The sequence below is a fragment of the Musca autumnalis genome, unplaced genomic scaffold (assembly GCF_047663935.1).
Source record: "Musca autumnalis isolate F117 unplaced genomic scaffold, ASM4766393v1 scaffold_2, whole genome shotgun sequence".
Lineage (NCBI taxonomy): Eukaryota > Metazoa > Arthropoda > Insecta > Diptera > Muscidae > Musca > Musca autumnalis.
Genome location: NW_027411755.1, coordinates 37619602 through 37763780, shown reverse-complemented (window position 1 = coordinate 37763780; position 144179 = coordinate 37619602). Strand labels below are relative to the sequence as shown.

The 144179-nt window shown below is 38.5% G+C and overlaps 5 protein-coding genes across 6 annotated transcripts; 2 read left to right on the top strand and 3 right to left on the bottom strand.

The window, feature by feature from the left end:
- The first annotated feature begins 81481 nt into the window (after positions 1–81481).
- On the top strand, positions 81482–82000 carry LOC141392217 (uncharacterized). The gene has a single exon (XM_073965171.1). It carries the CDS (start codon positions 81482–81484, stop codon positions 81998–82000), a length of 519 nt encoding a protein of 172 aa, XP_073821272.1.
- Positions 82001–86769: 4769 nt separating this feature from the next.
- Positions 86770–88098, bottom strand: brn (beta-1,3-galactosyltransferase brn). Its single transcript, XM_073965600.1, has one exon. The coding sequence runs from the start codon at positions 87937–87939 to the stop codon at positions 86863–86865; it is 1077 nt and encodes a 358-aa protein (XP_073821701.1). The 5' UTR covers positions 87940–88098; the 3' UTR covers positions 86770–86862.
- A 6541-nt stretch (positions 88099–94639) lies between these two features.
- Positions 94640–95158, bottom strand: LOC141392216 (uncharacterized). Its single transcript, XM_073965170.1, has one exon. The coding sequence runs from the start codon at positions 95156–95158 to the stop codon at positions 94640–94642; it is 519 nt and encodes a 172-aa protein (XP_073821271.1).
- A 718-nt stretch (positions 95159–95876) lies between these two features.
- Kr-h2 (transmembrane protein 33-containing Krueppel homolog 2) lies at positions 95877–132135 on the bottom strand. 2 transcript variants are annotated; one of them, XM_073967573.1, is made up of 4 exons: positions 131803–132135; positions 105869–106335; positions 96958–97091; positions 95877–96884 (listed from the first exon to the last, which is right to left on the bottom strand). In XM_073967573.1, exons 2-4 carry the CDS (start codon positions 106310–106312, stop codon positions 96659–96661), a joined length of 804 nt encoding a protein of 267 aa, XP_073823674.1. In that variant the 5' UTR covers positions 106313–106335; positions 131803–132135; the 3' UTR covers positions 95877–96658. The 2 variants fall into 2 exon arrangements, with proteins under 2 accessions (XP_073823674.1, XP_073823673.1); XM_073967572.1 differs by lacking the exon at positions 131803–132135 and adding an exon at positions 114983–115174.
- A 716-nt stretch (positions 132136–132851) lies between these two features.
- Positions 132852–141063, top strand: LOC141392715 (uncharacterized). Its single transcript, XM_073965599.1, has 3 exons — positions 132852–133151; positions 133211–133422; positions 140929–141063. The coding sequence occupies exons 1-2, from the start codon at positions 132924–132926 to the stop codon at positions 133289–133291; spliced, it is 309 nt and encodes a 102-aa protein (XP_073821700.1). The 5' UTR covers positions 132852–132923; the 3' UTR covers positions 133292–133422; positions 140929–141063.
- The last annotated feature ends 3116 nt before the right edge of the window (positions 141064–144179 follow it).

Here is a 144179-nt window from a genome sequence, read left to right as displayed (position 1 = left end):
AAATCGGCCGGTTTTTTCAAAAATATGTTCACTATTTAAGAAAATAAATATTGTGTGTAAGAACATGCAAATACTTTCTGAAAAACGAAAAGCGACGCAAGCGAAAATATGTTTGAAAAAAAATCGCTGGATTTTTTACAAAAATATTTTCACTTTCTAAGAAAATAAAAATTTTTTGTAAAAGTATGCCAATACTTTCTGAAAAATGAAAAGCACCACAGGCGACATTGCATAAATTAAGGAAAAAAATAATTTTAGAATTAAAAAAACTTTGTTCGGGAACCCTCAGGAAAGTCCAAAAGATTTTGTTTAGGTACAGTTTGAGGGCTATTCGAGGTTCGTTTTGAAATTTTTGCCTATCCGGTACCAACTAAAATGGCTTACTCGATACTTAACGAAATGAGACTCCGATTTGGCCTAAACCTTTTTTAAACGTATGCAAATTCCAAGAAGTTTTATATCAGACGACATTTACGGTTACCTTCCTCCAAGGTTCAACATCTTCGCTTAAGTGCACACACAGAAAAAAATTGCCTCTCTAACATATGTCCCAAACATATATTGCAGCAAACATATATTTGTTTGCAAGCAGTTCCAAACATAATATATGTTTGGGTGCAAACAAATTATACAAACCCAAAAGCCACAAAAAAAAAACAAACACAAGCACCAGGGGGCGCTTTCTGAGAGCAAGGGAGCGTAAATGTCAATGTGAAACACAACACACAGCTCTCAGCAAGCGCTCACTGGCTATTTCTAACATATATACACATTTATAAATGGTGGTGTTTTTTATTGAAGAGCATAGAAAAAAAGGCAAAACAACAAAGACACATAGGTACATACAAAATTCCAAAGAAATACAAAACACACTTTAATAAAAGAAAAACTGAATGAAATAACTTATAAAAAGTCGCACTTTTAAAAAGAAACAAGTAAGCCAAGGCTATAGTCGGACGGGGCCGACCATGCAATACTCTACACCAGACGTGACCAAAAAGAGAACAGCCTAAAATGTGAATGTATTCAAACTATTGGCAACTTATGACTGCGTGTTAGTGTGTTTTTATGCACGCACGCTACAAAACAAAAACAAATCAAAACATTATCTCTTTTTCGTACGCTCTTTCTATGCATTCGGGTCGTATGTGTGTAAATTGCCGAAAAACTTCGGCACCGCTGTGTCAAAGAAGAACACATTTGCTCTACACCTTTTCCCCTGGGAATTAGCTTTCCACATATCAAAATTTCTTTATGGAACAAATAAACTTATTGTAACAAATAAATTTGTGGATTCTTGCCTGCCTGGGGAATCGTTTTGAAAAAAAGTGGCAAAACGATCCATGCTGCAATGTATGTATAAAAATCCAATTGGACAATTAAAACGTTAGGGCACCATGTAATTTGCAATAATGCAACAACTGGGAATGTGAAAATGTGGTTCTCTACACATAATCCATTATATATTAAGCAGTTGGCCCGTTATCCAGCAGACACTTTATTGCAATTTTCATCAGGGGGAAGATCAGTAGTTCTATTTTCATATGTAGTCCACTTTGCCGGTATATGCCTTCCAGGAAATAAAATATAGACCAAAAATATTTTTTTTTATTTTTCATACAAAAGTAATGGTCCATTTCACCCGCTAAATAGTACCAGATCATCGTTCAAAATTGTAGGCATCTTCCTCTACCTAGCTCCCAACCTCGTGCAAAATTTCGTGATTATTGGGCTATAATTGCGACCTCTAGCGTGTTTATCAATACACTACACACAAATAACAGGGTATATTAGGCTGTAACTCTGTTATCTTATCATGTAGACCAACACAATTGACATCAATAGAAAGGTCAAGCGTTCCTCTTCCAAGTATATCTTACTTGCCAGGAATGTCTCTTCCAAGAATAAAGATATAAGCTTTATACTAAAATTTTTCACAATTTTCACACAAAAGTTTTGGTCCTCTAAATATTATCTGATCGCCATCTCAAGTTGCAAGATACTTCTTTGTCATATACTCTTACCTTACTTAAAATTTCGTGGCGATCTGACTATTATTTCGACCTACAGAGCACCTACAAAATCGGATAAAAATTATGTTTTTGGTCCATTTCATCCGCTAAATATTTCACGATCATCACCAATTAAAATAGCGATCTATTCTGATGTGAAACCGACCTCCATACAAAATTTCGTGACGATCGGTCCATAATTGCGGCCTGGAGTTTGATTACAATTTATAATGGACAGACGGACACACGGACGGACGGACGGACACACATCTCAAAATCGCTTTATCTCGCCGAGATATGAAGATTGGTATAGCACATTGGGGGGTCTCCGACGAATATTTCGCGGTGTTACATGAATTTTTACCAAAACAAACATATAATACCCTTTCCACATAGTGGTGTAGGGTATAAAAATTATATAGAAACATCGTTGAACTCTTCTCCTTAGTTGTGAAATAAAACACATTTCCTTCAAAGTTGAAATCATCAGCGGGAAATCGGCATCTGGAATCAAATGATTATATAATGTAATAAATAGGTACATCCACATTTCAAATATACATATGAATGTATATATGTATGTATATGAAAAATGTATTGATGTAATTACCAATATTAAATGCGATATCTTCCCTGTCCAATAAAATATTTCCATTCACCTTTTTGAATCAATTATAAAATGTATTGGACATTTAATTTACTAAAAATCACAATTTCTTTAAGAAAAGACAAAACACTGACTTTACCGTCTTTATTCAACGATGATCTCTAGAATACTGATGAAAAAATACAATTTTTTTCTTTTTCTCTTCGCTTGCTACGTTGGTTAACAACAACAAAGCACGAAACTCACGTGTTTTCGTTTGCGTCTCCTATTACACCATGCACACAGCTCTTTATTATAAACCAGCATTCCGCAGCTGCGAGAGCCCTGTTATTACTCTCTTTGACAAAAATCCTCTCCACCCATAAAAATATGTTCTAACATCAAAAATATGTTGTTTTGTTTTTACATAATTTTTATTTATTTATTTTTTTTTTTGCCAATATTTCGACTTTCTTCGAACGTCATCATCAGGGATTTTTCCTTTAAAAAAGAAACAAATAAAAAATTTTTGATATAAAATATAAATGTTAATGTTAATTACCTTTAGTTTTCTTCTACTAAAAAACTATCCGACACATCCTCTTTCTCACTCGAGCATTTTCCAACTAATTAATGCTTTTTATTGTATTTTTTTTTCTATAGGTTTTCGGAAATTTGCCAAACAAAGAAATAAAAGTTTAAAATGCCTGGTGAGCATGATAAATGTCGAAAGGAGTTGTTACCAAATTTCAATGAAGTTTCAGAATGGGCTATGTCTGCACATTTCTTCAGGTCCCTACTCCACAAAAGTTCAACACTTTTACTTTAAATGCAGTTTAAACCACTTTCAGATCGTGTTGAAATTTTAATAGCGTGTAATCGTTATGATCTCGAGTATGTATATTTTTTATACTCCTGAGAATTCGGCCCACTTGATCATGTACCACTAGCTACACTATGCGGTCTTTGTTAAAACTTCTTCGATTGTTGTCTGAATGTTAAAAAAGTGGTTTGTCAGTGGAATAATTAGACCCACTGTTTATGATATCCACCTAAAAAACTACGTTAAACAATTCCAAAACGTCTCTCGCCAATTAAAAATTTTATTTTCTTTTACCTGTTCTTAGTACCTTAAGGTCCACCACTCCCGTTGAGGAAAGAAAGGGTAAACATTTGGGCGCCACTTTGGAGGTTTCATATTTGTCGAGTAAACAGTTGGGTTCAACGACCAAATGTCTTGAAATGAGGTGTAAGTAGTAAAACTTTATGTGGACACATTTAGTATTCTCGATAAACCAACAGCTCTATCCGAAAACGATTGTCTTCACGCCCACAGTAAGAATTTTCCCAGCTGAGACGAATAACCAACATATCCAAGAATAACATCATATCACGTAAATATCCACATGTTAATCATAAGTTAACCACCAAGAGGTGATACTAATAGATTGAATTTTTCACATTGGCTGTGTGGATCCTCGAGCTGACGCTGCGACTTAGGTTACTTCAGTCTTAGATAAACCACTTGTTACAATTACAATTATATCTTGTACCAAAAGACCACAATTGCAAAACGAGCCTCTAACAGCTTTTAAGTGGCACCTAATCACGAATTTTAGAACTTTGAAGGTACCCGATAGAGTGAACTGATATAGGCCGTTTCCAAATATGAACTTACTTTCCAAAAAAATAAAATATATATACGATAAAATATTATTACAAAAAACAAAGTTTGGACCAAATGGATTACTTTCTACTATTGTTACCATGCGCATCAGCTTGACAGACTGTCAGACTGACGGTTGAACAAAACTAGATCGACTCCACATTGTCTGTATCGGATTTGGTGTTAACCAGCCCTGTTCAGAACGGTGAAAATTTCCCCATCAATTCTCTTTGAGTAGTCCTTGCCTAACATTTGTGAGGTATAAAGCCATACTTTCGATCAGACAGTTATTTTAATTTTTAGCGATTTATATTTTTATACCTGGCCAAAAAAAATATTACCTCAGAACAGTTTCTGTTTCACAAACTTGTTTGATTACTTCACTTCCTTAATGATAACCGTTACAAAAAAAGAATCATCTTGTGGCTATTTTTAAACCCTTTTTTAACTGAATTCCAGTAATCCAGAAATCAATGCTAATTGGTTTCAATTTGATGTAGCAGTGTTACAAAACGAAAATCACCACATATGATACCAAAAACACACATTCCGGTGAATGAATCAACCGGGAAAAATGCAAATTTTTTATTTTTGTTGACCCACACGTGGACGAATGTTGTTCTTTTTTTTCTTTCTTTGTTTAATGTTCAGGATGTGAATTAAATAAATGAATATTCAAAATTTTCCAATAACTGTGTTACAGTGGAAACTTTGGCAATTTAAGTGGAATTTGGGGAAAATGGTAAAGTGGGAGTTTTTGTGGAATTTTCACGGTCTAAGAAGATGTTCCGCTCTACACATACGAACCACTGTTAAATATGTGCTCAAAAGGAAGGAGGATCATACGCCACCAAAAAACCAGCAGTCAAAATACATAATTGTGAATGATGAATAAAAAACTAAAATTAATCGAAATTAAAAACGAATTTTGACATTTAGACATTGATTTTGAGTAGCTTGTGTTACACCTTATTACTGTATCATTGTCCTACCCCCATGAAGATTTTCCACATTTCATCTAAGAAATATCATTTGTGAGTTCCTTGCCTTCAATTAAAAAAATGTATTTGGGTTTACAGCAACGAATCTATAAAAATTCTTGAATGTCATCAGCATCATTAACGTAATCATGAACACGACGACCACATCCACACCAGAGCTGCTTGGTTTTTTTGGTGGTCAATATAAAAATTTGAACACAAACATGCCATCATAATAAAATGTGCAAACATGCCCCATACCAAACGAAATGACTGATGCAGAAAAAAACACAGCCAAAAATGAATAAAAATGTTTGTTCTCGGCTTTCAAAGGAAATGTTGTGAAATTTCGGGAAAAATTTACAACTTGAAGAATATATAAAGAGAGAGAGAGAGAGAGAGAGAAAGGGGTTTCATAAGAACTGTGAAACCTTTAAACGCCAACCTTTAAGCGTGGATTTTAAAAAAATATTTTTTCAGCCACCCTAAGGCGTTTAAAGGTGGATTTTTAAAGATTTTTTTCAAGCCACCATTAGACCATTATGCGTGGATTTTTAAAGAATATTTTTTCAACCACCCTTGGACCTTTAAGCGTGGATTTTTAAAGAATATTTTTTCAACCACCCTTGGACCTTTAAGCGTGGATTTTTAAAGAATATTTTTTCAACCACCCTTGGACCTTTAAGCGTGGATTTTTAAAGAATATTTTTTCAACCACCCTTGGACCTTTAAGCGTGGATTTTTAAAGAATATTTTTTCAGCCACCCTTGGACCTTTAAGCGTGGATTTTTAAAGAATATTTTTTCAGCCACCCTTGGACCTTTAAGCGTGGATTTTTAAAGAATATTTTTTCAGCCACCCTTGGACCTTTAAGCGTGGATTTTTAAACAATATTTTTTCAGCCACCCTTGGACCTTTAAGCGTGTATTTTTAAACAATATTTTTTCAGCCACCCTTGGACCTTTAAGCGTGGATTTTTAAACAATATTTTTTCACCCACCCTTACACCTTTAAGTGTGGATTTTAAAGAATATTTTTTCAGCCACCCTTAGACCTTTAAGCCTGGATTTTAAAGAATATTTTTTCAGCCACCCTTAGACCTTTAAGCCTGGATTTTAAAGAATATTTTTTCAGCCACCCTTAGACCTTTAAGCGTGGATTTTTAAACAATATTTTTTCAGCCACCCTTGGACCTTTAAGCGTGGATTTTTAAAGAATATTTTTCAGCCACCCTTGGACCTTTAAGCGTGGATTTTTAAAGAATATTTTTTCAGCCACCCTTGGACCTTTAAGCGTGGATTTTTAAAGAATATTTTTCAGCCACCCTTGGACCTTTAAGCGTGGATTTTTAAAGAATATTTTTTCAGCCACCCTTGGACCTTTAAGCGTGGATTTTTAAAGAATATTTTTTCAGCCACCCTTGGACCTTTAAGCGTGGATTTTTAAAGAATATTTTTTCAGCCACCCTTGGACCTTTAAGCGTGGATTTTTAAAGAATATTTTTTCAGCCACCCTTGGACCTTTAAGCGTGGATTTTTAAAGAATATTTTTTCAGCCACCCTTGGACCTTTAAGCGTGGATTTTTAAAGAATATTTTTTCAGCCACCCTTGGACCTTTAAGCGTGGATTTTTAAAGAATATTTTTTCAGCCACCCTTGGACCTTTAAGCGTGGATTTTTAAAGAATATTTTTTCAGCCACCCTTGGACCTTTAAGCGTGGATTTTTAAAGAATATTTTTTCAGCCACCCTTGGACCTTTAAGCGTGGATTTTTAAAGAATATTTTTTCAGCCACCCTTGGACCTTTAAGCGTGGATTTTTAAAGAATATTTTTTCAGCCACCCTTGGACCTTTAAGCGTGGATTTTTAAAGAATATTTTTTCAGCCACCCTTGGACCTTTAAGCGTGGATTTTTAAAGAATATTTTTTCAGCCACCCTTGGACCTTTAAGCGTGGATTTTTAAAGAATATTTTTTCAGCCACCCTTGGACCTTTAAGCGTGGATTTTTAAAGAATATTTTTTCAGCCACCCTTGGACCTTTAAGCGTGGATTTTTAAAGAATATTTTTTCAGCCACCCTTGGACCTTTAAGCGTGGATTTTTAAAGAATATTTTTTCAGCCACCCTTGGACCTTTAAGCGTGGATTTTTAAAGAATATTTTTTCAGCCACCCTTGGACCTTTAAGCGTGGATTTTTAAAGAATATTTTTTCAGCCACCCTTGGACCTTTAAGCGTGGATTTTTAAAGAATATTTTTTCAGCCACCCTTGGACCTTTAAGCGTGGATTTTTAAAGAATATTTTTTCAGCCACCCTTGGACCTTTAAGCGTGGATTTTTAAAGAATATTTTTTCAGCCACCCTTGGACCTTTAAGCGTGGATTTTTAAAGAATATTTTTTCAGCCACCCTTGGACCTTTAAGCGTGGATTTTTAAAGAATATTTTTTCAGCCACCCTTGGACCTTTAAGCGTGGATTTTTAAAGAATATTTTTTCAGCCACCCTTGGACCTTTAAGCGTGGATTTTTAAAGAATATTTTTTCAGCCACCCTTGGACCTTTAAGCGTGGTTTTTTAAAGAATATTTTTTCAGCCACCCTTGGACCTTTAAGCGTGGATTTTTAAAGAATATTTTTTCAGCCACCCTTGGACCTTATAGCGTGGATTATTAAAGAATATTTTTTCAGCCACCCTTGGACCTTTAAGCGTGGATTTTTAAAGAATATTTTTTCAGCCACCCTTGGACCTTATAGCGTGGATTATTAAAGAATATTTTTTCAGCCACCCTTGGACCTTTAAGCGTGGATTTTTAAAGAATATTTTTTCAGCCACCCTTGGACCTTTAAGCGTGGATTTTTAAAGAATATTTTTTCAGCCACCCTTGGACCTTTAAGCGTGGATTTTTAAAGAATATTTTTTCAGCCACCCTTGGACCTTTAAGCGTGGATTTTTAAAGAATATTTTTTCAGCCACCCTTGGACCTTTAAGCGTGGATTTTTAAAGAATATTTTTTCAGCCACCCTTGGACCTTTAAGCGTGGATTTTTAAAGAATATTTTTTCAGCCACCCTTGGACCTTTAAGCGTGGATTTTTAAAGAATATTTTTTCAGCCACCCTTGGACCTTTAAGCGTGGATTTTTAAAGAATATTTTTTCAGCCACCCTTGGACCTTTAAGCGTGGATTTTTAAAGAATATTTTTTCAGCCACCCTTGGACCTTTAAGCGTGGATTTTTAAAGAATATTTTTTCAGCCACCCTTGGACCTTTAAGCGTGGATTTTTAAAGAATATTTTTTCAGCCACCCTTGGACCTTTAAGCGTGGATTTTTAAAGAATATTTTTTCAGCCACCCTTGGACCTTTAAGCGTGGATTTTTAAAGAATATTTTTTCAGCCACCCTTGGACCTTTAAGCGTGGATTTTTAAAGAATATTTTTTCAGCCACCCTTGGACCTTTAAGCGTGGTTTTTTAAAGAATATTTTTTCAGCCACCCTTGGACCTTTAAGCGTGGATTTTTAAAGAATATTTTTTCAGCCACCCTTGGACCTTATAGCGTGGATTATTAAAGAATATTTTTTCAGCCACCCTTGGACCTTTAAGCGTGGATTTTTAAAGAATATTTTTTCAGCCACCCTTGGACCTTATAGCGTGGATTATTAAAGAATATTTTTTCAGCCACCCTTGGACCTTTAAGCGTGGATTTTTAAAGAATATTTTTTCAGCCACCCTTGGACCTTTAAGCGTGGATTTTTAAAGAATATTTTTTCAGCCACCCTTGGACCTTTAAGCGTGGATTTTTAAAGAATATTTTTTCAGCCACCCTTGGACCTTTAAGCGTGGATTTTTAAAGAATATTTTTTCAGCCACCCTTGGACCTTTAAGCGTGGATTTTCAAAGAATATTTTTTCAGCCACCCTTGGACCTTTAAGCGTGGATTTTTAAAGAATATTTTTTCAGCCACCCTTAGTTAGACCTATAAGCGTGGATTTTTAAAGAATATTTTTTCAGCCACCCTTAGTTAGACCTATAAGCGTGGATTTTTAAAGAATATTTTTTCAGCCACCCTTAGTTAGACCTATAAGCGTGGATTTTTAAAGAATATTTTTTCAGCCACCCTTAGTTAGACCTATAAGCGTGGATTTTTAAAGAATATTTTTTCAGCCACCCTTAGTTAGACCTATAAGCGTGGATTTTTAAAGAATAGTTTTTCAGTTACCCTTGGACCTTTAAGCGTGGATTTTTAAAGAATATTTTTTAAGCCACCCTTGGACCTTTAAGCGTGGATTTTTTAAGGATATTTTTTCAGCCACCCTTAGTTAGACCTATAAGCGTGGATTTTTAAAGAATAGTTTTTCAGTTACCCTTGGACCTTTAAGCGTGGATTTTTAAAGAATATTTTTTCAGTTACCCTTGCACCTTTAAGCGTGGATTTTTAAAGAATATTTTTTCAGCCACCCTTGCACCTTTAAGCGTGGATTTTTAAAGAATATTTTTTCAGCCACCCTTGGACCTTTAAGCGTGGATTTTTAAAGAATATTTTTTCAGCCACCCTTGGACCTTTAAGCGTGGATTTTTAAAGAATATTTTTTCAGCCACCCTTGGACCTTTAGGCGTGGATTTTTAAAGAATATTTTTTCAGCCACCCTTAGTTAGACCTATAAGCGTGGATTTTTAAAGAATATTTTTTCAGTTACCCTTGGACCTTTAAGCGTGGATTTTTAAAGAATATTTTTTCAGCCACCCTTAGTTAGACCTATAAGCGTGGATTTTTAAAGAATATTTTTTCAGTTACCCTTGGACCTTTAAGCGTGGATTTTTAAAGAATATTTTTTCAGTTACCCTTGGACCTTTAAGCGTGGATTTTTAAAGAATATTTTTTCAGCCACCCTTGGACCTTTCTAGCAGAAAAAATTTTCGTTAGCTGAATTTTATTTTATTTTTTGAAATAAAATCTCAATGAAGAGTATTTGGCAGCCAACCCAAATAAGCCTTCTGTCATTTCGCACATCTTTCACAGTTCGGTTCAATGCTTTTAATGCCTGATATTAAGGGACTTGTGGTGTGGATCATCATATTCCTCTTTCAAAATACCCCTCTAGGCATATTGTATGTATTTAGAAAATCTGTTTGTAATTCTGACTCTCTAACCTCCTTCCAATATGAAATAAGTAATTTTGAAAATATTTTATTAGGCGTAAAAGTTTGTTTTTCAATATACAAATGTCGCTTCTACAAACAAAACCACAAGAAAAAAATCTTAAAAAAAATGTTAAGACTAATAAAAATTGTTTACCACCCGACTACCGAGTTGCCTCTCTGACACTTTGTAATTACAAAGAATATAAAAATAAGATTGATTTATTTTTATTTAAAAAAAATGTTGATGTTGTTGTTCTTTTTTTCTCTCGCTAAACTCTAATAAAAAGTTTAACAAACACTTGGCACTAAGTGACTTCGTGTTGGTAAGAGGAAATGGGTAGGCGGCGGACGATACAACCTAAGTCACATGGGGTTCAAAGCCATTTGACCATTATTGCAATGTCAGGATTTTTACTGGCTATGGCAACAGCAGCATCCATCGATGAAGTTCACTACCATCAACAAGTGCAAATAGATTGAGACGTCAAAATGCAACAATAGAAAATAATCAAATAACACGACGAAGAAGAAGACAACAACTAATGCCAATGAACGTTGGAATGTGTGGATGTAAATATGTAGGTATGTGTGTCCTTAGTATATAAATTGGGTTGATCGCCCTTTTTTTTCAAAGATTTGTGCAACAATGCAAGTTTAATGACATTCAATGCAGCTGCAAGCTTTCATGTGTGTGGGTAAATGTGTTCATTTGTTTGCATATGTGTTTGTAACTATGGAGTGTATGAACCTATTAATTTCTGTGATTAAATTTCTTTGAAATTTTTCATAGTTCATTTTTACAAATTGTAGTTATTTTTGATGAGTTCAGAAGTGGGAAACTATGCCCAAAGTTTGATGAACTTTGGTATAGTCAACCTTAGCGTGGCTTCTTTAAAGAAATTGGGGATAACAAACAAAAGCGTGGCTTCTTTGAAAAAAATTTTGAACACTCAAACGACGCGTGGGTTCTTTGAAGAAATTCGGGATACTCAACAGATGCGTGGCTTTCTTGAAGTCAATTGGGCAAACGTGGCGTGGCTTCTTGAAGAAATTTAGGATACTCAACCCAAAAGTGGCTTCTTTGAAGAAATTTGGTATACCCAAACGAGGCGTGGCTTCTTTGAAGAATTTTGGGACTCAACCGAAGCGTAGCTTCTTTCAAGACATTTGGGATATTCAACCGAAGCTTGGCTTCTTTGAAGAAATTTGAGATACTCAACAGAACCGTGGTTTCTTTGAAGAATTTTGTGATACTAAATTTAATCGTGGCTTCTTTGAAGACATTTGGAAGCTCAACCGAGGCGTGACTTCTCTGAAGGAATTTTGGATAATTAAACGTAGGGTGGCTGCTTTGTGAAACTTGGGATATCCAACCAAAGCGTGACATCTTTGAATACATGTGGGATACTCATACGTAGCGTGGCTTCTTTAAAGAAATTTGGCACACTCAACCGAAGCGCAGCTTTTTTGAAGAAATTTGTGATACTCAAACGAAGAGTGACTTTTCTTGAAGAAATTTGAGATACTCAACCGAAGCTTGACTTCTTTGCAAAATTTTGGGATAATTCTCTGAAGCGTGGCTTTTTAAACAAATTTGGGATACTCAAACAAAGTGTGGCTTCTTTGAAGAAATTTGGGATACTCAACCGAAGCGTGGCTCTTTTGAAGAAATTTGGGACACTCAATCGAAGCGTGGCTTCTTTGAAGAACGTTCGGACACTCACCAGAAATTTAGGATAGAAATTTTGGATTCCCAACCGAAGCGTGTATTCTTTGAAGAAATTTTGGATACTCAATCGAAGCATGGCTTCTTTGAAGAATTATGGGATACTCAACCGAAGCGTGGCTTCTTTGAAGAATTTTGGGATACTAAACTGATTCGTGTCTTCTTTGAAAACATTTAGAAACTCAACCGAAGAGTGGCTTCTTTGAAGGAGTTTGGGATATTAAAACGTAGGGTGGCTGCTTTGTAAAACGTGGGATATCCAACCAAAGCGTGACTTCTTTGAATAATTGTAGGATACTCTTACGTAGCGTGGCTTCTTTAAAGAAATTTGGCACACTCAACCGAAGCGCAGCTTTTTTGAAGAAATTTGGGATACTCAAACGAAGCGTGGCATCTTTGAAGACCGTTGGGACACTCAACAGAAATTTGGGATAGAAATTTTGGATACCCAACCGAAACATGGATTCTTTGAAGAAATTTTGGATACTCAATCGAAGCATGGCTACATTGAAGAAATTTGGAATACTCAACCGAAGCGTGGCTTCTTTGGAGATCTTTGGGATACTCAACAGAAGCGTGGCTTCTTTGAAGAAATTTTGGATACCCAACCGAAGCGTGGATTCTCAACAGAAATTTGGGATAGAAATTTTGGATAACCAACCGAAACATGGATTCTTTGAAGAAATTTTGGATACTCAATCGAAGCATGGCTTCATTGAAGAAATTTTGGATACTCAATCGAAGCACGGCTTCATTGAAGAAATTTCGGATACTCAACCGAAGCGTGACTTCTTTGAAGATATTTGTGATACTCAACCGAAGCGCTGCGTATTTATTTGACTTCGAATACTAAACGGAGATGTCACTGCTTTGAAAAAAAATTAGGTTAATCAACCGAAGCGTTTCTTCTTTGAAGAAATTTGGGATACTCAACCGAAGCTTGGCTTTTTTAAAGAAATTTTGGATACTCAACCGAAGCGTGGAATCGTTGAAGAAATTTGGAATACTCAACCGAGGCGTGGATTCTTTGAAGAAATTTGGGATACTCAACCGAAGCGTTGGTTCTTTGAAGGAATTTGGGATACTCAACCGAAGCGGCGCTTCTTTCAAGACATTTGGGATGTTCAACCGAAGCGTGGCTTCATTGAAGAAATTTTGGATACCTAACCGAAGCGTCGATTCTTTGAAGAAATTTTGGAAACCCAATCGAAGCATGACTTCTTTAAAGAATTTTGGGATACTCAACCGAAGCGTGAGTTCTTTGAGGAACCTTGGAATACTCAACAGAAGCGTGTTTTTTTGAAGAAATTTGGGATACTCAGCCAAATCGTGGCTTCTTTGAAGAATTTTGGGATACTCTACGGAAGGGTGGCTTCTTTTATGAAATTTGGAATACTCAACCGAAGCGTGGGTTCTTTGAAAGAATTTGGGATACTCAACCGAAGCGGCGCTTCTTTCAAGACATTTGGGATATTCAACGGAAGCGTGGCTTCTTTGAAGAAATTTTGGATACCTAACCGAAGCGTCGATTCTTTGAAGAAATTTTGGATACCCTATCGAAGCATGACTTCTTTTAAGAATTTTGGGATACTCAACCCAAAAGATTAAGATTAAGATTAAATTTATTGAGCCTTTCACAAAATCGATAAAAATTGTACAGAGTTTTTATAATATTTAGAAATACTTAAGACTATAATGTATGGTCGAAATTTACAATATGTCTTTGTGTTCAGCACCATGCTTTAACATAAATTGAAGAAAAACAACAACAATTTGAGGATGAATAATTATAATTCCTTGCTCCCGGGAATACATTTTTTTGAGAATACTCAACCCAAGTGTGACTTTTTTAAGAGCTTTGGTAAAATCAACCGAAGCGTTGCTTCTTTGAAAAAAATTGGGATACCCAACCGAAACATGGCTTATTTGATGAAATTTTGGATACTCAATCGAAGCATGGCTTCATTGAAGAAATTTTGGATACTCAATCGAAGCATGGCTTCATTGAAGAAATTTGGGATTCTCAACCGAAGCGTTGCTTCTTTGAAGAAATTTGGAATACTCAACCGAAGAGCTGCGTATTTGTTTGACTTCGAATACTCGACGGAGATGTCACTTCTTCGAAAAAAAATAGGATAATCAACCGAAGCGTTGCTTCTTTGAAGAAATTTGGGATACTCAACCGAAGCTTGGATTTTTTAAAGAAATTTTAGATACTCAACCGAAGCGTGGAATCATAGAAGACATTTGGAATACTCAACCGAAGCGTGGATTCTTTGAAGGAATTTGGGAAACTCAACCGACGCGTGGCTTCTTTGAAGAAATATGGAATACTCAACCGAAGCGTTGCTTCTTCGCAGACTTTTGGGATAATCCTCTGAAGCGTGGCTTTTAAAAACTTTGAGATACTCAACCGAAGCTTAGTTTTAAAAAAATTTGGGATACTCAACGGAAGAGTGCCTTTTTTGAAGAAATTTGGGATACTCAACCGAAGCGTGGCTTCTTCGCAGAATTTTCGGATAATCCTCTGAAGCGTGGCTTCTTTGAAGAAATTTGGGATACCCAGCCGAACCGTGGCTTCTTTGAAGAAACTTAGGATACTCCACCGAAGCGTGGCTTCTTCGAAGACATTTGGGATACTCAACCGAACCGTGGCTTCTTTGAAGAAACTTAGGATACTCCACCGAAGCGTATTCGTTTGTCGAATACTCAACGGAGATATCACTTCTTTGAAAAAAATTAGGATACTCAACCGAAGCGTGGCTTCTTTGAAGAACTTTAGGACATTCAATCGAAGCATGGGTTCTTTGAAGAAAATTGGGATACTCGACCGAATAGTGGCTTCTTTGAAGACATTTGGGATACTCGACCGAAACGTGGCTTATTTGAAGATCTTTGGGATACTCAACCGAAGCGTGTCTTCTTTGAAGAAATGTGGGAAACTCAACCGAAGCGTGGCTTCTTTGAAGAACTTTAGGACATTCAATCGAAGCATGGGTTCTTTGAAGAAAATTGGGATACTCGACCGAATAGTGGCTTCTTTGAAGACATTTGGGATACTCGACCGAAACGTGGCTTATTTGAAGATCTTTGGGATACTCAACCGAAGCGTGTCTTCTTTGAAGAAATGTGGGATACTCAACCGAAGCGTGGCTTCTTTGAAGACATTTGGGATATTCAACCGAAGCGCTGCGTATTTGTTTGACTTCGAATACTCGACGGAGATGTCACTTCTCCGAAAAAAATTAGGATAATCAACCGAAGCGTTGCTTCTTTGAAGAAATTTGGGATACTCAACCGCAGCTTGGCTTTTTTAAAGAAATTTTGGATACTCAACCGAAGCGTGGAATCATTGAAGAAATTTGAAATACTCAACCGAAGCGTGGATTTATTGAAGGAATTTGGGATACTCAACCGACGCGTGGCTTCTTTGAAGAAATATGGGATACTCAACCGAAGCGTTGCTTCTTTAAAAGAAATTTTGGATACTCAACCGAAGCGTGGAATCATTGAAGAAATTTGAAATACTCAACCGAAGCGTGGATTTATTGAAGGAATTTGGGATACTCAACCGACGCGTGGCTTCTATGAAGAAATGTGGGATACTCAACCGAAGCGTTGCTTCTTTGAAGAAATTTGGAATACTCAGCCGAAGCGTGGCTTCTTCGAAGAACATTTGGGATACTCAACCGAAGCGTGGCTTCTTCGCAGACTTTTGGGATAATCCTCTGAAGCGTGGCTTCTTTGAAGAAATTTGGGATACTGAGCCGAAGCGTGGCTTCTTTGAAGAATGTACAAGTTCCGATACAGGCGTATGGACTTGTAGGTGTTCTAAATCTACAGAGTAGTTTTAGAACCGAAATTAATTGTTGTTCAAAGACGAACAACAACAACACTTCAATGAATATAGGCAACACAACATGTATTCAGTCGATACTTACGTGTTGCTATTGGGAAACTGGTGGTGTAGGTTGAATGAAGCACTAAAATTCAATTAAAGACTCTGGCGGTCTGAATTTTGGTTTTATTATTTTGTTTGTGTTGCGGCAAAGATGCTGCTTCTGCTTCAAGGTTTACAGAATGATTCTGACAGATAGAGATGGTAATTCTACGATATAGTAGTTGGCGCCAAAAGATAATAGTCGAGGAAACAATAATTATCGATTTTCTTTCCGATACGCTCCAATCCTCGACAAAGAACATTGGGATACTCAACCGAAGCGTGGCTTCTTTGAAGAACTTTGGGATACTCAACCGAACTATGAATTCTTTGAAGGAATTTGGGATACCCAACCAAAAAGTGGATTCCTGAAGAACATTGGGATACTCAGCCGAAGCGTGGTTTCTTTGAAGAAATTTGGGAGTCTCATCCGAGGCGTAGCTTCTTTGAAGAGTGATTTTATTAAAGGAAATTTGGACACCCAACCGCTTCTTTGAAGAAATGTTGGATACCCAACCGAAGCGTGGATTCTTTGGAGAAATTTTTGGCATACTCAACCGAAGCGTGGCTTCTTTGAGGAACATTGGAATACTCAACCGAAGCGTGGCTTTTTTGAAGAAATTTGGGATACTAATCTTGGCATCTTAGAATAAATTAGGGGCAATCAACCGAATCGTGGTTTCTTCGAAGAAATGTGTAATACTCAACCGAATCGTGGCTTCTTTGAAGAAATTTGGGATACTCAACCCAATCGTGGCTTCTTTGGGATATTTGCGAAAATCCATTGAAACGTGGCTACGTTGTTAAATTTTTGGATACTCAACCGAATTGTGGTTTCTTGGAAGAAATTCGGAATACTCAACCAAAGCGTGACTTTTTTGAAGAAATTTGGGATACTCAACCGATGCGTGGAATCTTTGAATAAATTTGAGGCGATCAACCGAATCATGGCTTCATTAAAGAAATTTGGGATACTCAACTGAAGCGTGGCTTCTTTAAAGAACTTTGGGACATTCAATCGAAGCATGGGTTCTTTGAAGGAAATTGGGATACTCGATCGAATAGTGGCTTCTTTGAAGACATTTGGGATACTCGACCGAAACGTGGCTTATTTGAAGAACTTTGGGATACTCAACCGAAGCGTGTCTTCTTTGAAGAAATGTGGGTTACTCAATCGTGCAAGGCTCAACAAAAGCGTGAATTCCTTGAAGAACTTTGGCAATCACAACAAAAGCGTGGGTTGCTTGAAGAACTTTGGCAGACTCAACAAAAGCGTGGGTTGCTTGAGGAACATTGATACTCAACCAAAGCGTGGATTCCTTGAAGTGTGCCTTCTTTACTAAACTATGGAAGAATCAACCGAAGCGGGGCTTCTTTTATGAATATGGGATATTCAACTGAAGCGGGGCTCCTGTAGAGGACATTATGATATTCAAACGAAGATAGGTTTTTTCGAAGAACTTAAGGATACAAATTGTGACGTCTTTGAAGAACTTGTGGATACTCAACGGAAGGGTGGTTGTTTTTAATTAATTTTCGGATACTCAGCGGAAGCGTGGGTTATGTGAAGAATTTTGGCAAACCTACCCGAAACGTGACGTCTTTGAAGAACTTTGGGACATTTACCCGAATCATGGCGCCTTAAAAGAACTTTGGGATACTCGACAAATAGTAAAGCGACGGGTGTGTTCTCTGAAGAAATTTCAGATAACCAACAGAAGTGTAGCTTCTTTGAAAAGCTTTGGGATACTTCACCGAAGCGTTGGTTCTTCAAAAAACATCAGCTTTTTTAAGTTAATTGGAATACTCAGCCGAAGCGTTACATTCGTGATTGAATTCGGATACTCAACGGAAGTGCGACTTCGTAGAAGAATCTTGGGGAACTCAACCGAATAGTGGTTTCTTAGAACAACTTTGGCAAACTCAACCGAAGCGTGGTTTTTTTGAGGAAATTTGGGATACTCAACCGAAGCGTGACTTCTGTGAAGAAATTGGGATACTATGCGAGTGTTGCATCGTTGTAGAAATTTGGGAGTGTGGCTTCGTTGAAGAGCTTTCAGAATCACAACGGAAGTGTAACATCTTTGACAGCTTTGGGATAGTTAAATGAAACGTGGCATATTTAAAGAACTTGGGATACTCAACCGAGGCGTGAATTTTTTAAAGAACTTTGGGATTCTCAACCGTTGCCTGGCTTCTTTGACGAACAAATGAAGCGTGACTCTTTTGAAAAGTTTTGGGGTACTCAATAGATGAATACAAAAATACGTGGCATCATAGACTAATAAATATAATATATTTTCCGCTGTCAAGTCACTCCAACCCGAAAACTCAAAAAAGCTCGAAGACGATTTTTGGGGAAAATTGCAATATTTTCTTGGATATTTTTATCTGAGGATATAGTTCCCATCAAAAACTATCCTCATGTAGTCTTTTGCCAGAATAAAATATTTATTAACTTACATTTTTTTTTTTGGCATTTTATATTGAGTTTCTTATTTACCACACTCAATTCGAACATACTCGGTGGGAGAATTCCGCCGTCTATGTTTTCATTAGTCTATGGTGGCTTGTATAAAGACTTTTAGCGTACCTAAAGCAAACTTCACTTCAACAAAGATGCCAAAAGCGAACGGCTTCTATAAGAATCCATAACCCGCGTGGTCTGTATAAAAACCTTGACGATACCCAAAGCGAGACTTCCGTAAAGATCTTTATGATTCCAAAATCACGATTGTCTTCTAAAAGGCCTTTGAGGTACCCAATTTTACGCGAAGCTACAATGCACTTTTCGAATTATCCAAGCAAAATATCTTGTGGGTAGCCAAAGCACGCGAGACGCAAAGCATGTGTGGTTTCTACAAAGCATTTCATGAGACTCAAAGCAACCGTAGCGTATATTGAGACCTTAAAATATTCCCCACATCTTCACTGCGTGACAAATGTTATCCCTTGAAGGTATGGATCTATTGAAAATCTGCTCAGCAGAACAGAAAATATCACTGCCAGCACAAGTAGAAACAAATAAATGCATTCAATAGACCACAAAGATTTATTCTTAATCATCAACAGCGTTTAAAATTGAATTACATCAGATCGGTCGGTATAGAGGCATAAGTGTTTGCAAAACAAACAACCACAGGAACTAAAAGAAAAAAAAAACGACAATCAAACAGCAAACAACAAATACAATCACTTGCAACATTGTTGCCTGCTCAACACACATGAACAGCAACAACAATCGTACCAGCACAGCGATAATAGAAACTTGGCGAAAGTATTGCAAATACACAACACGCGAAGGTGTGCAAGCGGCAAGGGTCGAAGGCACATTTCTATTGACCGCAACAATGTAACAAACTATTCAAATGTTAATTACCGCAACAACCCAGCACAGTGGTTAGGGAAGTTTAAACAAATTTGTGAGAAATATTGAAATGGGATCTGATAGTTATGGCTGGGATAAAATGGGATGGCATACATTTTTGGACTTTATTACTTAAAAAAAGTATTCAATGAATCCACATATGGGAAGAGAAATTGATTGTAAGGATATTGAAAGGTGTCACAATTCCTAAGAACGTCGCCAAGTTCTTCACTGAATCAATAATCACTAAGAATATTGCAAAGTTATTCAAGTAGCCCCGTTACTGTAGAATAGATCAAGCTCTTCCCAGAATGAAGAAGCCTCGCATCTTTGAATATGTGACAAGTTCTTCCCAGAAATCTCTCGTCACTACGTTTTTCGTTGATTATTCCTAGAAGTGTGACATCATTGAAGAATTTTGAGGAATCATATGGTTTCCTTTCAAGAGGTTTTGGATACTCAATCGACGCGTGGTTTCTTTGAAGGGATACTCAACCGAATCGTGGCTTCTTTGAAGAACTTTGGGACCGTAGCGTGGTTTCTTTGAAGAACTTTGGGATCCTCTACTGAAACGTGACCTCCTTGAAAAAACTTAGGGCTACTCAACCGAATAGTAGCTTTTTTGAACAAAAAAATTAAATATTCAACAGAAGTTTGGCTTCTTCCAGCCCGTTAATACTGAACAGAGGAATGATTTATCTGAACAACGTGGAGATACTGAAGACAAGAATGGTTTATCTGAAAAACATTGTAATACTAAACCGAAACGTGGTTTACTTGTCAAACTTTGTGATGCTAAACCGAAGCATGGCTAATTTCAAGAATTTTTCGATACTCAACGAAACAGTGGCTTCTTTAAAAAAAAACTTAGTGAAAATCCACCGAAGTGTGGCATCTTTCAAAAAGTTTAGGATGCTCAACCGAAGAACTTTGGGATACTCAAGCGTAGCGTGGACTCCTTGAAGAACTTTGGGATACTCAACAAAACCCCGGGCTTCATTGAAGAACTTTGACTACTTTTAAGAACTTTGGGATACTCAAACGAAGCGTATATTCTTTGAATAACTGTGGGACTATGAGATACACAAACGAAGCGTGAAGTCTTTAAAAGACTTTTGGATACTTAACAATAGCCTGGCTTAATTTTCAAACTTTGGGAATTTCGATCGAATCGTGGATTCTTTGAAGAATTTGGGCAAATTCAACCAAAGAGTGGCTTCTTTAGAAAAGTTTGGAATACTCAACCGAAGCGTGTGAACTTTAGGGTACTCAACCAAAGCGTGGCTTATTTGAAAAACTTTGGGATTCTAAACCGTACCGTGGCTTCATTGGCGTTCTTAATGAACTTTTCGATATTCAACCGAAGCGTGGCGTCTTTGATTGTATTCCAATATTCTATGGAAGGCTGAGTTCATTGAAAGACGTGCGGATACTCAACCGAAACGTGACTTCTTTGAAGAACTTTGCGATACTCAACCGAAATGTGGCTTCTTTTAAGAACTTTAGGATATGAAACCAAAACGTGACTACTTTGAAGAACTTTGGGATACCCAGCCGAAAAGTGACTTCTTTAAAGAACTTTACGACACTTCATTGAAGGGTGGCGTCTTTGAAGAACTTTTGGGGTACTCAACCGAAGCGTTGCTTATTTGGAAAACTTTGTGCTACTAATCCGAAGCGTAGTTATTTGAAGAACATTGGGACACCCAATCCAAGAAGAAGAACTTTGCGATACTCTACCGAAACGTGGCTTCTTTGAAGAACTTTAGGATATCAAACCAAAACGTGACTACTTTAAAGAACTTTGAGATATCCAACCAAAAAGTGACTTCTTTGAAGGACTTTGAGAAAGTCAACAGCTTCTTTCAACCATGTTTGGATACTATACGGAATCATAACTGCTTTGAAGAATTTTGGGATTCTTACGTGGCTTCTTTGAAGAACTTTGTTATACTAATTCTTGTGATACTGTGATACTCAACCGAAGCGTGGACTAATTGATAAACTTTGTGCTACAAAACCGAAGCGTGGTTCCTTTGAACAACTTTGGGATACTAAACCGAAGCGTGGCTTATTTGAAGAACTTTGGAAAATCCAACCGAAGCTTGGTTTCTTTGAAGAACTTTGAGAAACCTAACCGAAGCGTGGCTTGTTTGAAGAACTTGTGAAAATCCAACCAAAGCTTGGTTTCATTGAAGAATTTTGAGAAACCTAACCGAAACGTGTCTTCTTTGAAGGACTTTACGATACTCCATTGTAGGTGGATTTTTGGAACTTTGCGATACTCTACTGACAGCGGATTCTATTAAGAATTTTGGGATACTCAACTGAATTGGGACTTCTTTCATGGATTTTGAGATACTTAAACGTAGCATGTCTTTTTTGTAGAACTTTGAGAAGCAAAAGCGATACGTGGCTTCTTTGCAGAACTTTGGAATAATCAACCGAAGCGTGACTTCTTTGAATAATTTTTATGATAATCAACCGAAGCCAGGCTTCTTTGCATTATTTTTTAAAATTCAGCTGGGCGGAGCTTCATTCCAAAACTAAAACGCGAATTCTTTCATGAACTTTAGGACATCCAAGCGAAGCATGACTTCTTTCAAGAAATGTCTTCGAGTATCAACGAAAGCGTGGCTTCTATAAATATATTTAGGATAATCAAGGTTAACCTGGCTTATAAAAAGTCTTTAACGATACCCAAAGTCAACACTGACTTCGGGTATTCAAATTGTGGTTATCAGAAATGTTTTTACAGCGGTCATCTTGGCCTTGAGTCTTCAGGCAAGACATCGTTGTCTTCAAAGAAGCCACATTGGTTTTAAAAATTTGAAATCAATTTTTTGTCGTGGAAGCCTTGCCACGTTGACTTGGGTATCCCAAATGTCTTCATTGGAACCACATTGACATTGGGTCTTTCAAAAGTTAATTCTATGAAAGCGACGTCTTTGGAACTCCTGATCTCTGTTACAAAACAACCTGTCTTAGATAACCCATGTGTCTATAAAGGCCCGCATTATCCTTGCAAATCTAAAGTTACTTTATAGAACCCACTTTGGTCTTCGGTATCAGCAATGTTTTTATGGTAGTCACAGTGACAGTGGATATCCCAAATATTTTTTGGAAACCATGGCCATGGGTATCCGAAATGTCTTTATAGAAGCCACACGGGCTTTGGGTATCCCAAATGTTGTTGTGGAAGCCACGCTGGCCTTGGATATCCGAAATGTGGCGTGGAAGCAACTGACCTGACCACTAAGCCACGGATTATATTAAGAATTTGGGGATACTCAACTTAATTGGGGCTTCTTTCATGGACTTTGAGATATTTAACCGTAGAGTGACTTGTTCGGAGAACTTTGAGAAGCAGACGCGATACGTGGCTTCTTTGCAGAACTTTGGAATAATCAACCGAAGAATGACTTCTTTGAAGAATTTTTGGATAATCAACCGAAGCCTGACTTCTTTGCGTTATTTTTGGACAATCAGCTGGAGCGGAGCTTCGTTCCAAAACTAAAACGCGGATTCTTTCATGAACTTTACGACATCCAAACGAAGCATGACTTCTTTGAAGAATTTTGCGATACTCAACGAAAGCGTGGCTTCTATAAATACCTTTAGGATATTGATGGTGAACGTGGCTTATACAAACTCCTTAACGATACCCAAAGTAAACGCTGACTTCGGGTATTCAAAGTGTGGTTATACGAAATCTTTTTACAGCGGCCATCTTGGCCTTGAGTCTTCAGGCAAGACATCTTTGTCTTTGAAGTAGCCACGTTGGCTTTGAGAATTTGAAACCTATTTTTCCGTGGAAGTCTTGCCACGTTGACGTGGGTATCCCAAATGTCTTCATTGGAACTACGTGCACACGTTGCCACGTTGGGAACTCCTGATCTCTATTGCAAAACAACCTGTCATGGACAACCCATGTGTCTTTAAAGGTCCCACATTGTTCTTGGATATCTCAAGGGACTTTATAGAACCCACTTTGGTCTTGGGTATCAGCAATGTTTTTATGGTAGTCACAGTGACAGTGGATACCCCAAATATTTTTTGAAAACCATGGTCATGGGTATCCGAAATGTCTTTATAGGAGCCACGCCGGCTTTGGGTATCCCAAATGTGGTTGTAGAAGCCACACTGGCCTTGGGTATCCCAAATGTGGCGTGGAAGCAACTGACTTGACCACTGATCCACGGATTCTATTAAGAATTTTGGGATACTCAACTGAATTGGGGTTTCTTTCATGGATTTTGAGATACTTAACCGTAGCGTGACTTGTTTGGTGAACTTTGAGAAGCAGAAGCGATACGTGGCTTTTTGCAGAACTTTGGAATAATCAACCGAAGCATGACTTCTTTGTAGAATTTTTGGATAATCAAGCGAAGCGTGACTTCTTTGAAGAATTTTTGGATAATCAACCGAAGCCTGACTTCTTTGAATTATTTTTGAGCATTCAGCTGAATCGGATCTTCGTTCCAAAACTAAAACGCGGATTCTTTCATGAACTTTACAACATCCAAACGAAGCATGACTTCTTTCAAGAATTTTGCGATACTCAACGAAAGCGTGGCTTCTATAAATACCTTTAGGATATTGAAGGTGAACGTGGCTTATACAAAGTCCTTAACGATACCCAAAGTAAACGCTGACTTCGGGTATTCAAAGTGTGGTTATACGAAATGTTTTTACAGTGGCCATCTTGGCCTTGAGTCTTCAGGCAAGACATCTTTGTTTTTGAAGTAGGAACGTTGGCTTTGAGAATTTGAAATCATTTTTTTGTCGTGGAGGCCTTGCCACGTTGACTTGGGTATCCTAAATGTCTTCATTGAATATACGTTGACACGTTGGGAACTTGGGAACTCCTGATCTCTATTGCAAAACAACCTGTCTTGGACATCCCATGTGTCCTTAAAGGTCCCACATTATTCTTGGATATCTCAAGTGACTTCATAGAACCCACTTTGGTCTTGGGTATCAGCAATGTTTTTATGGTAGTCACAGTGACAGTGGATATCCCAAATATTTTTTGGAAACCATGGCCATGGGTATCCGAAATGTCTTTATAGAATCCACGCCGGCTTTGGGTATCCCAAATGTGGTTGTAGAAGCCACGCTGGCCTTGGATATCCCAAATGTGGCGTGGAAGAAACTGACCTGACCACTGAGCCATGGATTCTATTAAGAATGTTGGGATACTCAACCGAATTGGGGCTTCTTTCATGGATTTTGAGATACTTAACCGTAGAGTGACTTGTTTGGAGAACTTTGAGAAGCAGAAGCGATACGTGGCTTTTTGCAGAACTTTGGAATAATCAACCGAAGCATAACTTCTTTGTAGAATTTTTGGATAATCAACCGAAGCGTGACTTCTTTGAATAATTTTTTTGATAATCAACCGAAGCCAGACTTCTTTGCATTATTTTTTAAAATTCAGCTGGGCGGAGCTTCGTTCCAAAACTAAAACGCGGATTCTTTCATGAACTTTAGGACATCCAAGCGAAGCAAGACTTCTTTCAAGAAATGTTTTCGAGTATCAACGAAAGCGTGGCTTCTATAAATATATTTAGGATAATCAAGGTTTATCTGGCTTATAAAAAGTCCATAAGGATACCCAAAGTCAACACTGACTTCGGGTATTTAAAGTGTGGTTATCAGAAATGTTTTTACAGCGGTCATCTTGGCCTTGAGTCTTCAGGCAAGACATCGTTGCCTTCAAAGAAGCCACATTGGTTTTAAAAATTTGAAATCAATTTTTTGTCGTGGAAGCCTTGCCACATTGACTTGGGTATCCCAAATGTCTTCATTGGAACCGCATTGACATTGGGTCTTTCAAAAGTTAATTCCATGAAAGCGACGTCTTTGTAACTCGGATTCTATTAAGAATTTGGGGATACTCAACTTAATTGGGGCTTCTTTCATGGATTTTAAGATATTTAACCGTAGAGTAACTTGTTCGGAGAACTTTGAGAAGCAGACGCGATAAATGGCTTCTTTGCAGAACTTTGGAATAATCACCCGAAGCATGACTTCTTTGAAGAATGTTTGGATAATCAACCGAAGCCTGACTTCTTTGCGTTATTTTTGGACATTCAGCTGGAGCGGAGCTTCGTTCCAAAACTAAAACGCGGATTCTTTCATGAACTTTACGACATCCAAACGAAGCATGACTTCTTTCAAGAATTTTGCGATACTCGACGAACGCGTGGCTTCTATAAATACCTTTAGGATATTGGTGGTGAACGTGGCTTATACAAAGTCCTTAACGATACCCAAAGTAAAGGCTGACTTCGGGTATTCAAAGTGTGGCTATACGAAATGTTTTACAGCGGCCATCATGGCCTTGAGTCTTCAGGAAAGACATATTTGTCTTTGAAGTAGCCACGTTGGCTTTGAGAATTTGAAATCATTTTTTTGTCGTGGAGGCCTTGCCACGTTGACTAGGGTATCTCAAATGTCTTCTTCGGAACTACGTGGACGTGCCACGTTGGGAATTTGGGAACTACTGATCTCTATTGAAAAACAACCTGGCTTGGACAACCCATGTGTTTTTAAAGGTCCCACATTATTCTTGGATATCTCAAGTGACTTTATAGAACCGTCTTTCGTCTTGGGTATCAGCAATGTTTTTATGGTAGTCACAGTGACAGTGGATATCCCAGTGTAGAAGCCACGCTGGCATTGGGTATCCCAAATGTGGCGTGGAAGCAACTGACTCGACCACTGATCCTCGGATTCTATTAAGAATTTTGGGATACTCAACTGAATTGGGGCTTCTTTCATGGACTTTGAGATACTCAACCGTAGCGTGACTTGTTTGGAGAACTTTGAGAAGCGATACGTGACTTCTTTGTAGAACTTTGGAATAATCAACCGAAGCGTGACTTCTTTGAAGAATTTTTGAATAATTAACCGAAGCCTAACTTCTTTGACTTATTTTTGGACATTAAGCTGGGGCGGAGCTTCGTTCCAAAACTAAAACGCGGATCCTTCCATTAACTTTACGATATCCAAACGAAGCATGACTTCTTTCAAGAATTTTGCGATACTTAACGAAAGGGTGGCTTCTATAAATACCTTTAGGATATTGAAGGTGAACGTGGCTTATACAAAGTCCTTAACGATACCCAAAGTAAACGCTTACTTCGGGTATTCAAAGTGTGGTTATCAGAAATGTTTTAACAGCGGTCATCTTGGCATTGAGTCTTCAGGCAAGACATCTTTGTCTTTGAAGCCGTCACGTTGGCGTTGAGAATTTGAAACCTATTTTTACCGTGGAAATCTTGCCACGTTGTCTTGGGTATCCCAAATGCCTTTATTGAAACCACATTGACATTGGGTCTTTCAAAAGTGAATTCTATGATAGCCACGTTGGGAACTCCTGACCTCTATTGTAAAGCAACCAGTTTTGGACAATCCATGTGTATTTAAAGGCCCCACATTGCCCTTGGATATCTCAAGTGACTTTATAGCAATGCCGAACAGCCATTTTTCGCTGGTTACGATGACTTTCGGCAATTCACACACATACAATCGCACATACAAAGAAAGAGCGTGCAAGAGAGAGAGCAAATTTTTGATTTGTTTTTGTTTTGTAGCTTGTGTGCATACCATCTTACTAATACACTGTCATAAATTGCCAATGTTTTGAATGCATTCACATTTGTGACTTCGCTCTGCTTGGTCGGCACTGCTTTATAGAACCCACTTTGGTCTTGGGTATCAGCAATGTTTTTATGGTATTCACAGTGACAGTGGATATCCCAAATATTTTTGGAAACCATGGAAACCAAAATGACTTTATAAAAGACACGCCGTCTTGGGTATTCCAAATGTGGTTGTAGAAGCCACGATGGCCTTGGCTAACCAAAATGTTGTTGTAAAAGCCACGCTGGCCTCAAATTTCCTCACAGCACCCACTTTGGCCTTAGTTATCCCCAGAGTCTTAATGGAAGTCACTATAGCCTTGTATATCCCTAATGGCTTGGAAGAAGTCCAGTGGTATTGGTTATCCCAAATATATTTATAGAAGGCACGTTATACTTAGGTATGCCAAATCTCTTTATACACGCCAAAGATGTCTTGGGTATTTCAAATATTTTTGAAACCTTTTTGTCTTGTCTAGGTCTTTAAAAAAGCCATTTTGGCCTTAGGTATCCGACATGTCTTTAAAGAAACTACATTGAATTTGGGTTTCCCAAATGACTTTTGAGCATCGTTATTGGCTTGGGTGTCCCAAATATCTATAGAAAAGCAAAATAGACCTTGGGTATCCCAAATGATTTTTGGAACCTACTATGGACTTGGTATCCGAAATGTATTTATAGAAGCCACGTCAACTTTGGGTATCCGAAATGTTTTTAAAGAAATCAGTTTGACTGCGGAAATCCCAATAAAATAAAAGAAGCCGCGTTGAACTAGTTTTATTGGAAGTCTAATTGGTATAGAGTATCCCAAATGATCTTATGAAACCATGTTGGAATCGGGCATCTTAAATGATTTTATAAAAAGCAAGTTAGTCTTCGGTATCCCAAAAACTGTTGTTAGAGGCCTTTATGACTTTAGGTATCCGAAATGGCTTTACAAAAGCCAAGTTGACTTTGGATATCCCAAATCTCCTACTATAAAGCACGTTGTCCTTGGGTACCCGAAATGTCTTTAAAAAACCAAGTTGGGCTTTAGTATCTCAAGTCAGATTGCAAAATCAATGTTGGCCTTGGGTATCCCAAATGGTTTTTGGAAGCTACTATGACCTTGAATATCTGAAATGTCTTTACAAACCCCACGTTATCTTTCGATATCCAAAATATTTTTATAGAAACCACTGTGACTTTGGAAATGCCAAATGTCTTAATAGAAGCCACGTTGATTTTGTCTTAATAGAAGTCTAATTCGTAATGGGTATCTCAAATTTATTTAAGAAGCCCTGTTGACATTTGGTTTCCCAAGTGACTTTATAAAAATCAAGTTATTCTTGAGTATCCCAAGAAGGCCACATTGACTTTTCGTATCCCAAATTGTGTTTGGAAGCCATTAAGACTTTGGATATCATAGAGGTCTTTATAGAAGCCACGTTGTCTTTGGATATCCCAAAAGTCTTATTGGAAGGCATACTGTCTTTGGGTATCCCAAGTGCCTTTAAGGAGCCAAGTTGGACTTAATATCTCAAGTCGCTTTAGAGAACCCAATGTCTTAACAAAACCGCGTTGTCTTTGGGTATCCCAAATGCCTTTAAGTAGCCAAGTTGGACTTTAGTATCTCAAGTTACTTTATAGAACCCAAGTTGGCCTTGGGTATCTCAAAGTTTTTTGAAAGACACTATGTTCTTGGGTATTCCAAATGAAGCAAAGGATGCCACATTGACCTTGTGTATCTCAAACGGTTGTTGGAATTCTTTATGGCCTTGGGTATCCGAAATGTCTTTGTCTGGGCTATCCAAAATGTCTTTAGAGAAGCCACGTTTACCATGGATATCCTTAGATGTTTTTATTGAAGCAACATTGGCCTTGGATGTCCCTATTGTCTTGGAAAAAGCCTCATTGATATTGGGTATACCAAACATGTTTATGGAATCTACGTTATATTTGGCTATCTCAAATGTGTTTACAAATGCCAATGAGGTTTTCAGTATCCCATTTTCTTAGAAACTCGATTTCTCGTAGTTATCCCAAAGTATTCATAGAAGTCAGGTTGTCCTTGTATATTCCAAATGTCATTAAAGAAGATACATACCCACATTGGCTTGGATATCCCAAATGTCTTTAGAGAAGCCAGATTGACCTTGAGTATCCCAAATGGTTTTTGGAAGCCGATACGGCCTTGGCTACTCGAAATGTCTTTATAAAAGTCACGTTGACTTAAAAGAAGCTTCATTGGTATTGGCTGATCCAAATGTCTTAATAGAAGCCACGATGGCCTTAGTATCACAGATATCTTTTTAGATGCCACGATGGCCTTGGGTATTTTAGATATCCCAAGTTTCATTATAGAAGCCACAAATGTCTTTTTAGAAGCCACGTAGGCTCTGAGTCTCGAAAATGCTGTTATAAAAGACATGTTGACGTTGTGTGTCGGAAATGTGGTTGTAGAAGCCACGTTGATTTGGGTATCCCAAATGTCATTATAGAAGTCACACTGGCCTTGGGTATCACAAATGTGGTTGTTGAAGCCATGCTGACTTGGGTATCCGAAATGTCATTATAGAAGCCAAGATGACCTTGGTTATCCCAAATGTGTTTGTAGATGCCACACGGACTTTGGTATCCCAAATTTGATTGTAGAAGCCACACTGGCCTTGGATATTCCAAATGTGGTTGAAGAAGCCACGTTGAATTGGATATTCCAAATGAGATTATAGAAGCCACCTTGACATGGGTATTTCAAATGTCATTATAAAAGCCGCGCTGGCCTTGGGTATCCCAAATGTGGTTGTAGAAGCCACGTTGAGTTGGGTATCCGAAATGTCGTTATAGAAGCCACGCTTGTATTGAGTATCCCAAATGTCATTATAAAATCCACGCTGGTCTTAGTTATCACAAATGACGGTATAAAAGCCACATTGGCCTTGGGTATTCCATACGTCTTAAAAGGAGCCTCATCAGTGTTGGGTATTGTAAATGTAGTTGTAGAAGCAACATTGACTTGGGTATCCCAAATGTCATTATAGAAGCCACGCTGGCCTTGGGTATATTCTTATCTTACATGTCTGTATAGGAGTCACATTGGGTATCTCAACTGTCTTCATAGGAGACATATTGTCCTTTTGGTATCCGAAATGCCTTTCAAAAAGCCACGTTGACCTTAACTATTTAAAATTAGTGATAGCCTTTGATATCAAAAACGTCTCTTGCTTATATCTGTAAAGATGACATCTTTAGTTTGACTTAGCGTTCTTAACCACTGTGTCATAGTGCATTTACAATTACCGTGCCATAATTTTGCACTGCACCCATACCATGAAAAACACGAGCCGTCGTCAACACATATGTACATATGTATTTATCTAATATTGTGGCGCATGTGTCCTTGGCCTTAAGTCGTTCAATGCATTCTAGTTGTTTCCTATCTTTACGATCGCTCGAAAGTTCATTGCACCCAGAGAAATGATGACAGCAGTGTTCCAGTATTAGACGACGATAGAGCGTAGGGAGCGGGGCCTGAAGAGGGCTGACCAAAGGCTGCACATGTTAAACAACAAGAGGGTGTACGTGTATTTCAATTATATTTACAAGAGGCGTTTATTGGTGGCGCACAATTCTCACAAATCATTTACACAAGTTTGCAAAGTGAACAGAGTGCGGAGGGTGGTGGAGTACTCCACGTTTCTACTTTGGATGGGACAATAACCCACAAAAATGCAATGCATAGTTTGCCTGCCCCGTGTTAGATTTGTGTTCTTAATTTCAATTGTTGCTTTTTACGGTTGTTGTCGTTATTTTTCTGTTCTAGTTTTTCATTGGTCATTGTTTTTTTTTCGAAGAAAAACTAATAAAATGAAATGAATAATTTTTATTGCAAATTATTTAGTGGTTAGAATTTTAGCTGCTGTTGTTTTCCGATGGCTAATGACTTTTGGCTGCCTGGCCGGATGGTTGTTCGTATGGACTTAAAAGTTATTAAATTATTTGAAATCATTTAAATTATGGCGAAAATATACTGTGAAAAGTGTTTGTTGGTCGTAAATCTGAACGATTTTGGGGACACCCAGAATGAGGTTGATGCGCCATTGACATTTTTGTCGCTAATAAATTCTTTTTACAAGTTTTTGAGGTTACACAAACATGGAAATAAATCTACAGACATTTTTAGTGGCTTTGAGTTTAAGAAAATTGCTTTATATTCGTCCCAAAAGTCTTCGTAAGAAGCACATTGATCTTTGATTTCACAAAACTCATCATTGATGCCTGAGTAGCATTTGGGTATCCGAAATGTGTTTAATAGTACGTTTATATATAACCGGATTTAACAAAACCACTGGGTTTCAAATATAAATTTCATTGCATATATTTCAAATAAATCCTCTTAAGGAAGGTTAAACCTGCAGAAAGCTGTAATATGAAGAGGCTACAAAGACCAACATTGACCTATGGGATCAAAATTGCCTTTATGACCCTTTGACCTTGGATATTCGATATATCTTCAAAGATACCTCATACATGCAGGAAAGGGTTACACAACCACTACATTGCGCGCCCCACTTGTTCAATGTACACGCTAATACTTAATGAACACAGTAGACGCACAACACACGACTTAATTAAAAACACACAATGAACACAGCACAACAGAAGAGACACACACTGAACACAGCCCAACAGAAAAGCGAACTTCACAAAAACTTAAATGACATTCGGTCCTCGGAAATGACCAGATGGATGGGCTCCGCAGATTTTTAGCTCTACGTTTTGAAGGGTCAATGAGGATGCCGTACTTGCCCGTATTAGCGGATACTGCCATAGTTCGCCAGGCATAACCACCGTGTCAACTGGTCTGACAAATAACATTATCTAGCCACCCGTTGTTTCTCTAGGACCATCACCCTATAATCGTCTCCATCAGCACACCGCTTCACTTCTGAACGCCGCACCATCATCTTTTATGGGAAAGCTAATTAGAGTTGACCAATCACCGCTTCAGAGAACTGCCTAATCCTTCTGAATGCCTGCTCCGAATTCTTTTGGTCCGTGCCGGGACGGAGGAAAATCCGGGACCAATATATTTGTGCTCGGTTTGTCACATCCGCATCTTCACCCACGTCCAGCCTTCGGTGAGATGAGGAGTGGGTGAGTGAGGAGTGGGTGCATCTAAAGGGTTGCTCTGGACTTGTCCACGTGAGGGACTACGACAGGGACTATGTTGCTGCATGCTGTGAGAATACAATCCCCAGTGAGTCGTCATCTGATTACGAAACTCCCTCGTCGTCTGATTATGACACTCCCCCGCAGTCCACTCGACAACAACCGCACATACAGTCTTAAACACCAGCCGTTGTTGTCCCAATCCCGGAAAATGTATCCTTTTTGCAATTTAATTGTAATGAACTCCGAGGTAAGATCGAGGAAATAGTAGATTTCATGAGTCAGAGGAATATCAAGGTCGCTGCGGTGCAAGAAACCAAGCTCATCAACAACTGTAGCTAACAACCTTGCGATGGTTACAACGTGCTAAGGAAGGAAGGAAGTGGAGGTGGTAGATTAGCTTTCCTATTGCACCAGTCTGTCCAATACAGACCTATCTCGCTTGAGCCTGTCTCTAATGACCCGTACATGGAATGTATGGGGGTAGCAGTCAGGTGTGGAACTGCCGAGATAGAGTTGCTGAACGTATACATCCCGCCGAGAAATAGCTGTATATCAGATTACGTGCCTAACAATAGCCCGCTTTTGGAAGGTCATAATCGTCTGGTCCTGGGGGACTTTAATGCGCATCATGAGGTGTGGCATTCGGCCCTTGGAAACTACCAGAGAGGTACAGCGCTGACTGAGCAGATTGACAGCTCTACGATTTGTACGGTCAATGAGGACGCCCCTACCAGAACTAGAGGAGAGTGTCAAAGCTCCCCAGACATAACCATCGTGTCACCTGGTCTGACAAATGACGTTACCTGGCAACCCGTGATTTCCCTTGGATCAGACCATCTCCCCATAATTGTCTCCATTAGCAGACCACCCGATTTCATTACCTCTGACCGCCGCACATTCGCCTCACATCATAAGAAAGCTGATTGGCCGGGTTTCAGAGAGTTCACCAATCACCGCTTCAGAGAACTGTCCAATCCTTCTGATGTTCGGGTGGCGGAAAGGACGTTCCGAGACATCATCACTGCTGCAGCTGCTCGCCATATCCCTGCTGGTCGAATACCCGAAGTGAGACCAAATTTCCAAGCAGAGGCGACGGGATTAGCAAATGAGCGTGATGAGCTTCGCCGAACCAACCCAAATGACCCCAGAGTCAGGGAGCTGCAACTGGAAGTTAACAGGCTGGTCGGCGAACAAAAGCGGAACAAGTGGTTAAATCATCTGAAGAGTTGCAACATTGGAGCCGGTATAGGTGAATTGTGGGCAACGGTTAAGTCACTCTCGAACCCTGGAAGAAGGGAAGATAGGACCTCAGTCAAATTTGGCGATGTTAGGTTGACTGACCCGAAGAGGTGCGCAAGTCATTTCAATCGACAGTTTGTCGAGCACCCCGAGAGTGACAGGGCGAAGAGAAGAATATTAAGTCGCATCAGATCTCTTCCTGCCGAGGAGGAACCACCACAGTTTACAATGGATGATGTTACCAATGCCATCAGGAACGCTAATTCATCCAAAGCGTTGGTCCCTGATGGAATCTCCATGGTAATGCTTAAGCAGCTGAATGAGCCGGGAATGGAGTATCTCACTAAAGTTCTCAACTTTTCGCTATCAACCCTCATTGTTCCCGAAGTCTGGAAAATGGGCAGGGTGGTCCTACTACGGAAGCCCGGCAAGGATGCCAGCAAAAGTGAATCGTACAGGCCGATTTCGCTTTTGTCGCCCGTAGCAAAGACCCTTGAGGCCATAGTCCTCCCCAGTATCAGAAATAGCTATCAAGTTACCGATCTTCAGCATGGATTCCGTAAGCAGCACAGCACGATAACCGCGCTGCACGCCATTACCACACATATTTGTCAAGGACTCAACCAGAGACGGCCGTGCGATAGAACAGTGATGTTGGCGCTTGACTTATCAAAAGCCTTTGATACTGTCAGGCACTCCACGCTGTTTGAGGACATTGAATAGACAACCCTTCTGCCAAGCTGGAAACATTGGATAGTCAACTATATGTGTGTACGCCAGTCGTAGGTGGAATTCAGGAACAAGAAGTCCAAACCCCGTAGAGTGAAACAGGGAGTTCCCCAAGGTGGGGTGATATCTCCGGAACTGTTTAACCTCTACCTCTCCTGTATTCCGGCCCCACCAGACGGCATCGAGATCGTAACGTATGCGGATGATTGCATGATCCTGGCGTCGGGTACCTATCCTGATGACATCTGTGAGAGACTGAACAACTATTTAACCGATCTTACCACCTTTTTCCATTCGAGGAATATGCAGATATCTGCAACAAAATCAACAGCCACTCTGTTCACCACATGGACAGCGCAGCGAATTGAATGTCGTGGGCGACGGTAGCAGAATTCCGACCACAAACTGCCCCAAAATTTTAGGGGTCACATTCGGCACTACTTTCACGTCGTGCGCGCACGCCACAGTCGGCAGCACTTGGGGTGCAGATAAAGAAACCTTGTTGACCACATATAACGCGATAGGTCGGTCTGTGGTGAGCTATGCGGCGCCAGTCTGGTCCCCGAGATTATGTGATACGAATTGGAAAAAGATTCAAATTTGCCAGAATGCCGCCCTGAGAACAGCAACAGGGTGCCTACTCAAATCTTCAGTGGACCATCTACATGAGAAGGCAAAGATTCTTCCAGTAAAGCAACACAATGAGATGCTTTCGTTGCAGTACCTGCTTGGATGATACCGTGTGAGCCATCCCAATCACCATCTTGTGGGTAGGCCCGACACATTCAGGCATATCAGGAAGGATATCCGTGTTCTAGAGGGAGAGGTCCAACGATACAGGAGAGAACCCCTAGATCAACAAGCATATCAAGCAGGTTTAAATAGTATTCACACGGATGCAGTTACCAAGGTTTTAAGCAGTTATAAGGTGAATAAAGTCCTCGAAATACATCCCCCATCTATTGCAGCTGAGGAGCGTCAGCTGCCACGACAAACTAGAGTTGTTTTGGCTCAACTACGTTCGGGATATTGCAGTCGCCTAAATTCTTATTGGGCGGAAATCGACCGCGCCGTGCAAGACATATGCCCAGTATGCGGCATGGGCCCGCACGACACAAAACACCTTTTCAACTGCCAAGCCAAAGCTACTCATCTAACTTCAGTGGATCTGTGGTTACATCCCAAGCAGCCACTTTCCTGGAACTGGAGATAGACCCAGAGCCAGATTGAACAGAAGAACGAATATACAAACATAATAACAAACACTGTTACAACAATACTATACCAACCCGATAGCATCCCTACTACACTTAGAATCTAGAGAAAGACAGGGTATTTAACATGCTTTTAAAATCGAATATCATTCACATTTATTGGATGGCCGGAAAACCGACATATTGGTATTCTATCTGCTGTATTTGCTTTGGGATACAACAATGTGTTACTATTCCACGGCTATCTTTCGCGTGTGTTCAAAACAAATACTGTAATTACAGACACGCGTAACGGTATGCAATCTCAATATTGACAACAATGTAAATGGTAATTACTGCAGATGGCATAGGCAATTGGATTAAGTCAATTTTGGTAATCCGAAGAGACATTTCATTCCGGATTTTTAGAAAATGGGTGCCACCGTGGTGCAATGGTATGCACTCCCGCCTTGCACACATAAGGTCGTGGGTTCGATTCCCCGGCCAGGCAACATCAAAACACTTTTCAACGGTGGCAAAATACCCATCAGTAATGTTGGCGACATTTCTTGAGTATTTCAGCCATGAACAACTTCTCTACAAAAGTGGTGTCTTAGACACGCCGTTCGGACTCGGCCATAAACTGTAGGTCCCATATCATTGAGGTAATATGAATCGGGGTGCACTCATTGATATGAGAGAAGTCTCCCTTGTCCCTTATGGGATGTTTGTGGAACAATTATTTTTAGAAAATTTCCCAAAGAAGGAGCATTTCATTTGAACTACCTAAAGCTTTGTAATGAAGCTCCATTTGTGTGAAAGCCATTTATTAAAGTTAGGTTACGTTTGGCAGATTTCGGAGAACTGAATCATAGTTTCCTTAAAACAAGGTACCTTTGATTTGAATGTCCCCAAGTTTTTAGCGATGTTTAAATTAATTTTGTGTCCAAAGTTATTCAACGAAGCTCTATTCCATTTGGGTATAGCGAGGTAATTTAATGAAGCCCCAATTTTCCCTTGGTTACCTAAACTCATTATCTGCAATAAAACTGGATTTTTTTATAAATTTTCAATCAAAACTGTCTCCAAGTGAGGCTTCGCTCCACTCAGTGTGATTAAATCAAGTATTTTTATTTTGCGCCTAAAAATATGCTCATCGAATTAATAAAATTCATAAATTTGAACTACAGGTGGCGTTTTTTTAACATATTCAATATCAAAGATCTTCCAGGATGAATTTCCAAATAATTCGCCTTTCATCCCTTTCACCACACTCATTCACTCAAATCCCTCATAAAAAATTTTGTACTTAATCCCTTTTACCTCGTTAACGATCCCAAATAGATAGCTATCTAACTGTTCTAACTTTGTAGTCAATATTTTGTTGCAACAGTCTGACAGCCGGACATCTTCGTCATCACCTAACGCCATAAGCGTTATTTTATAACGACAGTCTGGAAAATCTCCTCCCCCTTATCTTTACACGTGTGCAGTTGCAACAAAATTCAGTTAATTTATTGCAATTTAAACAGAAATTTTAGTTTCAATATCAGTGAACAATTTTTTTAAGCGTGTCAATTATCTGCGGGTCTGTGTCCATTTCTGTGTAATGTGTATTTGTTTGTATGTATTAGTAATAATTCACACGAACGTGAATAACAAAAGTATTACCCATGATTTGCTGGACAACTAATATTAATCCCCATTTGAGGTTATTGACTGATTAAATGAATTTCGAAATTGGAAGATATAATTTCATAATTGTGAATCACTTTAAAGAAGTGATAAATTTTGCGACTCACTGGAAACAAAAAACTTCAGAAATATTTTCTATAGAATAGCTAAAGAAGGTCTTCGTAGGAGGTTCCTAAAAAATAGAAGACCTCCGTATTAGGTTTCTATAGAATAGAAGAGCTCCGTTGGAGGTTTCTATAGAATAGAAGAGCTCCGTAGGAGGTTTCTATAGAATAGAAAACCTCCGTAGGAGGTTTCTATAGCATAGAAGACCTCCTTAGGAGGTTTTTATAGAATAGAAGACCTCCGTAGGAGGTTTCTATAGAATAGAAGAGCTCCGTAGGAGGTTTCTATAGAATAGAAGACCTACGTAAGAGGTTTCTATAGAAAAGAAGACCTCCGTAGCAGGTTCCTATAGAATAGAAGACCTCCGTAGGACGATTCTATAGTATAGAAGACCTACGTAGGAGGTTTCTATAGAATAGAAGACCTCCGTAGGAGGTTTCTATAGAATAGAAGACCTCCGTAGGAGGTTTCTATAGAATAGAAGACATCCGTAGGAGGTTTCTATAGAATAGAAGACCTCCGTAGGATGTTTCTATAGAATAGAAGAGCTCCGTAGGAGGTTTCTATAGAGTAGAAGAGCTCCGTAGGAGGTTTCTATAGAATAAAATACCTCCGCAGGAGGTTTCTATAGAATAAAAGGCCTCCGTAGGAGGTTTCTATAGAATAGAAGACCTCCGTAGGAGGTTTCTATAGAATAGAAGACCTCCGTAGGAGGTTTCTATAGAATAGAAGACCTCCGTAGGAGGTTTCTATAGAATAGAAGACCTCCGTAGGAGGTTTCTATAGAATAGAAGACCTCCGTAGGAGGTTTCTATAGAATAGAAGACCTCCGTAGGAGGTTTCTATAGAATAGAAGACCTCCGTAGGAGGTTTCTATAGAATAGAAGACCTCCGTAGGAGGTTTCTATAGAATAGAAGACCTCCGTAGGAGGTTTCTATAGAATAGAAGACCTCCGTAGGAGGTTTCTATAGAATAGAAGACCTCCGTAGGAGGTTTCTATAGAATAGAAGACCTCCGTAGGAGGTTTCTATAGAATAGAAGACCTCCGTAGGAGGTTTCTATAGAATAGAAGACCTCCGTAGGAGGTTTCTATAGAATAGAAGACCTCCGTAGGAGGTTTTTATAGAATAGAAGACCACCGTAGGATGTTTCTATAGAATAGAAGAGCTCCGTAGGAGGTATCTATAGAGTAGAAGAGCTCCGTAGGAGGTTTCTATAGAATAAAATACCTCCGTAGGAGGTTTCTATAGAATAAAAGGCCTCCGTAGGAGGTTTCTATAGAATATAAGACCTCCATAGGAGGTTTCTATAGAATAGAAGACCTCCGTAGGAGGTTTCTATAGAATAGAAGAGCTCCGTAAGAGGTTTCAATAGAATAGAAGACCTCCGTAGCAGTTTCCTATAGAATAGAAGACCTCCGTAGGACGATTCTATAGTATAGAAGACCTACGTAGGACGTTTCTATAGAATAGAAGACCTCCGTAGGAGGTTTCTATAGAATAAAAGACCTCCGTAAGAGGTTTCTATAGAATAGAAGACCTCCGTAGGAGGTTTCTATAGAATAAAATACCTCCGTAAGAGGTTTCTATAGAATATAAGACCTCCATAGGAGGTTTCTATAGAATAGAAGACCTCCATAGGAGGTTTCTATAGAATAGAAGACCTCCGTAGGAGGTTTCTATAGAATAGAAGACCTCCGTAGGAGGTTTCTATAGAATAGAAGAGCTCCGTAAGAGGTTTCAATAGAATAGAAGACCTCCGTAGCAGTTTCCTATAGAATAGAAGACCTCCGTAGGACGATTCTATAGTATAGAAGACCTACGTAGGACGTTTCTATAGAATAGAAGACCTCCGTAGGAGGTTTCTATAGAATAAAAGACCTCCGTAAGAGGTTTCTTTAGAATAGAAGACCTCCATAGGAGGTTTCTATAGAATAGAAGACCTCCGTAGCAGTTTCCTATAGAATAGAAGACCTCCGTAGGAGGTTTCTATAGAATAGAAGACCTCCGTAGGAGGTTTCTATAGAATAGAAGACCTCCGTAGGAGGTTTCTATAGAATAGAAGACCTCCGTAGGAGGTTTCTATAGAATAGAAGACCTCCGTAGCAGTTTCCTATAGAATAGAAGACCTCCGTAGGAGGTTTCTATAGAATAGAAGACCTCCGTAGCAGTTTCCTATAGAATAGAAGACCTCCGTAGGACGATTCTATAGTATAGAAGACCTCCGTAGGAGGTTTCTATAGAATAGAAGACCTCCGTAGGAGGTTTCTATAGAATAGAAGACCTCCGTAGGAGGTTTCTATAGAATAGAAGACCTCCGTAGGAGGTTTCTATAGAATAGAAGACCTCCGTAGGAGGTTTCTATAGAATAGAAGACCTCCGTAGGAGGTTTCTATAGAATAGAAGACCTCCGTAGGAGGTTTCTATAGAATAGAAGACCTCCGTAGGAGGTTTCTATAGAATAGAAGACCACCGTAGGATGTTTCTATAGAATAGAAGAGCTCCGTAGGAGGTATCTATAGAGTAGAAGAGCTCCGTAGGAGGTTTCTATAGAATAAAATACCTCCGTAGGAGGTTTCTATAGAATAAAAGGCCTCCGTAGGAGGTTTCTATAGAATATAAGATCTCCATAGGAGGTTTCTATAGAATAGAAGACCTCCGTAGGAGGTTTCTATAGAATAGAAGACCTCCGTAGGAGGTTTCTATAGAATAGAAGAGCTCCGTAAGAGGTTTCAATAGAATAGAAGACCTCCGTAGCAGTTTCCTATAGAATAGAAGACCTCCGTAGGACGATTCTATAGTATAGAAGACCTACGTAGGACGTTTCTATAGAATAGAAGACCTCCGTAGGAGGTTTCTATAGAATAAAAGACCTCCGTAAGAGGTTTCTTTAGAATAGAAGACCTCCATAGGAGGTTTCTATAGAATAGAAGACCTCCGTAGGAGGTTTCTATAGAATAGAAGACCTCCGTAGGAGGTTTCTATAGAATAGAAGAGCTCCGTAAGAGGTTTCAATAGAATAGAAGACCTCCGTAGCAGTTTCCTATAGAATAGAAGACCTCCGTAGGACGATTCTATAGTATAGAAGACCTCCGTAAGAGGTTTCTTTAGAATAGAAGACCTCCATAGGAGGTTTCTATAGAATAGAAGACCTCCATAGGAGGTTTCTATAGAATAGAAGACCTCCGTAGGAGGTTTCTATAGAATAGAAGACCTCCGTAGGAGGTTTCTATAGAATAGAAGACCTCCGTAAGAGGTTTCAATAGAATAGAAGACCTCCGTAGCAGTTTCCTATAGAATAGAAGACCTCCGTAGGACGATTCTATAGTATAGAAGACCTACGTAGGACGTTTCTATAGAATAGAAGACCTCCGTAGGAGGTTTCTATAGAATAAAAGACCTCCGTAAGAGGTTTCTTTAGAATAGAAGACCTCCATAGGAGGTTTCTATAGAATAGAAGACCTCCATAGGAGGTTTCTATACAATATAGCAGCTCCGTAGGAGGTTTCTATACAATAGAAGACCTCCGTAGGAGGTTTCTATAGAATAAAAGACCTCCGTAAGAGGTTTCTATAGAATATAAGACCTCCATAGGAGGTTTCTATAGAATAGAAGACCTCCATAGGAGGTTTCTATAGAATAGAAGACCTCCGTAGGAGGTTTCTATAGAATAGAAGACCTCCGTAGGAGGTTTCTATAGAATAGAAGAGCTCCGTAAGAGGTTTCAATAGAATAGAAGACCTCCGTAGCAGTTTCCTATAGAATAGAAGACCTCCGTAGGACGATTCTATAGTATAGAAGACCTCCGTAGGAGGTTTCTATAGAATAAAAGACCTCCGTAAGAGGTTTCTTTAGAATAGAAGACCTCCATAGGAGGTTTCTATAGAATAGAAGACCTCCGTAGCAGTTTCCTATAGAATAGAAGACCTCCGTAGGAGGTTTCTATAGAATAGAAGACCTCCGTAGGAGGTTTCTATAGAATAGAAGACCTCCGTAGGAGGTTTCTATAGAATAGAAGACCTCCGTAGGAGGTTTCTATAGAATAGAAGACCTCCGTAGGAGGTTTCTATAGAATAGAAGACCTCCGTAGCAGTTTCCTATAGAATAGAAGACCTCCGTAGGAGGTTTCTATAGAATAGAAGACCTCCGTAGCAGTTTCCTATAGAATAGAAGACCTCCGTAGGACGATTCTATAGTATAGAAGACCTCCGTAGGAGGTTTCTATAGAATAGAAGACCTCCGTAGGAGGTTTCTATAGAATAGAAGACCTCCGTAGGAGGTTTCTATAGAATAGAAGACCTCCGTAGGAGGTTTCTATAGAATAGAAGACCTCCGTAGGAGGTTTCTATAGAATAGAAGACCACCGTAGGATGTTTCTATAGAATAGAAGAGCTCCGTAGGAGGTATCTATAGAGTAGAAGAGCTCCGTAGGAGGTTTCTATAGAATAAAATACCTCCGTAGGAGGTTTCTATAGAATAAAAGGCCTCCGTAGGAGGTTTCTATAGAATATAAGACCTCCATAGGAGGTTTCTATAGAATAGAAGACCTCCGTAGGAGGTTTCTATAGAATGGAAGACCTCCGTAGGAGGTTTCTATAGAATAGAAGAGCTCCGTAAGAGGTTTCAATAGAATAGAAGACCTCCGTAGCAGTTTCCTATAGAATAGAAGACCTCCGTAGGACGATTCTATAGTATAGAAGACCTACGTAGGACGTTTCTATAGAATAGAAGACCTCCGTAGGAGGTTTCTATAGAATAAAAGACCTCCGTAAGAGGTTTCTTTAGAATAGAAGACCTCCATAGGAGGTTTCTATAGAATAGAAGACCTCCGTAGGAGGTTTCTATAGAATAGAAGACCTCCATAGGAGGTTTCTATAGAATAGAAGACCTCCGTAGGAGGTTTCTATAGAATAGAAGACCTCCATAGGAGGTTTCTATAGAATAGAAGACCTCCGTAGGAGGTTTCTATAGAATAGAAGACCTCCATAGGAGGTTTCTATACAATAGAAGAGCTCCGTAGGAGGTTTCTATACAATAGAAGATCTCCATTGGAGGTTTTTATAGAATAGAAGACCTCCATTGGAGATTTCTATAGAATAGAAGACCTCCATTGGAGGTTTCTATAGAATAGAAGAACTAAATTGGAGGTTTCTATAGAATATAAGACCTCCGTAGGAGGTTTCTATAGAATAGAAGACCTCCGTAGGTGGTTTCTATAGAATAGAAGACCTCCGTAGGAGGTTTCTATAGAATAGAAGACCTCCGTAGGAGGTTTCTATAGAATAGAAGACCTCCGTAGGAGGTTTCTATAGAATAGAAGACCTCCGTAGGAGGTTTCTATAGAATAGAAGACCTCCGTAGGAGGTTTCTATAGAATAGAAGACCTCCGTAGGAGGTTTCTATAGAATAGAAGACCTCCGTAGGAGGTTTCTATAGAATAGAAGACCTCCGTAGGAGGTTTCTATAGAATAGAAGACCTCCGTAGGAGGTTTCTATAGAATAGAAGACTTCCGTTGGGGGTTTCTATAAAATAGAACACCTCCGTAGGAGGTTTCTATAGAATAGAAGACCTCCGTAGGAGGTTTCTATAGAATAGAAGACCTCCGTAGGAGGTTTCTATAGAATAGAAGACCTCCGTAGGAGGTTTCTATAGAATAGAAGACCTCCGTAGGAGGTTTCTATAGAATAGAAGACCTCCGTAGGAGGTTTCTATAGAATAGAAGACCTCCGTAGGAGGTTTCTATAGAATAGAAGACCTCCGTAGGAGGTTTCTATAGAATAGAAGACCTCCGTAGGAGGTTTCTATAGAATAGAAGACCTCCGTAGGAGGTTTCTATAGAATAGAAGACCTCCGTAGGAGGTTTCTATAGAATAGAAGACCTCCGTAGGAGGTTTCTATAGAATAGAAGACCTCCGTAGGAGGTTTCTATAGAATAGAAGACCTCCGTAGGAGGTTTCTATAGAATAGAAGACCTCCGTAGGAGGTTTCTATAGAATAGAAGACCTCCGTAGGAGGTTTCTATAGAATAGAAGACCTCCGTAGGAGGTTTCTATAGAATAGAAGACCTCCGTAGGAGGTTTCTATAGAATAGAAGACCTCCGTAGGAGGTTTCTATAGAATAGAAGACCTCCGTAGGAGGTTTCTATAGAATAGAAGACCTCCGTAGGAGGTTTCTATAGAATAGAAGACCTCCGTAGGAGGTTTCTATAGAATAGAAGACCTCCGTAGGAGGTTTCTATAGAATAGAAGACCTCCGTAGGAGGTTTCTATAGAATAGAAGACCTCCGTAGGAGGTTTCTATAGAATAGAAGACCTCCGTAGGAGGTTTCTATAGAATAGAAGACCTCCGTAGGAGGTTTCTATAGAATAGAAGACCTCCGTAGGAGGTTTCTATAGAATAGAAGACCTCCGTAGGAGGTTTCTATAGAATAGAAGACCTCCGTAGGAGGTTTCTATAGAATAGAAGACCTCCGTAGGAGGTTTCTATAGAATAGAAGACCTCCGTAGGAGGTTTCTATAGAATAGAAGACCTCCGTAGGAGGTTTCTATAGAATAGAAGACCTCCGTAGGAGGTTTCTATAGAATAGAAGACCTCCGTAGGAGGTTTCTATAGAATAGAAGACCTCCGTAGGAGGTTTCTATAGAATAGAAGACCTCCGTAGGAGGTTTCTATAGAATAGAAGACCTCCGTAGGAGGTTTCTATAGAATAGAAGACCTCCGTAGGAGGTTTCTATAGAATAGAAGACCTCCGTAGGAGGTTTCTATAGAATAGAAGACCTCCGTAGGAGGTTTCTATAGAATAGAAGACCTCCGTAGGAGGTTTCTATAGAATAGAAGACCTCCATAGGAGGTTTCTATAGAATAGAAGACCTCCGTAGGAGGTTTCTATAGAATAGAAGACCTCCGTAGGAGGTTTCTATAGAATAGAAGACCTCCGTAGGAGGTTTCTATAGAATAGAAGACCTCCGTAGGAGGTTTCTATAGAATAGAAGACCTCCGTAGGAGGTTTCTATAGAATAGAAGACCTCCGTAGGAGGTTTCTATAGAATAGAAGACCTCCGTAGGAGGTTTCTATAGAATAGAAGACCTCCGTAGGAGGTTTCTATAGAATAGAAGACCTCCGTAGGAGGTTTCTATAGAATAGAAGACCTCCGTAGGAGGTTTCTATAGAATAGAAGACCTCCGTAGGAGGTTTCTATAGAATAGAAGACCTCCGTAGGAGGTTTCTATAGAATAGAAGACCTCCGTAGGAGGTTTCTATAGAATAGAAGACCTCCGTAGGAGGTTTCTATAGAATAGAAGACCTCCGTAGGAGGTTTCTATAGAATAGAAGACCTCCGTAGGAGGTTTCTATAGAATAGAAGACCTCCGTAGGAGTTTTCTATATAATAGAAGACCTCCATTGGAGGTTTCTATAGAATAGAAGACCTCCGTAGGAGGTTTCTATAAAATATAAGACTTCCGTTGGGGGTTTCTATAAAATAGAAGACCTCCGTAGGAGGTTTCTATAGAATAGAAGACTTCCGTTGGGGGTTTCTATAAAATAGAAGACCTCCGTAGGAGGTTTCTATAGTATAGAAGACCTCCGTAGGAGGTTTCTATAGTATAGAAGACCTCCCTAGGAGGTTTCTACAGTTTAGAAGACCTCCGTAGGAAGCTGTCTATAGCGTAGAAGGTGCCGCTCTTCTTAAGAATGCAGAATATCTCAAGAGGACTTCTATGTTTCTGCTGTTTTCTTCATTTTCATTTATTGACCATCATTTCCAACTGTTGCCACCATCCCCCAACTCCTTCAAGTACCCATAGCTAAATACAAAACTCCATGTAAATGGTATTAAAAATCCGTAGCTATTAAAAATTTCCATTTTGTAGTCGTAAAAATGTTTTTATGACAATTTCATGAAAATCTAACCGGTAAATCCAGCCAGCGAAACAAAAACCGCTTTGCGTAGTTAATTAAAAAGTAAACAAACTTTTTTGTTTAATCCAATAGAGAAGAGGACATATACTCCGTTATGTACACAGATGATGCACCTAAGGTACATAACACAAGGCGCATGTCTCCCTACACTAATTTTGGCCTTTCAAAGGAAGAATGGCCAAAGCACAAACGCTTCCCCCCAAACAAACAATTTTGTTTTGCTATCTTAAAGAGGCTATTTTCACTTTTCATGGAAATGGATTTTTGTTTTTTGCTTTTCTTCTGCAAGGTCGTTGAACTTAAAGGAAATAGAAGTTGTGAAGAAGTAAGAGCGTGGTGGGAAAAAAGCTTTTTGGCGCTGGCCATAAAATGAACACAACAAAAGTCAATGAAATCCTTAAAGCTGTGGTTTTGCGTAAAGCATACACATAAAATCGGGTTATATAAGCTTCCTAGGAAAGTGAGAGTGAGTGAAAGTAAATACTGTAGAGAAAATTATGGAAAGTGAGAATTGTAGGCAATTAAAAGCTTTCACCACGCACACAATTGTTAGGACTGTGGGTGGAAGTTATGAGGAATAGTTTTGTTGGCACTTTTGAGTTTGTTTTTTTTTCAAATGTGAGGGAGAATTCCAGAGAGGAGGAGAGATGATTTTAGTTATTATTATTTCCGCTCAAGGGCTCTTTCTCCCAATAGCTTACGTGTGCAAGTTTTTCTTTGTCCCTTTCTCCCTACTTTATTGTTTGTATTTAGTATAGTTAACGTCGACAAGAAAAAAAAACAACAAAAAGCCGGTTGCCAAAACAATAACATTGAGCAAAACTGACATAGGCTTTTACCCCCTGACAACTTCATACCCCTTAAATGTGTGTGAAGAAAGTAAGAACATAAGAATATGAAGATGTCATGGAACAAAACTAAGAGGCATAGGGATAAGTTCCAAATGTCTCAAAATAGAATAGAAGGTGCCGAAGGAGGTCTTCTATAGAATATAATGCTCCGTAGCAGGTCTTCTATAGAATAGAAGGCTCCGTAGAAGGTCTTCTATAGAATAGAAGGCTCCGTAGGAGGTCTTTTGTAGAATAGAAGGCTCCGTCGGAGGTCTTCTATAGAATAGTAGGCTCCGTAGGAGGTCTTCTATAGAAAAGAAGACCCGTTGGGAGATCTTCTATAGAGTGGAAGGCTCCGTAGGAGGTCTGCTATAGAAAAGAAGACCCGGTGGGAGATCTTCTATAGAATAGCTCTTCTATAAAATAGAAAGCTCCGTAAGAATTCTTCTATAGAACAGAAGGATCCGTAGGAGCTCTTCTATAGAATAGAAAGCTCCGTAGAAGGTCTTCTATAAAATAGACGGAGCAGTGGGAGGTCTCCTATAGAATAGAATGCTCCGTGGGGGGTCTTCTATAGAAAAGAAGGCGCCGTTGGAGGTCTTCTATGGAATAGAAGGCTCCGTAGGAGGTCTTCTGTAGAATAGAAGGCTCCGTTGGAGGTCGTCTATATAATAGAAGGATCCGTAGAAGGTCTTCTATACAATAGAAGGCTCCGTAGGAGGTCTTCTATAGAACAGAAGGCTCCGTAGGAGGTCTTCTGTAGAATAGAAGGCTCCGTCGGAGGTCTTCTATAGAATAGAAGGCTCCGTAGGAGGTCTTCTATAGAAAAGAAGACCCGGTGGGAGATCTTCTATAGAGTAGAAGGCTCCGTAGGAGGTCTTCTATAGAAAAGAAGACCCGGTGGGAGATCTTCTATAGAATAGAAGGCCCCGTAGGACCTCTTCTATAAAATAGAAAGCTCCGTAAGAATTCTTCTATAGAACAGAAGGATCCGTAGGAGCTCTTCTATAGAATAGAAAGCTCCGTAGGAGGTCTCCTATAAAATAGAAGGCGCAGTGGGAGGTCTCCTATAGAATTGAATGCTCCGTGGGGGGTCGTCTATAGAAAAGAAGGCGCCGTAGGAGGTCTTCTATGGAATAGAAGGCTCCGTAGGAGGTCTTCTATGGAATAGAAGGCTCCGTAGGAGGTCTTCTATGGAATAGAAGGCTCCGTAGGAGGTCTTCTATAGAATAGAAGGCTCCGTAGGAGGTCTTCTATAGAATAGAAGGCTCCGTAGGAGGTCTTCTATAGAATAGAAGACTCCGTAGGAGGTCTTCTATAGAAAAGAAGGCTCTGTAGGAGGCCTTCTATAGAATAGAAGGCTCCGTAGGAGGTCTTCTATAGAATAGAAGGCTCCGTAGGAGGTCTTCTATAGAATAGAAGGCTCCGTTGGAGGTCTTCTATAGAATAGAAGGCTCCGTAGGAGGTCTTCTATAGAATAGAAGGATCCGTTGGAGGTCTTCTATAGAATAGAAGGATCTGTTGGAGGTCTTCTATAGAATAGAAGGCTCCGTTGGAGGTCTTCTATAGAATAGAAGGCTCCGCAGGAGGTCTTCTATGGAATAGTAGGCTCCGTAGGAGGTCTACTATTGGCTCCGTTGAGCTCCGTTGAAGGTCTTCTATAGAATAGAAGGCTCCGTTGGAACTCTCCTGTAGAATATAAGGCTCCACTGGAGCTCTTCTATAGCATAGAAGGTTTCGTACTAACTCTTTTATAGCATAGAAGGCTTCATAGAAGGTCTTCTATATCATAGAAATTCTACATAGGGGGTCTTCTATAGAATAAAAGGCTCCGTAGCACATACGAGTAATATAGGCCAACAGTTGATCAAAACTCAACATATAAAAATCGCGTTTTTAAAAACAAACTATTGGTAAACAGTCACCTGACCCTTTTCCCCATTCGCTATGACCATCCGCAACTATCTGCGGTTAACCAATCCAAAGCAGCAGCCGATTGAACTCAGCTATAATGAAAGCAAAAAAGTACATTCTCAAATATTATAAAATGAAGTGAACATTGAAATAAACATATTTTCGCGAAAATTTATAATTTTCAAGGTTTTTTGTTTTTGTATATTCTCCGTACAAGATAAGCATATAAAAGTTCCAATTTGTTTTTGCAGCTTCACTCTTTAATAATAGTGGTGCGTCTCTTCCTTCATGCATATTTTTTTATGACAATTTTTAAGATACCTCAAATTTCAAAAGTGAAAAAGTGCATGACGCGAACATTTGCGGACCATAATTACTTTTGGTGATTTATGCACTGAAGTCTCCTACATTAGATCCAATCATAATATATTGCGCATTTTTGCGCCATTCTGAAAAAATCTCATTCTTATCAACTAAAACCATTGAATTATTTAAATATGGAAGTATTTAAGAAAAACATTTACAAAATAGAAGTATATGTATTTTGGTTCCAGCGTTCCCCAAATCTACTTATTTTATTTGTACTCATGTGTATTATAGCTCATAAAAATCGCCAAAGATAATTTTTTTTGCATCTTCACCATTAATTTATTGTGATACATCCCGTCATCTTTTTATGATAACTCAAATTTCAATGGTGAAATACTACATGATGCGAACTTTTGCGGACCATAGTTACTTTTGATGTTTTATGCAAAATTCTGCAGATTATGCTGATTCAAAGATTATACGCTACGCATAGTTGCACCAATCTGAAATAATCATATTTTTCTCCACTGCAATCATGAAAACCTTTAAATTTGTTTCTGCAGTTAAATTGGAAAAATTTAAAAAAAAAATTTTTAAAAAAATTTAAAAAAAAAAATAAAAAAATATTTTGGCAACGTTTTCCAACACTAATTTTTGATCTGTCTTATAGCCGGGGCTCTTATTTATCAGACTAAATCAAAACTTTTAATAAATGTTTGCGCCATTCGGAAAAATCACTGGTTTTTCTGAAGTAAAATTTAAATAATTTATGTAAAACAATTAAAAAAAAAATTACAAAAATATTTTGGCAACGTTTGCCAACACTAATTTTTGATCTGTCTTATAGCCGGGGCTCTTATTTATCAGACTAAATCAAAACTTTTGATAAATGCTTGCGCCATTCGGAAAAATCACGGGTTTTTCTGAAGTAAAATATGGGTAAGACAACAAGTGCGCACTAGGGTTATAACTTTTTGCACTTTTTTGCAAATATCAAAAATACCACCACATAGCCGTGTAGAAATAAGGTAGGTAGGTTTGTACCAATTTTCAGCTTGATCGGACCTATACTACGCTTTTAGTGCATTATTTAACTCATATCCGATGCTAATATATATGGGAGCTATATCCAAATCTGGACCGATTTTCATTATTTTCTACAAAAATAGTCCTTGGACCAAAGATATGATTTGTGCAAAATATTATATCAATCGGATTATAAATGAGGTTTTTAGGAGTTTTAATCAACTTTTAACATACATTACTCCTATGTGCGTAGGAGGTTTTCTATAGAATAGAAACGGATGTAGGGAATAGGTGCACATCCAAGGCTGCTCTGATCTAAGTCGTCTCCAGGATTACTGCAATAGAAGTTATGTTGCTGCTTGCTGCGTCGTAACATCTCCCAGTATGTCTCGGAATACGTGGCCCCATACAGTCTCTCCCAACAACAACAAGCACACATCTAACACCACATGTTGTTGTTAAGCGCCCCAAAAATCCAGCATTCCTGCAATTTAATTGCAACGGTCTCCGCAACAAATCAGCGAAATTCTAGACTGTCGGAGGAGACATTAGCGTAGCAGTGAAGTGTAGTACTGCCCAGGTAGAGTTGCTTAATGTGTACATACCGCCGATGAATAGCTGTGCCTTGCGTTATATGTCCGTTATTAGTTGGCTTTTGGGAGGGCAATTACCGTCTGATGCTTATCATGGGCTTTGGCATTCAGCCCTTAGCAATGACCAGGGGGGTATAGAGCTGGCCGGGCAAATTTATAGCTGCACATTTTGTTTGTAAGGTGAATGTGCAGACGAGATTACCACAGCTCGCCAGATCTCAAAAGGGACCTGCCACAATTCTCCGAATGTTCTAAATCAGTGGTGACCGCCAGAATGGACAGTTCCGACCTGTTCAAAGTGTTCAATACCGTCGATCATGCAATGATGATTTACGACATCATAAACTTGCCAATTACCTCAATGATAGGCAAGTCTTCGTCGAATTCTGAGGCCAAAAGTCCAAATATTACAGGATCAAAATGGGAATGCCGCAATTTGGGGTCATTTCATTAATTTTTTCAACTTTTATTTTGTGGAACTCCACAATCCACCAGCAAATAGTTCGATGGTGCCATACGCTGATGACTGTTCCATCTTTGCATTAGGTGTTAATTTTCAAGAAGTATGTATGTAAGTGCTCAGTGCTAGCCGCAGACGCTATCTTCTTCCGGCACCAAATCTTGCTGTGTCCCCTACAAGGTCATCAGTGTCACTTTTAACTTCTTGGTGGCGAGAGGTAAACCTATAACTTAGTAAATTTATCGGAGACAGGCGTATACCTACAGTCTTACTTACTTACTTAGCTGGCCCATTACAGAACATTTGTTCTATAGGCCGAACGAAGAAGAGATCTCCATTCCTCTCTATTTGTTGCTTCGCACTCTGGACTACCGCGCCTTTTCATCTCATCATCCACTTGTTTGCGCCATCTATTCCTTGGCCTGCCAATTCTGCGTGCACCGCCATGTGGCATGTATTCATACGCCTTTTTAGCGGGTTCATCATCGCTCATTCTTATGATATGGCCTAGCCAACGCAATCGCTGCATCTCGATACGTTTAACTATACTGATGTCGTTGTATAGCAGAAACAGCTCGTGGTTCATGCGACGTCGATATTCACCGTCAACGCAGATTGGTCCGTAGATCTTTCGAAGAATTTTTCTCTCAAACACACCAAGCACTGCCATGTCTGCTTGCGCAAGTACCCAGGCTTCGGAGCCATACATCAGCACGGGTAGTATCAGTGTTTTGTAGAGCGTTATTTTTGTTTGACGAGATGTGGCTTTGTTTTTAAACTGCTTACTTAAACCAAAGTAGCATCTGTTAGCCAATACAATTCTTCTTTTTATTTCACAACTGATGTCGTTTGTTGTGTTTACGGAGGTGCCGAGGTAGACGAAGTCTTTTACTACCTCAATATTATAGGAACCAATATCCACAGTCGGTCCGAGCTCAATGGATGCATTGCGCGTCGACACCATCAACTTGGTCTTCTCACCGTTTACCGCCAGACCCACTTTATCAGATTCTCCTTTGACCTTTATAAAGGTATAAGTTACTTCTTTTACTGATCGGCCCATGATGTCTATATCATCAGCATATGCAAGTAACATGTGACTATTGGTGTAGATTGTGCCACTTCTTTTGACGTTTGCCTCTCGTATAACCTTTTCTAGCAGGATGTCACACGAAAGGCTGTCTCCTTGTCTGAAACCTCCTTTTGGTACCAAAATCTTCGGAGAGGTTCTTTCCTATTTTAACTGAGGACCTCGTGTCAGTTAAAGTCATTTTACAAAGCCGGATGAGCTTTGCCAGGATACCAAATTCAGACATGGCTTGGAATACCTTTGAACGCAGCGGGCTGTCGAAGGCTGCTTTATAATCGACAAAAAGGTGGTAAGTGTCGATCTGCATCTCTTGGGTCTTCTCCAGGATTTGCCTCAGGGTAAATATCCGGTCAATGGTGGACTTGCCAGGTCTAAAGCCGCATTGGTATGGTCCAATTATCTCGTTGACCATAGGCTTTAGTCGTTCGCACAATATCCCTGACACGATCTTGTAGGCAATAGGGAGTAGACTTATGCCCCTATAGTTAGAGCATACAGTCTTATCTCCCTTCTTGTGGACGGGGCACAGGATACTCAGGTTCCAATAGTTGGGTACTCGTTCTTCCTGCCAGATGGTGCTAACTAGCTGATAAATACACCTTATCAACGTGTCGCCTCCGGTTTTGAACAGCTCGGCTGGTAAGCCATCGGCCCCTGCAGCCTTATTATTCTTCAGCCGATTTATTGCTGTCTTTACCTCATCATGGCTGGGCGGTATACATTCAATACCATCTTCTGGAATTGGGACTGTGGTATCTTCGTCGTTTTCGCTGCTATTGGATACCAACAGATTTGAAAAATGTTATTTCCATATCCTGAGTACACTATCTGTATCAGTTACCAAATTACCTTGCTGGTCTCTACAGGAGGGTGTGCCTGTACCAAAGCCATCAGTTTGATGCTTGACTCTTTGGTAGAATTTTCGGACTTCATTCTGGCTCCTGTACATCTCGAAGTTTTCACACTCCCGCTTTTCCATCTCTCTCTTTTTCCTGCGGAAAAGACGTTTCTCCTCTCTCCTTTTCTCCCTGTATCTCTCTCGTGCGCTACGCCTTGCTACGGATTGTAAAGTAGCCCTATATGCCGCATTTTTCTCTTCGGTGGCATCACGACACTCCTCATCATACCATGGATTCCTTGGTGGAGGTCTCTGGTATCCAAGTATGGATTTTGCGGCTGTTTGCATGGAGTGGGCAATGCTTTGCCTTTGCGCTGATATGTTATCGGGATGAGGAGTGCTTTGATTAAGCAATTGGGCTAGTTGAGTGGAATATGCTGTGGCTATCTCTTGTGATTGCAGCTTACCGATGTCTAACTTTCGTGTTGTGTCTGTTCGTACTTTGTTTGCTACGTTTAAGCGGGTGCGTACCTTTGCTGCAACAAGGTAGTGGTCCGACTCAATGTTTGCTCCTCGGAACGATTGTACATCCAACACGCTCGATGAATGTCTTCCAGTCAATAATTCAAAATACTGGGGATATTCTTCGATAATCTCCTCCATTCTTAGAGATGGTATTTACCGGGTATTTACCCGGTAAATACCCACACGGTGGGTAAATACCGGGTAAATACCCATTTGTGGGTATTTATTTGGGTATTTACTATATTGAATGGCAAATACAACATTTTACACCCTATTCCTGGGTTTAGGTTGTAAATTCGTTTCAAAATGGACAGTTTTACAATACTTTAAACTAGTGGGTAAATACTTGGGTAAATACCCGAGTATTTACCCAAGTGTTGGGTAAAAACTCATTAACTGCCGAACCACTTGACGTAGGCTGACAAAATTTGGCTTACATCGTTCTTATGTCAACAGAACTTCTGGTACTGAACATGGGGTCTCTGGGTCCATGTTTTGATATAGCCCCCATATAACCGTACCTCCCGATTAAAGGTGTTTTTTGTCTATTAGCCCCATTTTACAATAACATTGGCTGTAGCTTGGCACAGTGAGTTCTCAATGTGTAGAAAATATCCTTGCAAAAATTTGTCAATATAGGTCCACGTTTTCTAATAGCCCCCATATAAGGATACCCCGATTTCGAGTATTTACCCAAATTTTGGGTAAAAACTCTTTAACTGCCGAACCACTTGACGTAGGCTAACAAAACTTGGCATAAATCTTTCTTATGTCAAAAGAACTTCTGGTACTGATCATGGGGTCTCTGGGTCCATGTTTTGATATAGACCCCATATAGCCGTACCTCCCGATTTAAGGTTTTTTTTTCATCTATTAGCCACATTTTACAACCAAATTGGCTGTAATTTGGCACAGTGAGTCCTCAAGGAGTATAATATATCCTTGCACATATTTGTCAACGTAGGTCCACGTTTTCCTGTAGCCCCCATATAAGGGTACCCCGATTTCGAGTATTTACCCAAAAGTGGGTAAAAACTCATTAACTGTCGAAACACTTGACGTTGGCTGACAAAACTTGGCATAAATCTTTCTTATGTCAAAAGAACCTCTAGTACTGAACATGGGGTCTCTGGGTCCATGTTTTGACATAGCCCCCATATATCCGTACCTCCCGATTTAAGGTATTTTTTACCTCATTGTACAACCATATTGGCTGAAATTTGGCATAGTGAGTTCTCAATATGTAGAAAATACCCTTGCAAAAATTTTTCAACATAGATCCACGTTTTCTAATAGCCCCCATATAAGGGTACCCCGATTTCGAGTATTTACCCAAAAGTGGGTAAAAACTCATTAACTGTCGAACCACTTGACGTTGGCTGACAAAACTTGGCATAAATCTTTCTTATGTCAAAAGAACTTCTGGTACTGAACATGGGGTCTCCGGGTCCATGTTTTGATATAGCCCCCATATAGCCGTACCTCCCGATTTAAGATATTTTTAACTATTAGCCCCATTTTACAATCATACTGACTGTAATTTGGTACAGTGAGTTCCCAATATGTATAAAATATCCTTGCAAAAAGTTTTCGACGTAGGTCCACGTTTTCTTGTAGCCCCAATATGGGTTTCTGAAATCGGGAGGTACGGCTATATCAAAAAGTGGACCCAGGGACCAGAGAACTGCGTAAGTAGCTGATTTTGACACTCATAAGCCACATGCAAAAAAACAAGCGTATGTGCGGCTTGCTACTCTAAAAAATAAATGCAAGTGTTGCTTGCCATTCTCAAAATATGTACGAGTGTGGCTAGCCACTCAAAAAATAAGTTATTTAAAAATGGGTATTTTTTGACACTTGCGTATGCTTTGCCAAGTAGTTTTAAATACGCAATTACATTTTCTGTTTTACTTTCTTGCTCATCGCACATCAAGTGTTGTTTTCAACCCTTGTAATTCAACCGTTTGTCTTATGTTCTCCGAGAGAGTGAGAGCAAAAATAATTTTCTAACACTGATTTTCAAAGGTTAGAAGAGCATTCAAAAGCACGTATAACATAACATTCCAAGCAAATAAAGAAAATCACACACAAACGAAACAACAAAAAATAAAATTAGAAATGTTTATTTTTTGTAATGTTGTGTGTGTGCTTCCACTTGATAAGTCACTTGGCAAACTATCTACGATCGTGAGTTTTGTATACAGTGCAAAATACGATGGACACTTGTTTTACTTATTACGCACAAGCAACGGTCTTGATGCGTCCTAAGTATTTTTTGTGGTGGTGGAAAAATACAGAGTGCAAGAAAACACACGCATTAAAAAAGCAAAAGGCCCAAAAAACTTGTGCGTGTACAATTGGCTTACGGGGACAAGTAACTCATTGATGATCTCTGCCAGGGACTCCATTTTCAATACCTTTAATACTGTTAATATAAGAAAGTTTTGAGCCAAATTATGTCAGCCAACGTCAAGTGGTTCGACAGTTAAAGAGTTTTTACCCACTTTTGGGTAAATACTCGAAATCGGGGTACCCATATATGGGGGCTATAAGAAAGCGTGGACCTACGTTGACAAATTTTTGCAAGGATATTTTATACTCATTGAGGACTCATTGTGCCAAATTACAGCCAATTTGGTTGTAAAATGTGGTTAATAGGTGAAAAATACCTTAAATCGGGAGGTACGGCTATATGGGGGCTATACCAAAACATGGACCCAGGGACTCCATTTTCAATACGTTTAATACTATTTGTATAAGAAAGTTTTGAGCCGGAACGAAATCTGTACAAAATCTGAACTATTTCCTGTCCGAAAAATCGTTTAGAAATCGTAACGAAATCTGAACGACTTTGCTTCCGAAATTGTTTAGACTTGTCGGACATCAGACACTTGGTTTGCTGGGTATGTAGCTCCAAACCGGACTTCCTTCCTCAGCGACACACAATGGAGAAATTTGCAAATATTTCAGAATATTCAGAGTTTTGTGTCATCCCAGCCATCATATTGTGATCCACATCCGTCAGGACTTTAGGTGCTATCGTTAAGGCATCCAGGGCGTCATTCCATCGGACATCAACCTATTGTCGATAACGAACTCTATGAACACAATTCATCCACAATCGGTCTCCTAAGTCCTAAATCATCATCCTGCTCTAATTTCGGACAGTGAGTGGAAATTCAGGCAAACACGTTCCATTCAGGCACAACTTTGGTCAGTGTATAGCAATGTTCTCAATTTATATAGAGAACGTATTGCGGGCCCTATTACGACTTTGAAATAATGACCCTAAAGAAATTCTGCCTCATCGATTCTCCCCTAGATTCTCGCCTAACGACTCATTGCCCGTTATATTGCATGGATTTTTATTTCCTATCACCTATTTTTATTGAAAGCGTGACTCACTATGAAAACTCTCCAGCCTCAACCCTAAAATATTTTTGGTCCAGGAAATACTTGTTCCTTAAATTTAATACAATTGTGTATGCAAAAAGATTATAATCCTATCATCTGTTATGCGGTCTTGTCAGTCTGTTTGTGTGTGTGTTTGTTTTTAATAGTGACCTTTTATTTCCTTCGTCAACTTTTTTATTACGCCCACGTGTCGGTTAACAGCCAACTTTTTTTTCTTTCCAAACAATCTTGTTTTTTATTTGGATAGGGTGTTGTATTATCTTCCATTTCTTTTTACGCATACAAAGTTACGATAAGGATAAGGTAAAATACACAGATACACACTTTCAACGTCCTTTTTGCATCTTATGTACACACATATGTACATATTTCTTTTATTTTTACAACCTTATGGAGCAGGGAAGTAAATGGGACTCGGTATTGTTATCTTCCGTTTTAAAGTTTTGTATTTTAAGGGTGAGCGTGTGTGTGTGTTGAAAAGTTATGGGGAGAATATTTTTAACGATTATTTTTGTAGGCAAAGCCGTGAAGTTTGTGGCGACGAATGAGTTTCCTGTTGTCGGCCCTTCGTTAAAAAAACGTGGATTTTTTTTTAAAAAATTATTTTTTTTATTTATCAATAAAACGTGGACTTTTTAAAAATAATTTTTTTGATTTATCCACAAAACGTGGATTTTTAGAAATTATTTTTTCCGTTTATCCTCAACACGTAGATTTTTTCAAAATTATTGTTTTTTTATTTATCCACAAAACGTGGATTTTTTAAAAATTATTTTTTCCATTTATCCACAAAACGTGGATTTTTTAAAAATTATTTTTTCCATTTATCCACAAAACGTGGATTTTTTAAAAATTATTTTTTCCATTTATCCACAAAACGTGGATTTTTTAAAAATTATTTTTTCCATTTATCCACAAAACGTGGATTTTTTAAAAATTATTTTTTCCATTTATCCACAAAACGTGGATTTTTTAAAAATTATTTTTTCCATTTATCCACAAAACGTGGATTTTTTTAAAAATTATTTTTTCCATTTATCCACAAAACGTGGATTTTTTAAAAATTATTTTTTCCATTTATCCACAAAACGTGGATTTTTTAAAAATTATTTTTTCCATTTATCCACAAAACGTGGATTTTTTAAAAATTATTTTTTCCATTTATCCACAAAACGTGGATTTTTTAAAAATTATTTTTTCCATTTATCCACAAAACGTGGATTTTTTAAAAATTATTTTTTCCATTTATCCACAAAACGTGGATTTTTTAAAAATTATTTTTTCCATTTATCCACAAAACGTGGATTTTTTAAAAATTATTTTTTCCATTTATCCACAAAACGTGGATTTTTTAAAAATTATTTTTTCCATTTATCCACAAAACGTGGATTTTTTAAAAATTATTTTTTCCATTTATCCACAAAACGTGGATTTTTTAAAAATTATTTTTTCCATTTATCCACAAAACGTGGATTTTTTAAAAATTATTTTTTCCATTTATCCACAAAACGTGGATTTTTTAAAAATTATTTTTTTGATTTATCCACAAAACGTGGATTTTTTAAAAATTATTTTTTCCATTTATCCACAAAACGTGGATTTTTTAAAAATTATTTTTTCCATTTATCCACAAAACGTGGATTTTTTAAAAATTATTTTTTCGATTTATCCACAAAACGTGGATTTTTTTAAAAATTATTTTTTCCATTTATCCACAAAACGTGGATTTTTTAAAAATTATTTTTTCCATTTATCCACAAAACGTGGATTTTTTAAAAATTATTTTTTTTCGATTTATCCACAAAACGTGGATTTTTTAAAAATTATTTTTTCGATTTATCCACAAAACGTGGATTTTTTAAAAATTATTTTTTCCATTTATCCACAAAACGTGGATTTTTTAAAAATTATTTTTTCCATTTATCCACAAAACGTGGATTTTTTTAAAATTATTTTTTCCATTTATCCACAAAACGTGGATTTTTTTAAAATTATTTTTTCCATTTATCCACAAAACGTGGATTTTTTTAAAATTATTTTTTCGATTTATCCACAAAACGTGGATTTTTTTAAAATTATTTTTTATATTTATTTACAAAAGGTGGATTTTTGAAAAACTATTTTTTTTCATTTATCCAAAAACCGTGGATTTTTTAAAAATTATTTTTTCGATTTATCCACAAAACGTGGATTTTTTAAAAATTATTTTTTCGATTTATCCACAAAACGTGGATTTTTTAAAAATTATTTTTTCCATTTATCCACAAAACGTGGATTTTTTAAAAATTATTTTTTCGATTTATCCACAAAACGTGGATTTTTTTTAAATTATTTTTTCGATTTATCCACAAAACGTGGATTTTTTTAAAATTATTTTTTCGATTTATCCACAAAACGTGGATTTTTTTAAAATTATTTTTTATATTTTTTTACAAAAGGTGGATTTTTTAAAAATTATTTTTTATATTTTTTTACAAAAGGTGGATTTTTTAAAAACTATTTTTTTTTTTCATTTATCCAAAAACCGTGGATTTTTTAAAAATTATTTTTTCCATTTATCCACAAAACGTGGATTTTTTAAAAATTATTTTTTCCATTTATCCACAAAACGTGGATTTTTTAAAAATTATTTTTTCCATTTATCCACAAAACGTGGATTTTTTAAAAATTATTTTTTCCATTTATCCACAAAACGTGGATTTTTTAAAAATTATTTTTTCCATTTATCCACAAAACGTGGATTTTTTAAAAATTATTTTTTCCATTTATCCACAAAACGCGGATTTTTTAAAAATTATTTTTTCCATTTATCCACAAAACGTGGATTTTTTAAAAATTATTTTTTCCATTTATCCACAAAACGTGGATTTTTTAAAAATTATTTTTTCCATTTATCCACAAAACGTGGATTTTTTAAAAATTATTTTTTCCATTTATCCACAAAACGTGGATTTTTTAAAAATTATTTTTTCCATTTATCCACAAAACGTGGATTTTTTAAAAATTATTTTTTCCATTTATCCACAAAACGTGGATTTTTTAAAAATTATTTTTTCCATTTATCCACAAAACGTGGATTTTTTAAAAATTATTTTTTCCATTTATCCACAAAACGTGGATTTTTTAAAAATTATTTTTTCCATTTATCCACAAAACGTGGATTTTTTAAAAATTATTTTTTCCATTTATCCACAAAACGTGGATTTTTTAAAAATTATTTTTTCCATTTATCCACAAAACGTGGATTTTTTAAAAATTATTTTTTCCATTTATCCACAAAACGTGGATTTTTTAAAAATTATTTTTTCCATTTATCCACAAAACGTGGATTTTTTAAAAATTATTTTTTCCATTTATCCACAAAACGTGGATTTTTTAAAAATTATTTTTTCCATTTATCCACAAAACGTGGATTTTTTAAAAATTATTTTTTCCATTTATCCACAAAACGTGGATTTTTTAAAAATTATTTTTTCCATTTATCCACAAAACGTGGATTTTTTAAAAATTATTTTTTCCATTTATCCACAAAACGTGGATTTTTTAAAAATTATTTTTTCCATTTATCCACAAAACGTGGATTTTTTAAAAATTATTTTTTCCATTTATCCACAAAACGTGGATTTTTTAAAAATTATTTTTTCCATTTATCCACAAAACGTGGATTTTTTAAAAATTATTTTTTCCATTTATCCACAAAACGTGGATTTTTTAAAAATTATTTTTTCCATTTATCCACAAAACGTGGATTTTTTAAAAATTATTTTTTCCATTTATCCACAAAACGTGGATTTTTTAAAAATTATTTTTTCCATTTATCCACAAAACGTGGATTTTTTAAAAATTATTTTTTCCATTTATCCACAAAACGTGGATTTTTTAAAAATTATTTTTTCCATTTATCCACAAAACGTGGATTTTTAAATTATTTTATATAAAGTTTTTTCCCTATTACACGAACTTAATGCACTTTGTGTGTATGTATTGGAAAAAACAAATCTGTCAAATATGCCCACGAGAAAGAAAAACTTCCACACACTCCATTGACAACAACAACTACCCAAAAACACTTCTTCTTGCCTCTACTTTCTGTGTACAATGTTTACCGTTAAGGTCATTGCCCGCCAAATGTTTCTTTTTTCTTTTTGTTCTTTTGATTTGTTGTTGTTATCATTTCTAGTAATGATCCCCTTCTCTGTAACAGCAGAAAAGAACACCACCACACAACATTACAAAATTTACACACGCACCGAAAAGCGGGCCACAACATAATAAACTTGTAACAAAAAAAGTCAACGAATTGGGCAATCTGGTGCTGCCATTGATGGTGGTATGAATGGCAAGGTATTACAACAAAAACAAAAAAGAAACAAGAGCAATTACACAAATGCATGCACACACACGAACTCACTCGCATTGGCACTCCATCCCCATCAACACTCATTTACGCACTTGTAAATATCAAAAAGAAAAAAAGGAAATCATGAAAAGCAACGACGCATTTCCCTTTCCCTATGTTACGTCACTTTATGTTTTGTTAGTGGTGTTGTTGTTCCACTTCGTATGGTAGGCACTCGTTGACATAAGGGGTGAGTGTTAATTGTTACAACAATGGGAGGGGGAGAATTCTTACATTGAGTGTTGTTGGAGTAAAGTTTTTAGACATGAGAGAGTGTTATATTATTGTGATTACATAAATGGGAGAGGGAATATGAGGAAAGGGAAACATTACAGGGAAAAACGACATTGAGTGAAATTTATTCTTGCTGTTGTTTTTTTTTCCTGCTTTGTTTTCTAATGCATGTTAGATGTCTGTCAATGGGTCATGGTTAATAGTGGGAAATTTAAAATGTGTGCTAGCGAGAGTTTATTAAGGTAGGGAGGAAGATGAGTCTTGGGAAATTTTGAAAGAAAATCGTCCCATTGCTAGATAAATAAATAAGGGGATTATTTGTTATACATACATATGTATGGTTGGGGGTTATTTCTATTAAGATGAGGTGAGGTCAGTTTTTCTTCTTTTTTTTACAACACACCACCACAATAAAAATTTTGGCATTAGGAGTATAGATATCAAAGAAAGGGGGAGAAAGGTAAGGTCTTTTGCATAGACTATTTTTCCGCGGTCAAGTCACCCAAACTCAAAAAATTTCGAAGGCGATTCTTGGGGAAAATGACAATATTTTCTTGGATATTTCTATCTGAGAATATAGTTCCCATCAAAACTAACCACTAACCCCATGTAGTCTTTTGCCAGAACAAAATATTTATTAACTTGTATTTTTTTTTTGGAATTTTATATTGTTGTTGTAACAGTGTTTATTAATAGCTTTGTTCCTTTACTTTTTTAATGGTAAAAGTGGTAAAAGAGAAAAGTGTCAAAATTGCTCTCTCATGAACATTTTTGGCAGAAAAGTAAAGGAACGGAAAAATGGTATATCTGGTAGCAATTGCAAAAAGAAACATAAAAAATAAATTTTCATCTTTTATTTCTCAGTTTTTAATTTAGTTTTGTCAGCGTTCGACTATTTCTTCAGTTTATAGTCCATTTTTTCCTCATTGTGAAATAATCGTCAAACAAAAGTCGAAAAATCAGTTCTACCATTTTTTACCTGCAGAAATTTGTCTGGTAGCCTGTGGTAGAAAAGAAAGCCATAGGTATGTACTATCTCTCCTCTCTCTCTCTTAAAAATTGTTGCCAGTTTTACCACTTTTTGGGGTTAAGGAACGCTTTACAGGTTAAAAATGGTAACAAATGGTAAAAATGGTAACCTCAGGTAAGTAAAGGAACACATCTATTATGTTTGTATGTTCGTTCTTCTGCTCAATCTAGCTCTGGGTCTATCTCCATTTCAAGGAAAGTGGCTGACTCGATGGGATGTAACAACAGATCTACTGGAGTAAGATGAGTAGGTTTGGCGGGGCAGTTGAAAAGGTGTTTTGTATCGTGTGGGCCCATTCCGCATACTTGGCAGATGTCTTGCACGGCGCGGCCGATTTCCGCCCAATAAGAATTTAGGCGACTGCAATATCCCGAGCGTAGTTGAGCCAAAACTTCTCTGGTTTGTCGTGGCAGCTGACGCTTCTCAGCTGCGATAGATGGGGGATGTACTCCGAGGACTTTATTCACACTATATTTGCTTATGGCCGTAGCAACTGCATCCGTGTGAATACTATTTAATCCTGCCTGATATGCCTGTTGATCTAGGGGTTCTCTCCTATACTGTGGAACCTCCCGCTCCAAAGCATGAATATTCTTCCTGATATGCCTGAATGTGTCGGGCCTAGCCAGCAGATGGTGATTGGGATGGCTGTCACGGTAACACCCAAGCAAGTACTGCAACGAAAGCATCTCATTGTGTTGCTTTACTGGAAGAATCTTTGCTTCCTCATGTACATGGTCCACTTCAGACTTGAGGAGACACTGTTGCTGTTCTCAGGGCGGCATTCTGACAGGTTTGAATCTTTTTCCAATTCGTATCACATAATCCCAGAGACCAAACTGGAGCCGCATAGCTTACCACAGACCGACCTATCGCGTTATATGTGGTTAACAAGGTTTCTTTATCAGCACCCCAAGTGCTGCCGACTAGGACCTTGTCGTAGATAGATGTGGCGTGCGCGCGCGACTTGAAAGTAGTGTCGAATGTGACCCCTTAAATTTTGGGACAGTTTGTGGTCGGAATTCTGCTACCGTCGACCACGACATTCAATTCTCTTCCAAACTGCGCTGTCCATGTGGTGAACAGAGTGACTGTAGATTTTGTGGCGGAAATCTGCATATTCCTCGCGTGGAAAAAGGTGGTATGATCGTTTAAATAGGAGTTCAGTCTCTCATATATGTCATCAGGGAAGGTACCCGACGCCAGGATCGTGCAATCATCCGCATACGTCACGATCTCAATGCCGTCTGGAGGGGGTGGAATACAGGAGAGGTAGAGGTTAAACAATTCCGGAGATATCACCCCACCTTGGGGAACTCCCTGTTTCACTCTACGGGGTTTGGACTTCTTATTCCTGAATTCCACGTACGACTGGCGTCCACACATATAGTTGACTATCCAACGTTTCAAGCTTGGCCGGAGGGTTGTCTGCTCAATGTCCTCAAACAGCGTGGAGTGCCTGACTGTATCAAAGGCTTTTGATAAGTCAAGAGCCACCATCACTGTTCTATCGCACGGCCGTCTCTGGTTGAGTCCTTGACAAATATTGTATGTGGAGATGGCGCGCAGCGCTGTTGTCGTGCTGTGCTGCTTACGGAATCCATGCTGATGATCGGCAACTTGATAGCTAGTTCTGATACTGGGGAGGACTAAGTCCTCAAGGGTCTTTGCCACGGGCGACAAAAGCGAAATCGGCCTGTACGATTCACTTTTGCTGGCATCCTTGCCTGGCTTCCGTAGCGGGACCACCCCGTCCATTTTCCAGACTTCGGGAACAATGAGGGTGGATAGCGACAAGCTGAGAACTTTAGTGAGATACTCCACTCCCGGCTCATCCACCTGCTTCAGTACTACCATGGAGATTCCATCAGGGCCCAAAGCTTTGGATGATTTAACGTTCTTGATGGCATTCGCAACATCATCCATTGTAAACTGTGGTGGTTCATCCTCTGCAGTAAGAGATTTGCGACGCAATACTCTCCTGTTCGCTAACAATCCGCTCTGCCTGCGCTGTACCCCTCTGGTCGAGGGCCGAATGCCACATCTCATGATGCGCATTAAAGCCCCCCAGGACCCCCAGACATTTATGACCTTCCAAAAGCGGGCTAGTGTCAGGACGTAAACCATGACAATGTTGTAAGCTACAGTTGTTGTTGAGCTTGGTTTCTTGCACCGCCGCGACATTGATGTTCTTCCGACTCATGAAATCTACTATTTCTTCGATCTGATCTCGGAGTCCATTGCAAAAAGGATGTATTTTCGAGTGGACTGCGTGGGAGTTTCGTAATCGGACGACGAGGGAGTTTCGTAATCTGACGACGACTCACTGGGGACTGTATTCACGCATCATGCAGCACCATAGTCCCTGTCGTAGTCCCTCACGTGGACAAGTCCAGAGCAACCTCTTAGATGTACCCACTCCTGACATCTATTGCATCTCACCGAAAGTTGGATATGGGTGAAGATGCGGATGTGACAAACTGAGCACAAATAAATTGGTCCTGGGTTTTCCTTCGTCCCGGCACGGAACAAAAGAATTCGGAGCAGGCATTCCGGGAACAAATACAAGCACATGTACACTGAGGTGGCAGCCGCTGGCCGGAAAGCTGATGTTGTGTGATTCCGGGTCAATCCGGTACGAAAGAACCCGCTGCCGTAGGATTGAGTTTCCGTGGTCTATACATTCATTTTCGGGCGATGCCACAGCTCTATACCAACAATTGACGTTAGTCAATTAGTCACGCAATTCATACGCTAAGCCGAGAATTGCCCTATATTTTGAAGGAGAGTGCAACTATAGGTCTGAGTCGGGAAAATTCTCCTGTGATTCGCAGTTGCTCAGAGATGGTGTAGATGACAGATGGAGAGATGGACGGTTATTCAATCTCAATCGAACTGGGAGACGTCTTTTTCAGCTGCTCTGGGCTCTAGAACCTAGGCAGTCAAAGGGCAACTACCTTTGTTGTGCAAACAGATGGAACACAATTCAACATCCACACCAAAAGTAGTATGGCCAGAGGAAGGAAAGACACAAATTTCAGTTCATCACTGAAACACATTTGTTGTGATGTTTCCCAAGCGGGATTCCTGGAGATCAGGTTGAAACTTTGATTTGAAAGGCGTTTCGAATGGAAATACCCTTACATGGAGAAACGTACAAATCCTGATTCCTGGGCCGAATATGACCACCAGCCCAAGGACTCTGTTGGATACACCCGTTCCAGACAATATCAAAAATTCAGGTGGTTTTAAATTGGACTTTCAACACCTAAGCAAGCTAGTGGCACGAAGACGTCCACACTACAACAGGTGTACGTGAAGAGGACACGGTCTTCTGAGGATTTAATCACTCGACTTCATACGCGAAAGTGACCTCATGGGACGGAGCCCAACCTCTAATGACCTACAAAGGTAACCACGGCAAAAACTCTCTCACCTGTGTGGCGACAATGCAAATTTCGCGGATGGTCGCCTCAGATGCCCTTCTGGTGGCAGTCATTGATTTTTAAATCTGAGTTTGAAGGCAAGATTAGTGAGGATTATTGAATGTTGGTAGCTTGTCGTCTGAGAAGTATCATAAGCTCTGACAATGTGGAAGACAGAAAGACCGGCTATGACGGGCTATCATCCTCGAAGCAGTCTAGTGACTCTTCGTCGTCGACTGGAACTAATTCACAACTATCTTCTGAGAATCCACAGCCAGTTGAAAAGAAGATGGTGGGTCTTTAATCGGGCAATCACTCGACTTCCTACACGAATGCAAGACATGAGAGGGCGACTCATAATGTGATGATAAACTCTGTTACCCATGCGGTAAGAAGGCACCGGAGGCAGCTAAACCTCCGCGGATGTTTACCTCAATTGATAATCATTGATAAGACGAATCCTGAAGCTAAAATATGTGAGAATCATTTGCTGTTGGTGGAGGGTCGTTCCAGAATGATCATAACCTCTCTCTGGCGATGTGAGCGACAGTAAGATCGGCTTTGGTAGGGCAAAGATCTACTAGGCCGTCATGTTATAAATTGTTAGAATGGGGAATTCAAGGGTTTCCTCATCCAGAAAATAAATAACACAGACGCACTCTGGGATGGCAGCAATTTAGCCGCGATCTCAATAAAGAGATGCAGCTAAAGTATAGGTGTAACCTACGGAGGTCTTCTATTCTACAGAAACCTTCTATAGAAACCTCCTACGGAGGTCTTCTATTCTATAGAAACCTCCTACGGAGCTCTTCTATTCTATAGAAGCCTCCTACGGAGCTCTTCTATTCTATAGAAGCCTCCTACGGAGCTCTTCTATTCTATAGAAGCCTCCTACGGAGCTCTTCTATTCTATATAAGCCTCCTACGGAGCTCTTCTATTCTATATAAGCCTCCTACGGAGCTCTTCTATTCTATATAAGCCTCCTACGGAGCTCTTCTATTCTATATAAGCCTCCTACGGAGCTCTTCTATTCTATAGAAGCCTCCTCGGAGGTCTTCTATTCTATAGAAGCCTCCTGCGGAGGACTTCTATTCTAAAGAATTCTCCTACGGAGGTCTTTTATTCTATAGAAGCCTTCAATTCTATAGAAGTTTTCTACGGAGATCTTCTATTCTATAGAAGCTTCCAACGGAGGTCTTCTATTCTGTAGAAGCCTCCCGCGGAGGTCTTCTATTCTATAGAAACCTCCCGCGGAGGTCTTCTATTCTATAGAAACCTCCTACGGAGCTCTTCTATTCTATAGAAACCTCCTACGGAGCTCTTCTATTCTATAGAAACCTCCTACGGAGCTCTTCTATTCTATAGAAGCCTCCTGCGGAGGACTTCTATTCTATAGAAACCTCCTGCGGAGGTCTTTTATTCTATAGAAGCCTTCAATTCTATAGAAGTTTTCTACGGAGATCTTCTATTCTATAGAAGCTTCCAACGGAGATCTCCTACGGAGGTCTTCTATTCTATAGAAACCTCCTGCGGAGGTCTTCTATTCTATAGAAACCTCCTACGGAGGTATTTTATTCTATAGAAACCTCCTACGGAGGTCTTCCATTCTATAGAAACCTCCTACGTAGGTCTTCCATTCTATAGAAACCTCCTACTAAGGTCTTCTATTCTAAAGAAGCCTCCTACGGAGGTCTTCTATTCTAAAGAAGCCTCCTACGGAGGTCTTCTATTCTAAAGAAGCCTCCTAGGAGGTCTTCTATTCTAAAGAAGCCTCCTAGGAGGTCTTCTATTCTAAAGAAGCCTCCTACGGAGGTCTTCTATTCTATGGAAGCCTCCTATTTTTTCTCCATTTTTTCTGGAATTTCTTTCCAGGTTATAAAGATTTGTCGTTTTTAAAGACATATGACTGTTCTATGTGAGAAGAACTTTCTGATTTCCTATACTATTTTTGCAACAGCACCCGAGGTCATTGTAACATATAACAAAAGTATACATGTAAAAACTTTCGCCTGACCAAAAGGAAGACTGCTTCTCCCTTACATGTTGTTATTTTTGTTTATATTTTACCGGTAAATTGTTGGATATCGGGATCTCATCCCCCATGCTAGCTTCAAAGGAATAATAGGTTGCTTGCATGTTTTTCATTATGGTAGACAGGGTGATGGTGCATTTCTGGGGGTGGTGGTGGCGGGCTAAAAGTTATTGGCCTACCGGTGCTTTTTGGTGTTTTGTTTTTTAATCGTTTCTGGGGATGGTGGGTGAAACACTTGGTAGCTTTCCGAATCAATGTTTAAGAGTTGTTGTTGTCCGCTTTTCATTTGAATTGTGGATTTGTTTTGGAGCAATTGCCTTTTTCTTACATTTTCATTTCACTTCTAAGATTTGACACCACGAACCACCACACTTTTTTTTTGCCGGCCGGCCGGCCGGATGAAGAAGTTCAATGAACTTTTTGCTTAGAAAGCTTTTTCTAGGAAAATAATAATTCAATGTGCTGTAGTGGTTTGGTGGTTGGTTACAGGGAGGGGATATATGTATTTTATTTTCCAAATGAAAAACAAAAATAAATGGATTATGAAAATGAAGAGCATGAGGATTCTTGCAAATGAAGAAGTGGTTTTTGCAAATTCTGATTAAAAGAAATCACAAACTTAAAATATTCTTTTAAATTTACAAATGTTGCAAGCTGTAGCTGAGGTCAAATGAAAAATAACAAAATTTCAAGTTGTTCACCCTTTTAGCAACATTTCCGCTTATAAATATGTAAGTTAACAATAAAAGACTTCTTCGTCTTTTGGTGAGCTTAAATAAACTGTTTCTTTATTGAAATCCAAAAACTTATTCTACTTAAACTACTTAAGTTATAAAAGACAAAAAGTGCTGACACCATGATCACGCCACTAGACGTAACACGACTCCATCAATGTAGCCTAGCAAGAACACAACACAGCCAAGCAAGCAACAATGTTGTTTGTTAGTTCGGCAGGGATGTGCTAACTTGTATGTAAAACCTGAAAATTTGAGGTTAGTTGAAAAGTGAGGTTAGGATTTTATAACCTAAAAAGTTGTCATCCGAGAGCTTAAGTACAATCTATTAATTAAATAAACTTCAAAGAAATACTTGTGACTCCTTTGATAACAAACTACGCTCTTAAGATAAAATACACCCACACAGCTACTCCCCAAGTCCCCTTCTTTTGTTGCCTCAGACACATCTCCACAAAAACTTTTACTACCCTTAAGGTAATAAAACTTTTAAGACATTCTAATAACAAATATCATAAAATAGGTCAGCAATGTAGTTAACATTTGAAATAGTGCCATCAACCAACCGAACAAATATCCACCCTTCCAGAAACCACCCTGCAAACTAAGCAAAATATACAACCAATGCAATTGTCCCCAAAAGGCAAATTTCTTTATGGAGCTTAACAACTTTCTTTACGATAAAGAGGGAAACCGTATTTGGTTTGAAAGCCTATACAAAAAAAAGTCTGCAACAGACAGATGTCACTTCTATTGACATAATCTCTGGAAGTTTTTCACGGTCATTAACATTTGAAAAACACCAACATAAACATTTTTGAACTATTTTCGCTAGTAATTATGTAACGGAAGCGGAAGAAGGACATATTATCTAGTTTTAGGAGATTAAATTGCTTATAATAAAGAAACGGATATAGGAAGAAACTTTATTTAATGTCATCTAATGGCAAAGAAGTTCAATCTCAAACAAGGAGACATGTGGTGACACACGTTATGAATCCCATGGATTTTTTTAAACACATTTTTTCAACCACCAACGGAGCCATAAGCTCCGTAGGAGGCTTCTATAGAATAGAAGACCTCAGTATGAGGCTTCTATAGAATAGAAGACCTCCGTAGGAGGCTTCTATAGAATAGATGACCTCCGTAGGAGGCTTCTATAGAATAGAAGAGCTCCGTAGGAGGCTTTTATAGAATAGATGACCTCCGTAGGAGGCTTCTATAGAATAGAAGACCTCCGTTGGAGGTTTCTATAGAATAGAAGACCTCCGTTGGAGGTTTCTATAAATAGAAGACCTCCGTTGGATGTTTCTATAAATAGAAGACCTCCGTTGGAGGTTTCTATAAATAGAAGACCTCCGTTGGAGGTTTCTATAAATGGAAAACCTCCGTTGGAGGCATCTATAGAATAGAAGACCTCCGTAGGAGGCATCTATAGAATAGAAGACCTCCGTAGAAGGCTTCTATAGAATAGAAGATCTCCGTAGGAAGCTTCTATAGAATAGAAGACCTCCGTTGGAGGTTTCTATAAATAGAAGACCTCCGTTGGATGTTTCTATAAATAGAAGACCTCCGTTGGAGGTTTCTATAAATGGAAAACCTCCGTTGGAGGCATCTATAGAATAGAAGACCTCCGTAGGAGGCATCTATAGAATAGAAGACCTCCGTAGAAGGCTTTTATAGAATAGATGACCTCCGTAGGTGGCTTCTATAGAATAGAAGACCTCCGTTGGAGGTTTCTATAGAATAGAAGACCTCCGTTGGAGGTTTCTATAAATGGAAAACCTCCGTTGGAGGCATCTATAGAATAGAAGACCTCCGTAGAAGGCTTTTAAAGAATAGATGACCTCCGTAGGAGGCTTCTATAGAATAGAAGACCTCCGTTGGAGGTTTCTATAGAATAGAAGACCTCCGTTGGAGGTTTCTATAAATAGAAGACCTCCGTTGGATGTTTCTATAAATAGAAGACCTCCGTTGGAGGTTTCTATAAATGGAAAACCTCCGTTGGAGGCATCTATAGAATAGAAGACCTCCGTAGGAGGCATCTATAGAATAGAAGACCTCCGTAGGAGGCTTCTATAGAATAGAAGACCTCCGTAGGAAGCTTCTATAGAATAGAAGACCTCCGTAGGAGGCTTTTATAGAATAAGAGACCTCCGTAGGAGGCTTCTATAAAATAAGAGACCTCCGTAGGAGGCTTTTATAGAATAAGAGACCTCCGTAGGATGTTTCTATACAATAGAAGAAGGTCTCCGTAGGAGGCTTCTATAGAATAGAAGGTATCTGTAGGAGGCTTCTATAGAATAAAAGACCTCCTACGGAGGCTTATATAGAAAAGAAGGCCTCCATAGGAGGCTTCTATAGCATAAAAGGCCTCTGTAGGAGGCTTCTATGGAATAGAAGACCTTCGTAGGAGGTTTTTATAGAATATATGACCTCCGTAGGAGGCTTCTATAGAATAGATGACCTCCGTAGGAGGCTTCTATAGAATAGATGACCCCCGTAGGAGGCTTATATAGAATAGAAGACAACCATAGGAGGCTTCTATAGAATATAAGACAACAGTAAGAGGCTTCTATAGAATAGAAGACCTCCGTAGGTGGCTTCTATAGAATAGAAGACAACCGTAGGTGGCTTCTATAGAATAGAAGACTTCCGTAGGAGGCTTCTATAGAATAGAAGACAACCGTAGGAGGCGTCTATAGAATAGATGACCTCCGTAGGAGGCTTCTAGAGAATAGAAGACTTCCGTCGGAGACCTCCGTAGGAGGTTTCAATAGAAAAGAAGGCCTCCGTAGAAGGTTTCAATAGAAAAGAAGGCCTCCGTAGGAGACTTCTATGGAATAGAAGGCCTCCGTAGGAAGCTTCTATAGAAAAGAAGGACTCCGTAGGAGACTCCTATGGAATAGAAGGGCTCCGCAGGAGACTTCTATTGAATAGCAGGACTCCGTAGGAAACTTCTATGGAATAGAAGGCCTCCGTAGGAGTTTTCCATAAAATAGAAGGCCTCCGTAGGAGGCTTCTGTAGAATAGAAGGCCTCCATAGGAGGCTTCTCTAGTACAGATGGCGTCCGTAGGAGGCTACTATAGAATAAAAGGCCTCCGTCGGAGACTTCTAAAGAATAGAAGACCTCCGTAGGAGTTTTCCATAGAATAGAAGGCCTCCGTAGGAGGCTTCTGTAGAATAGATGACCTCCGTAGGAGGCTTCTATAGAATTGAAGACCACCGTAGGTGGCTTCTATAGAACCCCCGTTGGAGACTTCTATAGAACAGAAGGCCTCCGTAGGAGGCTTCTCTAGTACAGATGGCGTCCGTAGGAGGCTACTATAGAATAAAAGACCTCCGTAGGTGGCTTCTATAGAATAGAAGACCCCCGTTGGGGACTTCTATAGAACAGAAGACATCCGTAGGAGACTCCTATACAATAGAAAACCTCCTTAGGAGGCTTCTATAGAATAGATGACCTCCGTAGGAGGCTTCTATAGAATAGATGACCTCCGTAGGAGGCTTCTATAGAATAGATGACCTCCGTAGGAGGCTTCTATAGAATAGATGACCTCCGTAGGAGGCTTCTATAGAATAGATGACCTCCGTAGGAGGCTTCTATAGAATAGATGACCTCCGTAGGAGGCTTCTATAGAATAGATGACCTCCGTAGGAGGCTTCTATAGAATAGATGACCTCCGTAGGAGGCTTCTATAGAATAGATGACCTCCGTAGGAGGCTTCTATAGAATAGAAGACCTCCGTAGGAGGCGTCTATAGACTAGAAGACCTCCGTAGGAGGCTTCTATAGAATAGATGACCTCCGTAGGTGGCTTCTATAGAATAGATGATCTCCGTAAGAGGCTTCTATAGAATAGAAGACCTCCGTAGGTGGCTTCTATAGAATAGATGACCTCCGTTGGAGGCTTCTATAGAATAGAAGACCTCCGTAGGAGGCTTCTATAGAACAGATGACCTCCGTAGGAGGCTTCTATAGAATAGATGACCTCCGTAAGAAGCTTCTCTAGAATAGAAGACCTCCGTAGGAGGCTTCTATAGAATAGATGACCTCCGAAGGAGGCTGCTATAGAATCGATGACCTTCGTAGGAGGCTTCTATAGAATTGATGACCTCCTTAGGAGGCTTCTATAGAATAGACTTCTATAGAATAGACGGCCTTCTGAAGAGGCTTCTTTACAATAGAATGTCTCTTTTAAAGCCTGTGTTAAAGCTTCTATAGACTTCTATAGTGCAGTGGCATTCAGAAGGTCTATGTTGCCATCCTTGACGAGAAAAAGCCCGAGGAATTCAGCTACAAGAAGTCGAAGCCCTACAGAGTGAAACAGGTAGTTCCCCAAGATGGGGTGATATATCCTGAATTGTTTAATATCTACATTTCCTGTTTTCCACCCCCACCAGGCGGTATTGAGATCGTTACGTATGAGGATCAGTTACCTTCCTAATCTCATTTGTGAAAGACTGAACGCTTATCGATCTTACAACCTTTTTCCACGCGTGAAATATGTACGTAGATATCCGCCACTAAATCTACTCCCACTCTGTTCCACATGGGCTGCGGAGATGAGCACCACCACTAACTGCTCTAAAATTCTAGGTGTACCATTGGACATGTTCAAAGCTATCTGCGGCAAGCTAAAATGTAGGAACAAGATTCTCAAGTCCCTAACCGACAGCACTTCTTCTAAGGTTCATATGAAGCAGTTGCCCTTTATTACTTGAAAGTGTATCCAGTTTCTTGTAGAGGTGTTCTCCATATTTGTAAGAGTGAAGCCTATTACCTCCTCTCTTACCATCTTCTGGAAAGTGACCGTGTTTCCCCTATTGTATATTCGAAGACTATTAGTTAAAGTAAAATCGAATATGGACTTAACTCTGTCCTCGTTTAGCCCAGAAACCTCGTTTTTATTTAAATAAGGTTTCCTGGACCAAAGCGATGTTTACTTCGGTTCTTGTGGGGGAGAGCAGATCCCGCTTTGTAGGGGTGCGGGTTTATTTGCAGCACGCAAAAACCCGTTATCTACTGTGTCAGTTGGATGAGGAATCGATGTTAAACCAAACCACCTTCCTCACAGTTCCTAAAGTAGATCGCACTTTCTCCCTTTATCTGTCCATTGCGAACTTCAACACATTCCTGCTCCGCATGCACTTCTACCACATTCGATCAGAAGGTGATATCCACGTTGTGAATAGAACTCTGCATGGAATTTAAGCAGATGAAATCTGGGCTAGCTTACAGCTAATAATGATAATTTCTAAATGATAATTTCTAACCTTAACTCCCTTGTAGATCGCTGCCCTGCCAAAGTCGGTCTAATACCCAATGATCCTCTTCATCACTTACAAATCTTACAAATCTATTGGAAGACTAAAACACATAATGACTTCCTCCCTAGCATATCTTTCGCACTTCTTTGGTTGTTTGTTTTTAGCCCCAGCGACAATGTTAATCAAAATATTTTCAATATTTTCAAGGTACCCCCATTCTAGCACATGTGCTGAAGTGAACATTGTTGTGTCTGCCACCACCAACCACCTCTACTTCAAATGGAAATTTCTTCTTCCAAACAAAACAACAAAAACACTGAAAATCTATTAAAGACAATGACATTATTCAGACACAATTTTCACCAATTAAAAATTTATTTAAGTTTTCTTCATTTTAATGTTGTTGTCGTTGTTGTTTTCCGTTTCAATTGGACAAGTAAAAATGAAAAAGTTCATTGCACTCTAATTGGAAATAGTTCGCCGGTTGGTTATTTGGTTGGATTTTTTTTTTCACTTCAAATAATGAGGGAAAACATTTCTTGATTTCTGTTTTTGGTGGCTGTCGTGCAAAGTGTAATAGAATATTTAGTGGACGGACACCACAAAGGGGCCACAAAGTGTCGAATACCCCGAATATGTTTATTATTCATGAAATCATTAGTTAATTTTGTTCATCAATTTCCCATACAATATAGGGTATTAATTTTGATATTTTTTTGTTGTTATTGTTTTTGTTGTTGTTGTTCTAGAAAATAACATTTAATTGTGCATTATATCATTTGTGTGCTTCAGATTTCCTACAACTGAGATGGAAGGCATTTGCGTTTTTGCCATTCCAACACAATGTTAACAATGCCTTCCCTATGTCATTAGTTTTTATTTCAATTTTATTCAAATTCCTCGCGTAACGGTCATTGACACTGACACATTTTCTGCGGGAATGTGTTTCTTGTTCATTAGAAAATTTTTATTGTTGGCGGATGTGGAACAAAAAACAAATTTCAAAGATGCAAGCGATCATAGTTTTCTATAGAACAAAATCCTACGGAGGCCTTCTATTTTATAGAAATCTCCTACGCAGGCCTTCTATTCTAAAGAAATCTCCTACGGAGGCCTTCTTTTCAATAGAAGTCTCCTACGGAGGCCTTCTATTCCACAGAAGTCTCCTACGGAGGCCATCTATTCTATAGAAGTCTCCTACGGAGGCCTCCTATTCTATAGAAGTCTCCCACGGAGGCCTCCTATTCTATGGAAGTTTCCTACGGAGGCCTTCTATTCTATGGAAGTCTCCTACGGAGGCCTTCTATTCTATAGAAGTCTCTTACGGAGGCCTTCTATTCTATGGAAATCTCCTACGGAGGCCTTCTATTCTATGGAAGACTCCTACGGAGGCATTCTATTCTATAGAAGTCTCATACGGAGGCCTTCTATTCCATAGAAGTCTCCTACGGAGGCCTTCCATTCTATAGAAGTCTCCTACGGAGGCCTTCTATTCTATAGAAGTCTCCTACGGAGGCCTTCTATTCTATAGAAGTCTCCTACGGAGGCCTTCTATTCTATAGAAGTCTCCTACGGAGACCTACAATTCTATAGAAGTCTCCTACGTTGGCCTTCAATGCTATAGAAGTCTCCTACGGAGTCCTTTAATTCTATCGAAGTCTCCTACGGAGGTCTTCAATTCTATCGAAGTCTCCTACGGAGGCCTTCAATTCTATCGAAGTCTCCTACAGAGGCCTTCTATTCAATAGAAGTCTCCTAAGGAGGCATTCTATTCTATAGAAGTATCCTACGGATGCCTTCTATTCTATAGAAGTCTCCCACGGAGGCCTTCTATTCTATAGAAGTCTCCCACGGAGGCCTTCTATTCTATAGAAGTCTCCTACGGAGGCCTTCTGTTCTATAGAAGTATCTTACGGAGGCTTTCTATTCTATAGAGGTATCCCACGGAGGCTTTCTATTCTATGGAAGTCTCCTACGGAGGCCTTCTATTCTACAGAAGTCTCCTACGGAGGCCTTCAATTCTATAGAAGTCTCCTACGGAGGCCTTCTATTCTATAGAAGTCTCATACGGAGGCTTTCTATTCTATAGAAGTCTCCTAAGGAGGCCTTCTATTCTATAGAAGTCTCCTACGGAGGTCTTCTATTCTTCTAGAAGTCTCCTACGTTGGCCTTCAATGCTATAGAAGTCTCCTACGGAGTCCTTTAATTCTATCGAAGTCTCCTACGGAGGTCTTCAATTCTATCGAAGTCTCCTACGGAGGCCTTCAATTCTATCGAAGTCTCCTACAGAGGCCTTCTATTCAATAGAAGTCTCCTATGGAGGCATTCTATTCTATAGAAGTATCCTACGGATGCCTTCTATTCTATAGAAGTCTCCCACGGAGGCCTTCTATTCTATAGAAGTCTCCCACGGAGGCCTTCTATTCTATAGAAGTCTCCCACGGAGGCCTTCTATTCTATAGAAGTCTCCTACGGAGGCCTTCTGTTCTATAGAAGTATCTTACGGAGGCTTTCTATTCTATAGAGGTATCCTACGGAGGCTTTCTATTCTATAGAAGTCTCCTACGGAGGCCTTCTATTCTATAGAAGTCTCATACGGAGGCTTTCTATTCTATAGAAGTCTCCTACGGAGGCCTTCTATTCTATAGAAGTCTCCTACGGAGGCCTTCTATTCTATAGAAGTCTCCTACGGAGGCCTTCTATTCTATAGAAGTCTCCTACGGAGGCCTTCTATTCTATAGAAGTCTCCTACGGAGGCCTTCTATTCTATAGAAGTCTCCTACGGAGGACTTCTATTCTATAGAAGTCTCCTACGGATACCTTCTATTCTATAGAAGTCTCCTACGGATACCTTCTATTCTATAGAAGTCTCCTACGGAGGCCTTCAATTCTATCGAAGTCTCCTACAGAGGCCTTCTATTCTATAGAAGTGTGCTACGGAGGCCTTCTATTCTATAGAAGTCTCCTACGGAGGCCTTCTATTCTATAGAAGTCTCCTACGGAGGCCTTCTATTCTATAGAAGTCTCCTACGGAGGCCTTCTATTCTATAGAAGTCTCCTACGGAGGCCTTCTATTCTATAGAAGTCTCCTACGGAGGCCTTCTATTCTATAGAAGTCTCCCACGGAGGCCTTCTATTCTATAGAAGTCTCCTACGGAGGCCTTCTATTCTATAGAAGTCTCCTACGGAGGCCTTCTATTCTATAGAAGTCTCCTACGGAGGCCTTCTATTCTATAGAAGTCTCCTACGGAGGCCTTCTATTCTATAGAAGTCTCCTACGGAGGCCTTCTATTCTATAGAAGTCTCCTACGGAGGCCTTCTATTCTATAGAAGTCTCCTACGGAGGCCTTCTATTCTATAGAAGTCTCCTACGGAGGCCTTCTATTCTATAGAAGTCTCCTACGGAGGCCTTCTATTCTATAGAAGTCTCCTACGGTGGCCTTCTATTCTATAGAAGTCTCCTACTGAGGCCTTCTATTCTATAGAAGTCTCCTACGGAGGCCTTCTATTCTATAGAAGTCTCCAACGGAGGCCTTCTATTCTGTAGAAGTCTCCAACGGAGGCCTTCTATTCTATAGAAGTCTCCAACGGAGGCCTTCTATTCTATAAAGGTCTCCAACGGAGGCCTTCTATCTATAGAAGTCTCCAACGGAGGCCTTCTACTCTATAGAAGTCTCCAACGGAGGCCTTCTACTCTATAGAAGTCTCCAACGGAGGCCTTCTTTTCTATAGAAGTCTCCAACGGAGGCCTTCTATTCTATAGAAGTCTCCAACGGAGGCCTTCTATTCTATAGAAGTCTCCAACGGAGGCCTTCTATTCTATAGAAGTCTCCAACGGAGGCCTTCTATTCTATAGAAGTCTCCAACGGAGGCCTTCTATTCTATAGAAGTCTCCAACGGAGGCCTTCTATTCTATAGAAGTCTCCAACGGAGGTCTTCTATTCTATAGAAGTCTCCAACGGAGGCCTTCTATTCTATAGAAGTCTCCAACGGAGGCCTTCTATTCTATAAAAGGCTCCAACGGAGGCCTTCTATTCTATAGAAATTTCCAACGGAGGCCTTCTATTCTATAGAAGTCTCCAACGGAGGCCTTCTATTCTATAGAAGTTTCCAACGGAGGCCTTCTATTCTATAGAAGTCTCCAACGGAGGCCTTCTATTCTATAGAGGTCTCCAACGGAGGCCTTCTATTCTATAGAAGTCTCCAACGGAGGCCTTCTATTCTATAGAAGTCTCCAACGGAGGCCTTCTATTCTATAGAAGTCTCCAACGGAGGCTTTCTATTCTATAGAAGTCTCCAACGGAGGCCTTCTCTACTATAGAAGTCTCCAACGGAGGCCTTCTCTACTATAGAAGTCTCCAACGGAGGCCTTCTCTACTATAGAAGTCTCCAACGGAGGCCTTCTATTCTATAGAAGTCTTCAACGGAGGCCTTCTATTCTATGAAGTCTCCAACGAAGGCCTTCTCCAACGGAGGCCTTCTATAGAAGTCTCCAACGGAGGCCTTCTATTCTATAGAAGTCTCCAACGGAGGCCTTCTATTTTATAGAAGTCTCCTACGGAGGCCTTCTATTCTATAGAAGTCTCCTACAGAGGCCTTCTATTCTATAGAAGTCTCCTACGGAAAGCTTCTATTCTATCGAAGTCTCCTACGGAGAGCTTCTATTCTATAGAAGTCTCCTACTGAGGCCTTTTATTCCATAGAAGTCTCCAACGGAGGCCTTCTATTCTATAGAAGTCTCCTACGGAGGACTTCTATTCTATAGACGTCCCCTACGGAGGACTTCTATTCTATAGACGTCCCCTACGGCGGCCTTCTATTCTATAGAATTCTCCTACGGAGGCCTTCTATTCTATAGAAGTCTCCTACGGAGGCCTTCTATTCTATAGAGGTCTCCAACGGAGGCCTTCTATTCTATAGAAGTCTCCAACGGAGGCCTTCTATTCTATAGAAGTCTCCAACGGAGGCCTTCTATTCTATAGAAGTCTCCAACGGAGGCTTTCTATTCTATAGAAGTCTCCAACGGAGGCCTTCTCTACTATAGAAGTCTCCAACGGAGGCCTTCTCTACTATAGAAGTTTCCAACGGAGGCCTTCTATTCTATAGAAGTCTCCAACGGAGGCCTTCTATTCTATAGAAGTTTCCAACGGAGGCCTTCTATTCTATAGAAGTCTCCAACGGAGGCCTTCTATTCTATAGAGGTCTCCAACGGAGGCCTTCTATTCTATAGAAGTCTCCAACGGAGGCCTTCTATTCTATAGAAGTCTCCAACGGAGGCCTTCTATTCTATAGAAGTCTCCAACGGAGGCTTTCTATTCTATAGAGGTCTCCAACGGAGGCCTTCTCTACTATAGAAGTCTCCAACGGAAGCCTTCTCTACTATAGAAGTCTCCAACGGAGGCCTTCTCTACTATAGAAGTCTCCAACGGAGGCCTTCTATTCTATAGAAGTCTTCAACGGAGGCCTTCTATTCTATGAAGTCTCCAACGAAGGCCTTCTCCAACGGAGGCCTTCTATAGAAGTCTCCAACGGAGGCCTTCTATTCTATAGAAGTCTCCAACGGAGGCCTTCTATTTTATAGAAGTCTCCTACGGAGGCCTTCTATTCTATAGAAGTCTCCTACAGAGGCCTTCTATTCTATAGAAGTCTCCTACGGAAAGCTTCTATTCTATAGAAGTCTCCTACGGAGAGCTTCTATTCTATAGAAGTCTCCTACTGAGGCCTTTTATTCCATAGAAGTCTCCAACGGAGGCCTTCTATTCTATAGAAGTCTCCTACGGAGGACTTCTATTCTATAGACGTCCCCTACGGAGGACTTCTATTCTATAGACGTCCCCTACGGCGGCCTTCTATTCTATAGAATTCTCCTACGGAGGCCTTCTATTCTATAGAAGTCTCGTACGGAGGCCTTCTATTCTATAGAAATCTCCTGCGGAGGCCTTCTATTCTATAGAAGTCTCCTACGGAGGCCTTCTATTCTATAGAAGTCTCCTACGGAGGCTTTCTATTCTATAGAAGTCTCCTACGGAGGCCTTCAATTCTATCGAAGTCTCCTACGGAGGCCTTCTATTCTATAGAAGTCTCCAACGGAGGCCTTCTATGCTATAGAAGTCTCCAACGGAGGCCTTATATTATACAGAAGTCTCCTACGGAGGCCTTCTATTCTATAGAAGTCTCCTACGGGGGCCTTCTTTTCTATAGAAGTCTCCTACAGAGGCCTTCTACACCCCGCCGATAAATACCTGTACTTCAGGTTATAGGCCCAACGTTAGCCCGCTTTTGGAGAACAATAATTGTCTGGTTTTGGGGGACTTTGTGGTATTCGGTTCTTGCCGATTGATATCACGGTGAATGGGGATGTCCCTACCAGAATTAGTGGAAAGTTCACTAGTCACCGTATCAGGGATCCTTCTGATGTACGGGTAGAAGAAAGGACGTTCCGATACATCATCACAGCGAGACCAAATTTCCCAACAGAGGCGACGGGGTTAGCAAATGAGCGTGATGAGCTTCGTCGTGCCAACCCCAATGAAGCCAGGCAGCTGACAATGTAAGTTATCGGGTTGGTCGGTGAGCATAAGCGAGACAAGTGGCTACATTTTTTCTTAGCATCAACAAAATATGGATTTTTAGTTTTTTTCGAGCCATCAACAACGCGTGGATTTTTTAAAAATTATTTGTTAGAGGCATTAACAAAACGTGGATTTTTTAAAAAATTATTTTTTAGAGGCATCAACAAAACGTGCATTTTTTGTAAAAATTATTTTTTTAGAGACATCAACAAAACGTGAATTTTTTAAAAAATATTTTTTAGAGGCATCTACAAAATGTGGATTTTGTTAAAATAATCTTTCGATGCATCAACAATTTGTGGATTTTTTTAAAAAATAATGTTTAGAGGCATCAACAAAATGTGGGTCTTTTAAAAACAACAACAAAATGTAGATTTTTCGAAATTATTTTTTGAGGCATAAACGAAATTTAGATTTTTTAAAAATTTGTTTTTGAGGCATCAACAAAATTTGAATTTTTAAAAAATTTTTTTGCTAGATATCAACAAAATGTGGATTTTTTAAATTATTTTTTTGATGCATCCAAAAAAAATATTGATTTTTACAGTGTTTTATTTAAAAATTATTTTTTCGATGCCTTCAGAAAAAGTGGATTTTGTAAAAGTTATTTTCCCGAGGCATTAACAAAATGCGGATTTTTTACTATTATTTTTTTATTATTATTATTATTATTATTTTTTTTTTTTTGAGACATCACCAAAATTTGAATTTTTGACAAATTATTTTTTTGAAGGCTCAGCAAAATTATCAACAAAATGTGGATTGTTTTAAATTATTTTTTAAGGCATCCAGAAAATTTGGAGTTTAGAAAAATTATTTTTTCGAGGCAACAACAAAAAGTGGTTTTTTTAAAACTATTTTTTGGAGACATCAAAAAACTTAGATTTTTTTCAAACTTATTTTTTCGAGGCATCAACAAAATGTGGATTTTTTTAAAATTATTTTTACAAGTCATCAACAAAATGTTAATTTTTTAAATTTTTTTTCGAGGCATCAACAAAATTTTATTTTTTCAAGGCATCAGCAAAAAGTGGATTAAAAAAAATTTCGAGGCATCAACAAAATGTGGATTTCTTTTTAATTATTTTATCGAGGCATTAACATAATGTGGATTTTTTAATTATTTTTTTCAATGTATCAATAAAATGTGGATTTAAGTCCAAGCCCCGTAGAATAAAACAGGAATTTCCTCAAGGTGGGATGATATCTGCGGAACTGATTAACTTCTACCTCTTTTGCATTTCAACCCCTCCATACAGAATTTGTCAAAGGCTGAACTTCTTTTTGAGTGAGTTTCCATTAGACGTGGATTTTTTAAAGAATATTTTTCAAGGACCATCCGACCATTGAACGTCTATTTTTTAAAGAATATTTTTCAAGGGTGATTCCGACCATTAAAAGTGGATTTTTTAAAGATTATTTTCCAGGACCTTTTAGACGTAGATTTTTTAAAGACCATTAAACGTGGATTTTTTAAAAAATATTTTTCAATTACTATCCGACCATTAACGTGGATTTTTTAGAGAATATTTATCAGGGACCATCCGACCATTAAAAGTGGATTTTTCTTGTAGAATATTTTTGGCAACCCTATGCCTTCAAGAACAGCTGTTTATTGCATCGTGTAAACACAAGTTAACAACCACATACATCAGACAAGAACAAAGACGACCGCAAACGGTAAAAATGTCTGAAGATAGTTTTGAAAGTGTACCGGATAACTTTGCCGACTTTGATGCAACTCTATCGCTAACAACTCCCCTCGAAGATTATCGTAAATTAATGCAAGAAAAAATGATGACCGATCTTTATGTTCCGGATGAGATGAGAGAAGAAATATGGAATAAAATTGATGCTTCAGCTCGCGAGGCCGTTTGGAAGTTATTATTTAATGCATATTCCAATGAAGCGGAAACCAAGGACAAAGAAAGATTAGCGGGACTATTGTTGGAGGTGCATAAGAAAAATGCTGTCTATTATTCGCCCAGTGAGTATAACGAGTGGGTGGTAAAATTACGTGATGAGCTATTGAAATGTGAAATGTTGGAATTTTGGCGTAATGTTGTTGTTGCCAAAGAATTGGGACCAGCATGGGCGCGAGATTCAGATTTATATGATGATCTTACAGATGCAGAACCGGCTGCTTATTACAATTTTGGTGGATGCAAAGCGGCGTGGTTGAAAGATGTTGAAAATGGGCATTAAGACAAGGGTAGATATAAAGAAAAGTTGTTGTGAATAAAAAGATGCTAAAATAAGAGAACTTTTTTAAGGTGCATGATGTCATATTCCCCGAAATTAAATGGGCATAGGGCGATACAAGTAAGCAAATTGAAAAATGTTTAATTTCACCAAGCACCCTGTTAATTTCTTGTCATCTGTTGTGACATATAGATGGCAGAACAAAAAGATTTTAAGCTATGAAAGGCGTTCTTACGTTCGTTTTTTTCGTTCGTCTATATTCGTAATAATTTGGGCATCCATAGCTCAGCCCTAGTTCTTCGTAGACACTTTCTATATAAAGTCAAGAATTCCTCATTCAAAAATCCGCGTTCCACATATGCGCTAAGGCGAGTAAATAGATATACAAAATTTGACAATTCGTGTGAAAACAATAATTTTTTACAAAAACAGGGGGCTTTAGTATGGAACTCGATCTAAGTCCCAGTCCACCCTAAGATTAATTTCACTGAAATTTTGACATAAAAGTAAAAGAAAATGTAAAACAAAACGGTCTAATTTTACAAAATTGCTTCAATGAATTTAGCTATGTTCCTTTACGTGCAGGAATCTTCAAGTTTTACAACTTTTTACTCGAAAAGCGTTCCTTTACTTCAGGCACCATACAATTTATATGAGTGCAGATTACAACTTATACTACTTTTGCCGGTTTTACCACTTTCAAAAGTTAAGAAACAGACCATTTACTTTAGTGTGGCCCGGGACATAAAGTAAAATCATGAATCATGTTAGTCTCTGGTCACACTAGCGAGTTTCTTGAAACGAATAATAGGAAGAGTCAACATCGCAAACACAAAAAACCATGTGCAGCGGTTTCACTAACTCATACCCCTCGCCTATGAACTCGAACTCGCCATGTTGAAACAGCGCTAGTGTGACCTTCGCCATGTTGAAACAGCGCTAGTGTGAATTTTATTTTTTGTTTCTATGAAAATGTGAAATGAAAACTTTTATAAAGGACAAAACTGTCAAATGAAAAAGATTATAAAGAAAATATTTTTCATTTCAAATGTTCATAGAACAAGAATCCAGCCCCAGATATACACTTATTTCCACTGAATTTCATAAATGGAAACGTACTCTGATAAATGCTTAAAACCAATCGGTATACGTTGCTTCTTCTTCTTCTTCGACATATGTTTTCATATGTCAATTCCACCATGTTTGGGGTGGAATTTTAAAGTGACATGAGACACTAAGTCTATGTTGCCACTTTCACGGGTATAAATATATTTCTTGGGATTTTCTTAGGTTTCTTGTGTTTTCCATGGGTATAATTGTGTTTTAATTTTCCATGTAGTTTTGATTGTTGTATTTTTTAAATTTTGCTGCATCTTGGGATTTTTGTAGAATTTTAATTTTTCATTGGTATAATATTCTTTTAAATTTCCGTTTAATTTTGATTATGCTTTAAATTTTAATGTCTGCTTCGTTATAATATTTTACTAAGGCAAAGTATGCCCTAATGTTATTAGATTTTAGAATTTTGTCGATTGTTGGTTGATAAATGCGTAGTTTCTGCAGGTTTTGCAATAAGGAACGTCTAGTAATGGGGTCAATATCTGGGCAATTAAAGGTGATGTGGTCCATAGTTTGGACTTCACCACAATCACATCTGTCCGAGCTGGTTATATTAATTTTATGGAGATGTTGCTTCATCTGATTGTGGCCGAATCTAAGCCTAATAATTGTTGTTGCGACTCTTCGGGGCATTTTAACGTTTCGGAACCAAGGAAGACAGCTGACTTTAGGAGAAAACGAATAAAATCGCCTGCCGTATATGCTTGCATCCCATTTTTCTTGCCAGGATTTAACTGCCGAACGGTATACGTTGCAATACAAGTCGACACTCAGCTGTTTGCCTTTTTTGTCAGTTGTCGCACGTTCAAATGCAGGCGCCGTCATTTAACAACAATCAGCTGTTGCCTGTGTTTATTTTTTCTCCACCCTTAAGCTGAAAACAGATACAACGTTTGATTAAAGTTTTGTGTCGTTTTGGCCGTTTTTACACTGTTGGGCATGATGCCGAAAAAATCAAATTCATTTGAAATATATGCCGACAAACAGATAAACGCTGGACTTTGGTATCGTCGTCGTCCTGTTGTTGTTGTTTTTTTCTCGACGCCCAACGCAAAACTTTAATCAAACGTTGTATCTGTTTTTAGCTTTAATTTTTCGGCTAGCAATGGACCATTCCAACCACAACGAAGACTTTTAATTAAATTAGTGACAATTTTAACGAAAAACAAGTAGGAAAAGCGTTAAGGTCGGTCAGGCCGAACCTCCACCACAATTTTCAGCCATTTCGGTGGATTAATGTGGCCACAACCTTCAAAATATGTGATGTCGTGGACCTATACCTTCAAATTTCTGGAGAAAAGTTTTATACCCCAAACGAAGACTAAATACGAAATTTCAGCCATCTCGTTGTGATAATGAGGGCAAAACCTTCAAAATACCGAAAATCGGGAGATATCGTCCTATGGGGGCTATATCAAAACGTGGGCCTATATAAACATTTTATGGTAGAAATGTTTCTTAGCCTCTGGAAATACAAAGTTACAACCGACTCTGTTGTCAAATGGGACTAATACATTCAAAATATATTAAAATGACGCGTACTTTATATGGGGCGTTATATGGGGGCTATACCAAAACGTGGACCTATATAGACCAACTTTGGTAGGAATGTTTTTTGGCCTCTGGAGACACAAAATACAAAGTTACAACCAATTCGGTGGTAAAATGGGACAAATATCTTAAAAATTCCTTAAAACGACGACGCGTCATTTTGTATGGGGGCTATAAGAACGCTAGAGTGATTTCCACAGACGGACGGACATGGCTATATCGATGTAGAATTGCAAGCTGATCAAGAATATATATAGTTTGTGGGGTCTACAATGATTATTTCGAGTAGTTACAAACGGAATGACAAACTTAATATACCCCCATCCTATGGTGGAGGGTATAAAAAAAAACAAACAACAATAAATACCGAACACAATGAAAACAATGAAAACAAGACATAAACGTATTTACAAATATGCCACCATAATAGCCGGTGTTTTCCTTTTCACCCACTTCTTTGAATTGGAATATGAAACAAAATTCCACTATCCCATGGATGGAGATGTGGTGAAGTATGCAGAAGCTCGTAAACATAAGCAAAGCCATATCGATGATGGTAGTGAAGAAGTGCCAAATCCAATAAATTTATACAATTATACCTTTTTACATCAACGCCAATGTGATGCTGTGGAGGCTAAGACGCCACAGCTGACTTTGTTGATCAAATCAGCATTGGGAAATGTTGAACGACATGATGCCATACGACGTACCTGGGGTTATGAACAACGATTCTCTGATGTCCATACACTGCGGGTGTTTCGGCTGGGTGCCAGACTTATATGATGATCTTACGGATCCAGATCCGGCTGCTTATTATAATTATGGTGGATGTAGAGCGGCGTGGTTGGAAGATGTTGAAAATGGGCATTAAAAAGGGAAAGAAAAGGGCCAAAGGTAAATTTGTACAAGTCCAGTAACTTCTTGTAAACGACTAATGTCTTTTACATTGTACTGTAGAGTAGAGGAACAACATCCAGTAAACATTTGTACAAATTCTGAGTAAACGAACACACAAAGAAAAACAATTATAAATGAAAAGATTCTAAAAGATAACTGATAACTTTTTGAAGGACATAGGGTGATTCATGTATCAAAATTGAACAATGCATAATCTCACGAAACACCCTGTGAATTTCATCTGTTGTGACATATAGATGGCAGAACAAAAAGTTTTTCGTTTCCATGAATGTTTTTAAAGCAGCCAAGCAACCTTACTTTCAGAAAGGGTCTATAGAAGCTTCTATAGTAGCGCCCTTACTTTCAAAAAGGGGCTATTGAAGCACCCTTTCTTTCAGGAACGGTCTAAAGAAGCATTCTTTCATTCAGAAAGGGTCTATAGAAGCACCCTTCCTTTCAGAAAGGTTCTATAGAAGCACCTTCTCTTTCAGAAAGGTTCTATAGAAGCACCTTCTCTTTCAGAAAGGTTCTATAGAAGCACCTTCTCTTTCAGAAAGGGTCTATAGAAGCAACCAATCTTTCTGAAAGGACCTATAGAAGCTTCTATAGTAGCACCCTTACTTTCAGAAAGGGTCTATTTAAGCTTCTATAGTAGCACCCTTACTTTCAGAAAGGGTCTATAGAAGCTTCTATAGTAGCACCCTTACTTTCAGAAAGGGTCTATAGAAGCTTCTACATTAGCACCCTTACTTTCAGAAAGGTCTATAGAAGCAACCTTTCTTTCAGGAACGGTCTATAGAAGCATCCTTTCTTTCAGAAACAGTCTTTAGAAGCACCCTTTCTTTCAGAAAGGGGCTATAGAAGCACCCTTTCATTCAGAAAGGGTCTATAGAAGCACCTCTTCTTTAAGAAAAGGTTTATGGAAGCACCCTTTTTTCACCTTATTCGAGGGAGATTAGTCTCACTGCTTAATCAATTTGTCAGACACTAGAAAGGGAATAATGTGTGCTGATTCCCACGTTATGAACTATTGGCTTGTTGAAGGAAAGTGTCAAAATGTTGGCGAGGAAAAAAGACGTTCCTCCGCTCTCGCCAGTACATCAGTTTTTTTTTTTTTTTTTTTTTTTAATAAAATCTTCCCAACCTAGAAAAGTAAAACAAAATTAATTAATCTTCTTGTGATATGTTAAATATTTTTAACTGTATTTTATTCTCTTAATAAATTGTATGTATATTCAACCTTTGGAATAATTTGTAAGTAGCTATGTACTCCCGTATGTTTTTTGAACAACCCCATTTTAAGCATAATTTGATGATCGACATTCATTCCAAATACGTTCCATTTCAGCGGTATCATCAAACTCATGAGAGGCCACAACAAAACGATAACTATCTGGACCACTATAACGTGGTCGATGAAAATGAAAGTTGCCACAATGGGTGAGATTTATGCGCGCCTTTAATGCCACCAAACCCAAATAGATGTCATCAAAACGAAAATGTTTTGTGTATTGGCTAACATAGTAGAGATCCAACAAGGCGGCTCGTGACAAAATAAATGCACCAGCAGTAACATAGGGCGGCCAACGATTGAATGGATACTCTTTAAGGGTAACCAACCATTTGCTGAATTTATGACGCAAAGGCCGTGATTGGAAAACAAAACCAGCAAACAATTTCTCATGTTCCATGCTGGCCTTCTTTTCCCACATACTATTCAATGATATGGCATTCTCTGGATACAACGCCGGATGGGCTATAAAACGTAAAACATTTTTCATCGAAACATAATAATCATCATCGACAAACATATAATACTGGGCTCTCGGGCAACGTTCCACCACCCACTTAAAACCCATCATCGTTTTTATGGTATTATTAAAATAGGCATCAATAAAATCTGATTGTACTATATCACCATATTCACGAGCCTCATGATCGGCAATATCCATTAGCTTCGAATCCATACTGGCACCCAGCAGAAACACCCGCCGTATATGGACATCAGAGAATCGTTGTTCATAACCCCAGGTACGTCGTATGGCATCACGTCGTTCAACATTTCCCAATGCTGATTTGATCAACAAAGTCAGCTGTGGCGTCCTTGCCTCCACAGCATCACATTGACGTTGATGTAAAAAGGTATAATTGTATAAATTTATTGGATTTGGCACTTCTTCACTACCATCATCGATATGGCTTTGTTTATGTTTACGAGCTTCTGCATACTTCACCACATCTCCATCCATGGGATAGTGGAATTTTGTTTCATATTCCAATTCAAAGAAGTGGGTGAACACGCCGAAGAAATCCAAAAGGAAAACACCGGCTATTATGGTGGCATATTTGTAAATACGTTTATGTCTTGTTTTCATTGTGTTCGGTGTTTATTGTTGTTTGTTTTTTTTTTCGTTAGAATTGTCACTAATTTAATTAAAAGTCTTCGTTGTGGTTGGAATGGTCCATTTCCATTGCTAGCCGAAAAATTAAGGGTGGAGAAAAAATAAACACAGGCAACAGCTGATTGTTGTTAAATGACGGGCGCCTGCATTTGAACGTGCGACAACTGGCAAAAAAGGCAAACAGCTGAGTGGTGACTTGTATTGCAACGTATACCGATTGGTTTTTAAGCATTTATCGGAGTACGGTCGGCCATTCAGAGTGCTGTTAACAACATTTGACAACAAACATAATAGATTTTACATTATTGTGATTTTAGTTTCTTTGTATTTTAAATCACAATAACTTTTTTGACAGCAAACATAATAATCAGCTGGGCTTATTGGCCGACCTTATGTAGGCCTTGGGAGTACGTTTACATGTATGATATTCAGTGGAAATAAGTGTATATCTGATAAGTTTTTATTTGAAGTTAAAATTCACTGGTTTTCATAAGTCGAAGGTCACACTAGCGCTGTTTCAACATGGCGACTTCGAGTTCATAGGCGAGGGGTATGAGTTAGTGAAACCGCTGCACATGGTTTTTTGTGTTTGCGATGTTGTCTCTTCCTATTATTCGTTTCAAGAAACTCGCTAGTATGACCAGGGACTAAAATGATTCATGATTTTGGTGCCCGGACATAACTCCTAAAATGATTTTGGGCGTTATGTCCGCTGCGCTTTGCGGACATAACTCCCAAAATTCGCTCTACAGGCAGCGGAAAACATTTCCAAAAAGAGATAATCGTGTTAACATTTCCAAAACATTTGTTAATACAAACTAAATAATATTTAATTTGTGAACATTTTTCCGGTAACTCACGAGAAGAAAATTTCCCAATGGAGTGCTGTTGGAGTACATGTCGAAATGTTAACTGGTGATGGGAAGACAATATCAAACCCATTTAGCAGATGAAGCAAAAGCACTTAAGATTGGATTAAATGAAGAGCGGAGGAAACACACATGTTTGCGATTGAATTCAATAGAGAATTTTCATAATTTGTGTTAATTCAATAAAGGTATTCATATTTTTGTTTTACACAAATAATAAATGCATTTTATTTTGTTATTCAAAACACGTGCTCTGGACTGCCTCCTATTCTACCCCAAAGGGTCAGTTAAAATGCAGTGCCAAAGGGTCAGTTAAAATGCAGTGCCAAAGGTTCAGTTAAAATGCAATGCCAAAGGGTCAGTTAGAATGCGGTGCAATGGAGCGCCTCTTTCCGGGGTCACTCCCTTGTAAAAATCCCCAGCAAAATTTTATGGAAGTGGTTCCATGAGATGCCATGATTTCACTGGATCTTTTGCATTGGTTCAAATGAAGTCGTGAAAGATCCGATCTTTTCATTAGCATTTAAACCCATGCAAAGGAAGTCGTGAAAGATCCGATCTTTTCATCAGCATTTGAATCATTTTTACAGATCACTACAAAAAAAAACAAGTCGATTTATACATCCCTACATGTAGCGACATCAAAACAAAAGAGTATACATTTCCAAAAATTTTGTTATAAAATTACAAGTTAAATGTAGGTTCACGAACTAGAAATTCTTAAAGGAGTGCTGTTGGAGTCCATGTCGAAATCTGAACTGGTGATGAGAAGATAATAGAAAAGCTTTTGTAAGATGAAACAAAATCAGTGGCTGAGAGTGGACGAAGTAAACTCTGTTGCGGTGCAGCGGCGGTGTTTAGACTGCCACAGCTGGGACAGCCGGAAGTCAAGTTTCTCACTTAAATTTACAACCTGTCGCTTGTCAAACACATCGTTCCCGAAGTCTGGAAAATAGGTCAGCTACTGAAGCCCGAAAAGGATGTCAGCAAAGGTGAATCTTACAGGCCGATTTTGTCGCCCGTAGCAAGGACCCTTGTGGCTCTAGTTCTTCCACCATCAGAAATAACTTTCCAGTTGCCGATCAATAGCATAGGATCCATAAGCAGCACACCAACTGCGCTGAAGGCCATCTCCATATTAGCCGAAGACTCACTCAGAGCAAGCTGTGCGATAGAACAGTGATAGTGACACTTGATTTAGCAAAGCCCTTTGATATTGTCAAGCACCCTCGTTGTTTGATGTCATCGAGCAGACTACGCACTGTCCAAGTTTGAAACGTTGGATAATAAATTTTAAGTGTGGATGACAGTAGTACGTAGAATTTAGGATCAAGAAGTCCAAGACCCGTAGAGTGAAGAAAACCTCTTCTGAATTCCAAACGCTGCAGACGGCATTGAGAACATAACGTATGCGAATGATTGTACTATCTTGGCGTCAGGTGCCTTCATTGACGACATTTGTGAAAGACTGAGGTACTTTTTGTCTGATCTTACCATTTTTTCCACGCGAGGTATATGCAAATACCAGCCAATAAATCTACGGCTCTCTGTTCACTACATGGGCGGCCGAGTTGGGAACAATAGAGTTGAATGTCATGGTCGATGATAGCAGAATTCAGACCACAGGCCCAGGCAGCAAGGGGGTCTTCATAAATAACTATAAGAGAAGTCTAACGTTACAAGAGAGAACCTCGATCAACAAGCCTTTCAACCAGGTTTAAGTAGCATTCACACGAATGCAGTCGCAGATGCAGTAAACAGTTATCGTGTGAATGCGGTCCTTGGAGAACATCCACCATCTATCGCAGCTGAGAAGCGCCAGCTGTCAGGACAAACCAGAGTAGTTTTGGGTCAATACGCTCGGGATGGTGCAGCCGTCAAAATTCCTATAGGGCAAGTACTGATGACACCGTGGAAAACATCTGCCCAGCATACAGCACAGGCCCCCACGACACACTGCTCCTTTTCAATTGCCCTACCAATCCTGCTAAGAAACTAAAGTTTGCAGCTTTGTGGTTACAAACCATATAAATAGCGAAATAGCCACATTCTTACGACTGATAGACCAAGAGTCAGATTAGGCATAAAAATGAGAATACAAACATATTAACTACTGTTACAACAACGAGAACAAACTGCAAATATAGATGTAAACTTTATGATGATAAATAAATTATAGTTATTTCATTAACTCCTTTGAATTAATAAAATAAAAAAAAAAAATAAAATCATTTTTCAATACAGCATTTTCCATTTTCCGAGCAAGACGTGAAAATTACATGCCACAGGGTTGGTGAAAATGACATGCCAAAGATTAGTGAAAGTGCTATTCTTGGGAATTGGTTAAGATGGCATGCCAAAGGATTGGTATAGATGCCATTCCAAAGAATTGTTGAAGATGCCATTCCATCGAGTTAGTAAAGATGACATGCTTAGGATCTGAAAATGAATTGCATCTTTTGGGGGTCACGCTCTTGTAAAAAGAATGAGTGAAGATGCTGAAAAAATGACATTCCATTTCACTTGCACCCATTCTTGAATAGCATCCTTGGCATCGAACATTTTGCTGGGATCATGAGTGAAAATGCATAATTTGATGCACTTCCAAATCACTTGTACATATCATTTAACTGCCTCTTTGGAGGCAAACTTTTCGCTGGGTACTTATTTTGTACTCAATTTTCTTAAAAATTAAATCAATTCTAAATTATTATATATTATTATAAATTATTTTATGAAATGAAAAATTAATTTTTAACTTTTTTCTTATAGATTTGAAATAAAAATTGTATTTAAATAAAAATCACTTAAATTTAAAAAACGGACATAACTCCCATTGGGACTTATGTCCGCTCCCAAAATCGTTTTGGGAGTTATGTCCGTTGGGAGTTATGTCACGGCACCCATGATTTTACTCTAGGTCCCGGTCCACACTAACTAGGCGTTTACACTAGACAGTTTGTCTTCAAATACAACTCTGATTTACTAACCAATACATAAATTTGTCGTTTGTCTCACAGCTGTTCATCATTTTTTCACAGACAGTAGGGAAGACAAATTTTTGGCATTTTTGTAAAAATAAGTTAGATAATAATTGAAATGTGTTGAAAACAAAAGAACATGAACAAAAACAAAACATGTGAACGGAAAACAAGAAGAAATCGATGATTTTCATTCAAAATGTTATAACTGTTTTTGCAGTTGTCGGGACGCCTACGTCACACAGGCAAGTTGTGGGATTTTGACAATCAATACATGAAGTCAACTGTTCTGTCATTTGTAAACGCAGGGTAAAGTAAATTCATTGAAGCAATTTTATAAAATTATGCATGGCATAGACTATCAAATTTGATTGCCAAGCCGATGAACCCCTTACGTACGTGTGTGCTTGATAAGTGTATAGCAAAGCATTCAATCAGCCTTCAGTCTGCAATCGAAATCTTCATATTTTTCTCTAAAAATTAATGAACTTAATTTTTTTTTATTTCTTCACAAACACAATGTTCTTTTTTACCAGAATTGCTTTTTGACAATTTGAAAATAAACCATATTCATCGGATTGACTGGGTTTCATTTTGAAAATCAAAACTATTTTGATTTTCCTCAATCCATAAAATTCACACACACATTCTCATATTTTGAAAAATTTACACATCGTCACCATAAATGCCGGAAGACGTAACCCACAAAAATAAAACTTTACAGGAGAAGCAAAAAACGTTATAAAATGAAAACGGTGTTATAAAATATCGAAAATTTTTAGTATCGTGTTTTAAGACAGAGAAGAAATATATTTTTGGAAAAAAATTAAAATTTTTTCCAGAATGTTAGAAGCTGTGTGGGTTACGTCTTTTGGTAGGGTATTTTTCTGAAATGCCAAACGACGTAATCCACAGTTTATTGAGTATACATTTGAAGAAAGTAGTATAAATGAAAAATTATAATTAAATTAGAATTAGTTTATTGGCCTACGCGGCTAAGCGAACTTTATCGACAAAATGTAGTTAATATAAATTAAGTGATCTGTAATAATTTAAATTAAACTTTTAATTCTCATAAGGAATTTTGTCAAAAAAGTAGGATGGAGGATGCACCGCTTCAAAATTTGCGGAACTTCTCTATGGTAGAATCTGGTAGTCGTTTTTGATATCAGTTTTAAAACAGATTATACCACTAGGATCATAAGCCAATTCGCAGTTTATTGACAGTAGGAACTCCTGTCTTTTTGTCTAAGTAAACCAATACAGAAAATTTCTTTGTATTGGAACGACGTGAATTTTGACCATATATGTACAAGTTTTCGTATAAACGTCTCAATATTCACGTTACGTACGTTCTTTCTCTTGGAAAAATGAGCAATTTCGAAGCGACCTGCCTTTACAAAATGATGATGTACATCCGGGCTTCATTTGTCTTGCATTGCCTTCCCAACAACCACTTCCTTTTGGCCGTTTAAGATATCGTTTTCCATATATGCCGTTTTAGATGTTTATCTAAATCAGGGCACAGGGGTTCTGTCATCCTCTTCAATTGTTTCAATTATGGATTTTTTTCTGTAAGACATATTGAAAACCATCTAAACTAAAAGTTGTTGATTTAAAAATTAACTACAAGAATGGTGTTTGTGATTTTTGAAAGTAGCCACCATTTTTGAGATATCTTCAACTTAGAGTCAAATTAAACATATGGAGAAATAAGCCGATTGAGAGCCAAAACTGTTAAAGGGAGCCACCATGTGATAGGTATTTCCATAAGCTTTCATACGAAATTCATTTTGTAGTAATCGGTTCAGTAGAACCAGGTCTAACCCGGTTTTTGAATCTGGACTTTCGGGTCAAATAACCGGATAAGCGGATCCGCTCCACATGAAAATTATACATTTTCGTAATCAGCGCAATAAACTCTACTTTTAGCATAATATTTTCTGGAAAAATCAAAGAATACATTGAACACTACTGATGTTTCATTTTAAAATAGTGAGGGTTACGCCTTTTGTGTTTTATGAAAATTACAGTATGTTGTTACGTCTTTTGGCATTTCTTGTATAGGATCGTGATTTTTAAATATAGATGCTTGAAATTTTGCCAGAACATGTATTTTAGCTTTATGTATCTGATTCCACCAAAAAACGTATTTCCATTTTCTTGTCGGTTACGTCTTCCGGCATTTATGGTGACGACATACTACTACAAATGTTGACATCAAAATTTGATAGTGTATGGGGCGCTTTAGACCGTTTTATTTTACATTTTCTTTTACTTTCATGTCAAAATTTCAGTGAAATTACTCTTAGGGTGGACCGGGACTTAGATCGGGTTCCATACTAAAGTAATTTTACGAAAATGCTGTAGTGGGGAACTATGGTGTTAGCCCCCTGTTTTTGTAAAAAATTAATTGTTTTCACACGAATTTTCAAATTTTGTATATCTATTTACTCGACTTAGCGCAAATGTGGAACGCGGATTTTTGAATGAGGAATTCTTGACTTTATATAGAACGTGTCTACAAAGAAATAGGTGCTGAGCTATGTATGCCCAAATTATTACGAATGTATACGAACGAACAGGGGGTAAGAACGCCTTTCATGGCTTAAAATCTTTTTGTTCTGCCATCTATTTGTCACAACAGATGACAAGAAATGAACAGGGTGTTTCGTAAAATTATACATTTTTCAATTTGCTTACTAGTATCACCCTATGTCCATTTAATTTCGGGGAATATGACATCATGCAGCTTCAAAAAAGTTCTGTTTTTTTAGAATCGTTTATTCACAACAAAAACGTTTCTTTAATTCTACCCTCGTCTTAATGCCCATTTTCAACATCTTCCAACCAGGCCGCTTTGCATCCACCAAAATTGTAATAAGCAGCCGGTTCTGGATCTGTAAGATCATCATATAAATCCGAATCTCGCGCCCATGCTGGCCCCAATTCTTTGGCAACAACAACATTACGCCAAAATTCCATCATTTCACATTTCAATAGTTCATCACGTAATTTTACGACCCACTCGTTATACTCACTGGGCGAATAATAGACAGCATTTTTCTTATGCTCCTCCAACAATAATCCCGCTAACCTTTCTTTGTCCTTTGTTTCCGCTTCATTGGAATATGCATTAAATAATAACTTCCAAACGGCCTCCCGAGCTGAAGCATCAATTTTATTCCATATTTCTTCTCTCATCTCATCCGGAACATAAAGATCGGTCATCATTTTTTCTTGCATTAATTTAGCATAATCCTCGAGGGGAGTTGTTAGCGATAGAGTTGCATCAAAGTCGGCAAAATCATCCGGTACACTTTCAAAACTATCTTCAGACATTTTTAGCCGTTTGCGGTCGTCTTTGTTCTTGTCTGATGTATGTGGTTGTTAACTTGTGTTTACACGATGCAATAAACAGCTGTTCTTGAAGGCATAGGGTTGCCAAAATTATTCTACAAAATATTCCAGTTTTAATGGTCGGATGGCCCCTTAAAATATATTCTCTAAAAAAACCACTTTTAATGGTCGGATAGTAATTGATAAATACATCATCTTTAAAAAATCCACGTTTAATGGTCGGATGGCCCTTGAAAATATTCTTGAAAAATCCAAGTTTAATAGTCGGATGGTCCTTGAGAAATATTCTTTAAAAATCCACGTTTAATGGAAATTCATCGCGGAGTTTTCATGCAGAATATCCTAGAATAGAGGCTTCGCTAACCAACAGTAAAAACGGAAACCTCTATCACCATCATGATGCCTATTCAAACGGATTATTGAGTTTTGTCTTTCCGCCATTTCATGTTAAAGAAGAATGGGAGAAAACGTATGAGAAATTTACGTTCTATGAAGAGCACAATGCAGTGTGATTGACAAACTCGATGTACTCATCGCAGCACAAAAATACATCTATTAAGGAAAACAATAGTGCTTTCAACAAATCTAATATTTTATAGACAATTCGTATTTGGATCGAAACGATGCATCTCATTTTCCCATCCAGCGGATTGGGACCAACCTAGTGTTAAAATTCAAAAAATGAATTAAAAACTGCACATTTTAATTTTTTAAACATTTTTTTAACTGTTCCCATGACGTGGTTTGTTTTCTCCTTTTTTCTGTTTTATTTAATAATAAAAGTCAATAATTTATTCATATTTCTATCTTCTTTTTAAACACATTCATCTTTCAAATAATTAATCAAATTCAAATTTCGTTATAGGAGAATTACAAAAAAAAAAATATGAAATACTATTTAAGAATTAAATTACACAACACATTTTAATAAGAAAAAGAAAAGCTATAGAAAATAATATGTCAATAATACCTTCAATATGATAGGAAAGGATTGGCTTTTAAAATTGTGTAAACAACAATAAAAAAAATAAGAAAATTACAACAAAAGTTAAATTAAATATACCTTCAAGTGGAAAAAATTAATAAATAATTTCATATAGAAAAGAGGGGCATCCATAAAACTAACTATGGAGTGTATGGTGTGTGTGTTGTTCGACATTGAGGTTAGATTAAGGGACAAGAGGTAGGGTAGGGAAAAATTGAAATAAATTTAGCTTAGACTAAAATAATTCAATAAACATACAATAGTATAAAATAACACAAAAAAGACCACACAACATGAATTACATTAATAATAGAAATTTAAACATAAACTCCTTTTTCTTCTTTTTTGTCGTCGTCTTTCTTCTTTCATTCTTTTTGTATAGAAATACAATAAAATGTATGTAGTACAAAAGAAAAGTTGAAGAAACCATTAAAGGCTTATTGTTTTGGTGTTAAATTTAGTATGTTCTGGATTGCTTTTTGTTGGTTGTTTCTTGTTTATTGCTGGGCTGGAGCAGGTTGTGGTGGTGGTGCCAAACGGCTAATAAATGCAATGGCACCATGAACAACTTTCCCCACTATGCTTGGAGAACGAGCAGCCAATGCCTCAGCGGTCATACGCAATTCAGCGAATGCATTTCTGGTGTAGGGATTGCGACGGGAGCTATAACGCATAACAAGGAAATGATAGTACATAATGGGTGTCATAAGACCAGCTCTACCCCTGTTGTGAGAGAAAAAGTAAAGAGTGTTAGTTAATATGTAAGTGAAAATGTAAAGTTGTATTAAAAACTTACATGAATGTCATGACTACAGCCAAAGGCATAATAAAGATTTCAGCGAAGGAGGCACCCTTCAAAATGTTACCAGCTTGGAATTCAACCAGGGAAATGAGGAAACGAGCACCCCACCAAGAATTTTGACCAATGATCTGGAATGAAATAGGAAAGAGATTTTTTGAATCACATTTTAAAATATAAATAAAATCTAGAGAAGAATAGAAAAATGCATCTAAAAGGAGGCCAAAAACTAATCTATAGACCCTTTCTAAAAGAAAGGTTACTTCTAGAGACCTTTCCTAAAAGAAAGGTTACTTCTAGAGACCTTATATGAAGGAAAGGCTACTTCTATAGACCCTTTTTGAAAGAAAGGGTGCTTCTGTAGACCCTTTCTGATTAAAGTGGTGCTTCTATAGGCCCTTTCTGAAAGGAAGGGTGCTTCAAAAGCCCCTTTCTGAAGGAAAGGGTGCTTCTATAGCCCCATTCTGAAGGAAAGGGTGCTTCTATAGACCCTTTCTGAATAAAATGGTGCTACCATATACACTTTCTTATTAAAAGAGTGCTTCTATAGGCCTTTTCTGAAAGGAAGGGTGCTTCTAAAGACCCTTTCTGAAGGAAAGGGTGCTTCTATAGACCCCTTTCTAAAGGAAAGGTTGTTTCTATAGACCCCTTTCTGAAGGAAAGGGAGCTAATATAGATCCATTCTGAAAGAAAGGCTGCTTCTGTAGACCCTTTCTGAAAGAAATGGTACTTAAAAAGACGCTTTCTGGAAGAATGGGTGCTTCTATAGACCCTTTCTTAAAGAAAGGGTGCTTCTATAGACCCTTTCTTAAAGAAAGGGTGCTTCTATACACCCTTTCTTAAAGAAAGGGTGCTTCTATACACCCTTTCTTAAAGAAAGGGTGCTTCTATACACCCTTTCTTAAAGAAAGGGTGCTTCTATACACCCTTTCTTAAAGAAAGGGTGCTTCTATACACCCTTTCTTAAAGAAAGGGTGCTTCTATACACCCTTTCTTAAAGAAAGGGTGCTTCTATACACCCTTTCTTAAAGAAAGGGTGCTTCTATACACCCTTTCTTAAAGAAAGGGTGCTTCTATACACCCTTTCTTAAAGAAAGGGTGCTTCTATACACCCTTTCTTAAATAAAGGGTGCTTCTATACACCCTTTCTTAAAAGAAGGGTGCTTCTATAGACCCTTTCTTAAAGAAAGGGTGCTTCTATAGACCCTTTATTAAAAAAAGGGTGCTTCTATAGACCCTTTCTTAAAGAAAGGGTGCTTCTATAGACCCTTTCTTAAAGAAAGGGTGCTTCTATAGACCCTTTATTAAAAAAAGGGTGCTTCTATAGACCCTTTCTTAAAGAAAGGGTGCTTCTATAGACCATCCTTTCTTAAAGAAAGGGTGCTTCTATAGACCATCCTTTCTTAAAGAAAGGGTGCTTCTACAGACCCTTTCTTAAAGAAAGGGTGCTTCTATAGACCCTTTCTTAAAGAAAGGGTGCTTATATAGACACTTTCTTAAAGAAAGGGTGCTTCTATAGACCCTTTCTTAAAGAAAGGTTGCTTCTATAGACCCTTTCTTAAAGTAAGGGTGCTTCTATAGACCCTTTCTTAAAGAAAGGGTGCTTCTATAGACACTTTCTTAAAGAAAGGGTGCTTCTATAGACCCTTTCTTAAAGAAAGGGTGCTTCTATAGACCCTTTCTTAAAGAAAGGGTGCTTCTATAGACCCTTTCTTAAAGAAAGGGTGCTTCTATAGACCCTTTCTTAAAGAAAGGGTGCTTCTATAGACCCTTTCTTAAAGAAAGGGTGCTTCTATAGACCCCGTTCTTAAAGAAAGGGTTCTTCTATAGACCCCGTTCTTAAAGAAAGGGTTCTTCTATAGACCCTTTCTTAAAGAAAGGGTGCTTCTATAGACCCTTTCTTAAAGAAAGGGTGCTTCTATAGACCCTTTCTTAAAGAAAGTGTGCTTCTATAGACCCTTTCTTAAAGAAAGGGTGCTTATATAGACACTTTCTTAAAGAAAGGGTGCTTCTATAGACCCTTTCTTAAAGAAAGGGTGCTTATATAGACACTTTCTTAAAGAAAGGGTGCTTCTATAGACCCTTTCTTAAAGTAAGGGTGCTTCTATAGAGACTTTCTTAAAGAAAGGGTGCTTCTATAGACACTTTTTTAAAGAAAGGTTGCTTCTATAGACCCTTTCTTAAAGAAAGGGTGCTTCTATATACCCTTTCTTAAAAAAAGGGTGCTTCTATAGACCCTTTCTTAAAGAAAGGGTGCTTCTATAGACCCTTTCTTAAAGAAAGGGTGCTTCTATAGACCCTTTCTTAAAGAAAGGGTGCTTCCATAGACCCATTCTTAAAGAAAGGGTGCTTCTATAGACACTTTCTTAAAGAAAGGGTGCTTCTATACACCCTTTCTTAAAGAAAGGGTGCTTCTATAGACCCATTCTTAAAGTAAGGGTGCTTCTATAGACCCTTTCTTAAAGAAAGGGTGCTTCTATAGACCCTTTCTTAAAGAAAGGGTGCTTCTATAGACCCTTTCTTAAAGAAAGGGTGCTTCTATAGACCCTTTCTTAAAGAAAGGGTGCTTCTATAGACCCTTTCTTAAAGAAAGGGTGCTTCTATAGACCCTTTCTTAAAGAAAGGGTGCTTCTATAGACCCTTTCTTAAAGAAAGGGTGCTTCTATAGACCCTTTCTTAAAGAAAGGGTGCTTCTATAGACCCTTTCTTAAAGAAAGGGTGCTTCTATAGACCCTTTCTTAAAGAAAGGGTGCTTCTATAGACCCTTTCTTAAAGAAAGGGTGCTTCTATAGACCCTTTCTTAAAGAAAGTGTGCTTCTATAGACCCTTTCTTAAAGAAAGGGTGCTTATATAGACACTTTCTTAAAGAAAGGGTGCTTCTATAGACCCTTTCTTAAAGTAAGGGTGCTTCTATAGAGACTTTCTTAAAGAAAGGGTGCTTCTATAGACACTTTCTTAAAGAAAGGTTGCTTCTATAGACCCTTTCTTAAAGAAAGGGTGCTTCTATATACCCTTTCTTAAAAAAGGGTGCTTCTATAGACCCTTTCTTAAAGAAAGGGTGCTTCTATAGACCCTTTCTTAAAGAAAGGGTGCTTCTATAGACCCTTTCTTAAAGGAAAGGGTGCTTCTATAGACCCTTTCTTAAAGAAAGGGTGCTTCTATAGACCCTTTCTTAAAGAAAGGGTGCTTCTATAGACCCTTTCTGAAAGAAAGGGTGCTTCTATAGACCCTTTCTGAAGGAAAGGGTGCTTCTATAGACCCTTTCTTAAAGTAAGGGTGCTTCTATAGACCCTTTCTTAAAGTAAGGGTGCTTCTATAGACCCTTTCTTAAAGTAAGGGTGCTTCTATAGACACTTTCTTAAAGAAAGGGTGCTTCTATAGACCCTTTCTTAAAGAAAGGGTGCTTCTATAGACCCTTTCTTAAAGAAAGGGTGCTTCTATACACCCTTTCTTAAAGAAAGGGTGCTTCTATAGACCCTTTCTTAAAGAAAGGGTGCTTCTATGGACCCTTTCTTAAAGAAAGGGTGCTTCTATAGACCCTTTCTTAAAGAAAGGGTGCTCTATAGACCCTTTCTTAAAGAAAGGGTGCTTCTATAGACCCTTTCTTAAAGAAAGGGTGCTTCTATAGACCCTTTCTTAAAGAAAGGGTGCTTCTATAGACCCTTTCTTAAAGAAAGGGTGCTTCTATAGACCCTTTCTTAAAGAAAGGGTGCTTCTATAGACCCTTTCTTAAAGAAAGGGTGCTTCTATAGACCCATTCTTAAAGAAAGGGTGCTTCTATAGACACTTTCTTAAAGAAAGGGTGCTTCTATAGACACTTTCTTAAAGAAAGGGTGCTTCTATAGACCCTTTCTTAAAGAAAGGGTGCTTCTATACACCCTTTCTTAAAGAAAGGGTGCTTCTATAGACCCATTCTTAAAGTAAGGGTGCTTCTATAGACCCTTTCTTAAAGAAAGACCCTTTCTGAATAAAAGGGTGATTCTAAAGACCCTTTCTGAATAAAAGGGTGCTTCCATAGACCTTTTATAATGGAAAGGGTGCTTCCATAGAACCTTTATAATGGAAAGGGTGCTTCCATAGAACCTTTATGATGGAAAGGGTGCTTCCATAGACCCTTTCTGAAGGAAAGGGTTCTTCCATAGACCCTTTATGATGGAAAGGATGCTTTCAAGAAATGAAAGAAATGGTGCTTCTAAAGACTCTTTCTGAAAAAAGGGTGCTTCTAAAGATCCTTTCTGAAAGAAATGATGCTTCTAAAGGCCCTTTATGAAAGAAAGGGTGTTTCTAAAGACCCTTTCTGAATAAAAGGGTGCTTCTATAGAACCTTTCTTAAAGAAAAGGTGCTACCATAGACCCTTTATGATGGAAAGGGTGCTTCCACAGACCCTTTATGATGAAAGGATGCTTTCATAGACCCTTTATGATGGAAAAGGATGCTTTCATAGACCCTTTATGATGGAAAAGGTGCTTCCATAGACCCTTTATGATGGAAAGGGTGCTTCTTTGTACCCTTTCTGAAGGAAAGGGTGCTTCTAAAGACCCTTTCTGAATAAAAGGGTGATTCTAAAGACCCTTTCTGAATAAAAGGGTGATTCTAAAGACCCTTTCTGAATAAAAGGGTGATTCTAAAGACCCTTTCTGAATAAAAGGGTGATTCTAAAGACCCTTTCTGAATAAAAGGGTGATTCTAAAGACCCTTTCTGAATAAAAGGGTGATTCTAAAGACCCTTTCTGAATAAAAGGGTGCTTCCATAGACCTTTTATAATGGAAAGGGTGCTTCCATAGAACCTTTATAATGGAAAGGGTGCTTCCATAGACCTTTATGATGGAAAGGGTGCTTCCATAGATCCTTTCTGAAAGAAAGGTCGTTTCTATAGACCCTTTCTGAATTAAAGGGTGTTTCTATAGACCCTTTATAAAAGAAAGGGTGGTTCTAAAGAAGTTTTCTGAAAGAAAGGGTGCTTCTAAAGACCCCTTCTGAAAGAAAGGATGCTTCTAAAGACCCTTTCTGAAAGAAATGGTGCTTCTAATGAACCTTTCTGAAAGAAATGATGCTTCTAAAGACCCTTTATGAAAGAAAGGGTGCTTCTAAAGACCCTTCTGAATAAAAGGGTGCTTCTAAAGACCCTTTCTGAATAAAAGGGTGCTTCTAAAGACCCTTTCTGAATAAAAGGGTGCTTCTAAAGACCCTTTCTGAATAAAAGGGTGATTCTAAAGACCCTTTCTGAATAAAAGGGTGCTTCCATAGACCTTTTATAATGGAAAGGGTGCTTCCATAGAACCTTTATAATGGAAAGGGTGCTTCCATGGAACCTTTATAATGGAAAGGGTGCTTCCATAGAACCTTTCTGAAGGAAAGGGTTCTTCCATAGACCCTTTATGATGGAAAGGATGCTTTCAAGAAATGAAAGAAATGGTGCTTCTAAAGACTCTTTCTGAAAGAAAGGGTGCTTCTAAAGAACCTTTCTGAAAAAAAGGGTGCTTCTAAAGATCCTTTCTGAAAGAAATGATGCTTCTAAAGGCCCTTTATGAAAAAAAGGGTGTTTCTAAAGACCCTTTATGATGGAAAGGGTGCTTCCACAGACCCTTTATGATGAAAGGATGCTTTCATAGACCCTTTATGATGGAAAGGGTGCTTCTTTGTACCCTTTCTGAAGGAAAGGGTGCTTCTAAAGACCCTTTCTGAATAAAAGGGTGATTCAAAAGACCCTTTCTGAATAAAAGGGTGATTCTAAAGACCCTTTCTGAATAAAAGGGTGATTCTAAAGACCCTTTCTGAATAAAAGGGTGATTCTAAAGACCCTTTCTGAATAAAAGGTTGCTTCCATAGACCTTTTATAATGGAAAGGGTGCTTCCATAGAACCTTTATGATGGAAAGGGTTCTTCCATAGACCCTTTATGATGGAAAGGATGCATTCAAGAAATGAAAGAAATGGTGCTTCTAAAGACTCTTTTTGAAAGAAAGTGTGCTTCTAAAGAACCTTTCTGAAAAAAAGGGTGCTTCTAAAGACCCTTTCTGAAAGAAATTATGCTTCTAAAGGCCCTTTATGAAAGAAAGGGTGTTTCTAAAGACCCTTTCTGAATAAAAGGGTGCTTCTATAGAACCTTTCTTAAAGAAAAGGTGCTTCCATAGACCCTTTATAATGGAAAGGGTGCTTCCATAGAACCTTTATAATGGAAAGGGTGCTTCCATAAAACCTTTATGATGGAAAGGGTGCTTCCATAGTCCCTTTATGATGGAAAGGGTGCTTCCACAGACCCTTTATGATGGAAAGGGTTCTTCCATAGACCCTTTATGATGGAAAGGATGCTTTCAAGAAATGAAAGAAATGGTGCTTCTAAAGACTCTTTTTGAAAGAAAGTGTGCTTCTAAAGAACCTTTCTGAAAAAAAGGGTGCTTCTAAAGACCCTTTCTGAAAGAAATTATGCTTCTAAAGGCCCTTTATGAAAGAAAGGGTGTTTCTAAAGACCCTTTCTGAATAAAAGGGTGCTTCTATAGAACCTTTCTTAAAGAAAAGGTGCTTCCATAGACCCTTTATAATGGAAAGGGTGCTTCCATAGAACCTTTATAATGGAAAGGGTGCTTCCATAAAACCTTTATGATGGAAAGGGTGCTTCCATAGTCCCTTTATGATGGAAAGGGTGCTTCCACAGACCCTTTATGATGGAAAGGGTTCTTCCATAGACCCTTTATGATGGAAAGGATGCTTTCAAGAAATGAAAGAAATGGTGCTTCTAAAGACTCTTTTTGAAAGAAAGTGTGCTTCTAAAGAACCTTTCTGAAAAAAAGGGTGCTTCTAAAGACCCTTTCTGAAAGAAATTATGCTTCTAAAGGCCCTTTATGAAAGAAAGGGTGTTTCTAAAGACCCTTTCTGAATAAAAGGGTGCTTCTATAGAACCTTTCTTAAAGAAAAGGTGCTTCCATAGACCCTTTATAATGGAAAGGGTGCTTCCATAGAACCTTTATAATGGAAAGGGTGCTTCCATAAAACCTTTATGATGGAAAGGGTGCTTCCATAGTCCCTTTATGATGGAAAGGGTGCTTCCACAGACCCTTTATGATGGAAAGGGTTCTTCCATAGACCCTTTATGATGGAAAGGATGCTTTCAAGAAATGAAAGAAATGGTGCTTCTAAAGACTCTTTTTGAAAGAAAGTGTGCTTCTAAAGAACCTTTCTGAAAAAAAGGGTGCTTCTAAAGACCCTTTCTGAAAGAAATTATGCTTCTAAAGGCCCTTTATGAAAGAAAGGGTGTTTCTAAAGACCCTTTCTGAATAAAAGGGTGCTTCTATAGAACCTTTCTTAAAGAAAAGGTGCTTCCATAGACCCTTTATAATGGAAAGGGTGCTTCCATAGACCCTTTATGATGGAAAGGATGCTTTCATAGACCCTTTATGATGGAAAGGGTGCTTCTTTGTGCCCTTTCTGAAGGAAAGGGTGCTTCTAAAGACCCTTTCTGAATAAAAGGGTGCTTCTATAGACCCTTTCTGAATAAAAGGGTGCTTCTTTGGACTCTTTCTGAAGGAAATGGTGCTTCTTTAGACCCTTTCTGAAACAAAGGATGCTTCTTTAGACGCTTTCTGAAGGAAAGGGTGCTTCTATAGACCCTTTCTGAAGGAAAGGGTGCTTCTATAGACCCTTTCTGAATAAAAGGGTGCTTCTTTGGACTCTTTCTGAAGGAAATGGTGCTTCTATAGACACTTTCTGAAAGAAAGGGTGTTTCTATAGACACTTTCTGAAAGAAAGGGTGCTTCTATAGACCCTTTTCTGAAAGAAAGGATACTTCTATAGACCCTTTCTGAAAGAAAGGATACTTCTGTAAACCCTTTATAAAGACAGTGTGTTTCTATAGACACTTTCTTAAAGAAAGGGTGCTTCTCGCTTTCTGAAAGAAAGGTTACTTTATAGAAAATTTCTGCAAGAAAGGTTACTTCCATAGACCCTTCCTGAATGAAAGATTACTTATATAGACCCTTTCTCAAAGAAAGGTTATTTCCATAGACCCTTTCTGAAAGAAAGGTTACTTCTATAGACCCTTTCTGCAGGAAAGAGTGCTCCTATAGACCCTTTCTGAAAGAAAGGTTACTTTTATAGGCCCTTTTTGAAAAAAGGTTACTTCTATAGACCCTTTCTGAAACAAAGGGTGCTTCTAACGACCATTTCAGAAACAAAGGGTGTTTCTATAGGCCCTTTCTAAAAAAGGGTGCTTCTATAGACCCTTTCTGAAACAAAGGGTGCTTTTATAGACCCTTTCTGAAACAAAGGGTGCTTTTATAGACCCTTTCTGAAACAAAGGCTGCTTCTATAGACCCTTTCTGAAACAAATGGTGCTTCAACAGACTGTTTTTCCCAACTGTTTACTATGGCAAGAATCATCCTACTGGTTCTATTAGAGTCCAAAATAACTAACTATTAAAACGTCAAATGTCCTATTATAAGAAGGACAAAAGATCTTCTCCAGCAAGACCAAATACCCTTCTAAAGGTCGTATGTCCTCTATAAAAAGGCCAAATACCCTTCAATAAGAATGTCAAATGTTCTTCTATAAGAATGTCAAATGTACTTCTATAGGTTCAAATGTCCTTATACAGGAATTCCAAATTGTCGTTCTATCAGAAGGCGAATGCCCTTTTACAAGAAGCACAAATTTATAAGGACAAATGCTCTTCTACAATATGTTCAAATTGTCCCTCTTAAGAAGGCAAAATGACCTTCTGCAAATGCCCTTCCATAAAAATAATATCTGCCCTCCTAAAAAGCACCAACTCAAATTCCATAAGTAGCTAATCTGCTCGCTGTAGGCTTAAAACTCTATTTAAAGATATGCTTTTTTGCTACTCCTTGGAAATACCTTCCTGATCTATATAGAATCCCGTTTCATCAAGAATCAACTGAAGGTATACTTACATCCAACAATTTCAGTGAATAGCTTGAAGCATGCAACACAGCGAACAATACAACTGGTGCCAAAATCAAAAGTGTAGGTTGTACATTCAAGAATATCAGTGAATACATCAGATAGTGGCAGGAATCTTCAACAAACAGGCGAGCCAAGAATTCCCGTGAAAATGTAAACGAGGGTAAACGTTGATGTAAACGCAACGCTGAGATGGCGGCATTTGAGAGTAAGACTTTATTGAAGGCACTCTGTTGTGTGCCAAATATGGGCAGGACATAGAAAACGGTAAAGATGATTGCCAACAGACGCATTAGCCACATGGCAACATCGACTTTGTGTGCCTTAAAGTGTTCAATCATTTTGGCGGGTACATTGTCGGCGGTTGGTGGCGGTGTATTTGAATTTGATGATGTGCCATTTTGTTGATTATTATCGTTATTATCGTCACTCATTGTTATTGTGTTTTTGGATTAATCTGTAACGAGAGAGAGAGAGAATGAAGAGAAAAGGTGACATTAGTACGACGTCATATTTATGATGTTTAAATTTGGTAAAATTTGATAAAAATTTCATCATCTGCCGATATAAACTTTAAACGAAGATGATGAAATTTTTCTTAAAACTACCGTAGTATAATTTTCTCATAAAAACAAATTTTGGCCCACGTTGTGAAATAATTTCTCGGTGTAGAGCATTTATACGAGAGCATTATTTTCCCAATTCACGTTATTTTTATCAAATTATTTTCTTATCAGCCATTTAATGTTTTAATACCATAAACTTATCGATGATAAGTCAAAGAATGTGGTAAGAATTATAACACCGTATAGTCTAAATGGCCTTGCTGAGGGACAAAATAACAAGTACCCTATTGTTGATGAGGTCGATTATAAGAATAAAGAAGACTACATGAACAATTTGCATGAATTTGCCAACGAAAAAAAATGTATATCGTTGTAACCAGAACCACAAGGACTGACTGCCTTCGGTAAAAATTTCACAACGATACTAGAAACTTAAACTGGATTTTGGAAAAACATTATATCGTTGTAAACAAATGCACAAAGAGTAGCTTAGTGACGTTTTTCAAAATGATCCTGAACAGTCCTTAAATTTCATTTAAGCGTAAATTTTTAACTTTTGTGAGGGAGGTAAGCGAAGGTGTTGTCCCATATAGACCTTCTTGGAACTTATATGTTTATGTAAAAGAAATATTCGGTCATTATCTAAGGAAGTATGTACTTGCTTATGGAAAAAAATTGTACCATGGTAATTAGGGCCGCGAGAACAACCTGCAAAAAAAAATCAAAATGATCTGAGACATGTCTGTAAACTGCACTTTGGAGGAGATACCCCGTCCATCTTCGAATTTGATCTTGTTTTTAAAAAACAAGACATCTTTTGATCTGTTCTAGAGTTATAGTGCGCAACAGCCGGTCTGTAATAAGCTATGCGACGCCAGCGCGGTATGCAAATGTTAGCGTTACGCAGTGGAAGAATATTAAAACCTGTCAGAATGCCGCCCTGAGAACTGCAACAGGGTGCCTCCGCATGTCTTTAGTGGACTATATTCACGAAGATGTTGTCAAAGCTTCTTCTTATTGACGTTGTAGCAGCATAGAGTGATTGCTGTGCTTGGAGACCAACCCCCAACAATCCCACGGCTGAGGGTTCTTCGACACCGGATTCACCCGGAACCACACAACAACCGTGTTTCGGTCAGCGTACACATGTTTGTATTTGTATTGATTTTCTGTGTTGGAAGCAGCATATCCGGGAATACCTGCTTCGCATTTTTTGGTCCGTACCGGGACGAAGGGAAACCCAGGACAAATTTATTTGTGCTAGGTTTGTGACATCCGCATACACCAAACTCAAACATCGGTGGAATGCAATAGATGTCGGCAGTGGGTGCATCTCAGGGGTTGTTCTGGACTCGTCCATAAGAGGGACTACGTACTAAAGGGACTATGTTGCTGTATGCTGCGTGAACACAGCCCCCAGAGTGAGTCGTCATCAGAATATGCCACTCTCCTGCAGTTCCCCTAACAGCAGCCACACACGCGGTACCTTACACCTGCCTTTGCTGTTCCAATCCCTGAAAATGCATCCTTTTTGCAATTTAATTGCATTGGACTCTGAGGTAAGATCGAGGAAATAGAGGATTTCATGTGTCGGAAGAATTTCATGGGCGCGGCGCAGCAGGAAGACAAGCTCAACAATAACTGCAGGTTACAACGTTGTGATGGTTACAACGCACAGAGGAAGGATCGCCCCAGAAGTGAATATTAGCTTTTCTATTGCACCAGACCTATCTCGCTTGAGCCTGCCTCTAATGACCCGTACATGGAATGTATGGGTGTAGCAGTTAGGTGTGGAACTGCCGAGGTAGAGTTGCTGAACGTATACATACTCCAGGTTATGGGCCCACAATAGTTCGCTTTTGGTAGGTCATAACCGTCTGCTCTTGGGGAACCATCCTGTCACTTGGTTTGTTTCGTTTCTCTTGGATCACACCATCTTTCCATAATTGTCTCCATCAGCAGAACGCCCGATTTCATCACCTCTGAACGCCGCACGTTCGTCAAACGTAGGAAAGCTGATTGGCCCAGTTTCAGAGAGTTCACCAATCACCGCCGAGAAATAGCTGTATTTCAAATTACGAGCCTGACATTAGCCCACTTTTGGAAGGTCATAATCGTCTGGTCCTAGGGGACTTTAATGCGCATCATGAGATATATGTGGCATTCGGCCCTCGGAAACGACCAGAGGGGTACAGTGCTGGCTGAGCAGATTGATAGCTCTACGTTTTGCAGGGTCAATGAGGACGCCCCTACCACAATTATAGGAGAGTGTCACAGTTCGCCAGACATAGTCATCGTTTAACCCGGTCTCACAAATTACGTTACCTGGCAACCCGACATTTCCCTTGGATCAGACGATCTCCCCATAATTGTCTCCATTAGCAGACCACCCAATTTCATCACCTCTGAACGTGGCACGTTCGTCAAACATAGGAAAGCTGATTGGCCCAGTTTCAGAGAGTTCACCAATCACCGCTTCAGAGAACTGCCCAATCCTTCTGATGTTCGGGTAGGGGAAAGGACGTTCCGAGACATCATCACAGCTGCAGCCGCTCGACAAATACCTGCTGGTCGAAGTGAGACCAAACTTCCCAATATTGTCGACGGTATTAGCAAATTATCGTGATGAGTTTTGTTGTGCCAATCCCGATGACCCCAGAGTCATCGAGCTCACACTGGAAGTTAACTGGTTGGTCGGTGAGCATAAGCGGAACCAGTGGTTAAATCATCTGAAGAGTTGCAAAATTTGAGACGTAATAAGTGAATTGTGGGAAACGGTTAAGTCACTCGAGAATCCTGGAAAGAAGGAAGATAGGACCTCAATTACATTTGGCAACAATCGACAGTTTGTCGAGCACCCCCAGAGTGGCAGGGCGAAGAGAAGAGTACTACGTCGCAATAGATCTCTTTCTGCCGACGATGAACCACCACAATTGGATGATATTGCGAATGTTATCAGGATCATCCAAAGCGTTGGGTTCTGATGAAAGCTCCATGGTAAAGCTGAAGTAGCTGGATGTGTCGGGAGCGCCGGGAGTAGAGTACCTTACTAAACTTCTCAACCTGTCGCTAGCCACCCACATCGTCTCCGAAGTCTGGAAAATGGGCAGGGTGGTCCAGTTTCTGAACCCAGGCAAGAATACCAGCAAAAGTGAATCATACAGGCAGATTTCGCTTTTTTCATCCATAGCAAAGACCCTTGAGGCCTTAGTCCTCCCCAGCGTCAGAAATAGCTATCCAATTGCCGATCATCAGCATGGATTCCGCAGCACAGCAGGACAACAGCGCTGCACGCTATATCCACACATATTTTTCGAGAACTCAACCAGGATAAGCCGTTTGATAGAACAGTAATGGTGGCGCTTGATCTATCAATACTGTTAAGCACTCCACGCTCTTTGAGGACATTGAGCAGACAACACTCCTGCCAAGTCTGAAACTTTGGATAATCAATTATATGTGTGGACGCCAGGAATAAGAAGTCCAAATGTGGGGTGATATCTCCGGAGCTGTTAAACTTTCTCGTATTCCGACCCCTCCAGACGGCATCGAGATCGTATCGTATGCGGATGATTGTATGATCCTGGCGCCAAGTTAAAGACTGAACTCCTATTTGACCGATCTTGCCCCCTTTTTCCACGCAATTAATATGCAAATATAAATCTACGGTCACTCAATTCACCACATGGACGACACAGGCGAGAACAGAGCTGGAAGTCATGGTAGCAGAATTCCGACCACTGGTAGTTAGTGGACACATTCGACAAGATTCTAGAGGTCACATTCGACAGTATTTTCACATCGTCCACGCATGCAACGGCTATCTGCGACAATCTGAGATGTTGAAACAAGGTCCTCAAGTCCCTCGCCGGCAGCATTTGCGGTGCAAATAAAGAAACCTCGTTAACCACATATAACGCGATAGGTAGGTCTGTGGTAAGCAATGGGGCGCCAGCGTGCTGTGCCAATTTGAGTGCAACGCGATGGAATGGAAAATTAAAAACTATCAGAATGCCGCCCTGAGAACTGCAACATGAGTTCAGAGTGGACCATCTACATGAGGAGATAAGGATTTTTCCAGTACAGCAACACACTTGCATGCTTTCTGTGCAGTACTTGATCGCGTGTTACCATGAGAGCCGTTCTAATCACCATATGGTGAATAGGAACCCACACCGAGGCATATCAGGAGAGATCGTCATGATCTAGAAGAAGAGGTCCAACATTACAAGAGAGAATCCCTATACTCTACTAATTCCAGTAGCTTGCTTTGTGGTTATAACACATAGAAGTAGCCACATTCCTAGAACTGGTTATAGACGCAAAGCCAGATTAGGCGGAAAAATAAACATGCTTTTACAACAACAATTTAAAGGGACGGAACAGGGTTCTCTTCAATCTCACCGAGGAGAAAGCGCCCCCAAAGTTTTCCGTACTACATTTGGGAAAATTTATCGGAAGAGGAGGGTGCTATGGACACATAAGTGATACATGTTTCCACCTCCTGTCAGGATATTTTACCCCAATTTTTGTTGTTGTAGCAGCATGCAACCTACATAGAAGCATATGTTTGATGCTGGGTTGGTAGCCACTGGACGAAATACTATGGTTTCGGGTCAGTCCGGTACGTAAGAACCCGCTGCCGATAGATGGTGCCCAATTCTCGGAAAGGATGCTGAACAGACATATTCCATTATCGTCGGATAAACCCGACAAGCCATTACTTCTTAAGCAGAAAGCATTGGAGGAGAAAGTTAGTAAAGTAGAATTATTCATCTACCTCCGTCTTGCAAAAAATTGTATAACGGAAGTATCGTACTGCAGTCGATACATCAAAAAATAACAAATACCCATCAGGGAATGGGAATTTCAGCTGAAAACAAGTTAGAAAGTATCAGCCAGCTGTGTCAATGGATATACACCCTCAGCCATTCCCGTGAAGAATAGACTTTGACCCCCCAAAAAATTGTACCGTAGTAACAAGAGCTACAAAGACAAAAAAAAAACCAGTAAGGAAAGGATCAAAGTCGGGCGGGGCCGACTATATAGTACCCTACACCACTGTGAATATGTAAAATATATATGGGAGCTAAATCCAAATCAGAACAGATTTCGATATAATTTTTCAAATTTATTTGTAGACCAAATTCCGTCACATAGTCCAAATTTCATCAAAATTGGACATTTGTAGCGTGTTTCGTGCATCAAATACCTTAAATCGGTCGAAAATATATATGGGAGCTATATCCAAATCTGAATCGATTTCGATATAATTTGGCACACTTATTTATAGGTCAAATCCCGGCCAAGAATATATATGGGAGCTATAACTAAATTTGAACCGATTTCTATATAATTTGGCACTCTTATTTCTAAACTAACTACCGTCGCATATTCCAAATTTAATTGAAATCGGACATATATAGCGTGTTTCGTGCAACAAATGCCTTAAATCGGGCGAAAATATATATGGGGGCTATATCCAAATCTGAACCGATTTCTATATAATTTGGCACACTTATTTCTAGACTAAATTCCGTCGCACATTCCAAATTTCATTGAAATCGGACATATATAGGGTGTTTCGTGACCAAATACCTTAAATCGATCGAAAATATATATGGGAGCTATATCTAAATCTGAACCGATTTCCATATAATTTGGCACACTTATTTCTAGATTAAATTCCGTTGCACATTCCAAATTTCATTGATATCGAACATACATATATAGCGCGTTTCGTGCATCAAATACCTAAAATCGGCCTAGAATATATATGTGAGCTATATCCAAATTTGAACCGATTTCTATGTAATTTGGCACACTTATTTCTAGACGAAATACCGTCGCACATTCCAAATTTAATTGAAATCGGACATATACAGCGTGTTTCGTGCACCAAATGCCTTAAATCGGGTGAATATATATATGGGGGCTATATCCCAATCTGAACCGATTTCTATATAATTTTGCACACTTATTTCTAGACTAAATTTCGTCGCACATTCCAAATTTCATTGAAATCGGACATATATAGGGTGTTTCGTGCACCAAATGCCTTAAATCGGGCGAGGATATATATGAGGGTTATATCCAAATCTGAACCTATTGTTACCAAAATAAATAGCGTTCCTCCTCCAACATAAACTATCTTCCCCAATTTTCATGCGAATCGGACAATAAATGAGACCTGTACTTTGTTTACAAAAATACATGGACAGACGGACATGCGTAAATCGACTCAGAAAGTGATTCTATGTATATCCCTAAAAGGAAGTATGGGTCTATCTCGTTTCCTTTTGCATGTTACAAGCTAATGCACAAAGACATAATACCCCTCACCACAAGGTGGAGTAGGGTATAACAAGTAAAAAAGTATCAGTCAGCTTTGCTGACAGAGATAAACCCTCAGCCTGTGTATATTGAAAAAAATTTCCCAAAAAACGTATGTATTTAGGGGGTTTTAAAATTTTTGGATGCATGAACCGACAACAATGTTGATTAGGATTAAAGATCAAAAGTTTTGCGGAGGAGATACTTAAAGGAATGGATCGACATTGACCATTATGGAAGTGGATCTCCAGCCATTACAAATGGTGCCATAGGGGGTTTTTACACCCTTCGGACTGTTCGCTCAAGAAGTATGGACTTGCCACTGAAAAAAATTTACCATCGTAAGTGAGGCAGCGGATGCAAGTTGCTTCAAAAAAAATCAAAGTGATTCGATTGCATGTCTTAAAGTGAACTTATCCGAAATTTTGTGTGGGAGGTACCGGATGTAGTGGACAAATATAGTCCATATTTGAACCTGATCTATATCTGGTAGATATATTAGGATGTGTAAAGTTTGGACCAATTCGGCCACTCCTTTCAAGAGTTACCGTACGAACAATTTTTCCGAACATTTTTGAACTTTTGTGGGGAAGGTACCTGAAGGAGTGGACCGATATGGCTTATCTTCGACTTTAAACTATGTTTGGACAAATTATTACTAAGGCCAAATTTTGGACCGAATCGGCAGATCCGTTCGAGAGTTATCTTGCGCTCCAACCACCTCACACGGTGTCATAGGGTTTTTTTTGCAACTTTCAGGCTATTTTCTCAGGAAGTGTGGACTTGCCCCTAATGAAACTTGTACCGTCGTATGGGGGGCAGTGAATACAAGTTGCTAAAACAAAAATCAAAGCGATTCGATAGCAGGTCCTAAACTGAAGTTATCCCAAATTTTGTGTGGGAGGTACCCGAAGGAGTAGACCGATTGAGTCCATATTGGAAACTTGTCTAAGTCTGGTAGACATTTCACGATTTGCAAAGTATGGACCAAACCGGTTACTCCCTTCAAGAGTTATCGTACGTATAAATTTTCCGAACATTTTCGAACTTTTGTGGGGGAGGTACCGGAAGGAGTGGACCGATATTACCCATCTTCGAACTTAAACTAAGTTTGGACAAAATATTACGAAAGCCAAATTTTGGATCGAATCGAGAGTTATAGTGCGCTCCAGCCAGCCAGACAGACGGACGGACATTGCTCAATCGACCCCAAATTGTCTGAAACACATTTCGTCCAAACATACTTGGGGTCTAAAACCATTATTTCGATGAGGCACATTTTGCCCGTATGAAAGTGTATATACCCTCGTTAGCATAAATGCTGAGGGTATAAAAACGAACCTCAAATTTGTGATGATGTTCGAAACTACCTAAACTGATCTTACTAAAAGGAAGCTCTTCCTATCAGCGGAATACCCACTTCAAGTGCAGGAGTGACCCCTCTCTATCGAGGTGGCGACTGTGAAAAAATCCTGTTCTAGTGGTAGGACGGTTTCGAGGTATCAAGGCCATATCAAAAGGAAATCCCAAGGTGACGACACAATGTCAGCCTGTGAAGGTTGTCGCATTTCGTCTTCTACATCTTTGTCGGAAGGAAAACTGTAATCGTTGGAACAATGTATTGTTGAATTTGTGTCTGTAATGAAATTATGCACTTGGCAGATTCAGTGTTGTCCACCCCATGGTTGAAAGCTAGGCCCAAAAAATGTATAACGCCTTGTTTTGAATATGGATATCCCATTGACGGAAAATTCCATAGCAAAGTGTCTTAAATTGCTATTTTCGTTCTGTTACTCCAAAGTCTTTAGTTATTAAAAATATATTTCCATAAAATTAATCGATTACCATAATCCAATGTACTACAACTTATAATAAATACGATTTAAATAAAGTTTTTTTAATGATCTGACTTTTAACGAAGTTTATATTCCAATTAAATTTCTTTATAAACGTCTATTTATAATCATCACTTAATTATACACATCAGCAACTTTAGAGTTCAAAAGTCGATATTATTTATACAATGTCAGTGTTTTTTTGCATTTTAAATGCATAAGTCAAAGTATTATTGATTTAAGTATGTATTATACATTGTTGTTGGCTCAATTAAAATACGAAAACACACAGTAAAACTTCGATATTTAAAAAAATGCATAGATTTTTAAAAATTAAAATATCACTTTTTCAAATATTTATAAATCGTACCGTATTTAATTATTTAGGAAGAAATTTTAAAAATTTTAAACTAATTTTTCATTGACAACCTCTGTCTTGTTAACCCGTCGAAATTAACCTCAACCGTTCTTAATACTCCACTCTACAAAACTAAAAAAAATATATAAACGAAATTATCAACAGAACTCGAAGTAGGTTGGTTGGGTAGGTAGGGTTATTAAGTATGTAAATAGGCGGACATTGCCGCTCTCTCACACTCTAATAATTGAGTATATGAGTCGATTTAAAAAAAAAGTTATTAACATTTAAAATAAACAACACAAAGTAAATGGGTCTTTAACAATTTCAGGTAAATACCCAAAAAAGACAATAAAAGTATAAGCAAATACACATGTATGTATGTGCGTTTGTATGTTATATGCCAAATGTGTGTTTTAAACAGTTGAGATACATATGACAGAGGTTTTGTGATAGGTAAAATGCTGCCCGAAAAGAAAACTGTTTCCAAATACAAAAATACTAAATATGACGATAACGGCCACTAATTTTATGTCTTATCAGTTAAGTTTTTATCTCAAATGCTGTTTGTATGTATGTGTGTGCGTATATGCATGTGGACAATTACAAAATAAAATGGAAATATAAGTCAACTAAAGTCAAGTCAGGGTAACAACAGGTGAATGAATCAAATAATAAAGCGCTAAATACATTTAAAATACCGGCATGTTAAAGCTAAAAGATAATGAGATAATGCATAAAGCGAAGATACAAAGAGAAAAGGAATAGGGAAAATATAAATTACATATTTTTTGTTATTAACCAAAGCGAACCATTTTACACCGGTAAAGAGTCTAATACGGAATCTGCTAAATAACCACACAAAAAACTTAAATGTTTTGGCTTAAGGGCGCCCGGATCTATTATCACCAGCCGTTGCTCACAGAGACAAGGTCCATTCGATATTATGGAAGAAGAGAAAAACATATATTCAGTGTGAGAAAAAAGTGGACTAAAACCTACTATGAAATGTATTTAACAAACCCCTACCTATGGCTATGCAAAACACATACTTGCGATATTTGCTTCTATATTGTAAATTTTGATCAAAGTATACAATGTTGTAATTTTCCTTCCTTTCCTAAAATATTCAAGCTTTTATAAGTTTTTACTAACTTGTATTAAGATTTCTTCAGGAGAGGACGTAATTTTAGTAGTACAAATCCGTTTATTTCTGCGGTGTAGCATTCTTATTGAAGAATTCCTAATTGGGATTTTAGTTTAAGTTTTATTTTTAATTTATTAAGTTCAATTTTATATTCTTAATATTCAATTTTAACATCATTTACTGTATAATTGATATATGTTTGTATTCATTTTTTGTTTATATATGTAGTTTAATATTCAATGTAGCTTGCTTGCAACCAAATAAAATGGGCATATCCGCCTGGTGGCAAGTTTTTGAAAAATAAATAAATAAATAAATAAATAAAACACAATAACAGGAGTGGTTAACCCTAAAAATCCCTAGCTTTGGAAATAAAGAGAATTTAAGTCCATATTTACATCAGGCAATTTTGCTTGCGGCAATTGTTTTTTGTCGGTGAGGGAGGGTGTTGAGAGACAAAGGGTTGCCATATGTCTCACCTCTCTCTCCAGTAAACTGACAATTGCCGCAGGGAAAATTGCCTAATATAAATATGGACTAATCGTAGGTGACAAAATAAGTATTCGAAGTTTTCAATGTCAATTGGCTTCCCCCAGCAAAAATATAATTAATTATTTATTAAAAAACAAGTGAGCAAAGGCTATAGTCGGGACGGGGCCGACCATGTGTTACCCTACACCACTACCCCTGTGCATAAGCTTTTCACTGGTAAACATTTCTTTTAGGCAATATAATCCGAATACCATCAAACATAATATGCCTCTTTCTCTCGGGACCCCCATAAGCAACCAACATTTCGTGACCATCCGATCTAAATTGCGACCTGTAGCGTGATTGCAAAAAATGGAAGAATTGGGTGCATTGTGGTATCTACCTTGTTTGGCCACCTTCGCCAACCTACTTTACACCAATTTAAAGGTAATATTGTCTTCTTCTATTGACAGGCTTTGCCGTTGGAAACCCCTACTGGAAGCCGATATATTCACAAAGAATAAATCTTTGAATTTGAATGAGTTTTTCCCCATTCCGACCCCTAAATATTATCCGACTATCACTACAATCAATAGGCTTCTTCCTCTGTGGGGCCCGCATCTACCCCCAAAATCTAGTGACTATCCGATCAAAATTCCAACCGGTAGCGTGATTACAAAAAATGAAAAAAAAAATGGATATATTACTGACTTTTGCAATATCTCGGTTGTTTGCTCACTTACTCCAAAATACTTTGCATCAATATAAAGGAGATCTTTTCTTCTACCATTGGCAAGTTTTCTTTTTGGAGTGCTCCTACCAGAAGCGGAGATATTCGCATAAGAAAAAAACTTTGACTTTTCTCCACATAAGCTTTTTGCTTATTCCGACTCCTGAATATTATCCGACCATCACCAAACTTAATAGGCTTCTTCCTCTATGGAACTCGCATCAACTCCCAAAAAAATTCGTGACGATCCCATAAAAATTGCGACCTGTAGCTTGATTATAAGGAAATCGGAAAATGGGATGCATTAACGACTATTGCGATATCTCTGTTGTTTGACCACCTACGACAGCCTACTGTACATCGTTGTAAAGGTGATATTTTCTACTTTCCCTGCCAGGTTTTGCTTTTGATATACCTCTTAAAGAAACAGAGCTATTGGCTTTGAAATAAAACGTTGACCTTTCTCCAAATAAGTTAGTGCCCATTTCGACCCCTGAATATTATCCGACCATCATCAAAATCAATAGGCTTCTTCGTCTGTGGGACCCCCATTAACTCCCAAAATTTCGTGACGATCCTATCAAAATTGCGACCTGTAGCGTGATTATAAGGTTTAGATGGACAGACGGATGGACCGACGGACGGACACACATAGCCAGATCGACTCAGCTCGTCGAGACATTAATTTTGGTATATATAAGTATGGGTCTAGGACCATTATTTCGATGCGTTACAAACTTTTTGGCCAAAACCAACTTATAATACCCTCCCCACATAGTGGTGTAGGGTATAATTAAAAATTGTATATGCGAATTTTATATCCAATCACTTGGTTTTAGACAACAACCGAACAAAAAAATCCCTTAGAAAATCGATTAGAAATAGGAACCAAGATTTTTAAGATCCTTCAGAAAATGTGCCGAGATACTTAAAAAGACTTTTAGAAAATCGGTTCAGTTTCTAGTAAAATATTAGAGAAATCGGCAAATTTCTAAAAAATATTCATGAATTAAATTGTAAAAGTGTTGACACAGTCAACTTTCTCTATAACGTAGCTGTTAGGTGGCACGCGCTTCGACATATGTAAATCGAACTCCGGCAACATAGACAAGGTGCAGAGGGCAGCCTCGATCCTAATAACTGGAGCTTTTAGAAGTACACCGCCAGCAGCTCTAAATGCGATGTTAACCTCTTGCCCATGAGACTCAGCATCAAAGGTCAAGCAGCACGTTGTGCCCTAAGGCTACATGAATTGAATCGTTGGCGTGACAGCACCTATGGACATGCATGCATTCTTCCGGAGCTAGGACCAAACCTTAGCTTAAATCAGCAGGGGAAATTCAGCGACTACTTATTACCAGTCCAAAGATTTGAAGATATTGAGGTCGTTATCCCTAGTAGAGATGACTGGATCCGTAGTAACCCTCCTCTGGACGGTCTGGCTTTCTACACAGACGGTTCCAAGATGGAAGAAGGTACCGGAGCTGGCGTCTACTGCGAAAAGCTTTGTCTCGAATGCCCATATAGGTTGAACAGCGACTGTAGTGTTTTCCAAGCCGAAATCTTCGCGATCAGAATGGCTGCAGAGTTGATAAAAAGTCAAATCAAATCCTCCAACATCAAGTCTGAGGTCGTTCTTGAGTGTAGAACTGCTTTGGTGAACCTCACAAACGCTGTCCGACTCTGCTGGGTACCGGGACACTGTGACATTGTTGGAAACGAGAAGGCAGATTAACTAGCAAGACGTGGATCTCAATCAACAAGTCAAGCTATCACTGATTCTATTAAACCACCCATATGTCACGTTTTTCGGAAGGTGGAGACGTTCTTTGAAGAACGAGTCAAGGAACTATGGCATAATGAATCAAGGTGCAACGTGTCAAGGGCCATTTGGCCGACCCTATCAACAAACAGAACAACTTCACTCTTAAATTTGAGCAAATCAGGGTACTGACGGGGGTCATTACCGGTCATTGCAACATCCGAGCTTTTATCGGCAAATGGCAGGATGATGGCGTGGATTATTGCAGGCTCTGTGAAGATGAGGAGGAAACGGAGACTATTAAGCATATTTTATGTCGCTGCCCGATGTTAACTCGAAATCGATATAGATTAAAAGGATTATGCTTTCCTCCAAGCTTAACCTTCTACTCAAACATGGAACCAACAATCATCAATAAAATCATCAAAAATTTGAATTGGCTGGGACGGCGCAACCCACAAGCGTAACTACTTCTCTGACAGTTTTCTAACCATCACCAAATAAAACCATCCTCCTTTCTTTATTACTTTTTCATTTTAATAATCCATTTATTATTACTTTCCCAACCCCACCCTCTCTTTTCTTTATTTTTTCTCTCGTTTCTCTTCTTTTGTCTTTTCAGGTACTTCTGAACTTCTTTTTCTGATTTATGGATGATCACAATGGACCGAAAGGTCTCCGAGTGGCGTATATATATATATATATATATATATATATATATATATTGGCTACTCATCTCCAAACCTAACCTAACCTATGTTCCCATAACATCCCCGAAGGTACAAGAGAGACTTCATATCGTTATAGTGACATTTGAAAACACCCCACGAACAGCTCTTAAACTGGACTTAAGTAAAAATGTTACACTTTTTTGGGGGAAGTATCGGAAAGAGTTGTCGGAAATAGTGCATCTTCTACTTGATTTAGGTCAGTCTCTCCTTTCTGTAGTTATTGTGCCCACTAGCCATTTTAGACGGTCACAGTTGATTTTTTAAAGCTTTTAGGCTACCTCACCTGATATCGACATGCCAACGAAAAATATTATATCGCTGTAAACGGGTCCACAAGATGTACCTTCGGTCAAAATCTCAAAATGATCCTCGGACAGTAGAGCAGGCAAACTATCAATAGACTGACTATCGTTTTAATTGCTGTCGTCAAACGGTCAAAGGTTACGTCGACCACCAAAATATGCTGTTTGGGTTATTTGTCGCGAATTATTTAAAAAATTACTGCTTTGGAGTCCGATATAAAGAAAGCTTTACGACAGAGATCAAAACGATAGTCGGACTAGTTTGCCACCTCTTTCGGACAGCTCTAAAAGTACTAGAAGAAGTTGTCCCATATTGCCCATCTTCTAACGTGTTTTAATGAAATATTACGATTTGTAAAGGTTGGACCAATTTTAGCCACTCCTTACGATAGTGAAAACGACGCCACTAGCAATTTATGTTGATCACAATAGGATTTTTTAGAGCTTGGTGGTAATTACGTCAGGAAGTATAGACCTGCCGACGAAAAACACTATATCGCTGTAAACAGGACTGTAAGGGGTACATTTGGTTAGAAATTTCGAAACGATCCTCGAAAAACCCTGAAACTCCATTGAGGCCAAATATTGTGAACTTTTGTGAGGGAGTTAGTTACCCAATGGTTAATGTACTTTTTGAAAAAATTTTACGAAGTGTAAAGTTTCGACTAAATCGGATACTCAATTTGTAAGTTATCGTGATCCTCAGCCGTTTTGGTTGCTGCCATTTGGGGATTTTAGAGCTTTTAGGCCATTATCTCAGAGAGTATGGGGTCGTAAGGACAACCCGATGCAATAAATTTCTAAAGGATCCGAGACCTAGTCTTAAACTACAATATTGCGAAAAAATTTGAAACTTTGTATTGGACCGCTATAGTCCATATTCGATCGTGGTCTATGTCAGGAATAAGTATTACGATGAGCAAGTTTTGACAAAAGTGGTTACTCCCTTCGAGAGTTATCGTAGGCACCATTTCAAAGAAAATTTGTGAACTTATGTGGCGCCAGGATACCAGCAGAGACGTATCGTACAGGCCGTTTTATCTCCTGCCGTCCGTAGTAAAGATTCTAGAGCTACTACTCCTCCCAGTTGCCCAATATTAACATGGATTCTGGAAATGCACAGTACCACAAGAGCATTACAGCATACATTACACCATATCCACACATATCAGTTGAGAACTGACCCAGAACAGGTCGTTTCGACCGAACAACCAGGCCGAGCTGTTCGAGGACATAGAGAGGACTTCCTTCCAGACGTGTTTCAAACATTGCATAGTCAACTATATGTGTGGACGTCAGTCGTTTGTGGTATTTAGAAACAATCTGTCCAATCATGAATGTAAACTTTCCGTCAGTTTTGTCTCTCTACCGTTGCAACTTAAAGGGGAGAGAGAGAAAACTCACGGGAAGTTGATATTCATAACCGTGCACAGGGGAGTTCCCCCAAGGCGGAGACATATTTTCGAAACTGTTTACCCTCTATCTTTCTGAAATCCAATCCAGCCCAAAGTGCTGTGCTGCTGTAAAGCGAATTAACAAAAAAAACCTTGTGGGCCTCTTGCGAAGTAATATCCCGGTCTATGGTAAGCGGCATAGCTTACATAGATAGTGTGGTATGTAAATGTTGTTGAACAGTGTTTATTATTGTATGCCTGTGTGTTCGTTCTTCTGCTCAATCTGATCTGAAGAGAGAGGTCCAAAGGTACAAGAAATGATGTCTAGATCAACGAGCCTATCAGGCAAGCCTTAATATCATTCACGCAGTTGCACAGGCAGTTCAAAGTTATAGTACGAATGCCGTCAACCATCGCAGCAGAAAAACGCAATTTTTCAAATCTGTATACAGCATTTCCACAACAACAGACCGGGCTTAATTGACGCCAAATTGTCTGAAACGGATTTTGTCCAAATATATTTTGGGTGCAAAACGGTTATCCCCTATTAAGCCTACTGCAACCAATCAAAATGATTGGCTGTAGCCTTTTTGGGACACTTTTAAGTCAATGTATGAGCTTCCCAATAAAAATATGTAGTATACCATTTTAATCAGAACCACAAGGACTACCAACTAAAATTCAATAGGATACGTATCTTCTCTTAAATTGGATTTGTGTTGAAGTTTTACGAGGAAGGTACCGGACTGGCAACCTTCAAACTTGATCTGTTTGAAAAAAAAATTAATATATGTACAGCTATCGACCACACCAGCCTTTTTAGTCGGTTATCTTAAAGTTGTTTAGATCTTTCGGGCCATTAACTCAGGAACTCCATTTTTGTGGGAGAGATACCAGAAGGTGTTGGCAGATAGCACCCATTTTCAAGCTTGAAGAAATACAAATATATAAATATGCCAAACTCTCTTCCAGCCTTATTGTCCACTTCAACATTTGAAAATAATCCGCAAACTGATCTTAAAACGTATTTAACGAGACAGTTTTTTTGGTGCCAGTGCCAAAAAAAAGTTCACAGAGGTTAGGACAATGACAGTCAGAGGTTAAAAGAATGCCTTAAGTTGGTGATCGTTGATGATTTTTGTAGAACTTTCGGTAGATTCATTATTTAGGTATGTATGTACTTCCCAAAAAATATTCATTTTGTTGTCATTTGGTCTATAAATTGTACTAAGGCCCAAATGTTCAATTAAAGAGGGGGAAGTCCATTATTGAGCTTTCTTAGAATTTGTTGTAGTATGGACTACCCCACGACCAAGAATTTTATGTCTACATGAGCCAAAATTTTTGAACTTTGGTAGGATGGTATTCCAATGAGTGAGGTGCAAAGTAAGAACAAAACAGTCAGAATGAGATCGAGTAATGGACTTCAAATTGTCTTAAACGATTGTTGCCTAAAGCCAATATTTCGATGCTGCACATGTTTGTCCGAATTAAAGTGTTTACAAAGTCTTTAGTTGTAAGACCGAGGGTATTAAAACTCCGCACATTTTGGCCCAAATTTTAAATACCACATCAAAGCATCTTCAACATTTAAATAGTTTCATAATTATTTGCTTAAAATGGCTTTTGGTATGTGTCTCTCTTCCATTGATGTTGCTACTGAGGCGATTTTCTAATAAAAAAAGTAAAAAAAACATTTGCATAACTCGTTTTAAAAAGATTTCAATACAACAACGACTTGCCGATTGTTTGATATTATTAAAAAAATACCAGAAATACGTGTTGAAATTTTATAAGTAAATGAAAATATAACTCAAATTTATCCATTTATTAGATGCATAATGCAAAAGCTAATGCAAAGTAGAAAGAAGATTTGACTGGATATTATTTTGGTAAACCACAAAAAAAAATCATAATTATCAAAAAAACTAAATAAACAAGAAAAGCCAACATAAAAATGAAATTGAAACTCTGTATTACTATTGTGTTAAAACACGTCTAAAAAAGCAGTAGCAATAAAAAATTGTATTACATGATAAAAAAAAGTGAGAGAAAAAAATTCAAAAACTTGTTATTACGAAGCCAACCATATACGCAACGGTGTTTTTGAACACACATAAGTTAATGGTGTTTGTTTGGCATGATTTGTAACGAGGGTAGAAGAAAAAGTTTGGTTTGGTTGAAAAATGCAAAAATTATAATCAGAAGTGGGAATAGGTGGAAAATAGAGTGTGAGATTGATGTTGTGATGTTTTCTACCATATCTCAATGTAAACCCAATTTAACAGGAAAATGTGTCTTGAACCCTTTATTATGCCACTAATCGGTTGAAACGATAAATCACCCATTCTTCAATTTAATTAATAATTAAAAACAATCAATACTTTATTGTGGGTTACCCATGTGGTGTGGTGTTGGTTGTCGTTTTAGATTTTCATATTATTTTACTCAAAACTGTCTGGGAGCTCTCTTTCAACACTTTGAGAGATCCATGTTCACATGGTGAAGAGGATGATAGAAAAGTAATAATTACCCTTGACTATTACTGCCATGTTTTCGGATTATGTTCTGTCACGTGGGTGGTATTTTTTGTTACTTTTTTCTAGACAAAACATTGAGGTCATACAAATGAAAATCTTGACCTTTTTGTGTGGGTTTTTTTTTTTATAAAAGAAGAAAAGGAGACATCTTTAAGAAAGAAAGAAACATAAGAAAACTACATGATAATCTTATATATTGAAACGTATATAGAAGTACCCTTTCTTTCAGAAAGGGACTATAGAAGCACCCTTTCTTTCAGAAAGGGACTATAGAAGCACCCTTTCTTTCAGAAAGGGACTATAGAAGCACCCTTTCTTTCAGAAAGGCTCTAAAGAAGCACCCTTTCTTTCAGAAAGGCTCTAAAGAAGCACCCTTTCTTTCAGAAAGGGACTATAGAAGCACCCTTTCTTTCAGAAAGGGACTATAGAAGCACCCTTTCTTTCAGAAAGGCTCTAAAGAAGCACCCTTTCTTTCAGAAAGGCTCTAAAGAAGCACCCTTTCTTTCAGAAAGGCTCTAAAGAAGCACCCTTTCTTTCAGAAAGGGACTATAGAAGCACCCTTTCTTTCAGAAAGGGACTATAGAAGCACCCTTTCTTTCAGAAAGGGACTATAGAAGCACCCTTTCTTTCAGAAAGGGACTATAGAAGCACCCTTTCTTTCAGAAAGGGACTATAGAAGCACCCTTTCTTTCAGAAAGGGACTATGGAAGCACCCTTTCTTTCAGAAAGGGACTATAGAAGCACCCTTTTTTTCTTTTAGAAAGGGATTATAGAAGCACCCTTTCTTTCAGAAAGGGACTATAGAAGCACCCTTTCTTTCAGAAAGGGACTATAGAAGCACCCTTTCTTTCAGAAAGGGACTATAGAAGCACCCTTTCTTTCTGAAAGGGACTATAGAAGCACCCTTTCTTTCAGAATGGGACTATAGAAGCACCCTTTTTTTCAGACAAGGACTATAGAAGCACCCTTTCTTTCAGAAAGGGACTATAGAAGCACCCTTTCTTTCAGAAAGGGACTATAGAAGCACCCTTTTTTTCAGACAGGGACTATAGAAGCACCCTTTCTTTCAGAAAGGGACTATAGAAGCACCCTTTCTTTCAGAAAGGGACTATAGAAGCACCCTTTCTTTCAGAAAGGGACTATAGAAGCACCCTTTCTTTCAGAAAGGGACTATAGAAGCACCCTTTCTTTCAGAAAGGGACTATAGAAGCACCCTTTCTTTCAGAAAGGGACTATAGAAGCACCCTTTCTTTCAGAAAGGGACTATAGAAGCACCCTTTCTTTCAGAAAGGGACTATAGAAGCACTCTTTCTTTCAGAAAGGGACTATAGAAGCACCCTTTCTTTCAGAAAGGGACTATAGAAGCACCCTTTCTTTCAGAAAGGGACCATAGAAGCACCCTTTCTTTCAGAAAGGGACCATAGAAGCACCCTTTCTTTCAGAAAGGGACTAAAGAAGCACCCTTTCTTTCAGAAAGGGACTATAGAAGTACCCGTTCTTTCAGAAAGGGACTATAGAAGCACCCTTTTTTCAGACAGGGACTATAGAAGCACCCTTTCTTTCAGAAAGGGACTATAGAAGCACCCTTTCTTTCAGAAAGGGACTATAGAAGCACCCTTTCTTTCAGAGAGGGACTATAGAAGCACCCTTTCTTTCAGAAAGGGACTATAGAAGCACCCTTTCTTTCAGAAAGGGACTATAGAAGCACCCTTTCTTTCAGAAAGGGACTATAGAAGCACCCTTTCTTTCAGAAAGGGACTATAGAAGCACCCTTTCTTTCAGAAAGGGACTATAGAAGCACCCTTTCTTTCAGAAAGGGACTATAGAAGCACCCTTTCTTTCAGAAAGGGACTATAGAAGCACCCTTTCTTTCAGAAAGGGACTATAGAAGCACCCTTTCTTTCAGAAAGGGACTATAGAAGCACCCTTTCTTTCAGAAAGGGACTATAGAAGCACCCTTTCTTTCAGAAAGGGACTATAGAAGCACCCTTTCTTTCAGAAAGGGACTATAGAAGCACCCTTTCTTTCAGAAAGGGACTATAGAAGCACCCTTTCTTTCAGAAAGGGACTATAGAAGCACCCTTTCTTTTAGAAAGGGACTATAGAAGCACCCTTTCTTTCAGAAAGGGACTATAGAAGCACCCTTTCTTTCAGAAAGGGACTATAGAAGCACCCTTTCTTTCAGAAAGGGACTATAGAAGCACCCTATCTTTCAGAAAGGGACTATAGAAGCACCCTTTCTTTCAGAAAGGGACTATAGAAGCACCCTTTCTTTCAGAAAGGGACTATAGAAGCACCCTTTCTTTCAGAAAGGGACTATAGAAGCACCCTTTCTTTCAGAAAGGGACCATAGAAGCACCCTTTCTTTCAGAAAGGGACTAAAGAAGCACCCTTTCTTTCAGAAAGGGACTAAAGAAGCACCCTTTCTTTCAGAAAGGGACTAAAGAAGCACCCTTTCTTTCAGAAAGGGACTATAGAAGTACCCGTTCTTTCAGAAAGGGACTATAGAAGTACCCGTTCTTTCAGAAAGGGACTATAAAAGCACCCTTTTTTTCAGACAGGGACTATAGAAGCACCCTTTCTTTCAGAAAGGGACTATAGAAGCACCCTTTCTTTCAGAAAGGGACTATAGAAGCACCCTTTCTTTCAGAAAGGGACTATAGAAGCACCCTTTCTTTTAGAAAGGGTCTATAGAAGCACCCTTTCTTTTAGAAAGGGTCTATAGAAGCACCCTTTCTTTTAGAAAGGGTCTATAGAAGCACCCTTTCTTTTAGAAAGGGTCTATAGAAGCACCTTTTCTTTTAGAAAAGGTCTATAGAAGCCCCTTTCTTTTAGAAAAGGTCTATAGAAGCCCCTTTTCTTTTAGAAGGGTCTATAGAAGTACCCTTTCTTTTAGAAAGGGTTTAGAGAATCGCCCTTTCTTTTAGAAAGGGTCTATAGAAGCAACCTTTCTTTTAGAAAGGGTCTACAGAAACACCCTTTCTTTTAGAAAGGGTCTATAGAAGCACCCTTTCTTTTAGAAAGGGTCTATAGAAGCACCCTTTCTTTTAGAAAGGCTCTATAGAAGCCCACTTTCTTCAGAAAGGGTCTATAGAAGCCCACTTTCTTTCAGAAATGGTCTATAGAAGCCCCTTTTCTTTGAGAAGGGTCTATAGAAGTACCCTTTCTTTTAGAAAGGGTCTATAGAAGCACCCTTTGTTTTAGAAAGGGTCTATAGAAGCACCCTTTCTTTTAGAAAGGGTCTATAGAAGCACCCTTTTGTAGAAATGGTCTAAAGAAGCACCCTTTCTTTTAGAAAAAGTCTATAGAAGCCCACTTTCTTTCAGAGAGGGCCTACAGAAACCCACTTTCTTTTAGAAAGTCTCTATAGAAGCAACGTTTCTAAAAAAAGGCCTATAGAAGCACCCTTTCTTTAAGAAAGCGTCTATAGCAGCACCCTTTCTCTAAGAAGGCGTCTATAGAATCACCCTTTCTTTCAGAAAGGGTCTATAGAAAACCACTTTCTTTCAGAAAGGGTCTATAATAGAAGACCGCATTATTTCCGAAAGGGTCTGTAGAAGCCCACTTTCTTTAAGAAAGGGCCTATGGAACCCCACTTTCTTTTAGAGTATCTATAGAAGCACCGTTTCTTAAAAATAAGCGTCTATAGTAGCACCCTTTCTTTCAGAAAGGGACTATAGAAGCACCCTTTCTTTCAGAAAGGGACTATAGAAGCACCCTTTCTTTCAGAAGGAGTCTGTAGAAGCACCCTTTCTTTCAGAAAGGGTCTACAGAAACACCCTTTCTTTCAGAAAGGGACTATAGAAGCACCCTTTCTTTCAGAAAGGGACTATAGAAGCACCCTTTCTTTCAGAAAGGGACTATAGAAGCACCCTTTCTTTCAGAAAGGGACTATAGAAGCACCCTTTCTTTCAGAAAGGGACTATAGAAGCACCCTTTCTTTCAGAAAGGGACTATAGAAGCACCCTTTCTTTCAGAAAGGGACTATAGAAGCACCCTTTCTTTAAGAAAGGGACTATAGAAGCACCCTTTCTTTCAGAAAGGGACTATAGAAGCACCCTTTCTTTCAGAGAGGGCCTACAGAAACCCACTTTCTTTTAGAAAGTTTCTATAGAAGCAACGTTTCTAAAAAAAGGCCTATAGAAGCACCCTTTCTTTCAGAAAGGGACTATAGAAGCACCCTTTCATTCAGAAAGGGACTATAGAAGCACCCTTTCTTTAAGAAACGGACTACAGAAGCACCATTTCTTTCAGAAAGAGACTATAAAAGCACCATGTATTTCAGAAAGAGACTATAGAAGCACCCTTTCTTTCAGAAAGGGACTATAGAAGCACCCTTTCTTTCAGAAAGAGACTATAAAAGCACCATTTCTTTCAGAAAGAGACTATAAAAGCACCCTTTCTTTCAGAAAGGGACTATAGAAGCACCCTTTCTTTCAGAAAGGGACTATAGAAGCACCCTTTCAGAAAGGGTCTATAGAAGCCCACTTTCTTTCAGAAATGGTCTATAGAAGCCCCTTTTCTTTTAGAAAGGGTCTGTAGAAGCACCCTTTCTTTCAGAAAGGGTCTATAGAAAACCACTTTCTTTCAGAAAGGGTCTATAATAGAAGACCGCATTATTTCCGAAAGGGTCTATAGAAGCCCACTTTCTTTAAGAAAGGGCCTATGGAACCCCACTTTCTTTTAGAGTCTCTATAGAAGCACCGTTTCTTAAAAATAAGCGTCTATAGAAGCACCCTTTTTCAGAAGGAGTCTGTAGAAGCACCCTTTCTTTCAGAAAGGTTCCATAGAAGCACCATTTCTTTAAGACAGCGTCAATAGAAGAACCCTTCCTTTCATAAAGTGTCTTTATGAGCATAAAGGATCTATAGAAGTGCTCTTTTTTCAGAAAGGTTCCAAAGAACCACTTGGACTGCTGAACATATTGGTCGATAATGTCCTCATTCCGACCAATAACTACCCTAAGATAGGCATAAGACGAGCTGGCCAACTATGATCGGATCGAAATGAAATTTTTATCACAGGTAGATCTCGTCACCCTGATCACAAATATATATAACATTTGTTGCGGAAGTCCATACTTCCCGAGATATGGGCCTTTAAAGTTCTAAAAATTCCTTTGTTAAAGGACATCTGATAAGAGAAAATTTTTAAATTAAAAAAAGTTGTTCCCGTGCCCTAGATTTGCACCTGTCCATAGGAGAAAGTCTTAAATCGCCGGCCAAAGGCCGGCTACTTAGAAAATACAATTTAAAAAAAATTTTTTTTTTTTTTTGAGCATAGTGCGTCAACTCAACTTGTTCCCTTAGATATTGTTGTTGTAACAGCAGGAAGCCTACGCAGAAGCATAGGTTTCATGCTGGGTTGGCGGCCGCTGTCGGCATAAATTGCTGGCCGACACCACAAGAGATGCTGACAAAGAAACCTTGGTGACCTCTTATAAAGTAATAGGCCGGTCTGTGTTCAGCTACGTCGTGGAAGAATATTCAAAACTGCCAGAATGCAAACCTTATAACTGCAACATGGTGCCTCCTCATGATACCAGGGTAACAACTGAGAAGCCAACGATTTTAACTTTTCATCAGCACAAAAAGATGTTGTCGATGCAGTACCTTTTAGAATGTTACCGCCGTGAGCACTCCTACCACAATCTATTGCACATCAGGAGAGACCTTCATGATTTAGTGAGAGAGCTCCAAACGTAGAAACGGGAACATCTACAGTACAGAGATACAGTGTGAATGCCGTACTTGTGACCACCCGGATCGTTTTGATTTTTTTTCTGAAATTACTGATGAGCACGATAGCTTACGAAATGGGCATCCGATTTGGCAGAAATTTTGTACATAGTAAATTTTCTTCCAAGCGTAGCTAAAGCACCAAGAAGGTCTATCTCGTACAACTCCCTCACAAAAGTTCAATATTTAGGTTTAAGTGTAGTCTGAGGTCTGCTCGAGAATCATTTCGAAATTTTCATCGAAGGTGGAACTTGCGATATAATTTTCCTAACGTAATGGTCCAAAAGCTTTAAGTCCCACGACGACCTAAAACTAAAATGGTTGTTTCAACAAGCTATTGAAAAGAATGGCTTCCAAAATTCCAAGGTGAACTATGGCGGTCCATTCAGCACTTTTGCACTTTATTGTTGTTTAAGACCACTTTTCGGATCGTGTTGAAATTTTCATAGCAGGTAGTCAGTCGTTGTTATCTTGACTATATTATCAATATATTTTTTTCTAGGAGAAGTCAATACTTCCTGAAATACGGGCCGCAAAATTTACCTATATTTACCTATCAGAAAGAAAAGGCCGACATCCGGTAAAACATGTACAGCAATCCTGGCTAACTGTGGTCAAAAGTTGGCTAAAGTTAAATAAACAAAAAAATTAAATGTTCGTGAATCCAAAAAATGCAAAACATAATAGATCCAATTGTACAATTGGTTTCTTGAATAAGATTGTAATCCTAGTGGACCTAGGTATAATATTGAAAAGTACAAAAGATCGAAAGAAGAACTTGTTTTGTAAATAAAATAATGAATTTTAAAAATTCTCATTTGTTTTGAAATATCGCATTTTTCATTATCTTCCCATTCAACACGATTCCCTTAATTATATATTCTTTCTACTTGAAGTGGCTGTCACAAGACTATAATTTTTAAACAGTTCATTGCTTGAAATATTTTAAGCTTTTACAACATCAACATTGCATGCGTGATCTCCAGAGTGGAAATCTCATTTAAATAACTGGATTCAAAATCAAATACAAAACTTCCAAAGTTCATACAGTTTAATGTTGCTACTGTTAAAAAGACGACGACAAAAACAACACTGGGATTAATTAAATTACATTAATGCAGTGGTAATGAACGATGGATGGGGAATATTGCAACAACAAACACAATTGGGTACTATCATGAGGGCCTCCCTTACACTACAACACACGGAAATAACAATTGTTTAATTGAAAAAATAAAAACACTAAACATTTTCTAAGGCAGAAAGAAGTAGCAACACACATGATGACTTCCCCAAAATTGACATCAAAAATTATAACGATATTCATTTTTTTAATAAAAAAAGTTTCACAAGAATATATGGATGGGGGTTCAATGACCTGTTTACATTTATGTATGAGATCAGTGATTTCACTTTTTTGCATAGCCCCAACATGACAAAGGGGGGATATCTTAAGACAACGGGTATTGGGGCATCGTGTCATCCTAAGAAAATAGTAGATTGACTCATTAAAAAACAACGTCACAATATTCAAAAATTTAACCTCAATTTTTATGCTACCTCTATTTTGGGTTGTTTACTGCTCTTCACACAACAGCAACTAACGACTGGGCAGTGTTAAAAAGTTTTCCAAAATCGAAAGCAGAAATAGGGGGGTTTTGTGTTTATGTTGTTTTTGTTTTCCCCCTCGCTGCACAGAAAGACAAGTGACCCAAATTGATTTTAATCTTGTTTTCCTTTTTTACACTGAATGGGACAGACCAGACACATTATTTTATTTACATTGTAAAATGCAGTTTACAACATTCCTCGAGAGTTTTATTAAACGAAGGTACTATTTTTTATATGTAGGTATTCAACACAATACTCTAAAATTATGAATATGATAGACTGCTGGCCACAATCCATTACCCGATCACTTGCTCAAAAATGACCAACGAACAAGTTTTTCATTTCACTATGGACTTTAATCTTTGAAATGGAAAGTTTATGTTAACAATTTCATTTAATTACTTACATTTTTCTGCTCTATTGATTTTATATAGAAAATTGTTTAAACTTTAGCTCTATATGATGCACTACGTAAATGAAAGTAGAAAAATTAATTTATCTACGTCCGCGAGAAAACGAAAGCTAATATTTACGCACACAACACACGTCAGTGTCAGAATAGGGTACGCTAGTTATGGACAGTGCCAGGTGGTCAGCTGTTTACAATTGATTTTTTACAATAAAAGAAAGAAAAATGGTTAAAAATACCTGAAGAAGCTATAAATATACATAGAAATTGTTTTATTTTTATAAATATTTGTTAATTTGTGTCTAAAAACTAAAATAACACAATTTATGTATCGATCTTGTATACCCTAACTGAAATCATTCACAATAGAGTAAAACGTAATAAGGGTGTCGGGCCACAATACAATTTTTGATGACGTTTTTTCGTGGAAGTCTGCCCCATAGTTATTTCACTCCAAAAAAACGAAAGAAAATGCAAAATAAAACGGCCTGGAGCTCAATTTCGTTTCTATGAAAATGTGAAATGAAAACATTTATAAAAGAAAAAAACTGTCAAATGCAAAAAAATATAAAGGAAATATTTTTCATATCAAATGTTCATAGAACAAGAATCCAGCCCCTGTATTAGAACCGGCAAAGTATCGATATTCCCAATATAAAGCGGGGTACACACGATCAGTTTTGACAGTAGATTTCGGAAATATCGGTAAATGTCAAACTGTCCAGCAACCACAAAATATTTTGTGGTTGCCTGATGACTGACAAAAATTAGCGGCCACACTGGCAAGCAACCGATTATTTGAGCAAAACTGACAGTCAAAATTGATCGCGTGTACCTCACTTTATTTCAATGAATTTTAAGTTATTACGATAATATCGATGGACAAAACTATAGCTTCGTTCCCGTACTTTCTAATAGTAAAACTCGTAAAAGAGAGAACTGTAAACTATACTGAAGTTAGTCGAGAGGCAGAACGTCGGTCTTCAGATGGAGAACTGGAGAATTCTCAGCTCCTATCCGAAGAACGGCGGTCTTGTCATTCGCTTTGCAACGGATGTTAGCGGGGAAGCCTATTTACGTAGTCGAGAGGGGTTGCTTAACTTTGGATTGGGAAGGTTATGCTTCAAAATCCCAACAAAGCAACAGTAGGAGGTAGGCGACAGCAGCTCAGTGTGGTGCAGATTAATCTGCATCATTGTAAAGCTGCTGCTACCGAACTCCTACTTACTCTCTCGACTTCCAAGATTGATATTGCTCTAGTCCAGGAGCCTTATTTATACAATAATAAGGTTGCTGGACTGAGTAATAACAACTATACTGTCCTCGCTGCCTCGAACGGAGACAAGGTGAGAACATGTGTAGTCGCAAAAAAGAACCTAAAACTAATGCTTCTCTCTAATTTCAGCAGAGGAGATATCACCACTATAAGGATGGACAGAGGGCATGGAAAACCCTTTATAATGGCCTCTGTCTACATGCCCTATGAAGCCCCCGACCCACCCGGCGGTATCGTAAATAATCTAATGGACGAAATGGGGAGCACAGGCCACATCATTCTTGGATGCGATGCAAATGCTCATCACTTCCATTGGGGAAGCAGCGATACCAACACTAGAGGTGAGTCAATTTTTAAATTTATTTTGCAACATAAGCTCTGTTCCAGAACTAAAAAGTTTTTACAATTTTTACCACTTTTACACATTTTGCGTTCCCATACACAAAATTTATATGAAAATCGTTTACGACTTTTACAACTTTTACGACTTTTACCACTTTATAAAGTATGGGAACAGGCCAATAATTTAAGAATTTGCAATAGGGGCACCACACCCACTTTCCAAAATAGAGTTAGAGGCGAAGTAACCCTGCGTTTACACATGACAGGACAGTTAAATACATGTATTGATTGTCAAAAACCCAAAACTTGCCTGTGTGACGTAGGCGTCCAGACAACTGCTAAAACAGTTGCAAAATTATTAATGAAAATCGTCGATTTATTTTTGTTTTCCGTTCATATATTCTGTTTTTGTTCATGTTCTTTTGTTTTCAACACATTTCAATTATTATCTCACCCTTTTTTACAAAAAAATGTCAAAAATTTGTTAACCCTACTGTCTCTGAAAAAATGATGGACAGCTGGAAGCCAGCCGACAAATGTATGTATGTGTTAGTAAATCAGAGTTGTATTTGAAGACAAATTGTCTGGTGTAAACGCCTAGTTATTGACATCACCCTAACCAATTTGGAAGACTCCGAAGTTATGGACTGGAAGGTATCCGAAAAGTGCTCTTTCTCAGATCACAAGATGATACTCTTCAAAGTCCCCATAAGTTCGGAGAAACAAAAACCATACAGGAATCCCAGGAGGACAGACTGGAACAAGTACAGCTTACAAATGACTTCGGTGTTAGGCAATTCCCAAAGACTGTCTACATCAAAGGAAGTCGAGGTTGCTGTAAAAGATCTAAGTAAGTCCCTCCTGAGGTGTTACGAGGATTCCTGCCCAATAACCTACCCTGGGAAGAAATCTCAGCCGGTATGGTGGAATAAAGACCTGGCCAGTCTTCGCAAGGCGGCCAGGAAATCATACAACAAAGCCAGCAAATCTTCTCTCAGTACAGATTGGGATACCTACAGGGTTAATTTCAATAAGTACAAGAGTGAAATTAAAAAGGCTAAACAGAGATCTTGGGCTTGCTTCGCTGAGTCTATAGAAGGAGTAAACGAAGGTGCCAGGTTTCGTAAGATTCTATCCAAGGATCCCAAACCCATGGGTAGCATCAAACGAGAAAACGGCACGTGGACTAACTCTGGTCTAGAGACTCTAAATCTGCTGTCTGAAGTGCACTTTCCAGGCTGTACAGACCTAGAGAGTGACTCGCTACAAACGAGTCACAATCAGGGCTGCACGGCACAGGACGAGCAACTGATTGACAGCTTAACTAGCATCCCAAGAATAAAATGGGCGATAGACAGCTTCCAACCCTATAAGTCTCCTGGACCGGATGGCATTATCCCGGCTATGTTGCAGAATGCAGCTGACTCGGTACTGGCAACCATAAAGGAAATTTACAGGGCCTGCCTGCGTCTGTCGTACATACCTAACTCATGGAAGGAGGTAACGGTGACTTACATTCCCAAAGCTGGGAAGCCTAGTCACACACTACCTAAAGACTATATACCTATTAGTCTTTCTTCCTTCGTCCTTAAAACTCTAGAGAGACTACTCGACCACGACATACGGTCTCATCTAGATTCCAATACTATAAGCAACTCGCAGCACGCCTATATTAAAGGCAAGTCGGTGGACACCGCCTTACACGAGGTGGTTGGATATATTGAGAGGAATATGGAGGGTTCGTGCTTCACACTTGCAGCCTTCCTCAATATTGAGGGAGCCTTCAACAATATGAAGCTGGAATCCATTTAGGGTGTCCAAAACCGAAACCGGTTAACCGGTTTTGAGTTACAAAACCGAAACCGGTTTTCGCCAAAAACGTCATTTTCGGTTAACCGAAAAACCCGGTTTTTTGTGTCGGTTAACCGGTTTTAAAAAAGTAGTAATATTTTTAAAATTTCATTACAATTGTATTCTTGAAAGTAAACTAAACTTAACTAGCAAAAGGAACGGCTAAATTATAAATGTCAGATACCTTTAAACTTCAAATTATTTTTTGTAAAATGGCACAACTTCAATATAGTTCAATTGAACGATCTATGAAAAAACTGCGTATACGTAATATCACACGTTTGTTTGAATGACGTAATTCATACGTTTTTGAATTATTACATTAAACTAAGAACTTGTCGAATTTAAGGTTGTAAAAGGTAACGATAACAAAGTACATTTTGATTCCGGTACGATAATTTGAGGTTCTCAACGCAAGAAGGAGAATCCAGACTTAATAAAATGTAAATTTAATTCCTTTGGTACAGAATCGTATATTTGTAAGAGCTTTTACTATTCTTAGAGCACAATTTCTGACTTATGTTTGCTGTCTCCACTTTAAGGTTGAATGTTAAATAACAAGGATATTATTGGATAATTATATAATAACGAATTAGTTATACTTAATTTACCCCTTGCCGCACATTTTTTTTTTTATCAAATATTCATCAATTATGAGCAATTTTGTACGTATTTTACAAAATCGGTTTAAACCGGTTAACCGGTTTTGAATATTTTTGAAAACCGAAAACCGGTTTTTGAAAAAACTGAAAATTTCGGTTAACCGAAAACCGTTTTGTTTGGAAAAACCGGTTTTTTGGACACCCTAAATCCATTCATAATTCGCTCACTAACGCAGGAGTTTCCTCTATCCTTGTTAGGTGGGTTGATGAAATGCTGAAGAGCAGAATCATCAACTCCCATCTAGGAGAGAGTTCCGTAAGGAAAAAGGTTTGCAGGGGTACGCCTCAAGGAGGAGTCTTATCACCCCTCCTCTGGCTCCTTGTAATAAACGAAATTCTTGTGAATTTCAACCAACTAAGGACGAAGGTGGTAGCCTATGCTGACGATGTTGTTATCCTTATAAGCGGCAAATTCTTGTCGACCATATCAGACCTTATGCGGCGTGCTTTAGTGCAGCTGTCTAGCTGGGCTCGCACCAATGGACTTGGTGTGAATTGTGATAAACTATGGTCCCACAACATTAACGTAATGAACCAAAATTGTTTGCTGGGAAGTTAAAAACTCCCTAACTTGATTTGATTTTTTGTTATTCCCCGTTGCTGTGTGTGTTCTCCCATCAACTTGTATAGCCAATCGAACACCCCGTCTGTTCGCATTGGCAACGCAGACGGTCTAAGCTTTTAGTTTGCTGAGCCACCCCCACATGCTGGTGTAGCTCAGGGGATGCGTGTCCGCTTCTGAATCGAATGGACCTAAGTTCAATCCACGACGTGATCGAATCATTTTTTTATTTTTTCTTAATATATTTTTTTTCATTCTCTACCCTAACGGTTCTATTGGAGACTTTTTTAGGTACCTTTCTAGGTGTTAGTGAGTACATATAATCAGATCGAATTTTGTGAGATTAATTTAACTTTTCGTTAAATGTTCTCATCTAAAAAATGGATAAAGCAATATCTAGTGGTGAAATCCCACTAAAAATGAGATTGCCCCTCTCCTTGGTTTAAATGTTAGGAGATCTTTCTTTTGCTTTCCTACACCAAACACGAAAACACACATCAATAGTGGAAACAGATTCTTAATAAACTTAGAGTTTTACAATCAGCCTAGAGAAAGCAAAAGTGTAATTAAATCTTTAAATATCATTGCAAACCAAAATCTTTTACACCGAAGTGTATTCTCATTAATTTCAAAATAATATAACCGGTCGCAAATCAAAGGTATTTTTTATTCCTTAAATTTAATAATTTGGCAAAATATGTTTTTCTAACCAAATGTCTTTATGGTTGTTGTGTTAGAAAACTCACAAGAAATACCAAGGAACTGTACCAAAAAAACCGATACTCTAATTGTATAAATTGTAACTAAACTGTGTAAACAAGTGTTTTGCCAAATACTAAGGTAAGGTGTGATCATACATAGTGGAATTCCGTGGCACAATAACTTCTCTTTTTGTCCAATCTAGATCGCTATAACTATCCTCATTTTCGGCCCTCCGATTCTTGAGCCGTAAATGGGGATCCATCTTTTATTCGCAAACAAAAACAAAAAAAAAAAAAAACACCAAAAAGTTGTGCAAAAGCCACCATCAGTCACAGTGATTTCTTAAAATTTGGGAGAATATAAATCGTCTAGAATTGCCTAAGTCCAGCTGTGCATATCGAACAACTTTTCTTTTAATCCATTGTCATTGTGTTGGGACTTAAGGGTTGGCCAAATTTCATCTGTGTAACTATCGGCCATTTTGGAAAAACTTCGGAATCCCACATCCGTAATGCCGAATGTAGAATTACTTGATACGACTAAATTCTCCACATTATAACAGTTTGCATTGGGTTCGGAATTGTGGAATAATTTACAATTAAAAAACCATCAATTAATAAAACTCGGAGACTGTGCGGCGCAACACAAGAACAGCAACGACAGCAGTCTAACCATCCAGTGGGCTAAAAATAGCTACAGTCCATTTCTGATTGGCTGATGATTGTGCGCAGACACTAATGTTTGTTACAGCACAAAAACCTATTTAAAGCCAAAGTCGACAACAGCCGCAATAGCCCAAGTAGTAAGCGGGCGTTGTATCTTATCAACAAGTCAAGGGACCCGAGTTCGATTCCTGACTCCGACGTTATTTAATTACAAATTTAATTTTAGGAAACCAAAAGGTTTTGCCTTATAAGTATAAATAATCATCCAAAACTTAAGCTCCATAAAGTATGCAAACATTTCAAAGCCTTAATAAGTGTCTTAAAATATTTACAGCCTTCATCATTATCCTTCACCCACATACGTACGCTTGTTCATCGAGGCCTCGGCGATCTTCGTAGGAGTGGCTCAAAGGATTGTAGCCAGAAATTAAGAGTGAGTTTTGAGTTATAACAAACCAAATGTGTAAAAAAATAACTTTGAATTATTTGCATATAAATCCTTAAAATTGGTGTCAGCAAAGCGATCTTTAAACCATAATTTCATTTCCTTAAATTTATTCATTTTTTTTTTGAACCCAATAAATTGGGCTAAATGACCCTTTTAACCAAAATTAAATACAGTCAGTCATAATTAAGGTTTATGGTAAAAAGATCCCTTTGTTACATTAATCTTCTTGAGAGCTTATTTAATTCCTATATTTTTTATTATTATCTGTTGGATCCTTCCAACATCATATATTATCCTACTGATTTACAAAATCTCAAACTAAATTCGATTATTATTCTTGGCTTCATTAAACTTATAATTAATTCTGTCTTTTTGAAAGGACAATCTCATTTATAGTACTGTATTTTTATCGAGTGTATGCACCCAAATAACTATTAGATAAAGTCATGAATATTATGAAAATTATACCTTTATCCATTATAACTATTATTATAAATATATTTTCTTGAATTATAATTTTAAAGGATAGTTTTTTTTTTATTAAAATATAATCTGGTTATTACCAAGATGTTCCCTTAATTTGCTATTTTTCTTACTGATGGTGAGGTAAGATAGACAGGTAAATCTGCAAGTATGGGGTCTCCACAAAATTCAAAACCCTTGAGACCATGGTAGGGTGGGTTTAGAGGGTCGGACTCCAATCGTCATCGGGAGTTCCGTTAGTTGCAATCTGAGGTTGATCTTTGTTTTATTTCGCTTTAATCTGATTCAACAGGGGTGCAGTGTTGAATAGATACTTGGTTCATCTACATTTAGTTTCATTTTAGTAATTCGGGAGTCTTAAATAATATTTTTTGTTTATGTGTAGGTTGAATAATTTTGAGAACAGTAAAGACACGGACTCCCCCACCCGACTGATAGCTAGCAGTATTAATGGCTCCCATTAGTCTTTTTGGTCTCGATACAAATACAACACCAATTTCCATCATTCAGGTCCGGCCTGGTACAAACGGTACATTACAGAATCCAACGAAGACCGAGCTCGTACTCTACACGAAGAAGCGCAAAATTCCCGATTTCCCGCTACCAGAGCTGGATGGTGTTGCCCTAAAACTCTCATCAGAAGCCAAATACCTCGGTGTTATCCTGGACCAACGCTTAAATTGGAAAAGGAATACTGAGGAGAGGGTTAAGAGAGGTTTTATGGCACTCTATTCCTGTAAGAACTCCATTGGTAAAAGTTGGGGTCTCAAACCAAAGATCATACACTGGTTGTATGATACCGTGGTTCTCCCAATTCTTACCTATGGTGGGCTTGTCTGGTGGCATGCACTCGGGAACAGTGCACTTCTGTCCAAAGTATCTAGTGTTCAAAGAGCTGCATCTCTGCTAATCTCTGGTGCCATTAGAAGTACACCTCAAGCTGCACTGAATGTGATACTGGATCTCCAACCTCTGGACATTACTATCAACTTTCAGGCGGCGAGGACGGCTTTCAGGCTTAGAGAGGCAGGTATGTGGCAGTGTTCACGATTTGGACATGCAAAGGTCCTTTTCCCCTTCACCGATTTAGTTGAGTCCAGTGGACCCGATCACATCAGTGATTATATACCCACTGTGCTCAACTTCAACCAAATTAATGTCACAATCCCAAGCAGAGATGCCTGGTCTAGTGGTAGCCCTCCTCTTAGCGGTCTGGCCATCTACACAGACGGTTCAAAGATGGAGGCTGGCACAGGTGCCGGGGTCTTCTGCGAAAACCCACAAATTAAGCAATCCTTCAAACTCAACGATAACTGCAGCGTCTTTCAGGCAGAGATTTTTGCAATTAGGAAAGCAGCGGAGATGATCAAAGAACTTGGGAGTGTCCTTAAAGGACCGGTGACTGTTTTTGTCGATAGTCAAGCGGCCCTTAAGGCCCTCAAGTCATGGACCATAAACTCAAAAGCTATCCTCGATTGCAAAAACGCTCTGCTTGAAGTACGCGACTTCGTTGATCTTTGCTGGGTTCCAGGACACAGTGATATAAAGGGAAACGAAGAGGCGGATGAACTAGCACGGGGTGGCTCTCAATCGACTGACTTACCAGTTGAGTCATCTATCAGACCACCAAAGTGCTACTACATCCGGAAACTTCGCGGTTACTTCCTTGAGAAGGCGGGGCAAAGATGGCAAATGGAAACTGGCTGTAAAGTATCCAAGGCAATCTGGCCCAGCTATTCTCAAAATAGAACCAACTCTCTTTTCTCACTAAATAAGTTAGAGATAAAGACCACTGTAGGTCTCATTACCGGTCACAACATGGTCAGGTCCCTAACTTTTAGATGGGACAACAGTGGTGTAGACTACTGTAGGCTATGTCAAGATCCGGAAGAAACAGAGACGGTCGAACATCTACTATGTAGATGCCCCTCGTTACTCACGAGGAGACATCGATTCTTCGGTAGATATGAGATAAATACTCTGACTTTCTTCTCCGACATAGACCCCATCTACTTGTACCAATTTGCCAGAAATCTCACATGGCTGGCAAACAAAACTAATTAATCATTGTTTTTTCTCTCTCCTTCACACATGGGGATAGAAATCGGCTCAACACTGAACAACACCCTCAGCGGCAATACACCCACATCACATTCACTACATCAACAACTTTGCCACAATCACAGCAGTCGCGCAACCATATCCATTACTCACCACACCCATCACACCAAGCCACTTTACATCAACAAAGCGACAATAGCCCAACCACCTCACATTACTTCAGAATAAACCAGTCACCAGTTTCAACACCCACCTTATAAATCAGCATCCATCATCATCACATCCAACCCATCTAAACTTATATCCACCATCACAACCTCAGCAACAACCTATAAACTCACATCCATCATCACAGCATCACCTACACACTCAACTTCACAACAAATCCGCAATAATCCAGCATCTATCATCATTACATATAGTCCAACTACAACACACAGTTTCTTTAAGGATGATCACAATGGACCTCAAGGTCTCCGAGTGAAGTAGCTGCCAACAACGGTAGCTGCGCGTCCTAAAACCAAACCAAACTATGTTTTTTCACACAAAAGTTTTTTGAAATAGTTCGGGAACGGAGAAATGGAAAATACGTCAAAAAAACTGGAACAAATGTCAAAGTCGGCGTATCAGGCAATCAGACGCTGTCACCCATGTTACTATTTTTTACACACTCAAATTTATCGAGTAAAAAGTTTTTAAAGAGACCGCCATTCAGCGCAGTTTTTGTTTAAAGAGAAGAGAGGTTTTTCGGGTAAAATGTGTAAAAGTCGTAAAAGATGTAAAAACTTTTTAGTTCTGGAACAAAGATTATATGTCGATATTGCATTTTTAAAAAATTATCGATAGTGTCATAGATTTTTGCCAGCTCTACCCAGTATAACATTGTTCCACAACATCCCATACGGGACAAGGGAGACTTCTCTCATATCAATGAGTGCACCCCGATTCATATTTAGCTCAATGATATGGGACCTACTGTTTATCGCTGAAACAAGGCTGAAACACTCAGGAAATGTCGCCAACATTACTGAGGGGTATTTTGCCACCATTGAAAAATGTTTGATGTTGCTTGGCCGAGGAATCAAACCCCCGACCTTCTGCGTGCAAGGCGGGCGTGCATACCCTTGCACCACGGTGGCACCCAATCTACCTACCCAGTATGCTTCATACGAATATTGCCCCTCGTCACACGACAATAGTTTTAACGCTAGAATATAGTTTCATAAAAGACATTTCATTTAAATATGCGTTCTTAAGTCCCGGGCCACACTAGTGTAATTTCAATGAAAGAAAAACACACGGTTCCATTTGTTCTGCAATTTTGCTTTGTTGCAATATTCGTATGAAAGAAACAGACCGTTTTATATTACATTTTCTTTTACTTTCATGTCAAAATTTCAGTGAAATTACTCTTAGTCCCGGTCCACACTAGCGTGAATTTCATTAAAAAATTTCATGAAATTAGGTGTTTTTAAATCGAATTCCCTACTAAACAATTTTATGATTTTACTCTACTGTGGAAGTCGATCTAGAGACGCATAATTTCATATCAAAATTTCAGTGAAATTACTGCAGTGTGGCCCGGGACTTAGTGTGTTCCGGGACTAAGGTAGAAACACGATGAAATACGCCGCTTTTTCACGCTCAGTTTCATATAAAAGATTAAAGGCCAAGTACTGTCTAATTCAAATGCTGCCTAATTCATTTGAATTAGGTAGTACTTGGCCTTTAGTCTTTTACATGAAACTGAGCTTGAAAAGCGGTGTATTTCATTGTGTTTCTACCTTAAGTCCCAGCCATGGCATAATAGCTGTGTTCTTTTACTTACCTGAGATTACCATTTTGACCATTTGTTACCATTTTTAACTTGCAAAGTGTTCCTTAACCCCAAAAAGTGGTAAAACTGGCAGCAATTTTTAAGAAAGTGAGAGAGGAGGGAGAGCGGAAATGGCTTTCTCTTCTACCACAGGCTACCAGCAACATTTCTGCAGGTAAAAAATGGCAGAACTGATTTTTCGACTTTTGTTTGACGATTATTTCACAATGAAAAAGAAAATGGACGAAAAACAGAAGAAACAGTTGAACGCTGACAAAACTAAATTAAAAACTGTGAAATAAAAGACGAAAATTGATTTTTTACATGGTTTAATAAGAAAGGTTAGCCAAAGCTTTATGTCAATTTAAATTTTTTCATTCGAGTATGCCTAAAACTTCAAAACAATATAAACAAACTGTGTATGTGTGTGTGGTGTTTGAATAATATGCCAAACAATTTTAAAAACAATCGAATTCAATGATTTTTAAAATTGTTTTTAGACCATTTGTATGGAAGAAATTGGTGAGATTTGCATTGAAACAATCATTTTATCATATTCACATCTCGATTATGTGGAGAAAACTTAACTCTTCATTCATTTTTCGCGTTTTTTATAAAATGCTCAAAAAATGGATTGTAAACAAACCCACTTGTTGCTTTTATTTTGAAGTTTTAGGAATTCAAGAAAAACAAGGGTTCTATAGATTTTTTTCAATTAAATCTACCTCTTTACTTATACCATGATTTTTTATGTTTCTTTTTGACATTGCGGCCAGATCTACCATTTTTCCGTTCCTTTACTTTTCTGGTAAAAATGTTCATGAGAGAGCAATTTTGAGAAATTTTGACACTTTTCTCTTTTACCATTAAAAAGTAAAGGAACAAAGCTAATAATACAGGTACAACAGCTGATTATCAGACTAGATGTTAAAATGCATTTTTGTGATTTACATCATGACCCAATTATAGGTCCTCCAGCAAACGAATTCAAAGAAAACAAAGAATTTAAATGTCAAACAGGGGCGAACAAATGTTTTGAGACAAATTTCTTTTCTGTCAATTCAGGTAGATACCATGATACAATGATACAAGGTAATCTCACGCTCAGAGCTCACAGAGTTGTATTCGTTTTGACGTCCCTTCATTGACAAAATGATTTTGACAAGCTTTGTATGTATATGTTAAAACATACATATGTCAGTTTTATTTACATTTCAAATCTGTAAGCAATTTAATTTCAAATTTTTAAATTTAAATTTTTCAGACCGATTCGATTTAGCCTTGTAGGTCCGCCCGTCTGAAGGATAACTCTCGAACGGATCACCTAAAGTGGTCTTAATATAGGCCTCGTCATACTTTTTCAAAATAATCAATTTGGTGCGAAAGGTATCTTACGACCGGATCAACATATTTTGTCAAAAATTAATCCTCCCAAAATTTTTCCAGACATAGATTAAGGATTTCTCTTAAGGGCTGTTCGACAATAGGTTATAAATTCCTTGGGCT

Coding starts and splice junctions, on each gene's coding strand:
- LOC141392216 (XM_073965170.1), bottom strand. CDS start 95,158: ATGTCTGAAGATAGTTTTGAAAGTGTACCGGATGATTTTGCCGACTTT.
- brn (XM_073965600.1), bottom strand. CDS start 87,939: ATGAAAACAAGACATAAACGTATTTACAAATATGCCACCATAATAGCC.
- LOC141392217 (XM_073965171.1), top strand. CDS start 81,482: ATGTCTGAAGATAGTTTTGAAAGTGTACCGGATAACTTTGCCGACTTT.
- LOC141392715 (XM_073965599.1), top strand. CDS start 132,924: ATGCTTCAAAATCCCAACAAAGCAACAGTAGGAGGTAGGCGACAGCAG. Junction 133,152..133,210: donor CTGCCTCGAACGGAGACAAG/GTGAGAACATGT, acceptor CTCTAATTTCAG/CAGAGGAGATATCACCACTA.
- Kr-h2 (XM_073967573.1), bottom strand. CDS start 106,312: ATGAGTGACGATAATAACGATAATAATCAACAAAATGGCACATCATCA. Junction 97,092..105,868: donor ATTCACTGAAATTGTTGGAT/GTAAGTATACCT, acceptor ATTTCATTCCAG/ATCATTGGTCAAAATTCTTG. Junction 96,885..96,957: donor GCTGTAGTCATGACATTCAT/GTAAGTTTTTAA, acceptor CTCTCACAACAG/GGGTAGAGCTGGTCTTATGA.